Raw genomic sequence first — 143,705 nt, forward strand, 5'->3', positions numbered from 1 at the left:
AGTAGCTGGGACCACAGGCATGTGTCACCATGCCTGGTTAATTTTTGTATTTTTTTGTAGAGATGGGTTTTGGCCATGTTGCCCAGGCTGGTCTTGAACTCCTGGGCTCAAGCAATTGGCCTGCCTCAGCCTCCCAAAGCGCTGGGATTACAGGCATGAGTCATCACACCCAGCCTTTTTTTTTTTTTTTTTGAAACGGAGTTTCACTCTTGTTGCCCAGGCTAGAGTGCAATGGCACAATCTCAGCTCACTGCAAACTCTGCCTCCCTGGTTCAAGCAATTCTCCTGCCTCAGCCTCCTGAGTAGCTGGGATTACAGGCATGCGCCACCACGCCCAGCTAATTTTGTATTTTTAGTAGAGACGGGGTTTCTCCATGTTGGTCAGGCTGGTCTCGAACTTCCGACCTCAGGTGATCCGCCTGCCTCGGCCTCCCAAAGTGCTGGGATTACAGGCATAAGCCACCGCACCTGGCCCCAGCCTTTTTTTTTAATTAAAAAATATGGTGGGAAAAAATAATAGCTTGTAATGTGGCAATCACTTATAATAGTTTGCAACGTGGACAATTTTTTTTTTTTTTAACCTCTTCCTTCTAGCACTTTCTAGGGCCCTGGTAAGTCTTCATTTGTAGGGAGACCTCCAGTCCTTAGAACCTGAATTCTCATTCTGGTTTCACAAAAGAACGAACTATTCATGTGTGCAAACTAGGATTGCGAGTTTCTCAGAGCCAGGTAAGGTATTGTCAGGTCCACTGGCCCCAGCCCTGCACACACCCTGAAAAGGTTTGAGCGTCCAGAGGCAGAACCGTGCACCAAGAGAAGCCCACGGAGAGAGCTGCATCCCCCAGGCTCCCGAGCCCGAGCCAGTGCCCTTTCTCTAAGTGCACCGCCTGGAAGCAGGTGCACTCGTGATCTGCACTCTCCTTAGAGCAAGCTCAGGGTGGAAAGCATGTGAGTGGACCAAGTCCTAACCTTGGCGGCGGCCTCGGCAGAAGCAGCAGTGAATGGTCATCAAGGCACAGACACTGACGGACATTTAATTTTTTTTTTAACTGAGGCATCATGGCAGTTTAATAGTGAGGTATTTAATTGCATTTTTATAAAAAACATTCCAAAACAAAGTGACAATAGGGACCTAAATTCCTTAGACTTATGGTAGAGATGCTTGAGGATCCTCATATTCTACATCTGCTAACACGTCAGGTAGGACGATCACAATGTTCCCCATAAGCCGTTAAAAAAACTGGCTAAGGAAAATCAGTCATGACTAAGTCCTTGTCTGCATCATGCTCCTGCCCCTCCACACACTGTCTGAGCGCGCACTTTTCTTTTGAAGGCTAATTTACGAGGCATTCTGCCTGAGTCAGGGCTATTGCTAAGTGGAAGGTTTGATGAACCTCCTAGTAGAAAATGCAGGGCCTGCAAAAACGCGAACAGCTAGATTTACTATGGCTTATAATCAAGGCAAACTATACAATAAGAGGTTGTATTTTCATCAGATCTGCAAAAGGTCAAAGCTTACGGCAAAAGACAAAAGGAAGAGGTATGTATCTTAGAGACAAGCTCACAGCACCTTTAAGTGGGGAGTTCTCGTGGCCAACCGGTGACTCACTGTGTATTGTTTTCCAGACGTGGGCAGATGGCAGCTCTGCTGACCCCACAACCCCCCTACATGATCTTCAGCGTTTCAGGATCACTGGAGCTTGTTTAAAGTGAGTCTACACTGCCGAATTTCCCATCACCCCCTTGGGAGCAGCCCTGAGCAAATAGCTGTACTGACATCCGTGACTCAGGCACTGGTTCCCGGAGATCTAGAACCCAGGCCAGCACCGAGGCCTAGACAGCTGTGACTCAGGTGCTGGTTCCCAGAGGTCTAGAACCCAGGCCAGTCACTCACCACTGATTTATGGAAGGGACCATATACGTATTTATCAACCAAGTTCCCAAACTTAGTGTGCCCGGTGTCCCTCACCCTGAAGTTAGCAAGAGAACCACAACTTTGCTTCTCTGTAGACAGATCTCCCAACTTTCCCATCTGTTCATCACACACATTCATTTAAAAACAGCTGAGAGAGCTGGGTGTGGAACCTTAATTACAAACACCTTCTGAGGACTCATGCCACCACGAAACCATGTTACCTCAAAGTCTCCTGCCTCCATTTCCCCATTTTATACACAGTTCATGCTTTTAAATACAGAACTACCATGCCACTGGAAGCTGTTCCCAGAAAGTGTCGAGATTTTCATCCAGACGCCTCTGTCCCTCACCCGTCAGAACAGACCATCAGGTACCAGCTTCTAACAGGGATGGCCTGAGTGAGGCCATGTGAAACCCAGCAGGAGGAACCCACTCCTCAATAGAGAAGTTGCGCTCCCAGCAACGCTAATGCCAGCAGAATTCTCTAATGCCAGCGGAATTCCCTAATGCCAGCGGGGGTCTGAAAGGTCTCAGCTGCTTAGGATTTCATTGGTAAAAAAGAACAAAGTATAAGACTGAGTTACTAATTTGACACTTAAGATTTCTCGGAGAGATCCTGAGAGTGACCCTGTAGGGCAAAAAAGAAAATTTAAAAAACATCTATTTCTGGGAGATCCACCCATCAGTCAGGACATGGCTTCAGAGGGCGTCCTCTTGGCACATCTGGGACTACGTGGCTGTGACCTGTGCAGCACGCTATTACAGTTAGACCACTCGGGAGGGAAGAGGGGCTGCAGGTGGTGCCCTCTACCCAGAGGAATCCAGGTCCTGGCTCCAGGAAGGCTCAGGCGGCTCCTCATTCATCGTCCGGGACTTCCCGGAGCCCTTCACTGTGGCGCGACCGCCCACTGATCTCCAGCAGGGCCTGGGCCTCAGGGTCTGTATCCAGGATGCTCTTGTTGCCCTTGGCCTTGAGAAGAGAAGAAAGGGTGGGTGTGTTCCATGATGGCCCAACAACAGGCGGCAGCTTCCTGCTAGTTGTCCAGCCTCCTTGGGTGGAATCGGGCTCCGGTTCCCCCTAAGGGCCCTCCCACTCTGGGATTCAATGGCTGGGTGGGTAGGAGGTATTACAAGAGGTTCAGGGGCCAACAGCAACTCAGGCGCAGAACCAGGGAAGGACAAGGAACCCCAGACATTCCTCCTCTTGCAGGTGGGCAGAGAGAATGAGGGGCCACCTGGGCTCGCACTTGGGGACTCCCCCTTCCCAGGGCTGCTCTACTAAGCCACCCACAAATCCCAGACAAGACTTCCAGCCATGTATCTCCTGGCATCCAAGCCAGCATCGGCTGCCAGGATCAAATCTGGGATAAACTATCTACAGACAGAAGAGTAAAGGGGTAATGGTAAGAAAATGCAGAAAGGCGCCCAGGCTCAAGGGTCCATCCTGGGATGCAGAGGACGGCTCCACTCACCAACTGCTCCTCTGAGGGGTCTCCAACCGCCCACACCTCCATCTTATCAAACTGGAAGTTCTCCTGAGCCGACAGCTGCGGGCTGTTGTACGTGGTGCACGTGGGCTTGGCTCTGCTGTGTCCTTTCCCGAAATCAATATCCACCCAAAGCCCAAAGTAATTGTGCTGACCCCCCATACCCTGCAAAGGAAGCCAGGACAGAGAACAGCATCAGCGACTCCTCAGGGTCTGCGGACATCAAATACCACAAGCCAGCCTCTCGCCTTAAGTACCAGCCTGAGACAGGGCGGGTGAGTGGTGAAAGCCATCATCTTGTTTTCCTTAACTGTGAAATATATCAATTACTGCCATTTAAGCATCCCATGCCAAGTTACTAGAACAGTCATCTATGTCTCCAGACACCCACCCCATGGCTCTTTCTCAAGAGGATTTGCTGGCTGAAAGCACAAGTGACGTCAGAGAATTAAAAATGTTAAATATATATACAGAAAGAGACCTCTAGGGCCCAGGGCTCCGCCCAGTTAAGATAAGGGGAGAGGTGAAGACAGAAGCTGATACTGCAAACCCCCCATGTCGGGGCCCCAGTGCCTCCGCTTCCGGGCAGCCATCCTCACCCTGAGACAGGCTGGGAAACTCAGCTCTGAGTGTGTGGCTTACAGGATGCGGAGGCAGACCCGGAGGCGGAAGCAAATCCCTGTGCCTTCCATCCCCAGTCACACTGGGCTCTGAGCTGTTCAACCTTGCCCTGCCGAGAACCTCCTCTGGTCCCTGGTAGGACTGGAACACCTGGCACGCCCTAGTTCTGACCTTGGGCAACCAGAGACCCGAGCACACTGTCCAGAGTTGACACTCGGAGCCGCTCTGTCCCTCAGGGCCAATGACGAGCGATGACGGGGCCTGCCGGGTGCTGCCTGTGAGGGGCACCCTCGCTCCTGCCGCCACCAGACCGCCCTTTCCAGAAGGTGCCAGGTGTTCTAGGTGACCCGGCCACGCCCCTCCCTCTCTCCAGGGCAGCAGTGTGGTGAGCCTGGGAAGGACACTGGCCCCTCTAGCAGACCAGCCTTCCCTGCCCTCAGCTCTGCAGACACAGGGCTGGATTTTCCCAACAAGAGCTTTCTGTCAGCCGGGCGCGGTGGCTCACGCCTGTAATCCCAGCACTTTGGGAGGCCGAGACGGGCGGATCACGAGGTCAGGAGATTGAGACCATCCTGGCTAACATGGTGAAACCCCGTCTCTACTAAAAATACAAAAAAATTGGCCAGGCATGGTAGCGAGTGCCTGTGGTCTCAGCTACTCGGGAGGCTGAGGCAGGAGAATGGCGTGAACCTGGGAGGCGGAGCTTGCAGTGAGCCGAGATCGCGCCACTGCACTCCAGCCTGGGCAAGAGTGAGACTCCATCTCAAAAAGAAAAAAAAAGAGCTTTCTGTCAAGCAACAGAGGAAAGAAATCAGCAGGGGAGCTGGCAGGAGCAAGCTGAGCTTCGGCGTGGATGCTGCCCCAGCTCCTGCCCTCAGGCCTGCCTGGACCTGTGCCCATCTGCTCCCTGCGCGCCCCCCCCCTCCTCCCGGCCTAGGCCTCCCCCACTTCCCCCTGCTTCCTGTGCCACGTCACCAAGCTGAAGCGAGGGCTGGACAGGAGCCACAGTCACTCCAACTGGGGCCCCACATGCTGTCCCATGAGCTGCCAGCCGTCCATTCCCCTTGGTCCAGCACTCCCAGGTATGAGGCAGGCCAGTGACGCGCAGGGAAGGGTCTGGTGCTGACACCATGCCTAGCCACAAAGGCTACAAACCAATCATCTGAGGGCCAGAAAAATGGGCCAAGTGTGCCATCTGCACACAAACCACTGAGAAGCCCCAGCAGAGGCCACATCCTTCCCTAAGGGAAATCCTGGCCCAGCTGTCACTGCCCCCAGCACCGGCCCTGGAAGCAGAAGGAACTGGACACGGCGTGCGTGAGGAGCTGAATGCCACGCGCCCTGCCCTGATCTGTGGAATTGAGCCTCGGGGTCGACACCTTCGCTGGGGGACATCACCAAGGCAAGACCACCATGCTCTGCCCGGGCTCACCAGTCCATTCGGGATCGTCTGCTGTCCATGGTTCAAGTACATGTAGTGGTCGTTGTAGCCCGTGTGTGTGTACACAGCCATGCTGGGGCAGATGGAGAACAGGAAGCATCTGTTGTCCCCTGAAAGTAGCCAGAGAACAAAACAAACAGGGTCGGTGTCTGAGCTGGTCCCACAGGGCTGGAAATGCCAGTAAGCTGCAGCTCAGGAAGCAACATGGCCAAGACCCTTCTCACCCATGTCCAGGTGTCAGCAGATCAGGGTTTGGGACAAGCTGCTAGGGACCCAGGTGGATGAGCTGGGGATGCAGGGATTAGAGGGACAGCTAATAAGGAATGGGACATCTTTTAGCTCTGGCCAGGGGAGCAGAGATCAGAACTCTGCCCACTGTCTGCTGGAATCAGTTCAGGCTGGCCAAGCACATCCGAGCCAGAAAAGAGCAGGCTTCCTTTAGCTTATGAGCACCGGGCAGGCGGTCACTCTGTAGAGACTGAGGCCTCCAGCACAGCCTACCTGAGCAGGCAAGTGACGCTGCATAGTGCTGACCCCGGCCTGAAAGAACGTACCATGCAGAGAGAGAAAACCTGCAGATGCAGAGCTGTCCCCAGGGGCACGGCCTAGGAAAGGTAGTAGTTTACCCTCGCCCAAAGGCATGGGGTGGGCACACAGGCCATTAAAAGAAAGGTACCAGTCAAAACTCTGGAAACTACAGGTCCCCAGTCTCAGAGACTCCTTCACTCCATAAGCACCTCAGCACTGGGGAGAGGGCCGTAGGCCAGGCCTCGTCCTCGGAGCTCCCAGCGAGGGGCACTTCCCACCATGTTCTGAGGACTTAGCTGGAAGGGCTGCCCGCCTCGACACCAGCATACACAACTGTCACAACAAGCCTGAAGGCTGCAGAGAAACAAGCTCATGGGAATTTGGGGTTGGGCTATTCATCAGGTGGGAAAGAAGTCAAAGGAAGCAAATTGGAGGCACCATGACGGAACACAGATAAGAAGGGGGCACCAAGACCAGGAGGCTGGAAGAGGATGATGGCCCCGAGCAAGCCAACAGGGCTCGGTCTGTAGAGTGTGGGCTGACACTGCCCAAGGCCTCCCATCTAGAAAGATCCCCGGGGGGCCTCTGCCATCAGGCTCTGGGAGGCAGCTTCCGAGGTCAAGAGGCAGGCCCTGAAACAGAGCTGGTTGGGGCAAGAGCCCCCATGGAGAAGGGATCCCATGAGGACAAGGTGTGGGACAGGTAGGGAACAGTGGGGCTTGAGAGCGTCGGATGGAGGAAGGAGGATAGTTAGGCTAGAAAGTTCCACTGGAACCAGCTAAGAGAAGGGCTTTACTCTGGACTACAGACTCAGGCTTGCTTCACTGGGTTTCCACAGCCCCAGAGGCTTGAGGGCAGGTTTAGACACCGCCATGAACAGCTCGGTCACGCCTGTCGGCATTGCCCCCGCCCCACCCTCCCGCAGTGGACTTCAGGTAAGCGGCCCTTTGCTTTGCAATCCTGAGCCTGTCTTGCTGCGGAGCAAGATCGCAGGGCCACAGAGCTCAGGCCTCAGCTGCGATGGGCCCAGATCCTAGTCCACCCACAAGGGCTGTTCTCCATGGGGAAGGCCAGGAGGGGGAAGCATCATTCCCCAGGATACAGGGCAAGGACCTGATGAGTTATGATTATCTGCAAAAAAAAGTCACGCCAACAGCAAGGACTCCTCATCTCATTCCCATAAAACAACACTCAAGCATGCGGCCACCACCACCTGATGCTCGGCCGCTGAGGAGCTGCCTGCCCACACAGCATGGTTTCGTGTAATTCTGAGGAACTGAGGCCCAGAAAATTAATCAATCACCTTGCCCAGGGCCAGAGCTGGGACTCAAAATCCTGTGTTCAACCCAAAGCCTTAGGCCTTTTCAACTATTGCACAGAAAACACAAGCAAAAAGGCTCTAAGTATAATCAATTCTTCTTTCCTCAAATAAAAATACTCTGATGAAAACAGTCCTTTAAAAATGCTTAGGAAGCCGCATCGCCCCGCAGTGAAAGATTCTCCGTACTCAAGGAGGGGGCCACCCTCCCCAGCATCTGCCTTCATTGTTTGCCCCACAGCTATTAAATCACTTAAAGGCTCAGATATTAGAGGTCATTATTTCCAGGACAAGTGGACAGCACGCTCTCTGAACTTGACCCACGGTCCATGGATTTGTACCATGCGTGGTGTGAGGCTGCCCTCTGCTGTTATTTTGTGAGTACGGACGCTTACTGCAATAGAATAAACTCGGTTGAAAACACGGCCACTGCATTTTTCCCATATGCTTCAGCAAAATTAAGTCTGCTTGTTAATAAAACATAAAGATCCAGCAGAGTCCATCTGAAATTAACATTAAAGGCGCTGGAGGGAGCAGCAGCTTTACCCTGATCATGATGCTCAGGGTCTTTTCATATCCTAAAGCCGAGCCTTCAGCTGTGCAGTGAGGCAGAGCAATGTGTAATTTCCCCGGAGCCCGAGGCTGGGCTAGTGGGCACATGCCCTATGCCTGTGGCACAGAGGCAGGGAAAGGTGGGTGTGCAGAAAAGACTAGCCGTGGCAAGGCTGAGGCTGCCGTCTCTAGAAAGGCCCACCTGCAGGGCCGGCCCTGGGCTGGCACCTGGAAACTTTGATTTGGGGAGAATTCCCACCATTCCCAGACTAAGATAAAGATCTAGAACATCCTGAAACCTAGATATAAATCAAACCCTAGAAATAATGCGATCTAGGAGATAGAGGTGCCCAACCCTCAACCTGATGACCCCTGCTACCTGTCCCAGCCAGATGCCACCTAGCCTCTGCTGAAAGCTCTCCCACAAGGGCAACTCCCCCTGGACACAGTTCCCGGCCTTCAGAACCTCTGCCTGGTGGAGAGATGACGATTCCAGAGGTGCGGGGTAAGATACAGGATGTACGGGGGAATGACGAAGGCAAATCCTGGGGATGGTGGCCCACTCTCAAGTACAGAGGACAGCCCACTGATGGGCGACACATCTGTAAACATTTCAAAATCAATCAATCTATCTATCTATCTATTTATTTATTTAGAGATGGAGTCTCGCTCTGTTGCTCAGGCTGGAGTGCAGTGGTATGATCTCGACTCACTGCAACTCCGCCTCCCAGGTTCAAGCAATTCTCATGCCTCAGCCTCCCACATAGCTGGGATTACAGGCGTGCACCACCATGCCCATCTAATTTTTGTACTTTCAGTAGAGACGTGGTTTCACCACGTTCACCAGGCTGGTCTCAAATGCCTGACCTCAAGTGATCCACCTGCCTCAGACTCCCAAAGTGCTGGGATTACAGGCTTGGGCCACCACACCCAGCCTTATTTTATTTTATTTTATTTTTTTAAGATAGAGAAAAGGTCTCACTATGTTTCCCATGCTGGTCTCAAACTCCTGGGCTCAAGCGATCCTCTCGCCTCAGCCTCCCAAAATGCTGGGATTCCAGGTGTGAGCCACTGCACCTGGCCTGTGTTTTCAATATTTTTAAAGGACCGTTTTCATCAGAGTATTCTTCCTTGAGGGAAGGAGAAGAATTTACTTAGAGCTTTTCATCCAGTGCATTCAACATCATGCACAAAGCTTCCAAATTCCAACAAGCAAACGCATGGCAGTGGGGGCAGGGGCAGGAAGGCCCAGGGAAGGAAAATGTCTGATCTGAACCAATCAGCATCTCCTGGTCCCCTCCGAGGCATCTGTGGCTTGACTTCTCCCACGCCCCATAGATCCGGCACCGTGTAATAACTGGGCCCGTGTCCTCACCTGAAAACTGGGGGTCACACGGCCTATCCTGAAGAAATGTGATGTGATAAACACCACAGAGCAGCATAATTTTCCTATCGCCCCGACTGCGTCTAGAGAAACACTTGGAGAAGATGGGAGAGCCCTATTTAGCACCCTCGCCCTCTCCCTTTCTCCAGAGCTCTTTGTCCGTGCTGTGCCACTCGTCAAGGTTCAGGTCACCAAGTCTTACCTTGAAACTGAGGCTTCACCTCCCAGGAGCAGGAGGCAAACCCACCGAACACATGCTTGTCATGGTCCTCGAGGACAGCCACACAGGGCCCCCGGTGAGTGATGTGGCCACAGAGCTGGGAGAAGCTGTGTCCGTGGAGCTCAGATGAAAAGAGCAGGCGCCAGCGGTGCCGCTGCTCCCGAGGCAGCTGGGCGTTGATGTACATGACAGAGAGGACATCCAGGATGCTCTCAAAACCCCTGCCCTGGTCCACTTGACGCTCGGGGACCAGGGTAGTCAGATCAAGGGACGGGCACAGGACGAGAAAGCCCTTGCAAATGACCACACTCAGGAATATGGCCACATGGGGGACCGTGAACACCCAGTCCTCGATCACGGCTCGGTCACAATCACAGTCCAGCCACTGGGGCCCCAGAAGCCTCTTGCCATCTAGGGGAAGGGGATGGTCAGCATTAGCGGGGCTGTTATGTCACTGTTTAGCTACTATCTAAACCCACACTGACCAGTGTGGGAGCCACGAGTCACATGCAATTACTGAGCACACAAAACAGGGCTCGTGTGAATTGAGAGGTGCCGTCAGTGTGAAAGGCACACCTGATTTCAAAGATTCAGTATGAAAAAAGAATGTAAAATATCTCAATTTTTAAATATTCATTACATTTCGAAATTGTATTTAGGACATAGTATTAGAATCAGTTTTCCCGTTTCTCCTTACTCTTTTAACATGGTCCCTAGAAAAGTGAAAATTTCACATGGGGCTTGCTTTGTCTATTGGCCAGCACTGATCTAAACAATCGACTTCAACACTTTTCTCTCCTCTCCAAGCAGCATTTCAGAGCCCCTCGAGATGGCAGTGCCCTGGCAATGGGGCTGGAATAAATGCCTGAGCTACACCTGGAGCCGCTCATCTGACGGCGTCGGTCCTGCCAAGGTCACTGGAAGGGGACTGTTCCCAGCCAGTCAAGGGGCTGGTAGGGCACTTCCTCGGACTCCTGCAGTTTATCTGGGAAGAACGGGTTTCATTCGCCACTAATCAGGCTTAATCATACAGCACTTGGAGTCCTATTTTTCCATCCCTCACCCACTAGGAGTGGAGGTGACAGTAAGAGCATGGGAGCACACACCTGGGACTCCAACAGCTGGCTTCAAACCCGAGCTCAGGAACAGCATGACCTTGCCAAGGTCTGCACCTCTGTGCCTCAGTTTCCTCAGGTGTAAAATGGAGGTAAGGCCAGAACCTGCCCCGCTCAGTTACTACAAGGACCAGAGGAGCTTTTATGTCTTAAGCTCTTGCTGACACAAAGGCCCCATTTACAGAGATTATAATTCCCAACCTAGCGAAAATTTGACTAAGCTGAAATAACATTTTGTCTAACTCAGGCCCATTTTATTAAGCAGGAAATGTAAGAGTACTCTCAATTTCTGATAATTCGAAATTCCTATCATTTCTATTTATTTTTCAAACAGTTTCATTTCTCATTACCTATATATTACTTGAAATGTTAAGGATAATTTTAATCATCTGAATTAACTTTCTCTACTTCAATGACAACTTTAATTTTTATTTTCATGATTCTTCTTTTAAAACATACTAATTCTAGATGGATGAACAGTTTACCCATAAGATGAATTACTGATACTTACTTTTAAAATTCTTTCCAAGTTCCAAATACCTCATCTAAACTAACTGCTGAAATATAACCTATTTTCAAGCTGTACTTTAAAATCTGGCTTTAAAACAAAAGGGCAACATATTTATAAAGTAAGTCTGCTTTGCAAAGTGATTTGCCACAAGGTGTTTTTTTAATCCCAATTAAATTTAAATATATACTGCTTCTCACCCAACAACAGAATACACATTCTTCTCAAATGTGCTTTAAACATTATCCAGAAGTGACCATATTATAAGCCATAAATGATGCATCAACAAATTTTAAAGGATTGAAATAATACAAAGTATGTTCTCTACACATAATGAAATATAATTAAAAATCAATACTAGAAGGCAATTTGAGGAATTCACAGGCATGGAGAAATTAAATAACACACTGTTACATAGCCAATAGGCCAAATGAAAAAATCCTAAGGGACATTAGAAAATATTGAGATCAATGAAAATAAAAACATAACCTATCAAAACTTATGGCATGCAGCTAAGGCAGTGCTGAAAGGGAAATCTGCAACTGTAAATGCTTATTTGAAAAAGAAGATCTCGAATCAATAACCTAATATTCTATCTTAAGAAACTAGGAAAAGAAGACCAAACAAATTTAAAGCAAACAGAAGGAAGAAAATAAAAGCTAGGGGAAAATAAAGTAGAAACCAGAAAGACAACAGAAAATTAATGAAACTAAAAGCTGGTTCTTCAAGAAGAACCGACAAAAATGTGAAAAACCTTTAGCTAGACTGACTAAGAGGAAAAAGGGACAAGACACAAATTATTTAAATCAGTAATGGAAGTGGGGACATCCCTATTGCTTTTGGGAAAATAAGAAGGATTATTTAAAAATATGCCAACAAACTAGAAAACCTAGAAGAAGGTTCGAGGGCTCACGCTTTCTGGTTTCAAAGCTTTACTACACAGCTACAGTAATGGAAACAGTAGGTACTGCTCTACAGCAAAAGACCTAAATCACCGAGTCCACGCACACTTGCCTTGCAGCTTCATCTCAGAGAGCAGCTGAGCAGCCAGCACCTGCACCCGGGGGGTGGGCCCTGGGGCTTCCTTCCCAGTCCAGCCTCTCAGCTCCTGTCTGTGGCTTAGCACGTGCACCACAGAGCCAACCAGATCCTCTGTAAACTTTAAGATCACAATTTTACCATTAAAAACAGTTCCACCGTATCCTAAGTCCTATGTCATGTCCACATGGAGAAGGGCAATTTTCTTTAACGCCAACTATGATGGGCCACAATGTGGGGAAACGGCATGCAATGTATGTAGTTACTCATTTTTCTAATGATGCACTTTGCTGGCCTAGAAGTTTTCCCAAAGCCTTTGTCCAGGAGTTCTGACCTCATCCCAACAGTATTGGGGTTTAGGACTCCCCAAGGATGGACAGCTCCACAATGCCTGCTGTCTTCATTGCTCAAACCAACAGGATGATTTGCTGAGGCCCAGGGCTACCCCCTCCAGAAAATCCCTGATCTCCCCAAGTTTGGTTGAGATCTAAGGTTTATTTTGCTGAGTTTTACTTGCTTCCAAAAAGGAAGGCAAGTCTTCCTGTTTCCGTAATGATAGAGGGCAGGCAACGGCTTTCTGGAGTTGCGACTCACTTCCAACAGGGAAGGGGAGTTGGAGGTTTTCCTGCTTCTAAGATGGCAGAGGGAGGTCTGCAGCCTGGGCCCCATTCCTAGGAAAGTAGCTGAATTGGGGTTTTGTCTTAAAAATTCTCCTGATGACTAAAACTTAAGATTAACAACCAACTGGTCTTCATTTCTGCTTACCATTAGAGCACTCAGTAATTGTACAAATTGTGTGAGCACGTGTTTGTTTTGCTGAACTGTTTTTATTTGTGGTTTCTGTTTTTGTTGTTTCAGTCTTTTTCCCATTTGGATTGATCAGCTCTACCTGACTTGGTCAAATCTGCGGGAACGTTCCAAATTATGGGGGAAACAAGGCCTCTGAATTGGCTAAATTCCCACAGCTGGGAAAAAAAGAAGGAAAGAACAAGACCAGCAAAAGGAAAAAAAGATTTTCACTGCCTGAGGGGCTTTATTTACATAACCTTTGCTAGCCAGGCCCAAACTGATGGTAGGAAGAGATTTAAAATGATTTTTTTAAAGAGCTCAATGGTTAAAGTCAGCTTAATTGAAAGCTAATATCCAAGATATGTGTGTGCATGTGTGTGTGTATTTATATTTAAAGGGACATAATGCTTTTTTGTCTCTCCTAGGGTGTTTTTTGAGAAAAAAAAAAAAAGATTTATTTCCCTCTCAGTTGACTGAATTGTCTTCCCTATTTGCTTCTGCGCGTCTCTCCTTCCTCTTGCACCCTCCGCTGTAGGAAGGACCTAAAATAATGTCTAACAGTCTGGGATTCCTTAAAGAAAACAGAGAAGGTGCCACACTCATTTCTGAGGGAAATTTGTGTTTCTTTATGGAACCCCAAAGGTATAAACAGACTAGTTCCTCTCAGCTCTTAAGCTGCTTGCTTTTCTACTGTGTTATCTGATTTTTTTTTTTTTTTTTTTTTGTCTAAAAAAGTTATTACTACATGGCTACTCTTTAATGAAACCAAAAGTTGGCTCATTGAAAAGATCAACAAAAATTTGAAGAACCTTTAGCTAGACTAACAGAAAAAAGGGAGACAACTCAAATTATTCAAATCAGAAATTGAAGTGGGGGGCCAGGCACAGTGGCTCACGCCTGTAATCCCTCCACTTTGGGAGGCCGAGGCGGGTGGATCACTTGAGGTCAGGAGTTCAAGACCAGCCTGGCCAAGGTGGTGAAACCTAGCTCTCTACTAAAAATACAAAAATTAACTTTGGGAGGCCAAGGCGGGCGGATCACTTGAGGTCAGGAGGTCGTGACCAGCCTGGCCAACATGATGAGACCCCGTCTCTACTAAAAACACAAAAATTAGCCAGGCATGGTGGCACACACCTGTAATCCCACCTACTTGGGATGCTGAGGCAGGAGAATCACTTGAGCCTGGGAGGCGGAGGTTGCAGTGAGCCAAGATCGTGCCACTGCACTCCAGCCTGGGCAACAGAGCGAGACCCTGTCTTAAAAAAAATAAAATAGGGCCGGGTGCGGTGGCTCATGCCTGTAATCCCAGCACTTTGGGAGGCCAAGGAGGGCGGATCACCTGAGGTTGGGAGTTCAAGACCAGCCTGACCAACATGCACAAACCCCGTTTCTACTAAAAACACAAAATTAGCTGAGTGTGGTGGCACATGCCTGTGATCCCAGCTATTCGGGTGGCAGAGACAGAAGAATCGCTTGAACCCAGAAGGCGGAGGTTGCAGTGAGCTGAGATCGCGCCACTGCACTCCAGCCTGGGCAACAAGAGTGAAACTCCATCTCAAAATAAATAAAATAAAATAAAAATAAATAACTAAATAAAATATATACAAAAATTAGCCAGGTGTGGTGGTGGGAGCCTGTAATCCCAGCTACACAGGAGGCTGAGGCATGAGGATCACTTGAACCCAGGAGGCAGAGGTTGCAGTGAGCCAAGACTGTGCCACTACACTCCAGTCTGGGTGACAGAGCGAAACTGTGTCTCAAAAAAAAAACAAAAACAAAAAAAACACACACACACACAAAGAAAAAAAGAAAAAGAAAAGAAATAAAAGTGGGGGCCAGGCGCAGTGGCTCACACCAGCAATCCTAGCACTTTGGGAGACCAAGGTAGGTGAACTGCCTGAGCTCAGGAGTTCGAGACCAGCCTGGCCAACATGGTGAAACCCTGTCTCTACTAAAGATACAAAAAATTAGCCAGGCATGGAGGGACACGCCTGTAGTTCCAGCTACTCAGGAGACTGAGGCAGGAGAATTGCTTGAACCAAGGAGGTGGAGGTTATAGATCACGCCACTGCACTCCACCCTGGGCGACAGAGCAAGCCTCTGTCTCCAAAAAAAACAAACAGAAAAGAAAAGAAAATGAAGTGGGGACATCATTACTGCTTTTGGGAAAATAAGGATTATTTTTAAATATACCAACAAACTACATAATAGAAGGTTCGTGAGCTCACACTTTCTGGTTTCAAAGCTTAACTATACAGCTACAGTAATGGAGACAGCAGGTACCACTCTACGGCACAAAGTCTAAATCACCGAGTATACGCACACTTGCCTTGCAGCTTCATCTCAGAGAGCAGCTGGGCAACCGGCACCTTGCATGTTTAAGATAAGGGCGCAGCTTAAACACGTACAGAAATGTCTTCATTACAAAATGCACCGTAAATGCATTACGTGGCCTAGCCCATGATCTTTTTCTGGAGACCCAGATTTCAATGTGGGCTCCTCCCAGAGTTCCAAGGTCCAGTTAAAAGATAGAGACTAGGCTGGGCATGGAGGCTCACGCCTGTAATCCTAGCACTTTGGGAGGCCAAGGCGGGTGGATGATCTGAGGTCATGAGTTCAAGACCAGCCTGCCCAACATGATGAAACCCTGTCTCTACTAAAAATACAAAAAAATTGGCCGGGCGTGGTGATGGGTGCCTGTAATCCCAGCCACTCAGGAGGCTGAGGCAGGAGAATCGCTTGAACCCAGGAGGCGGAGGTTGCAGTCAGCCAAGATCACGCCACTGTACTCCAGCCTGGGTGACAAGAACAAAACTCTACCTCAAAAAAAAAAAAAAAGAAAGAAAGAAAGAAAGAAAAAGAAAGAGACTAAATTGAAAACTACCTATCTAAATAAAATTGGTCTTCTTATAAAATCCTATGGTAGATTTCTATAATTTGATGTTTGGCTCGGCAACCATTTTAAATCTCCTTCTAACACACCCACAAACGCTATCGCTCTCTCTTTACTTTGAGATATAAATTTCACTATCTTTCACCTGAGTTGTTCCTTTAATGTGCAAATTTAGGGCTATCTAGCTGACAATTGCCTGGAGTCATGAAACAGGTTATCAAGACATTGGAAGTCTCAAATAGAATAAAATAAAAGGAGTTCTTATGAATCTATAAGATCTACGTCTATCTGTGTATCTAATCAATTATGTGTTGTGTATACAATGTTCCACTACCAAAAATATGAGCTCTAATTAATTGACTTAAAGAAAAAAGCAAAAGTGCTTAAATCAAATACTTTATCAGAAAAATGGAAACTTTAAGCCCAAATGCCTTTTCAAGTTCATGACTTGAGTGGATTTTTTCTTTTTTTTTTTTTTTTGAGACCAAGTCTCACTCTTGTTGCCCAGGCTGGAGTTGAGTGCAATGGTGCAATCTCAGCTCACTGCAACCGCTGCCTCCCGGATTCAAGCAATTCTCCTGCCTCAGCCTCCTGAGTAACTGGGATTAAAAACACATGCCACCATATCCAGGTAATTTTTGTATTTTTAGTAGACATGTTATAATGTCTAGCAGAGATAAGTATAAAACTGCTTGACCAATAAATGTAAACAATAATGTATGCTGACAATTCTAAAGACATTTCTAATTTTATTTTACAAATAATTTTAAAACCATCTTTTTTATTAAGATTCACTGAAATCATGGCCGGGCGTGGTGGCTCACGCCTGTAATCCCAATGCTTTGGGAGGGTGAGGTGGGCAGATCACCTGAGGTCAGGAGTTCAAGGCTAGCCTGGCCAACATGGTGAAACCCTGTCTCTCCTAAAAATACAAAAATAAGCTGGGCATGGTGGCACACGCCTGTGGTCCCAGCTACTTGGGAGGCTGAGGCAGGAGAATCTCTTGAACCCGGTAGGCGGCAGCTGTATTAAGTTCAGATCACACCACTGCACTCCAGCCTGGGCAACAGAGTAAGACTCCATCACCCAAACAACAACAAAAAAAGATGATTTATGGGAAAAAAATTTTTGTAATCAAGTTGGCTGTAATTAAAAGGAAATTATAAGTCTTTCTAGAAATTAGGCTTAGATATTAAAAATACACTAACACACTAAAGAATTCGTTAAAACAAGATTCTTTTAAGATACTGATTAATAAAATCACAAGAGGTTTTAATTTTTTTAACCCAAAAGTTCAATTTTTACTGCATCTCGCTGTTTTCTCTTTGAGAAGACCTGAGATAATAACTCCCTCCTTCAACTTTTTCTGTCAGCTCTTGAACTTTTTTCCCCTCAAGTTCTAACTGCTATTGTGGCCTGATGCCAAAAATGTTTTCCTTTTAAAAATCCAAAAGAAATGTTTTCTTCTAATGTAACATTTTGTGCTCTTGCCTTTTTAAAATATGTCTAAATTGTTCTATGAAACTGAAAACCTTTATTTATGACCCAGAACACACTCTTCCTATGTCTGATTAATTCAAGTACCATTTTCATTAGTTTTGCAGGTTACCTAAATAGACTCCCTCCCCATAAGGCAAAGCAATTACACCAAGGAAGTTTTTTGTTTTTGTTTTTGTTCTGTGCCTTTAGGTAACTCGCCTAACAAACAGATTTTTTCGTTTGTTTTTGTTTTTTCTGTTTTTGTTTTTGTTTTGAGAAGGAGTCTCACTCTGTCACCCAGGCTGGAGTACAGTGGTGCGATCTCGGCTCACTGCAACCTCTACCTTCCAGGTTCAAACAATTCTCCTACCTCAGCCTCCTGAGTAGCTGGGACTACAGACGTGTGCTACCATGCCTGGCTAATTTTTGTAATTTTTTGTAGAGACGGGGTTTCACCATATTGGCCAGGCTGGTCTCGAATTCCTGACCTTGTGATCCGCCCACCTCGGCCTCCCAAAGTGCTGGGATTATAGGCGTGAGCCACCGCCTCTGGCCAGATTTTATGTTTTACTGAAATACTTCCCATCCCATTATTAAGTTATTTGCTTAGAAAACAGATTTAAATGGCCGGGCGCAGTGGCTCATGCCTGTAATCCCAGCACCTTGGGAGGCCGAGGTGGGTGGATCACGAGGTCAGGAGATCAAGGCCATCCTGGCCAACATGGTGAAACCCCATCTCTACTAAAAGTACAAAAAATTAGCCCGGCGTGGTGGTGGGTGCCTGTAGTCCCAGCCACTTGGGAGGCTGAGGCAGGAAAATGGCGTGAACCCGGGAGGCGGAGCTTGCAGTGAGATGAGATCGCGCCACTGCACTCCAGCCTGGGCGAAGGCTCAAGACTCTGTCTCAAAAAAAAAGAAAAAAGAAAACAGATTTAAATTTTTTTAAATTAAGGTTATCATATCCATGTAACATTTTGTATTGCTTTTAAAGTCCTTCTGCTGTTAAGTTACAGGGCTGTGATTCCTAGGGCTAAAAGAGACTTGAATCCTGCTAAATCTTCAACACTGAAAACAATTAAAGCCTCATCTTGAGACCCAGGAAAAGATGACAATCAAACTGTGTTCACGAGACACAGGCCCTGAAATTTAAAATATTTAACCCCTCTAGGCCCAGGGACTATTGTGGAAGAGGTGGATGTATGAGATTGTAAGGGCCGATTTTGAGAGAGAAAATTAGTTCACAGGTTCTCTGTAAATTAAATATTAATATCAAACATACCTGATCAACACCAGCATCTGGGTCCTTGTGTCAGATTAACAAGGTTTTCTTGGAGCATAACCCACTTTTTAATTTAAAGAATTATAAAAGGTTATAAAAAGGTTTATACAAATTATATCGTACGGTCAAGATGATTAAAATTTAATAGATTTGTTTATAAGACTTGACAGAGATTTAAGTGGCCTCATACTGTCTTTATTAGGGCTTATTGTTTGGGAAATTAAGTCTCCTCTCTCAAAAAAAATAAAGGTTTTTAGCCTTTTTTTCAAAACCTTTGAGTTAGCGCTTTGGCTAAATGACTTATTTTACAATGACCTGTGATCTTATTTTGTGATATCAAGTGTTTTACTTAATTTAATTAATTAATTTATTTATTTTGGTGATGGAGTCTCACTCTGTCACCCAGACTAGAGTGCAGTGGCACAATCTTGGCTCACTGCAACCTCCACCTCTTGAGTTCAAGCGATTCTCCTGCCTTGGCCTCCCAAATAGCTGGGACTACAGGTGCGTGCTACCACGCCTGGCTAATTTTTATATTTTTGGTAGAGACAGGGTTTCACCATGTTAGCCTGGCTGGTCTTGAACTCTTGACCTCAGATAATCCACCTGCCTCGGCCTCCCAAAGTGCTGGGATTACAGGTGTGAGCCACTGTGCCTGGCCTATACCAAGTGTTTTAAACTTCTGATATTTTACAAACTTTCCAGAATCAAATTCAAAATTCAGTCCTTTTGACCTCAATTATTGTTTTGATATTAGGTCCCTTGAGCTCCAAGGGAGACATATTGGGCTTACTTGGTATAATACAATCATACAGGAAGCACTGTCAAATATGAAATGGTGTTTAACCATCTTTGGACCACATTTTTGTAAGTGTGTTATTAGTACGTGTTCCAAAATTGTATGAGATTCCTGTGATTCTGATGTGTCTTAGTATATGTTATCAGTAGTAATTACTATTATGTAAAGTTGCTGTATGCCAGAGAAGTACCCAAATTTCCTTGTCAATTGTGTCTTTAACCGTGGCTGTTCTAAGACTTTTGACATCCACAATTGTTTTACTTTGATCCTTTCATAGGGAAGTTTATAATCAGCTATAGAACTCTGAGTACTCCTCTTAAATATCAGTTCTGATAACTTTAGAGATTGTGCTGTTGGAATAGAAAGGAAAACTTCCAGGACTCATAGGGGGCTGATGTATTCATAAGGATTGCTGATCCAGTATCAAGCAAGCAAGAAGTTAATTGCGTGGACCGAACTAATAGACGACCGAAATAATCTTTTATGACATTTTGTTTACAACATTAGCTGTTTTTTTTTCCAAGAGTCAAGAAAGCTTTCTCTTTTAAGCTATTTACAGCTTTTAACAATTAAAATATACTCTAGTGAGCAAAATTCAAAACATAATCCCTTTCTCTCTACCTAATTTCTCCACAATTTGGAAACTATTTGTGAGTATTCTTAATTTATGGCAATATAATTATTTGCATACATTCAATAAAAATCTATTTTCTTTTATAACAGGACATAATTGGAAACACTGGTTATTTCATGAAGGCTTTGACTGGAATAGCATTTTCAGATTACCTTGAGAAAATAAAGCTGACCGATAAGAGCTGATAAAAGCCACTGGACAAACTGGCCTCACACTGTCCTTTACAGGGTCCTGACCTGTAAGTAAAGGATGTCACTTTCTGACAGGCCCAAATACTCCAAGTTTTCTTGAGACCTCAAAAAGAGAGGAATTCACCCAAGTCACATGGGTGACTTATTTTCCAAATAAGTTGGTCCTACTATGATTTTGTCTTTAATAAAAGTGGGGAATTGAAGAGAGAAAAATGTTTCAAAATAAACCATAGTACACCTGTTATTAGATTCTAGCCTTGACCAGTGTTTTTCAATTTTTATTATTTTCTACAATTTGGACTGAATCCTAAAATTTTTTCCTGGCTACAAGTTTTAAAATAACATTCCAATTTTTTTCCTTCCTTCTATTCCTTTTTTTTCCCCCATTTTTCTGATTTGAAATCATTAAAAAATAAGCTGTGCTCTTCTTAAAGCTCTGAGAACTAAAGCTAGACAACTTAAACTCTGGAGTAACTGCAACCTATTTATATACAGAACCATTTTCATACCTGCCTGCTGATATATGGACTTCAGAATAATATGGCCTGTATCAGTTTTCCAGTGTTGTCTTCCCTTTTTTGTTTGTTGTTTTTCTCTCTTCCTTCCCCACTATTTTTTCTTCATGGGACATGAGACTTCACAACCTGCTAAAAATGAGCTTACCTAAAAACATGGGACTATATGACTAGGAATAAACCATTCTGGACATGACAGATCAGACAAAACCCAAGCCCTGAGACTCATTTTCCTCTAAAATCCTTTCTCCAAAAGATTTTTGAAAGACAAAGGAGGAAAAAATAAAAACTCAGGACTCCAATTCACTCTGCCAAAAGAAAAAATTAAGCTAAAAGCTGAGTCTTGCAAGAAACTGCCTTTCCTTTTGTTTCTAAGCAGAGAGCTACAGATAAAAGGTTTAAAATCTCCACAGGTGGCCAGCATGGTGGCTCATGCCTGTAATCCCAGCACTTTGGGAGGCCGAGGCAGGTGGACCACCTGAGCTCAGGAGTTTCAGACCAGCCTGGCGAACATGATGAAACCCCGTTTCTACTAAAAATACAAAAATCAGCTGGGCATGGTGGTGCGTGCCTGTAGTCCCAGCTACTCAGGAGGCTGAGGCAGGAGAATCACTCGAACCTGAGAGGCGGAGGTTGCAGTGAGCCGAGATCGCACCACTCAACTCCGGCCTGGGTGACAGATCAAGACTCCATTTCAAAAAATAAATAAATAAAATAAAATCTCCACAGGTAGTGACTATGCTCACCTGATCATATGTAAAGTGCTGATTTACTCAGTGCAAGACAAACACACATTGACTATTTCCCTACCTGCTCCCTTCCTCTTACAAAATGTGGATTCAGTAATGGGACCAGACCCTCCCTCTTTCCCCTGCAGTCTGCTTTTCCCCTTTAAGTCCTGAAGCCCTCAAAATCTTTGGAGAAAGGCACAGGCCTCTCTCCCAGACATGCCCTTAACCTTGGCAAAATAAACTTCAATTAATTGAAACCCATCTCAAATACTTTTTGGTTTACACCTCCGTCTGCCGTGTAACTGGCCTCCATCCCCCCACTGATGGTCACCAAGACTGCTGAGGAGGCTGCAAAGAGCCTCGCGGCCTCACTACCTTTTGGACTTCTCTGGCCTTCACGGGACCTTCTGTGGCAGAAATCATTTTCATAATCATGAGACTCTTCTCCTCGGAGTTTCCTTTCAACAGGTGGGACATGGATGCTGTGAACTGCTCCTGGGACACGTTCTCACTGGGTCCCTTCGCCTTCCCTGTCAGGTTGACCCTCCGCATGCCATCGTACAGCCTGGTGACCATCTCTGGGGGAAGAGCTTCCCCGACGTGGTTCTGCCGGGGAAAAGCAGAAAAAAATGGTTAGACAGTGCATGAGTTGAACTTGGTTACTAGGAGTTATTAAATTATTTTAGACAGATAGGAAAACGGGTCCTTGGGAAGTTTTCATTTTTTAAAGCATCTCTGAACAAGTTTCTTGTAAAGCCCTGTCTCTTAGAGCCAGGCCGGCAACCTTTGATATGCAAATGCGGGCCATTAGAAACTGGGTCCACCCAACCCCGTGGTTCCCACAGCTTTCTTGCCCTTTCCCCACATGTTCCTGGCAACATGGCTGCCTCCACATATCCCCATGTGTGTAGAACATCCATGGTGCCCTGCATTTACATATTAAAAGGCTAGGGTGGGAGGGCCAGCTTTTTCATGGGCTACATGAATGACATACCTGGTCAAACCAATCCTGAGCCCTATGCAAATCAGACATCGCCTCCTCCAGCCTCTGCACATATACCTGGCTGGTGTCCACCGCACTTGAGGACCTCTTCTTTTGGCTTTGGAGCTACCCCTCCCTCTGTCTCTGTACAGGGGAGCCTCTTCCTTCTGCCTTCTCCTTCCTTCTTGCCTATTAAACTCTCCGCTCCCTAAAGCCACTCCACGTGTGTCCATGTCATTTTATCTAAACTGGCATGAGGACCAAGAACGCTGGTGTTCTTCCACTCATCGTGAGCCGTATCAGTAGTATCACAAGAAAATAAGTAGGGGGCCCAGACCAACCTCGGCCACTTCACAATGCTGCTGTCAGCTCCCAAATGCTCCTGCATCACCAGGATGCAGGACGTTCTCTCACCTAAGGGCCTCACACCACCTAAGCATCCTGGGTGTAGCTCACTTTGGCCATCAGACTCTCCCACAATCTGCTCCCATCCTGCTTCCAAACTCTCCTGTCTCATCATTCCTGCCTCTGGTCACCATCTGAGCTTCACTCTACTTTGAACATCATCTTCATTCTAGATTCTAGCAGCTGCCATTTGCATGTCAGAATTTATTAACACATGTAACATATGTCTGTGTACAGCTAATTTGGTCTCTGTATTAGGGGTTTCCAAATATACCAGCTTTTACTTCCTGTCCATGTTCCTTGGGCTCAACATGCATTTTTCATTCATTTTTTATTTTAAATTTAGGGTTTTTTTGAGGCTCAACTGATCTGCCTACCTCAGCCTCCTGAGTGGCCGAGACTACAGGCACATGCCACCACACTAATTTTTGTATTTGTTGTAGAAATGGGGTCTTGCTGTATTGTCCAGGCTGGTCCCAAACTCCTGGGCTCAAGTGATACTCCTGCCTTGGCCTCCCAAAGTGCTGAGATTTCAGGCGTGAGCCACCGTACCCAGCAAATTTAATTCTTAATGCCTGGACGATAACATTCTAATGAAATATTGTTTTCCTTTTTGGTTCCAGCATCAAATCTGCTTTGCTCCTGGATTTACAACTAAATGGAGAGAGCGAGCAAATCACAAGCCAATCACATCCTGCACAGCAGGGTCTGCGAGCTGGGCTCTCCTGTAACAACCAGCTGGGCAGACACTGCTTGTTCCAGGATCAATATTCTGCAGCTCTTGTAAGGCAGGCCTCTGCCCTCGCCGCTCAAAAAGAGCACTCCTATTTCAGTCAGTGTCTGCAAAGTTCTACTGGAAAAGCAACCTTTCATCCTTTCCACAAGGAAACTTAATTCCATCACCAAGGTCTTCTGGTCAACTCTTAACTGTATTTATCTGAACATCACCACCTACTCTACAGTCAAGTCTGAAATGGGCCTGGCTGATTCTGCTTGTTCCCACAGGCCTCCCGGGGTGCTTCTCATCTAGTGGCGCTGCACACACGCATGCACACATGTGCACAACACATGCACACACAACCACACGCCTGTGTGTCTCTATATTAGGGGTTTCCAAATATACTAGCTTTTACTTCCTGTCCATGTTCCTTGGGCTCAATATGCATTTTTCATTCATTTTTATTTAAATTTTAAATTTAGGTTTTTTTTGTTTGTTTGTTTGTTTGTTTGTTTGAGACAGGGTCTCCCTCTGTCACCCAGGATGGAGTGTGGTGGCTCAATCACAGCTCACTGGATGTAACTCCCTGGCCAGTTTCCTCATCTGCTCCCACGCTGCACATTCTAGAAGAGGAAGGAGGCTGCTAGGATGGCTGCCTGGAGTCCCAGGAAGATAAGCTGACGGCATCTCCTTGTCAGTGTCTTGCCTCAGTCTGAGCACTCAAACCTGCAGCTGAGAGCCCCATGGAACGGGGAAAAACATGGGCAAATGGGCAATTTTAACTCCCTGCAAGATGAACCTTGAATCCAAAATGTAATTATTTTGTTAGGAATATCATGAAATTCCTAGCCATCAAACACGTACACATTCTAGAGGCAAAGGTGCACCTGACACGTCATGGTTCCTGGACCGACGAGTCCAGGAGGGCAGACCCGTCACCCAGTCTGTCTCCCCATCTCTGGGAGGACAGTCAGGAGGGACGTGGTTCAAGAGACACAGGAGGCAGGCTATCTCCTCTGATGTTCATCTCAAGTTAGAAATGTCCCCAAAACGTCGTGTGAATCATTCATTATCTACTCCAGGTTCCTTTCTTTAGTACAGATAAGAGACTATTGATTTCAAAAAGGGGGAGGGATGTGTTTAGACACTGTCTATGGCTATTTTCACACAGTAACGGCAGAGCAGAGGAGCTGCAACAGAGACCACATAGCTCACAAAGCCAAAACTAGGTCATATCTGGCCCTTTACAGAAAACCAACTTTTTAGTGTTGCCATCCATTGCATTACAAAAACACGAAAGCAGATTCTGGCCCGAGGGCCACAGTTTGCAGACCCCTGTTCCCAACTAAACATGAACCACGGGTTGTTACTCTTGCCTGCAGTGCCTTCAGAGAGAAGGATTTGGACGAGACATTCGGGCTGTTTTTATCCGATGACAGAGCATCAAACAATCGATCAATCTCTGCCTGTTCCTCAGGAAGAAACTGTGAACAAAAGCTCTGCCCCACACGGCTTCTGCTGTTCCCCATCTGTCCTGATATCTGGCAGAATTCTCTGCAGAAGGAAAAGACACAACGTTAGAAAAATCAAAATTTAATAATCACAGAAAATAAATGTTGATAATTATATGGTCAAGTTAATATACATTGATTTAGCCACAAATTGTATCTAAAACACATCAGAGCTACATGATACTGGGTTTTGGGTTTTGTTTTTGTTTTGTGTTGCTGAGGCGGGATCTCACTCTGCTGACCAGGCTGGAGTGCAGTGGCGCCATCACAGCTCCCTACAGCCTCAACCTCCTGGGCTCGGGCAATCCTCCCCACTCAGCCTCCTGAGTAGCTGGGACTACAGGACCACACCAGGATGCCTGGCTAATTTTTTTTTTTTTTGTCTTCTGTAGAGATGGGGTCTTGCTGTGTTGCCCAGGCTGGTCTCCAGCTTCTGGTCTTAAGTGATTCTCCTGCCTCAGCCTCCCAAAGTGTTAGGATTAGAGATGTGAACCCCCGTGACTAGCTAATATTGTTTCGATGTGACAGAAATTAATAGCTGATACAAATAAAGCTGGAAAAGCCCATCCTGACGCCCATGACCTACTGAAACACACCCATAATTGTCAAAAAGTCTGGGTTTGAGAACATAGTGCCCAAGCTAATATAATCAAAGGCAGGACAAAATGTCTGTATTTTAATCAATCTAAATATTCATTCTTTAAAACCAGAGTTAGAAAATATATATCAAAGGCTGAACAATCACATGTATTTGAATAAACTCACCTTGAGAATACTGCTACACACTAGTTGGGAAGTTTTTCCTTTGTGATCCTGGCTCTGCCTCCTCCTAGCTGTGTAGTCTTGGGCAAGCTACTAAAACGCTCTCTGCCTCAATTTCCCCATTTGTAAAGCAGGAGGAGTCACAGCCCAGCCTCAGAAGATTGCCGTGATTATCAACCAAGTCAACAAAGCAAAGGCCCGAGACCTGCCTGGCACTGACAGTGCCTGTATGATCCCGGCCCACGAGCCTCATCTGTTTGAGGCGCTGGAGGAGCATTAACAGAGACTGGCACCAACAGCAGGTGACCTGGGACCTTGTTCACTGTCACAAACCTCATTATAGGAAAAGGCAAGCGCCAAGAAATCAGGGGATTCAAACAAAAAAGCATGGTTGGAAATGAAAACAAAAAAAAAATCTCTCAAGAGGTAAGGTGCTGTGACTGTTAATGCCTGGCCCTGGACTTTTTCCAGAAACCCAGTGTCAATGAGACTGCTGGAGAGAAAACGACCTTCCCCGCAGAGGCACCTGGATAAACAAAGTCACTGCAGCAGTAAATTATCCCCTAAGGTATTTAGCCAAGGGGGAAAGGCCATGCTACTAGGGTGGAGCATGAGTCATGGTCTGCACCAAGCCCTGACAATTCAAACCCTCAAGAGATAACAGGGTAGTCAGCATCTTTCTTTTCATTGAGATGAGATTCACATAAAATTAACCATTTTAAAGTGTACAGTGGCATTTAGTACATTCACAATATGGTGCAACCCTCACAGTTCCAAAACATGTTCATCACCCTCAGAGAAAACTCTGTACATGAGCAATCTCCTCTCATTCCTCCGTCCCACATGCCCTGGCCATCACCCGTCTACTTTCTGTCCTGACGCATTTCTGTATTCTGAGTGTTTCATATAAATGCAATTATATGACCAGGCGCGGTGGCTCACACCTATAATCTGAGCACTTTGGGAGGCCAAGGCAGGAGAATCACTGGAGCCCAGAAGTTTGAGACCAGCCTGAGCAACATAGCAAGACCTCATCTCTACTAAAAATTTAAAAATTAGCCAGGCACGGTGGCATGAGCTTACAGTTCTAGCTGCTCCAAAGGCTGAGGTGGGAGGATCGCGTGAGCACAGGAGGTCAAGGCTGCAGTGAGCTACGATCGTGCCACTACACTCCAGCCTGGGTAAAAGGGCAAGACCCCGTCTCTAAAAAAATAATAAATGGAATGATATGATGTGTGGCCTTTTGTGATTGTCTCTTTTCATTCAGCATCGTGTTTTTGAGGCCCACCTATGTTGTAGCATGGGTTAGCATTCCACTCCTTGTTATGGCTGATTAGTATTTCGTTGCATGGATGGACCACATTTTGCTTATCCATCAGTAGCTTACAGACACCAGAGCTGTTTCCACCTTCCGGCTATCATGAATAGTGCTGCAATGAACATCTGAGTACCTGAGTCCCCCTGTTCCAATTTCCAGTGTCGACAGCTAGGAGTGGATTTGCTGGGTCACATGGTAATTCTGTTTAACCTTCTGAGGGGCCACCAGAGTGCTCTCCACTTTATATTCTCATCAGTAAAGCATGAGCTTCCACCTCTCCACACCCCCACTAAAGCGAGTTATTTCTCCACCTTTTATATGACAGCCATCCTCGCAGCGGATGGGCCTTTGACAGGCCTCACTGCTAATGTGCCCTCTGTGCAGGAAGTCTCCAGTGGGGGGCTCCTTGGAAGGGGACAGGGGTGCACTTCACAGAGACAGGCTGGAAATGAGGGCTTACCCGACCCCGTTTGGGTTCTCACCCACGCCCCACCTGATCTCACCGCTTCCACTCCTCAAGTTTCGCAGCAGCAGAAGAGCCCAGAAGGAAAACCTCCAGCCTGGACTCAACGTCCAGCGGCAGGGGGCTGTCCCCAGCTCTGAAACAGAGGGGCTGCGCCGGCTGAGTCTGGGCACTGCAGGGACACAGCCCAAGCAGCCAAAACAAAGCAGACCCACCCTCTGCATCAACTCGAAGAGCCTGCAAGGTGGGCCACACCATCTCCTGAGGTCAGGAGTTCGAAACTAGGTTGGCCAACGACGTGAAACCCCATCTCTACTAAAAACACAAAAAAATTAGCCAGACATGGTACTGTGCACCTGTAATCCCAGCTACTTGGGAGGCCGAGGCAGGAGAATTGGTTGAACCCGGGTGGCGGAAGTTGCAGTGAGCCGAGACCACACCACTGCACTCCAGCCTGGGCGACAAAGACTCCTCTCAAAAAAGAAAAGAAAAAAAAAAAAAGAGGGGAAACAGAGACAAGGGCATGGGGATGGGTGTGGCCTGGGGGTGTAACAAGAAGAGTCAAGAGTGGAAAAGGTCCCAAAGGTCACATTCCAGCCGAGTCTTCAGAGACTCACAGGTGGTTCACCAAGAAGTGGGAACAGCATGCACGGGGCATAGGCAAGAGTGTCGGGATCGCAAGGCAAGGGTGGAACTCGGGGCACATGGGGGAGGTCAGCAGAGGGCTGCAGCAGAAGGGGGCCCTGGCCTGACTCCACCCAGCCCCTCACTTCCACCCCACCCCAACTCCAGCTTTCTGCCAGAAACAGACTCCCCCACTGTGGTCAAAGAACAGCAGCAGGGTGCAGCCTGGCCAGCCCTCACCATCCGCAGACGGCCGGGAGAAAGGTGCAGGGCTGGGCAAGTGCCAACAGGCAGGACAGGAGCCCAGAAACGCACAGAAGCGGCGCAGACCAGCGCAGGCCCAGGAGATGACAGGAAAGGCTTGGACGCAGAGCCAGGCTGGCAACGCCACTTTTTCAAGCAGGAGAGAGGAGGGTGCGTGGGAGCCCCCAGTAGGAACCCCAGGGCTGGTGCCAGTGAGGTGGGAAGGTGGGCAGCCCCTAAGAACACAGCGCTGTTCCCGGTACTGCCATTCTTAGTGCCTGCAGAGTGCTGGTGAAGGGACACGTCTCAGAACGGCTCAAGGACAGCCCATCTACTTTGAGAGCCCCGTGCCAGGCAAGATAAAGAAATGGCAATGGTATGGTGGCTCACGCCTGTAATCCCAGCACTTCGGGAGGCCGAGGCGGGCGGATCACCTAAGGTCGGGAATTCGAGACCAGCCTGACCAACATGGAGAAACCCCATCTGTACTAAAAATACAAAATTAGCTGGGCGTGGTGGTGCATGCCTGTAATTCCAGCTACTCGGAAGGCTGAGGCAGGAGAATTGCTTGAACCCGGGAAGCAGAGGTTGCAGTGAGCCGAGAGTGCCATTGCACTCCAGCCTGGGCAACTGCATCTCAAAAAAAAAAAAAAGAAAAAGAAAAAAAGAAATGGCAATAATACAAAGTGTTCCACAGTTCATCTATCCTCACCTCAATCTCTTTCACCAGGCCAGACATCTAATTAACTTGGAGGAAGGCATGAAGGCCTTTAATGCATTCTTATCTCTCTCTAAATCCAAGTTCCTGAGCTTTCAGTCCCTGGCAAGTTTTCTCAGTGTCATGGGACTTCCAGAGTACACCTTGGTACATGGGGTGGCCTCTTCCCTGCAAGGTTGTGCATAACACAACCCTACATTGGCCTCCAGACTTCTGTGAGTTCCCTTGTATCAAGTTCTCCTAAAGGACAATGCATGCCGGGCACGGTGGCTCACGCCTGTAATCCCAGCACTTTGGGAGGCCAAGGCAGGTGGATCACCTGAGGTTGGGAGTTCGAGACTAGCCGGACCAACATGGAGAAACCCCCTCTCTACTAAAAATACAAAATTAACCGGGCGTGGTGGTGCACACCTGTAATCCCAGCTACTTGAGAGGCTGAGGCAGGAGAATCGCTTGAACCCAGGGGGCGGAGGTTGCAATGAGCCAAGATCGTGCCATTGCACTCCAGCCTGGGCAACAAGAGTGAAACTCCGTCTCAAAAAAAAAAAAAAAAAAAAAGACAATGCACGCTGGTGCTGGTGCTGAGAGGCTGAGAACACACGTCAAGGTTGCTTGTACTAGTGGAGCTCGACTGGAGCACTTTCGTCTCCCAGGGGGCATTTGGCAATGACTGGAAAAGTGTGTGGTTGTCACAACTCGGGGAGGGGAGTGCCGCTGGCATCTAGCAGGCAGAGGCCAGGGATGCTGCTAAAAATCTTACAGTGCACAGGATGGTCTCACGACAAGGAAGTGTCCACCCCACACTTCGGTAGGGCTGAAGGTGAGAAAACCTGGCTTCTGAGGATGTGGGGCAGTGGAACAAAATGGAAGTGAACTTGATACAAGGGAACCCAGAGAAGTCTCGAGGCCAATGTAGGGTTGTGTTATGCACAACTTTGCAGGGAAGAGGCCACCCCATGTACCCAGGTGTACTCTGAAAGTCCCAAGACACTGAGAAAACTTGCCAGGGACTGAAAGCTTTCCATCATCAAGCCTATAATCCCAGAACTTTGGGAGGATCATTTGAGGCCAGGAGTTTGAGACTAGCCTGGGCAACATAGTGAGAGTTCGTCTCTGCCAAAAATACAAACCTTAGCCAGGTGTGGCGGCGAGTGTCTATAGTCCCAGCTATTCAGGAGGCTGAGGTGGGAAGATCGCTTGAACCCGGAGGCAGAGGTCGCAGTGAGCCAAGATCACAACACTGCACTCCAGCCTGGGTGACAGAGCGAGACCCTGTCTCATAAAAACAAAAACAAAAGTCCCAGCAGCCCATAATAAGTGACCAAGATTTTTTGTTTGACCAGACTTTAGTCAGGCTCCTGGGCCCATCTGTGTACTTCTTTGTAAAATCTGGTTTTAGCAAAAACAAAACAAAAACCACCAAACCACCCATCCTTGCTATCTGATCACCATTATCTGTTCACTCGCTATCTAACCAGGTTTAACGCTTAGGTCAGGGATATCCAATCTTTCGGCTTCCCTGGGCCACACTGGAAGAACTGCCTTGGGCCACACATAAAACCCACTAACAATAACTGATAAGCACATATATCTACATATATGGCAAAAAAAAAAAAAATCTCATGTTTTAAGAAAGCTTATGAATTTGTGTTGGATGTCATTCAAAGCCGTCTTGGGCCACATACGGCCCACGGGTTGGACGAGCTTGCCCTAGGTGACGTCTGATCACCCTGGCCTGCCTTCAGTAAGAATCTGCTAGGTCAGCTTACCCAGAATCCACCTCAGCACCCTGATGTCTCCTCGGTCATTTTCCATCCACTGATCCCCCACCCTGCTCCCTGGCTTCCCACTTACCAATGCTATAATCAGAGTTGAGCCCAATCTCTCTCCTTTACTACAAAATCCCATTGCTGTGGTCCCTATACCCATTGCAATGGTCTTGAATAATTAATGTGCTTTTAATAAGCATCATTAAGTAATTTCTTTAACATAAGGTTGAGAAGATTACATAAGGTAACCCAGAGCATTTGATCTGCTTACTGGAGGTCAGAGACAGAATAATGGGCCCAAGACAACAGAGAATGGCTAGAATGGCTCCTTGAGTTCTCGTCTTAGAACAAGAGAAACTGTCCTGCTTGGAAGAAACGGAAGGTTGCTCTGCCTCCGTGATGGAGGGGTGGACACAGACCGATTGTCTGCAGGATGGCCCCCAAGGTTCCCACTAGTATCCTAGGAATGGCTCAGTCACCTCCTGCTCAGAGCTTCTCCAACAGGCTGTTACATGGCTGCTTCCCACCCTGCCTGCCAAGCCCCAACTCTCTACTGCAAGGGCCCCGCATCCCTAGAGCCACACAAGGGGCCCTCTGTACCCCCACAAGCTGGGGAGATTCCAACTGCCTCATCTGGACAGGCTTCAAAGTCCTGTCTGTGTCTCAGAGCCCAGAGGCCCTTGTGCGAAGGGGCAGCTTGAGCCTGGGCAAGAAGTTCCCACGGGCCAGAAGGTGACCTGTCCTGAGCTGGCCACCTACATGGCCTGGGAACAGTTATCAGCTCACTGTCCTGGAAAAGCCCAGATGCGTGTGGTCAGAATACAAGAAGGAAGACCCCCTCCACACACACTTCAGTGTCTACCCTAGACTCGCCTCCTCCGCGGAGGCACCGCTCCCTTTCCGCATCTACACAGGCTCTGAATCCCCCCTCAACACGGCTGGCCTTGGCCCTGGGGAAGGCACCTCCCCACCCTCTTACCTTGACCACATGAATAGCGGGAGGTACAGGATGATTCTGATCCCCCCAGGAGACCCTCCCTCCATCCCTCCCAGCTGTCCCCACCCCTCACCTCCCTGCAGCCTTCACCTCTCCCTCCCCAGACCCAAGGGCCTGGAGAGGCGTGGGAGGCCAGGGAGGGGCAGGGCCCAGGCCTACTCTGGACCCGGCTGCTCCAGTCCCCACCTCAGCTGGGCCTGCGCCTCCGGGTCAGCTCACTGCGGCCCCCAGCCCAGGTACCTACCCAGCCGGGCTTCCTGGTGCTGTCTGGTCCGGTCCAGCAGCCCACGGGTTCCTCTCGGGAGCCGCCCCTTCCCCGTTGCCAGGCAACACTGCTGAGGGGCAGTCATTTGGCCCAATCGTGGTAGCGGAGGTGTGGGGCGGAACCCAAGAGAGGAGTCAGCCAATGGTGACGCACCTCACAGGGGGTGGGCGAACCTGGAGGGTGAAGCTGGAGGCGGGGCCGCGGTCTGCGGGAGGAGCGGCTGCAGGCCCGGGAAGCCGGCCCCGCCGCGTGCTTACTGAGGAGGCGCCTGGAGAAGGCGGCCAATGACTCAGGCCAGGCAGCACCTAGGGCCAGCAGTGGTACCTGGGGAGAAGGGGTGTCTGGACTGGGCGCTGGAGCGGAGTAGCCAGGGTGTGGGAGATCCTGGGGGAGAGGCTGAGCTTGGGGGTGAAGACAGCCGGGGGAGGAGAGTGGCCCATGTGGAGACAGCCGAGAGGAGGCGGGACCCTCCCCTGCAGAGGCCTCCGCAGTGCAGCCTCCTGGGCCCCAGGCAACTCTCCCCTGACTCCCCGGCCTGCTGGTCCTGGCCTAGAGCCTCGGGTCCGCCTCCCCTCGGGCCTCCCTCTGCCAGCCGCCCCTGCCTGGCTCTTCCCTGGCACCAGGTCCTTCCCGGCAGCCATGAGGCGCCAGCTCCACAGCCTGGCTACACAGACTCCCTCCACCCCACGTGCGCCTCTTCAGCCGGTCCCCCTTCACTCCAAGACGTCTGAACCTGTCACCCCACTTCTTCAGCGCGTTCCTTCTCAAACCCACCGAAACCTGGTCCGGGGGGCCTGGTCACTACATCCAAGGGGCGCTTTGGGTCCTCGCAGACAGCGTTTGGCGCTTGGTGATCATGCTCTCATCAGACCTCTGTCTTGGACACCCCGGCGCCCATTCCTGGCCCTGGCTCGCTCGCTGTCCCTGGTGGTCTTCCCTGGGCCCTTCTGGCTTCTGCCCTGGAGTTTCTCGGCTTCTCCCTACTCTCTCCACCCCACGCATCCTCCCTGGGGTCTACCTTCCTGCAGATTCAGCTCCCGCATGTACGCGGTACCGGTTCCCTCCCCTACACGACCTGCTGGTTTTCCAGCCTGGAAAACCGTGACTTCGCCCGCCAACGTCCACTCACTTATCAGGTATCTGCACGAGGCTGTTTCACCAGTGCCTCAAACTCAGCCTCTTTCCTCCAGAACGGAGTTTACCTCCTACCTCTGTGCATCATCTCCCCTTCCACAGCCTGAGTCAGAGACCCGGAGTCACTGTGCACACAGCCTCCCTACTCTCTCCCCATGTTTGAGTGCTCACATCTGACCTCCAGGACGCACCCTCCATCTGCCCACTCTCCTTCATGTCCCCAGGGCCCGTGGTCCAGGCTGGAAGGCAGTAATGGCCTCCTTCCTTCCTGCAGCTCATCCCCCACAGTGGGACTATAACAATCCACCTGGTGAGGCAGGCGGACTGCTTGAGCTCAGGAGTTGGAGACCAGCCTGGGTAACATGACAAAACCCCATCCATACAAAAAAACTAGCTGGGTGGGGTGGTGCACACCTGTAGTCCCAGCTACTCAAGAGACTGAGGAAGGAGGATCACGTGACCCCGGAAGGTTGGGGCTGCAGTGAGCTGTGACTGTGCCACTGCATTCCAGACTGGGTGACACAGTGAGACCCTTTCTCAAAACAACAACAACAAAAGTCCACCTGACCACTCATCAAGCTGGAATAACAGGCTCAGATAAAACCAGTGGCAAAGTTAACAAGGAACCCTGTTTTTCAAGGACATACTGCAGCAGTTAGCACATGTCACAATGGCCCCGCCCCGTCTTTGAGGGACAACAGCTTTCCTACTCACCTAGAACTTTGCTCTCTCAAATCACTGATTTGCAAGAACTTTGCTATCTGAAATCCAATCAGTAAGAAGGAAACAGCCTGCTCGTCCCTGGAGGGTGTAAGTCACTTTGATACTCAAGCAGCTTGGGTTTCCAACCTGGAGGAAGAGTCCCACACAGTCCACTTCCAGGTGCAGTATTCCGTAACTATCATGACCTGGGGGCTCCCAAAAAAACCGGAGCCTCTTTGCCGACCAGGCCTGATGCTGCCCGCCTCGCACTTAGCCTTGTTCTGAGCCTGTCAGAAGCCTGCCTCATCTACGCCTGTAATCCCAGCACTTTGGGAGGCAAAGGCAGGTGGATCACCTGAGGTCAGGAGTTCAAGACCAGCCTGGCCAACATGGTGAAACCCTGTCTCTACTAAAAATACAAAAATTAGCCGGGCATGGCGACAGGCACCTGTAATCCCAGCACTTTGGGAGGCTGAGGCGGGTGGATTACCTGTGGTCTGGAGTTCCAGACCAGCCTGGTAAAACTAGGTGAAACCCAGTCTCTACTTAAAATACAAAATTAGCTGGGCATGGAGGTGGGTGCCTGTAATCCCAGCTACTTGGGAGGCTGAGGCAGGAGAATCACTCGAACCTGGAGGTGGAGGTTGCAATGAGCTAAGATTGTGCCATTGCATTCCAGCCTGGGCAACAGAACAAGACTCTGTCTCAAAAAAAAAAAAAAAAAAAAAAAAAATGCTGCCTCATCTAAACCTCACCTGAGCTCCAACCTTCCACAAGATCCTAGGAACACTCTCTTTACCTGTATCCCATAAGCTGCCCAGGGTTCCCTGGGGCCACAGATGAACAGGTCTGACTCTCAGACTACAGGCTCCATCCTGGTGGTGTCAGGCTAGTTGGGCTGGCACAACTGTAAGACCACCGGGCAGCATTTGTCTCTACGGCTTGCAAATACCTACTGCACACCTACTACGTGCCAGGTGCTATGCCAGGCAGCGGTGACCCAGCAGTGAGCAAGAACCTCTGACTTTCGCATGCTCCACCTCTAGCACTCAGTCTCCGCTTGCCAAAGAAGTGGGGCATGACGGGTACATTGAGGGGAGAGGGATGGTTAGGGAGGGGATGGCTGTGGATTAGATAACGAAAAAAACAAGGACACGGAAAGGTTGAGGGTGAGGCTACCAGCAAAGCGAGAGGTGGGATTTAAAGATACAAACAGGAACCTCCAGGCTTGAAAATAACTCAGGGGCCATCTGAACATTTTCCTTTCTTGCGTCAAGGGTCTGCTGCCTTTCCAAGCCTTTTCATCATCAGAATCCTGCACCACCTTCCCAACACCCCTGGAAGGGAGGCATTGTTCCCATCATGAAAACAGTGGGGTTCAGAGAAGTTAAGTGACTTATCCAGGAACACACAGCTAGAGTGCGGGGACTCTGGGCCCCAAGTCTGAGTCTGGGGCTCTTCCCGGTGTGGCACACTCGCTTTTGTGGAAGTAACCTGGTTTGATCATTCCGCAGCCATTTCTGTGCAATGGGAGAATGGAGCCTCTGGGTTTCAAAGACCCCACGGGGTCAGCCCACAGTGGGCAATGTACTTGCAGGGGGAACCCAAGAGGCCCCAGGGAAGAATTCATTTCAGAGCAAGTCTTGGGTGATCAGAGTAGGTACGGGCTATCCTCCAGCCCACAGGTGCCGGTTGACAGGGACTCCATGAAGCCACCACGCTGTAAGGTGATGGTGGCACAGGGCTTCATAGCTGGTGTGAGGAAGTGGTGGGGAAGAGTCTTTACCCTCTGCCTCCTCCCTCTCCCGCCAACAGGTGGCCTGCCTGGACCACCCCTGGCCTCCGACTTCCACGGCTGCCTCACTCGCTGCCTGCTTCTCTCCAACTCGGTCACTAGAGTAACAGAAAATCACATTACCCCACTTCTGAAAGCCCTTCAAAGCCTTCTTGCCATGGTTCACAAGGCCTTGCCTAATTTCTAATCTCACCTGCCGCCCGATTTCTAATCTCACCGGGAGGTGCTCTCCTCTGGGAAGCCTTTTCTTGCTCACTCCTCCCTGGGCGGGGCACCGCTAGGTTGTGGCCTGGCCCCACCCTTCTCAGCTTCCAGATTTGGGCTCACCACGTGCTCTCCCGCAGGCCTGTCTCCACCACCCTCAGGCCGCCCTGCCCGCCTGCTTCCTGCTCACGTCTCCCTGATCGGCTTTCGTGGCCCTCCCTGCTCTCCGCCATTGTTTTATTTTGCTGTGTTTGTTTCCTCCTCTCCCCACCACACTCCCAGAATGCAGGCTCCTAATAAACACACCCACCAGGTCTATCTTAACAGAGTCAAGTGCCTGGCACCTGGTGGGTGCCAATAAATATCCGTTGCAAGAAGGAAAGGATAGGGTGGCCACTCGCAGTGACGTCATTTCGACTCCAGCCTGATTATGCAACAGCAGCATCGGCACCTGCCAAGAAGAGCTCCACAGTGAGTGTGGCCATGCTCAACCGGTGAATTCCAGCCAATGACGGGAAGGCTGGCGTCTCAGCCTGCCACCCCGATTCGGGGACACAGGATGACAGCACCTGTCATGTGCCCACCCAGCTGTGCCAGCCTTTGGGGAGCTCCCTGGTTCCAACACCGGCTGATCAGGACTGGATGTACTGCCCATCTAGGTGTCCTCACCTCCTGCCAACTAGGCATCTTTTTTTTTTTGAGACAATCTCACTCTGTTGCTCAGGCTGGAATATAGTGGCGCGATCTTGGCTCACTGCAACCTCTGCCTCCCGGGCTCAAGTGATTCTTCTGCCTCAGCCTCCCAATTAGCTGGGATTACAGGTACCCGCCACCACACCCAGCTAATTTTTATATTTTTAGTAGAGATGGGGTTTCACCATATTGGCCAGGCTGTTCTCGAACTCCTGACCTCAGGTGATCTGCCTGCCTCGGCCTCCCACAGTGCTGGAATTATAGGGGGTAGCCACCGCACCCGGCTGGTCACCTCTTATTTTTTAAGCTGGAACAAAAATAGAAGGCTTTCTGCCTGAGGGCAGCAGGCCTGGCTGGTGACAGTGCACAAAGTAGGGCCCCCCACCAAGAAATTGTTCTGAGATCCGAGGCCGATGTCCTAGGAGAAGCAGCTCCACAGACTAACGCATCTACAGCCAGGGTACCCCCAGCCCTGGACGCCAGTGATACAAGTGAGTAGCCCCAGCTCTTCACCTCGGCTTCTTAGAGTAGGTGCCTGTCACTGCAGCCAAGACTCCTGATGCCCAAGACACATGGGCCTTTAGACATGAAGGACTGGACCCTGTTTCCATCCTTCACACCCCTGTACTTCCTGCACACATCAACTAGGTGTGTCTTTTTCAGTGCCATCCGAGGTAGTGGCATTTTTGACAGAGCAACCGTTTTTTGTAGGCTGAGGCACACCAGGGGTGGACAGCAATGGTGGCCTCTCAGGTGCAGGAAATGGGGGTCCGCAGGAGCGAACAGGAGCCGATGTGCCAGGCTGGGCAACATAGTGAGACCTCATCTCTAAAAAAAAAAAAAAAATCAAAAACTTGGCCGGGTGTGGTATGGCACACCCGAAGTCCCAGCTACTCAGGGAACTAAGGCAGGAGGATCGCTTGAGCCTGGGAGGGTGAGGCTGCAGTGAGCCGTGATTGCACCACTGCACTCCAGCCTGGGCAGGAGAGTGAGATCTTATTATTAAAACGGTGAAACAAAATCCCCCAGAAAACCACAGGAGCAAATGCGGAGCGGAGCTGTTTGAGAGCGACCGAAGTGGCGCCACCTCGTGGCCATACCCTCCAGAAACAGCCTACACTCCAATCTGCCCACCTGCCTGGTTGGAAAGTTTCTGTTTTTGATGGAGTTTCACTCTTGTTGCCCAGGCTGGAGTGCAATGGCGCAATCTCGGCTGACTGCAACCTCCACCTCCCAGGTTCAAGCGATTCTCCTGCCTCAGCCTCCCGAGTAGCTGGGATTACAAGCATGGGCCACCACACTCAGTTAATTTTTATATTTTTAGTAGAGACGGGGTTTCACCACATTGGCCAGGCTGGTCTCGAACTCCTGACCTTAGGTAATCCACCTGCCTCAGCCTCCCAAAATGCTGGGATTACAGTAATGAGCCACCGCCCGTGGCTATTCTCAATTTTTTTAAATAAGAGATTTATATTACTTGACATTTTGCATATAAAGTGAGACTGTCTCTTTTAAAAATATACATCATGCTATTTCAACCAGCTGCTGCTCCCTGGAATGTCCATGGGCTGTCCAGCTATCCCCTGGGCACCAGCTTCTGTTTTTTATGCTGACTTTGGGCACTGAACCCTCCTTGGCTCCCAGGGGTCCTGACCAGGCTGGTCCTGCCATCCACAGCGGTGCCTCTGCTAGCGACATCCCTGCCCAATTTTCCACGTCCAGCTTTGACACCTCCATAGAAAGGCTGAGCCACCACCGGGCCCCCATTGTGGCTGAGCATCCACTCTCTCTTCCCCATGTGCTTCTTGCCCCCGACTCCCCATCTCTGGAACCCAAGTTTGGGCTGCATGGACCACCTTCTGGGCCAGGCTGTTAGGAGGCCACCACCAAGCAGCAAACACAGGAGCAGCTGTGTCCCAAGGAGGCGCCACCAGCAGCCTCCAGCAGCACTCGGTGAGGCAGGCAACGATCCATCTGTGCCGTGAGCATGGAGCCAGAAGCCACGGCTGACTTGTGCAGCAGAGGAAGTCAAGTTCATTTTATTGAACTTATTCTCATTTTCAGTTTGAATGGCCACGTGTGGCAGGCAGTTATTGTATTGTGCAGTGCTTGCTGGACCACATGCAACATTTCAAAATCGAAAATCAAAAACAAATGTATGGCTCACCCACTAGGATAGCTAACGTTTTTGTTGTTTTTGAGACAGAGTCTTGCTCTGTCACCCAGTCTGGAGTGCAGTGGTGCAATCACAGCTCAGCTCACTGCAGCCTCAACCTCCCAGGCTCAAGCCATCCTCCCACCTCAGCCTCCTAAGTAGCTGGGACCACCGGCGTACCCCACCACACCAGGCTATTTGTATTTTTTGTAGAGATGGGGCCTCACGATGTTGCCCAGGCTGGTCTCAAACTCCTGGGCTGAAGCGATCCTCCCACTTTGACCTCCCAAGGTGCTGGGATTACAGACATGAGCCACCATGCCCGGCCTAAGAGGGCTAAAGTTTTTTAAACAACAAGTGTTGGAGAGGAGGTAGTTCTCTCCTCCTGCACTGCTGGTGAAATGGTTCAGCCATGGGGGAAATCAGTCCTCAAAAAGTTAAACAGAGTTAGCATAGGACCAGCAGTCCCACACCTAGATACACACACCACAAAGCTGAAAACCTGTATTCAAACACACGCTGGTACTGGATGTTCAAGCAGCACTGTTCACAATAGCCTAAAGTGGAAAAAAGATAAAAGCCCATCTGAAGAATGGATAAACAAGATATGGTATATCCACACAATGGAATAATATTTGGCAATCAAAAAAAAAAAAAAAACGAATGAACCACTGACACGTTACAACGTGGATAATCCTTGAAAATCTGATGTTACAGCCGGGCGCAGCGGCTCACGCCTGTAATCCCAGCACTTTAGGAGGTCAAAGGTCAAAGTAGGTGGATCACCTGAGGTCAGGAGTTTCAGACCAGCCTGGCCAACATGGTGAAACCCTGTCTCTACTAAAAATACAAAAATTAGCCGGGCGTGGTGGCGGGCGCCTGTAATTTTAGCTACTCAAGAGGCTGAGACATGAGAATTTCTTGAACCCAGGAGGCAGAGGTTGCAGTGAGCCAAGATCGCGCACTGCACTCCAGCCTGGGTGACAGAGTGAGACTTTGTCTCAAAAAAAAAAAAAAAAAATCTGTGGTTACGTGAAAGCAGCCAAACACAAAGGACCACGTATTGTAGCTTTGATGTAAAATGTTCCGAAAAGACAAATTTGGAGACAGAAAGTAGATTGCGGTTGCCAGGGCTGGAGTGCGAGGAACGAGGAGTGACTGCTAATAATGGCTCTGGGGTCTCCTTCAGGGGTAATAAAAATATTTTGGAACTAAACAGAGGCAATAGTACAGCAATTGTGAATGTATTATCCTCAATGTCATGGAATTATATACTTCAATATGCTTAATTTTATGCAATGGGAATCATACTAAGACTTTTTTTTTCAAGGAAAGTGCACAATCTTTTGAGGCCTCACACAGATGGTGGTGTGAAAGGGTCAAGGCTGTGGAGACCTGCTAGAGGACCGAGTTCCATTTCCCCTTAGAGTGAGTGAAGGGTCAGCCTCTCAGGGCTCGGGGGCTTCAGTGGCCCCGCCTCAGAGAGCTCCAGCCAATGGCCATGTCACACATGAGGCAGCTGAGGGGCCAGGGCAGCAGAGCAAGGTCTGTTCCCAGGAACTGACTGCCCTGCCTCCCAGCAGCAGGTCAGAGGTGGGGCATCTGGGACAGGTGGCCACAGCAGCCTGGAGACATCACAGGAGACCTTCCGCAGAGCACCAGGAGCCCAGCGGTGAGGGGCTGCGGGGTTAGGACCCAGGGTGAACCAGGAGGGTGAAAGGCCAGGCACTGCCCAGCTAAGGGCTACAGCAGGCACAGCCTGCTAGCAGAGTCTCAAAGGACATCCACACAAGTGACCACAAGCTCAAAGTCAACTTGAAACATGGGCCACAGATCACCTGAAGCCAGCTTACCCCCGTGGGACACAGAACAGCCCCCAAAGACGTCCACGCCCTAATCCCCAGAAGCTGCGCATATGTTACCTGACACGGCAAGAGGGACTTCGCAGATGTGACTGAGTTAAGGACTTTGAAATGAGGTGATTATCCTGGATTACCCAGGTGGGCCCCAGGCAACCACAGCAATCCTAATGGGGGAAGACAGGAGGCTCAGGGTTGGGAGGAGACAGTGATGGAAGTAGGGAAGCAGGTGGGGGCGGGAGGCACTGGACAGTGCCACGATACCACCCTGAAGATGGAAGAGGGGAGGGAATCTCCTCTAGAGCCTCCAGAGAGGACACCATGCTGCTGACCCCTTGATTTTAGGCTTCTGACTGCGGGACTGTAAGAGCCCATTAATGTGTCTTCAGCCAGAGTTTTTGGGTAATTTGTTACAGCACCAATGGGAAGCCAACATCTCACCCCACCAGGCAAGTGAAAACTTTCCCTGCCCTATCCCTCCTACCAAGCCAGAAGGGGGTCACAAATCAGGCAGTCAGACACCAAAAATAAAAATGTAGGTGGCCAGGTACAGTGGCTCACGCCTGTAATCCCAGCACTTTGGGAGGCCGAGGCGAGCAGATCAGAATGTCAGGAGTTCGAAACCAGCCTGGCCAACATGGTGAAACCTCTTCTCTACTAAAAAACAAAAATTAGCCAGGCGTGGTGACACACTCCTGTAATCCCAGCTACTCAGGAGGCTGAAGAAGGAGAATTGCTTGAACCCAGGAGGCAGTTTGCAGTGAGCCAAAATCACGCCACTGCACTGCAGCCTGAGTGACAGAGCCAGACTCCGTCTCAAAAAAAAAAAAAAAAGAGGATAGTGACCAGGTGCAGTGGCTCACACCTACAATCCCAACGCTTTGGGAGGCCAAGGCAGGAGGATTGCTTTAGTCCAGAAGTTCAAGACCAGTCTGGAAAACATATTGAGACCTTGTATCTTAGACAAAAATTACCCTGGCATGGTGGTGCATGAATTTTAAATTCATGAATAGCCTGTGGCCCCAGCTACTTGGGAGGCTAAGATAGGAGGATCACTTGAGCCTAGGAGGTCAAGGCTGCAGTGAGCTATGATTGTACCACTGCACTCCAGCCTGGGCAACAGAGTGAGATCCTGTCAAAAAAAAAAAAAAAAAAAGCCCAGCAAAGTTTGAGTTTCAAATACTTTTTTTTTTAGTAGAAAAAGACCCCAATATTGCATGAGACATAATTATACTAAAAAAGTGCTCACTGTTTATCTGAAATGCAAATTTAGCTTGGCATCCTGTTATCTGGCAATCCTCATCAAAAACAGCAGCTACATGGAAGGAGGGTAGCAGGGAAGAGAAAAACCACAGTCCCTGCTGCCCCAGTAGGCTCTTGAGGGCATGGGGGAAAACTAATGGTAAGTCAACGTCCACATTTTACTACCTGGGACCGAACATTTTAAATTCATGAATAGAGACTGCTTTTGATCTAAAGTGATACCAGGAACTAATTCCCTAGGAATAGACAGAAAAAAATCACGGGAAAGGTCTAGGCTTTTCATAGCGGGGAAAGAAGGGACAAGAGGGCGGCCCTCTTCCCCCATTCCCACTGAGCAGGTTTGAGGGGCAGCAGGAAACAAGGCTGACAGCATTGTGGCACCCCTCCAGGCTGCCTTGGACGAGTTAAGATGGGATCCGTCAGCTTGGTCCCTAACCCCAGGTAAAGATGGAACAGATGCTGGCTGTGTGACCAGGAGTCCTGAATTTGCCTTGCACCATTTCCCTCCACCGGACTGGGAGCCACCGCAGGGCAGGAAGCGGCCTTTTCTATTTCCCAAGACCGGAATCAATCACAGCGGCTCATCCCTTCATCCACCCTCTGCAATTGTTCCTTCCTTTCCAGGGAGGTTGGTCACGGCCAATGCTGTCCTGTGTCCACGAGGGGGCGTTCGCGATCACTGCAAAACACATTGCTACGGTGGTGGTTTTTAAATAAGAAATCTTAGAATGGTTTTAGACATAAAGGACTGTTGAGAATATGATACAGAGTTCCTGTGTAACCCGCACCCTGTTCCACTGCGCCTTAACATCTGACATGACTCTGGTCCATCTGTCACCATGAAGGAGCCAATTCATATATTAGTAAGTCGTGCATTTTATTCACTCTTCCTTCGTGTTTGCCTAATGTCCTTTCCTAACCCAGGTCCCACGAGACATTTAGCCATCAGGTGTCCCTGGGCTGCTCCTGCCTCTCACAGTTTCTCACACTCTTTGTTTCTGATGCTCTTGACAATTTGAGGAGTCCTGGTCAGGGATTCAGTCAAGTGTCCCCCACTATTGTGATTTGGCTGATGGTCTCCTCGTGATCGGACGGGGGTTATGGGTCTGGGAGACAGACCCCAGAGGTGAAGTGGCCCTTCTCGTCACATCTTGTCAAGGGCCAGAACTATCAGTGTGGTCAAGGCCGTCGATGTCGCCCTTGAGCACCTGGCTGAGGTGGCGCCTGTCCGCCTCTCCTGCTATGAGGCTGCCCTTCCACTCCGCTTCTATTCTGTACTCTTGGATCGTTTTTTTGCTTTTGGGAACCATTTCCTGACCGCTTGGCTACTGGAGCACTGAATTCAGTTAGGACAGTGCAGGTAGGGTTGAGAATTGGGGGACAGGGTGCTGGTCACATGGTGTGAGAACAAAGTAGAAACTTATAACCGGGGGGAAGGGCCCAGCGGTTTTCAAAGTTAGGGCACAAAATAGTAACTTAGGGTTCTTGCCTCTTCCCACCTCTGAATTACCTAGGTAAAACTTAAGTCAGGATCGTTTCAGAGGTGATAGGAAGTATGACCTGAGAGACCAAAATAGATGCCTCTCTATCAGCTAAGATAGACCATAAGGTTAAGGAAACAAAGTTACCCGTAGTTCCAGGGTTCAAGGTTCAGGGCCCAGCTGGCATGGGAAATTAATTTTTTTTCTTTTTTGAGACGGAGTCTGTCACCCAGGCTGTAGTACAATGGCGTGCTCTCAGCTCACTGCAACCTCCACCTCCCAGGTTCAAGAGATTCTCCCACCTCCAACTCCTGAGTAGCTGGGATTACAGGCATGCACCACCATACCCGGCTAATTTTTGTATTTGTAATAGAGACGGGGTTTCACAACGTTGGCCAGGCTGGTCTCAAACTCCTGACCTCGTGATCAGCCCGCCTCAGCCTCCCAAAGTGCTGGGTTTACAGGCGTGAGCCACCGCGCCTGGCCAAATTTATTTATTTGACACCCAGGCTGGAGTGCAGTGGCACGATCTTGGCTCAGTGCAACCTCTGCCTCCTGGGCTGAAGTGATTCTCCCACCTCAGCCTCCCAAGAATCTGGGATTACAGGCATGTGCCACCGTACCTGGCTAATTTTTATATTTTTTTGTACAGACAGGGTTTCATCACATTGCCCAGGCTAGTCTCGAACTCCTGACCTCAAGTGATCCGCCCGCCTCAGCTTCCCAAAGTGCTGGTATTACAGGCATGAGCCACTGCACCTGGCCTGGCATGGCAAATTTTAAAATCCGTATGGCTGCAAGAAAAAAAAAAAAACCACATTTGCAAAACACCCTAATAATTGGAGCTATCAGGCAAATTATCCTAACTCTGATTTACAATCCCAACCGCTACAACTCTGACCAGATGAAGGAATGGACTTACATTCTTTTCCGATAAGTAATTACAGACCTTAAGCCTGTTTCGGCGGCTTACAGAAGCTACCCACAGACTGTGTGCCCTACAGTTCACCTTTTCACGCAAAGAGCCAGTTCCATCTCACTTTAATGCTAACCTCACTCCAACGTGAATATGTGATGTATGTTATATGTATGTTACATGTGTTTACCCACTGCCCATGCATTCAGCTCCCTTCATAAATATATATCACTTCCCCCCGAACCTGCTGAATATGTATAACTATTGTGGGCTGCAGGCCCTGTGAGGCATAAAACCCAGCCTGTTCCTCCCCTCTTTGAAGAGAGGGTATCTTTGGCACACATTGGAGACCGTCTCTTCCGGTTTGCAAACTATTACCCCCGCCAAGCTTTCCTTTCTACCATTTAGCTACCCCGGTGGTCTTTCGGATAACAAGAAAAATCCAGGAAAAGGCAGCCAAGGAAAAGCAGCTTCCAAAAGGCTGAGGGAGACTGTCACCCTGTCCTTTAAGTGCCACCGAGACACAGAGCCTGAGTGCAGGGACGTCATATCTATGTCCCCTGCACCTGGGCCTGGTCTGGCCCACAGCGGGGGCTCAAGAAACAGCTGCTCAGCCGAGAGTGGTGGCTCACACCTGGAATCCCAGCACTTTGGGAGGCCAAGATGGGAGGATCACTTGAGCCCAGGATTTCAAGACCAGCCTGGGCAACACAGGGAGGTCCCTCATCTCTACAAAAAGTCAAAAATTACCTGGGCGTGGTGGCCCACATCTCTAGTCCCAGCTACTTGGGAGGCTGGGGTGGGAAGATTGCTTGAGCCTAGGACATAAAGGCTAAAGCGAGTTGTGATTCTGTCACCACACTTCAGCCTGGGTGACAGAGCCAGTCAAAAAAAAAAAAAAGAAAGAAAGAAAAAGAAATGGCTACCGAATGAACAAATGATCGGTTGGTTGCTCCTGCCCCCCTCAATTTCCCCAGGTAAAAGGGATCCTGCCTCTCACCTACTTTAAAACCCTTCCTCGACTGCCCACTGCCCTAGGCTGACCTCTCACTCAGCCCCCACCATCTGGACCTGGTGTCTGCCCACGCGCATGGCCCAGCTCGACTCCTTCACCCCGGCCTTTCCATTTTGCCTGGAACACATGTCCCCATGTTCTTCCCTCCCTCACCCTTCAGGTGTCCCCAAGATCATCCCACCCACTCTCTACCCCACCTTGGCTTACATGACCCCAGCCCAGAACTGGGATGAAAATAATGGGGGTGGAGGGAGGTGATATTCTTTGACAATAGTACAGGCTTCAAGGTCAGTGGGGAAGCCTGATCTGGGGGAGGTCGGTGTGGGCGAAGACCCCGTGGGTGAGCCGCAAGGCTAAGGAGGGGTCGTGGGGGAGGGTTATGCCCCATCCTAAAGCCCCACCAACTTAAATTCTGCAGCTGATTCCTGCAGCTGCTGTCTTGCCACTGCACAGGAACCCCAGGCTCACAGCTCGAGTCACTTTATCTTGGGCACCAGGCACCCTGCAGAGTTAGCTACATCCTGGGCCTCTCACAAAACGTTGCTTTTGCAGTAAGAGTCGCTGTGAGTTCAACCCACAGTTCTCACTGCGCTAAGGCTGTGTTTCTGCTTTTGTGGTACACAGGTCTTTTGCTTCTTCTAACACCATAAAAGGTGACAAAATCTCCTAGTTGCTGAAGTCCTCTGTGCACACACTCAGCTGCGGAGCCTTTGTGGCTTAGTGGAGCGAGGCTTGTGGGGCCGCCTGCTTACCTGGGTCCCTGCCTCTGCAGGGATTGCCTTATATGGTGAACAGGCCCAGTGACAACGTGCAGCCAGGGCTGGTGACAGAAGTCCTCAGTTTCGAAAGAGGCTTTGCACGGATCTTTACAGAAGGTCTGGCCTCCAAGCAGGCAGGCAGGCAGCAAGCCACCTTTCCAGAAGTCACCAGGCATCGAGGGCAACCAGGGACTCGGTGCCCAGGCTAAATGCAGAGAGGTCATTCTGCTTCCTGCCCAGCAGTTCAAAGGAGAAGAAGAGATGGCCAGGAATGGACTGTCTCAGGGAGATTAACAGAGGGAGGCTGCAGGGCTTTCTAACGCTAGGCACAACCAGATGAAGCTGCCGTTTGGGATTGTAAATATGATTACAATCCCAAATTGTAGGCTCACACTCGCCCACCCATGGGCCAGGCCCATGCTCAGTGCTGAACACGCAGCATCCCACCTAACCCTGGCAGCCAGCACTCTGGGATAGGCACTGTCATCCTTCCCACTTAACAGATACACAAACTGAGGCTCTGAGCAGGACAGTAGCTTATCTACCAGGCAACCAGTCCATGGCAGAGACAGTGCAGGCCTCCTGCAATCCCAGCTCAAGAACGCTGTGCTGGGGCAGGGAGCAAGGGACATGGCTGTCTGACACTGTGGCCTCGGGCCACACCCGCTGCTTGAATGTCTCGGGTCCAAACCTAGATGTGCTAAAAGAGTGAAAGACATAGCAGTGTTCAAAGACTTGGTTGATTTTTTTTAAATTTTAAAAGCTCAAATATTAAGCTACTATTTTATGGCCAGGAGCAGTGGCTCAAGCTTATAATCCCAGCACTTTGGGAGGCTGATGCAGGCCGATCACCCAAGGTCAGGAGTTCGAGACCAGCCTGGCCAACATGGCGAAATCTTGTCTCTACTGAAAACACAAAAATTAGCCAAGCGTGGTTGTGGGCACCTGTGGTCCCAGCTACTCCGGAGGCTGAGGCAGGGCGAATCACTTGAGCCCAAGAGGTTGAGGTTGCAGTGAGCCGAGATCGCACCACTGCACTCTAGCCTGGGCAACAGAGTGAGATTCCATCTCAAAAGAATAAACTACTACTTAGAAATAATTATAGGTTCAACAGAAAGTTGCAAAGACAGTGCACAGAGGTCCAATATACCCTTCACCAAGTTTCCCTGTGGTTCTGTCTCACCTAATCCAAACTGGGAAATAGACATTGGTACAATGTGTGTGTCCAATTCTGTCATTTCCCCACGAGGGTAGTAGACTCGTGTGACCATCACTACAAAACACAACTATTCCATCTATACTGAAGATACAGAAGTATTCCATCACCACGATGATCTCTTCCATGTTGCCCCAAAATAATTGTGAAATTGAAATTCCATGTAGAAATAGTATTTTGGCTATATTAGGTTCAAAGCGTATTAATGTTACCATTTCTCTTTTTAAAACATGAACACTGAAAAACTTAGGATCGCACACAGGGCTTGTGTTCTACCTCCATTGTCTGTATTTGGATGTTGGACAGCACTGGCTCTGAAGTTCAGACCGCAGCTCGGCTGTTTGGATGGGTTAATTAACCTCCCCAAGCTAGGCTCCGTGGGAGTAGACCAGACCTGTAAGAGTCACTGTTTGGCACACTTGAGTGCCTGTAATGTGCTGGGCATCACGTAAGGGCAGGGGACACAGGAGGCAGCGAGAGAGACCGTGTCCTCCAGAGGGAGAGGAGATGCCCCATAAAGGCTCACACATGGGCTGGCAGTGAGAAGCGTCAGTCCACCAGCACCACCAGGCAGGGTGGGGACCCAGAAGGGGTTAAATAAAAACAGCAAGAGAGAGGACTTAAGAACATGGCACAGACTTGCCCACGCACGGTAAGGAAAAGAAACGCATGCACTGTCAGCAAATAAACAGCAGAAACAAAGAATTTTTTTTTTTTTTTTTTTTTTGAGATGGAGTCTCACTCTGTCGCCCAGGCTGGAGTGCAGTGGCATGATCTCGGCTCACTGCAACCTCCGCCTCCCAGGTTCAAGCGATTCTCCTGCCTCAGCCTCCCAAGTAGCTGGGATGACCAGCGTCCACCACCACACCCAGCTAATTTTTGTATTTTTAGTAGAGATGGGGTTTCATCATGTTGGCCAGGCTGGTCTCGAACTCCTGACCTCACATGATCTGCCCACCTTGGCCTCCGAAAGTGCTGGGATTACAGGCATGAGCCACGGCACCCGGCCAGAATGTTGCTTAGAAACCTAAATTGTCCCTGTTGCCCCAGAGCAGGTAAACCATACTGGGGGATCCCAGAATCCCAGCCCTTCCCCAGTGCCTCCCAGTACCCAGAGGGCAACAGGAAGAAGCGACTGCGGTTGAAAAATAATAAAAATACTGCTACACCCAGCCCCTGTTCCCATAGAGAACTCGACCGCCAGCTGGGAACTGATACCAAGCCCCACGCGACCCATCCCCCAGGGCCCATCCCAGAGGTACTCAGCCCCAGGTGCTGGAGAGCTTTTCCAAAGAGATTATGAAAAACGTCTAATATGCGGAAAACCAGACTAAAAAAACAAGCCCTCTTATACCCACCACCCAGATTCAGCCATTGTTAACATTTTGCCTTTTCCTACTGTTCATTGGAATGTTCAAAGTGACTCAATTCTGACATTTGAGCTTTCAACATATTTGACGCATTTTTTAAAAAATGATACCTTTGTACTAACCACAGAACTGTCATTGCATCTAACAACATTAACAATCATTTCATCATAGAACCTGAGAGTCAATTGCTGGACTCTGGTTGGTAATGCAGAGTCTCCGGCTTTACCCCAGACCTCCTGAATCAGAATCGCACCTTCACAAGGTCCGAGTCCTTCACGTACTCATGATGGTTGGAGGAGCAAACTACTTTTTTGGAGACAGGGTCTCACTGTCACTGAGGCTGGAGTGCAGTGGTGCAATCATAGCTCACTGCAGCCTCCACTTCCTGGGCTCAAGTGATCCTCCCACCTCAGCCTCTGGAGTAGCTGGGACTACAGGCATGTGCCACTACACCTGGCTGATTTTTTTTTATTTTATTTTACAGGGTCTTGCCAAGTTGCCCAGGCTGGTCTCGAACTCCTGGACTCAAGTGATCCACCCACCTCAGCCTCCCAAAGTGCTGGGATTATAGGTGTGAGCTGCTCCGCCCAGCCCAGAAGCAAACCGTATATTCAGTCTCATTGGATTAAATTCTGTCCCTCCACAAAATTTATGTGTTAAAGTCTTTCTCCCAGTGCCCCAGGATGTGACTATGTGACTTATTTGAAAATAGAGTCATTGCAGATGGAATTAGTTAAGATGAGGTCACACCAGGTTACTGGGCCTATGATCTAGTATGACTGGTATTTTTTTTTTTTTTTTTGAGATGGAGTCTCACTCTGTTGCCCAGGCTGGAGTGCAGTGGTGAGATCTCGGCTCACTGCCGCCTCTGCCTCCCAGGTTCAAGTGATTCTCCTGCCTTAGCCTCCTGAGTAGCTGGGATTACAGGCATGTACCACCACACACGGCTAATTTTTTTTTTTTTTTTTTTTTGTATTTTTTTTTAGTAGAGATGGGGTTTCACCATGTTGGCCAGGCTGGTCTTGAACTCCTGACCTCAGGTGATCCACCCGCCTCGGCCTCCTAAAGTGCTAGGATTACAGGCATGAGCCACCATGCGTGGCCTTTTTTTTTTAATTGGACAGAGACAGACATGCACAGAGGGAAGGTGTTGTCAAGAGTCGCACAGGAAGACAGCATCCACAGGCCTCAAGATGCACCAGCCCTGCTGACACCTTGACTTTGGGCTTGTGGCATCCAGAGCTGTGAGGAAGTCGATTTCTGGTGATTTTAACCCCCCTGCCCGCAGTGTGTGGTACAGCTGACCTAGGAAATGAATCCACAGTCCCTATCCAAAGTTCACCTGTGGTTTTCTTAAAAATACCCATGGCCGAGCCCACACTAACGATTCCGATGTCCCAGGTCTGGGCGGGGCTCAGACGTGGGTGTTTTTAAAACTGGGACTACACTGCAGGCAAGGCCAGCCTGGAGTCACGGAGCTGCTCTCCTGGTTAACCACGAAACAGCAGCCGGATGGTGTAGGGCGCCTGAGGGCAGTCACTGAAGCGTACCTGAGAAGGTGGGGATGACCCTGGATGGCAGATGCACCTGGATGCATGTTCCAAGCTAGAGAATAGATCCGTTCCTTGTCTATGAGACACATCTGAGCCTCAGTCCCCTCCCCTCTACCCCCACCCCAGCCTGGCCCGTGGAGAAGAAGTGCAGGCCCCATGCCGCATGCACTCAGCCAGCCCCCAGACCAGCCCACAGGGATTTCAGTGTGATCAGCTCTGTCTACGACAAGGTGTAAAGAAACAAAATCCCACAACCACAGCCCCTGACCTGGGAGTTTCCTTCATCATCCGCGAACACAGCAACATTTTCAAAAAGTCCTAAAGACTTAAGAAAAAGGAAACTTCCTCTCCACCTCCTCCAGACCTGCTCCCTGGAGGCAACCACCACAAGAAGCTTCCCGTGGATTTTCCCAAAGTTCTAGAGGTGCACATTCACGTCCACCTACAGCCTTTAAACATGGACACACTGGAAGCAGATGACTGTCTTATACCTTGACTTTTTTCTCGTTTAACAATATATCAGGAGCTCACACCAATCTACGTTTTCCTAACCTGCCACTGTCTAAGTCGATAATAATTTATCGAGCCAATTCCCTTTGAGGGGCTGCTCCGTCTTTTGCTTTTATGTACAACACTTGTTTAACATCCTAGTAAGCACATCTTCCTACATACAGATGGCTAAATATTGTTTCCAGACTGTGGGTTTCATAGGCAAGTTAAAACATCAAGAGACTAATCCAAAGCTGTCTCTTATTTCATCCACTGAGGACATTTAAAAGAAAAAAAAAAAGTAATACCCTTTATCATTGCCTGTTTCACAAAATAAAGTCATTTTAACCTAAACCTTGGAAAAGACAGATTCAAAAAACCAAAGTGAACACATCGCTTTCTCACGTGACCAGGGATCTGCAGCTCTCCAACACGGTTCTTCAAAGGAAAAGGGGAGATGAGATTAGTAGCGCGCCCGAGCCCCCACCGGCTGCAGCTTCTCCCTCTCCCGCCTCCCAAGGGCACCATTCTGTAAGAGGAACTCCTCCCGCCTCCCTCCATCCTGTCTGCAATTATACCGCCCTGATTTCCCAGGCTTTTCTAATTTAGAGTGAGCGTGTCCATTCTCATTGAGTGCTTGGAGAAGGTAATTCCATCCAGGTGCCTAATGAGACCATCAGGCCACTGGACAGCTGTTGGGTTTTCAAAGAAATCTGTTAGCAGGTGCTCATCAAGCAAATAAACTTCTTGGCTCTATGAAATGCCAATTGCTCTGCAATTCCAAGGCAAAGTGGTTCCTATTACCCAGGTGTTACCATGGCTGGAAAACAGGATGGAGCTGCCCAGGTCAGGACTTGCCCCCACTCCATCATAGGTGCCTCTTGAGGGTTTGTGGAGAGGTACGCTTGCTCACAACCCCCTACCAACCAACGCCTGGTCCCAAGCCAACAGGGCTGGCATCACCTGGAGCCAGAATCTGCATTTTAACCAGGTGACTCACGTCCACATTGAAGTTTGAGAAGCACCAGCTTAAACAGAGCTATACCAAGCAAGGGGGCAGGGGTCACACTGTGAAGCTGGCAGTGGTGCCTCGTCAGGCAGCTGACTGGAAGGCTGACTCTGCCACCTCTGTTTGTGCAACATTGAGTAGACATTTTGTCTCTCTGGGCTTCAGCTTCCTCATTTGTAAAATGGGAGTAAGGATAGGACCTGCCTCACGGGATGCTCTGAGGATGAAATACGCTAATGAATGTAAGGCACAGGGCTTGGCACAGCACAGGAGCTCTAAACACGTGGGTGGTTCCTTCCCCTGCCCCTTCCAGTAGAAAGGCTCAGGTTCCTCCAAAGGCCACTGTCTCAGCCTTGATCATCCTAGAAACCCACAAAGATGTGGCATGTCTATTTTATGTTCTCAAGACCCTGAGTGCTTTTTTTAAAAATTGAGGCAGGGTCTTGCTCTGTTGCCCAGGCTGGACCGCAGTGGTGTGATCATGGCTCACTGTAGCCTCGACCTCCTGGGCTCAAGAGATCCTCCTGCCTCAGCCTCCCAAATAGCTGAGACTACAGGCATGCACCACCACGCCCAGCTAATTGTTTTGATTTTGTGTGTGTGTGGACATGAGGGTCTCACTATGTTGTCCAGGCTGGCCTCAAACTCCTGGCCTCAAGCAGTCCTCCTGACTTGGCCTCCCAAAGCACTGGGATTACAAGTATGAGCCCCTGCACCCAGCCCAACCCTGAATACTTTAAACCTCAGTAGTTATGTGACTGTCCTGGGAGGTGGTTAAACACACAAATGTCCGGGGCTCAGTCCCAAGCAGCCCGATTTTGTAGGTCAGGAATGATGCTCTGGATTTTCCTTTTTTTTTTTTTTTTTTTTTTTTGATACAGAGTCTCACTCTGTTGCCAGGCTGGAGTGCAGTGGCACAGTCTCGGCTCACTGCAACCTCCGCCTCCTGGGTTCAAGTGATTCTCCTGCCTCAGCCTCCCGAGTAGCTGGGACGACAGGAGTGTGCCAGCACATCCAGCTAATTTTTGTATTTTTAGTAGAGACAGGGTTTCACCATGTTGGCCAGGATGGTCTCGATCTCTTGGCCTCGTGATCCGCCCGCCGTGGCCTCCCAAAGTGCTGGATTACAGGCATGAGCAACCACGTCCAGCGGATTTTCCAATTTTTAACCAGCATCTGGGTGACACTGATACATGTGGACCAGGGAACACCCAGGAAGAAGCACCAATCTAAGACCTCACTGCTCAGAGGGCGATCCGGGACCAGCAGTGCTGACGTCGCTAGACATCCTGTTAAGAAGGCAGCCTCTGGCTACCAGGACCTACTGGATGGGAATCTGCATTTTAACAAGATCCTGGGAGACTCATGAGCACCTTAAAGCTGACTAGGCGCTGCCCAGGGATGTCCCTGACACAGGCTTGGAGGTGATGAGGGGACCCTTGGTGCTCTCGGGTGTGGGCACTCCCAGCCATCCATCTGCCCAGCCCCTTCTTCAGGGACCAGTATCAGAGCTCAAGCTCCGGGGCTAGAGCTTGATTTCTTCTGGAATGGATCTTGTATTTGTTTCCTGTAGCTGCTGTGACAAAGTATCACCAACTGGGTGCCTGAAAGCAACAAAAAGTCTTTTGTCTCACAGTTTAGGAGGCCAGAAGTCCAAACGAGGCGTCCACAGAGCTGGTTCCTTCTGTGCACTGTGAGGAAGAATCTGCCCAGCCTTTCCGCTACTTCACTTCAGGGGGTTGCCTGCAGTCCCTGGCTTGTGGCCACATTGCTCCAATCGCTGCCTCCAGCTTCACGTGGCCTTTGCTTTGTCCATCTCTTCTTCTCTTCTGCTTCTTCTGTTTTGGCTGGGTTTTTTGGGTTTTTTTGAGACAGGATCTCACTCTGTCACCCAGGCTAGAATGCAGTGGTATGATCACAGCTCACTGAAGCCTCAACCTCCTGGGCTCAGGTGATTCTCCCACCTCAGCCTCCTGAGTAGCTGGGACCACAGGTGCCCCACCACACCTGGCTAATTTTTTTTTTTTTTTTTTTTTTTTTCACTTTTAGTAGAGACAAGGTCTCACTTTGTTGCCCAGGCTGGTCTCAAACTCCTGGGCTCAAGTGTTCCTCCTGCCTCTGCCTCCCAAAGTGCTGGGATTATAGGCGTGAGACACTGCACCCGGCCCTCTTCTGCCTCTTAGAAGGACACTAGTCGTTGGATTTAGGACCCACCCCTAATCTAGGATGATCTCATCTGCAAAGACCCTCTGTCTAAATAACGCCACAGGTGCAGGGCTTAGGACTGGACATGTCCGCCATTCAATTCATGACAGGCCTGCTCTGCGGCTCACACCTGTGAGTATTTAAGTCACTGTTCTCCAGGCAGTTTTACATCTGTTTGGTCTCTTCTCTCCTCCGGGAAGAAGAAAGGTTGTGTCCTCCTTTAAAGAGATTTCAGCCCTCTGCGAGCTGGCAGGGGAGGCTGCGTGCATTCCCATGACCGGCTGACAACCTCAGTGACAGCTTTTTACACTCACCAGGAAACAGAAGGCAGAGAGGGGCAGCCAGGGGGCTGGGGCTCAGCAGCTCCCCCGGCGAAAGGACACCATGTGGGCACCACAGCCAGATGGCCCACGGAATTGGGGGGACATCCTTTGGCCTTCAGACACAGCCCTACCCGCGGTCCTGCAGATTTCACGGACTAATCTGGGGCACCAACACCCAGGAGAGGCCACCAGGAAATGACCTGGCCCCGAATAAAAGAACATTTGGCTGGGCGCGGTGGCTCACGCCTGTAATCCCAGCACTTTGGGAGGCCAAGGTGGGCGGATCACAAAGTCAGGAGATCGAGACCATCCTGGCTAATACGGTGAAACTCTGTCTCTACTAAAAATACAAAAAAATTAGCCAGGCGTGGTGGCGGCCGCCTGTAGTCCCAGCTACTCGGGAGGCTGAGACAAGAGAATGGCGTGAAGCCGGGAGGCGGAGCTTGCAGTGAGCTGAGTTTGCGCCACGGCACTCCAGCCTGGGTGACAGAGCAAGACTCCGTCTCAAAAAAAAAAGAAAAAAAAAGAATGTTCATCTGGCTGTGCTTTTTGAAACCTCTAACACCCGACGCTAAGGGACCTGGGGGTTGGGTTGATAAGACCCATAGGATGGGAGGGTCCATGGCCCTGGTGAGCAGACTTCAGGCAGCCTCGGAGCTCGCCTGAGCTGAGACACACGCATGGATGCACACACTTTGATAGCACACGCTGTCTACTGCAGCCAACAGCTAGTTGAGTCAAAAGATCAGACCGCCTGTTGCTCTTGTTGCGGCCAGCAGCCCTGAGCCCCGCTGCCCTGCTGCCAGGATCTTGTGGGATGCTTAGACAAGCCTGGCTGCCAGGGCTGCTTCCAGACCGGCTGAGTGGCAAGCTCTGGGAGATGGGGTGCAGGCACCTGGGGTTCCTATGCTCAGTGGCACCAAGAACCACTGGTGTGTAACTATAAGCTGTCATATAAGCTTATAACTATAAGCTTATAACTATAAGCTGGGAGCATATAACTATACGCTCCCAGCGGGAGCTTTGGGAAGAAGACATGGGGCCTTGTGGCACCAAAGGGCAGCTTTAGGAACCTGCAGGTCCAGGTGGTTGCCACACGGCAGAGCCTGTTTGAAAGTGTTGAAACTGCTTCCATCCTATGGGGCCCCCTGCAGCCCTCAGCCTGAGACCCCTCCTCTCCTTACCCCAGCTCCAATAACAGAATCCATCCCTCTTTTTGGGCTACTGTGTCTGTGTTCTTGGGTTTGTGGTGGCCACGGCGGTGCACGGCTCAGATCTCCCTGCAAGACTGAATCTGGCGGTGTCCCTGCTCCCAGCCAATGTGAGAGCAGGGCATGGCTCCTAGAGCCCGGCCACTCCGCCCCCTCCGCTCAGTCCTCTCCTAGAGCCCGGCTACTCCGCCCCCTCCACTCAGTCCTCTTTGTTCTGGGCTCCCCGACTTTCTCACTGCCGCTCTGCAGGCTGAGGCTCTTCCCTGCTCCCAAACTGCCATCCTCCCTCCCCCTCCGCTCTGTCAGTGTCAGACCCGTCCCACGGCTGAAGCCCTTCAGCACCCACTCCTCTCCCCAGCCCCTCGACCCGCACGGGCATTACATTCAGTACATTGCTGGCACATCTAACTCCCACTCGGGATTCGAATCTGCTTCCCATGAGACTGGAACTGGCATAGAGTTCAACGTGGTTTCTAGCTCAGAACTCATAATGTGTGCTTGCCCCCAAATCTAGGAATGGGATTCCAGAGACATGTGACAAGTGTCCTCCGTGCTCACACATGGCCCCAGAGGCCCACGCCAAGCAGCAACCCGCCCAGTGTGGACCTCCAACACCTCTTCCTCACGCGTGCATGACCTCCTCTTCCGTGAATCTTTCCGCGGCACTCTCCCCGATGTCAACATAACCCATTACCTGATCAGAGCCACCAGGATCCCAGACCTGCCAAACCGTTCATCCATTCATCAGCCCTACTTGGAAGCTCAGAGAAGGACATGGAAGACATGTTAATTTTCAATTTTTTAATTTTTTAATTTTTTAATTTTTTAATTTTTCATTTTTTTTCAGAGACAGGGTCTTGGTCTGTTACCCAGGCTGGGGTGCAGTGGCACCATCACAACTCACTGCGGCCTCAATCTCCCAGGTTCAAGCGATCCTCCTGCCTCAGCCTCCTGGGTAGTTGGTTCTACAGGTGCATGCCACCACACAGCTAATGTTGTTGTTGTTGTTGTTTTGGTTTGGTTTTTTAGAAACAGGGTTATGGCCAGGTGTGATAGCTCAGGCCTGTAATCCCAGAACTTTGGGAGGCCAAGGTGGTGGATCCCCTGAGGTCAGGAGTTCAAGACCAGCCTGACCAACATGGTGAAACTCTGTCTTTACTAAAAAATACAAAAAATTAGCCAGGTGTGGTGGCGGGCACCTATAATCCCAGCTACTCGGGAGGCTATAATCCCAGCTACTCGGGAGGCTGAAGCAGGAGAATTGCTTGAACCCGGGAGGCAGAGGTTGCAGTCAGCCAAGATTGCACCACTACACTCCAGCCTGGGCAACAGAGCGAGACTCCAAGTCAAAAAAAAAAAAAAAAAGAAAAAGAAAGAAAGAAACAGGGTCCCACTTTGTCACCCAGGCTGGTCTTGAACTGGGCTCAAGTGATCCTCCCACATCTACCTCCCAAAGTGTTGGGATTACAGGTGTGCGCCACCATGCTGGCCTGTTTGTTAATATTTTTGTCCCTGACCAAGGACACCAGCGTAATGATTAAGATACCTTTACCCTCACAACTCACTTTCTGCATTAGTACTAAGCATCCCTTGGTTGTTGTGGAAATGAAGGTCCAGGGAACGGGTGGCCATTTGCTCAGAAGAACCTAAGGGGGGAACTTCCAGAGCCCCTGCCTCCAGAGACTGCCTCGAAGGCTCTCTGACCCCATCTCCCTTCCCTGAGCCTATCCTTGAAAATCACGACAGCCGCAAGCGATCAGGCCTCCCACCACAGCCCTGTGTGCAGAGCAGTGTCTCCGCTCCAGACTGGAGGAGGGGTGTTTCCTTCTGCTCTTCCACCTCCTTCCCAGCCTCCCTGCAGCCACGTGGACCCAGCCTCTGCTGCTGCCTTTTGTCTGGCGGCACCAGCCGGGCTAAGGGTCTAAGCAGATTTCGTGCAAATCCCCGTCAGAAAGCACAAATCCACCCGGTCAGCACAACCAGGCAAGGGCTCCCCCTGCACACACGACAAGGAAGGGGGACCTTTCTCCCGCTCAGGAGACTCATGTGATGCCTCGGGAAGGGGCAAACAGGTCCAAGCCTCAGCACACACCCACAGTGGAGGCCACAGCCTCGGAGAGCCCCGGGCGGACTGTTTTCTTTGTTAGGACTTAGAGTTCCCAAAGTCCTTCCAGTCCCCCTGCCAATCCCACTGTGGAGATGACAATTCCAGCCCCTCGTCAGCCCACAAGCTGGAAAACAGGAAAAGACAGTGGCTATTATTTTTGAGACTATGTTATTAATGACTCCGAGGGCTTTCCAATGGTGGCAGGAGGCCAAGCTCACAGAAGCAGGGTGAGGCCTGGGATGTTTGATGTGCCTGTGTGAATCTTGGATGACGTGCTTAGAAGGAAGAGAAAAGACTCTCAGATTCACCTACTTGCTGCTGTTGAGTCAGTATTTCTTTGAATGCTCAGAGGCCTCTTGCGGAGAATGACGCCTGATTTCACAGGTGTGAAAATGGACGCTCAGGAAGAAGCAGCAACTTGCCCAAGGGCACACAGCGAGGGGGGGCCGGGCCGGGCAGGGCGGGCAGGGACTCCAGCTGAGCCTCCTGGCTCTAAGCAGAGCAGACTGCTTGGCAGGGCACCCAGGAACAGATTAAGAGAATTTTCCAACAAAGTTCCGTTCTTTGAGCAAATGTGGATTTGTTATCTTAAAATATGTTAATAGCAGGCATGCTCACTGCTGTATGTGCCAAGCACTATTCTAGGGCCTTTACCAGCAGTGACTCATGTCATCATCTCCACAATTCGATGAAGCAAGCACAGGTATTATGCAAATATTACATACAAGGAAATCAAGGTACAGAAAGGTGGACTGACTTGCTCGAAATCACACAGGAGGGGAGGAGCTGGGGGCTCACACCTCGGATCTAACTCCAGAATTGATGTCCTCAGCCACTGCCCTAGATCACAGAGAACAGAAAGGAGACACAAAGAAAAGAGAAGTGGGTTGGGCTGATGCCCAAGGTCAAACTCACTGAATCACATGACAGAGCAAAAATCCTGAAGGCCTGTGCGTGGGGCAGCTTGTTGTAAAGTGCTCCCCATCAGCCAGAGGCAGCAGAGCATGGGGACAAAGAGCTGGGGCCAAGGAGCCACGCTCTGCACACCCACTGGCTGTGTGACCTGGGCCAGCTATCTAACTAGCCTCACTCTCCCCATCTGTAAGACGTGGGTGGCGACACCTGCTTCAGACTTTGGGCACCTAACGAACAAGTGCTCCCAGAACAGTGCCCGCTCTTCCTAAGGGCGCAACAGAACATCTCTCATAGGCCTGTCTTTCTGCCCTTTCCATACACCTGCCAGACCACCCCCACCTGACCCCTCCTTGCAAGCTGGAGTGAATTTGCAGGGATGCTGCACCGCCTGCAGAAGCTGTCAAGCTCACTTAGCACCATCCATATATGGGCCACAGGGGGCTTGTGATTTCTGCCTATGGCTTTTGTAAAGGTCATAAAGGGGTCATGACTGTTTCTGCGGGTTACGTCGCTCACTTGGACACCCAAACCCTCGATGTTCATGCCTTCAAAGAGGGAACTAGTGTTTCGGCTCCTCCCGTGCTGAAACCATGAGTGTGAAGATTTAGGAGCTAGAGACAGAAGGTGCCTATGGAGAGCATGTCTCATTTCTTCATTTTCTTTCTTTTCTTTCTTTTTTTTCTTCCTTGAGACAGAGTCTCACTCTGTCACCCAGGCTAGAGTGCAGTGGCCCGATCTCAGCTCACTGCAACCTCCACCTCCCGGGTTCAAGCGATTCTCCTGCCTCAGCCTCCCGAGTAGCTGAGATTACAGGCATGCGCCACCGCACCTGGCTAATTTTTGTAGTTTTAGTAGAGATGGGGTTTTGCCATGTTGGCTACTCGTAGGCTCAAGTGATTCCCGCGCCTTGGCCTCCGAAAGTGCTGGGATTACAGGCATGACAGCCACCGCACCTGGCTGTCATTTCTTTATTTTCTCATTCACTCATTCAACAAATGTTTCTGGAGCACCTACTCCTTGCTGGGCACTAGGCTAAGCACTGCCAAACTGTGGTGATGGACACGGTTTCTGCCACTCTAAAGGGAAGATATCATCAAACCCCATATTATGCACATAATCCCTTAGTCACAAGTGCTGAGGAGAAAAACTCCACAGGGCCCACAGGGTATATAACAGCTGGATGGCAACCACTCAGGGAGAAGAGGGGCTTCCTGAGGAGGCGAAAGACCAGCTGAGCCCTGGGAGATGGAGAGGAGAAGATGGATGAGGGGATAGAATGGACATCAGTCCAGGCTATAGGGAGGCCTGGGGAAGGAGAAAGAGCCATGTTGAGAGTCTAAAGGAAGCAGGTGTTCGTTGGAGAAGAGCAAGCCAGGACAGATGTGGGCAAGACCAGCTCAGGAGGAGCCTGTAGGACCGTGTTCTCAGAGCAATGGGAGGTGCTCACAAGTTTCAGCAGTAAGTGTCATGCTGAGATATGCATTGTAGGAAGACCACTTTGGCTGCTGTATGGGAATAGATGGAAAGAGCGGAACCCAGTGAGGAGGTGTAGGATGGCAGGGGCTTTGACTAGAGGGCTGGAAGTGGAAAGGAGCTAGACTCGGCGCCATCAAGATGCCTCCTGGGTTTCTGGAATGTGCACCTGGGAATGTAGCAGAGTCCTTCATTGAGACAGTGACAGGAACGGGTTGTTGTTTTGCAGCTCCCTGTCCACTCAGTTGTTTCTCCACCAGAGTCATCAGATGCAGCCAAAGCTGCATCAAGTAGCATCTTCAAAGCCTCTGCACTGTGTGTAAACCAACAAAATTCGGAGACAGTTGCTATGCTTGAGCAGAGTGCTGGTGATTCGGGACTGATCCACCGCTACATTACAGAGGGCCTGGAGGTCTTGCTATTTGGAAAGCAGAACTCCAGCTTGAACTCTTGACACTTTTAACAGAACCACTGTGTCTTTAGCTCTTGGCATCTGAGTTTCTTTTCCCAAAACTTCTTTCCCGATCAGCAGGGTTATTACAAATAGCGGTGACGTGTACTACCTTGATGATGTTTGCCATAAGCCTGTGGGAAAGGTGCTATTATTTGCTCTACTTTGCAATGACAGAAACCAAGGCTCAGAGATGATAATGTCTGGCCCAAGACCACGTGTCTAGTAAGTAGCAGATCTGGGATTCCAGGACATGCCAACTACTTCCTGTGTGCCCTTCCCCACCCATTCTCGATCTTTCTCTTCTCTGCTCTCCAGCCCAGAAAGCTGATCTCTAGGATCTCGTCCCCTGGGCTCCCTTGGATTTGGCCAGTGGGAGGCACTAGCAGGAGCTCAGAGGCTGGCAGGAGACAGAGGCCAGGGCACCTGTCACCCTCCCCTCAGCGCCACTCACACTGGGTTTGCTTTCGGCAGTGGCTCCATTCTTCTGCTATGGTCTTGGCTCCTGTCCGTAAACCTCGTTCCATGCTGCGTCACTGGCTCGCAAACTCCAGAGACGTCATTCTCTCCTCTCACCCCTGCTGCAGCTTGCTGGGTGCTCTGGCATCCTGTTTTGGTCCCTCTGATCTGCCCATCCTCTCTGAAGAGACTCTTCATTCCTCTGGGTGTGTCACCCTTCCCTGATGGCTATGCCCATCGGACAGTCATCAGCCACTGAGAAACCTTGAGTCACACAAGAGAAAGAGTATGGGCTTTGGAGCCAGACAGTCCTGGGTTTCCTCATTGAGCCTCGGTTTCCTCATCTATGCAATGGGCACAGTAAGTGTTGCCTACCTTCTTGTCTTTCAAAGTGTGGTCACAGACCAGGAGCATTAGCATCACCCTCCAGCTTGACAGAAATGCAGGCGGGGCTGAGTGGCATGGCTCACACTTGTAGTCCCAGCACTTAGGGAGGCTGAGGCAGGACAACTGCTTGAGTCCAGGAGTTTGAGACCAGCCTGGGCAACATAATGAGACCCTGTCTCTATAAAACATTTAAAAATCAGCCAGGCAGGGAGGAAAAAAAAAAGGAAATCCAGACTGTCAGCCCCCAACCTGGGACCTGCTAAATCAGAGTCTACATTTTAATGAAATCTCTAAGGAATTCACGTGTACATTAATTTTTGAAAAGGCCAACCCCACCTGAAAAGAGTTCCTGTTTGGATTGAATAAAATTTAAAGTTCTGGTACATTTTGATTTCAATAATGGTTAATTTTCTTTCCCCACCCTTCCTTTCTGACCCCACCATAATGTAGAAACTATTTTTTTTTTTTTTTTTTTTTTTGAGATAAGGTCTTACTCTGTCACCCAGGCTGGAGTACAGTGGCACGATCATAGGTCACCACAGCCTCAACCTCCTGGGCTCAAGCAATCCTCCCACCTCAGCCTCCTGAGTAGCTGGGACCACAGGCGCGTGCCACCACACCCAGCTAATTTTCCTATTTTCTGTAGAGACAGGATCTCACTATGTTGCCCAGGCTGGACTTTAACTCCTGGTCTCAAGCGATCCTCCCACTTCAGCCTCCCAAAGTGCTGGGATTACAGGTGTGAGCCACACCCAGCTGGAAGGTAGAAACTTTACCCTCCTCCTGATGCGCCCTCGTGATAAACCCTGAGGAGCTGGTAGTTGCCCGAGTGCCCGCACTTGACATGCATGATTGCATTTCATCTCACAGTGCCCCTCAAAGTAGAGATGATGGGCACCATGTGACAGATGAGCAAACAGATGCTCAGAGATCTTGCCCAAGATCTCTGTGGCCAATACACAAGTCAGATGCATGGATTGTCCAAGTTCAGTGTGGTGGAGGCAGGTCTGGAAACCAAGTCCATCTGACGGCACAGCCCTTGTTCTCACCAGTACGTTCTGCTCCCTTTGTCATGAAGCCTGCTGCAGTTTGGGATCGGAGTTGGTTCACTGCGTTTCTAAGCATCATGCCTGCTCATGCGCTCATTCATTTGCTCATCCATTCACTCCTTTCCAAAGGCTGGGAGATGCAGCATCCTTCCTAGGTGAACAAGTCCCCCGTGCCACCCCCACCCCCACCCCCAGGTCAGTCTTGACACTCCAGACAAACGCACCCTCCAAGCGGACAAGCCAGAACCTGAACAAAGGAACCCAAAAATGTTACCAACTTCCAAACTGATTGCAACTTGAAAACGTATTGCAGCTTGACATTTATTGAAAATGACTGCAATCTTGGCTGCTGGGTTTGCATTTTTGGCAAAATGTCCCTTTAGTCCCCTCTGCTTGCTGAAATCACTCCATTCTGATTCTCTCATTCACAAGCTTAGCCAGGGCACTCACTGGGAGGGTGAATGTTAACACGAGCAGTGACCTTTCCAGAAAAGAATGACCATTCGCCTCCGCATTCCCGAGGAATTCCCCAGGAGCAGCTGAGGAACTTGGTACCATTTCTAAAAGCACATTCTTGGCTGCTTAACATCTCATGTCCATATTTGGTAGTTCTTGTGTCTTGTTGCATTCATATGCGGTTCTCTTTCAGGGTGAGGCCTCGGCTCCTGGCTATCTGGGTCGTTTCCTGCCTGCAGTCCAGTAGGAAGAGAGTTAGTGGTGGCTTCTGACAATCTCCATAGGAGGGATGTTAGAGCCAAGGCCAGGGCGGGAAGGAAGCTGCCAGCTAAGCAGCTACTGGAAACTCCCGCTGAGGATGCGGCACCAGGAACACAACCTTATGACTGTCAGAACATCATAGCTGCACATTCATTTGGCAAAATTTAGAAGCCTGTTTATTTTTTTCCTTATGAAAGTAACATAACCACCTTCCAGAAAAGAGAAGCAAGAAACCTCACACAGATTATGCTGGGAGTCCCGAAGACCACTATGCTGGGAGTCCCGAAGACCACCCTCACATTCATAGATTTGCTAAAAGAATTCATATGGGCTTCAGCATATTCAGGTAGCTGTATTTGTGGCTAAGATTTATTTACAACAGTGCAGTAAGGATACACAATCAGCTCAAAAGGTGAAACCATAGAGGTGGAGTCTGCAGGCGTCCATATGAAGCTCTCTCATGCCCTCCCCTCCCCGGGAAGGGTTGCACAGAGCACATTCCATCCCCATCAACAAAAATGCAGCTGTGTGTCTGCAAGGCTTCTGTCCAAGGAAGCCCATCAGAGACTCAGCACCCCAGAGTTTTTCTAAGGGCTGGTCACTTGGCACCTTCTCCTTAGCAGGTACCAAATTCCAGACTCGCAGAAGGGAAGCACGTGTTTAGCATGAACTACATTGTTTGTGGTCTAGGCACAGTGAACCACTTTTATCATTTAGGAAACAGCTCAAGTGCCAAGTTCCCAGACAGCAGCCAAGAGTCAACCTAGCAAGCAGGTCTTCCAAAAGATAGCAGTCTCAAGCCTGCTATACTAACTTCTGTCTGCACAACCACATATATGCAGCTGGAATACGGCCACCCCTAGCAGTTCTGTGAATTGCCCTCCTTTCTTTCCTTTTTTTAACCTGTGACTATTTATACATCTTAATTATAATCTTGTCATATGAAGTGAAGCAACACAGAATTATACAATTTTATATTCTTTTTTTCACTTGATATCATAATTTTTTTTTTTTTTTTTTGAGACAGAGTCTCACTCTGTTGCCCAGGCTGTAGTGCAGTGGTGTAATCTTGGCTGACTGCAACCTCTGCCTCCCAGGTTCAAGTGATCCTCCTGCCCCCACCTCCCAAGTAGCTGGGACTACAGGTGCGTGCCACCACGACTGGCTAATTTTTTTTATTTTTAGTAGAGACATGGTTTTGCCATGTTGGCCAGGCTGGTCTCCAACTGACCTCAAGTGAACTGCCCACCTCAGCCTCCCAAAGTGCTGGGATTACAGATGTGAGCCACTGCACCCAGCCTCATAACATAACTTTTAATGGTTGAAATCATGCACGCATCCCACCAGTATTTACTAAATGGTGAGGTTCCCTTCGGTAGATGTTCTGTGATTTATTACAGTGCGTGATTGTCTCTTTGATGTTCACTCTTTATGCACCTACTGTGCAAGCCTGAAAAACTAGGTGAGCTCTGGTCACTAAAGAGCCGGGGGAAACAGCATTATTTCAGGTGTGATTAACAAACAAGCCTGATGTGAGCCCCAGCCAGGACTCTAGAATGGATTATTAAATGGAGGACCTGGAAAGCGGGAAACACTTGGAAAAGAAATCATTCATGTTCATGACGAACTCACATGAATTAATAATAATATTAGTAATTTGCATCACTGCATGCCAGGCAACTTTATCGAATGATTTCCATTCATTAAAGATCCAATTATCTCCGTATGCCTCATAGCCATCTTGGGGGATAAAGAAATATTATTATTCTCATTTTCCAGCTGAGGAAAAGGGAGGCTCAGACAGGTTAAGGACTTTCCCAAGGCTACAGAGCCCGTAAGTGGAGATGCTGTGATTCAGATCTAGACCCGTTCACAACCTAAGCCTGATCTCCATGACACTAAGAGCACCGTACCAACCTATTTCCAACAGGCTACAAAAGGCTGTCAACCAGGAAAAGGCAACAGACACAGTGAACCTGGATGTCAGAGATGGCTGGCAAGGTCTCTCATTATTTCCTTGACATTTAATCCAGTTAGGTGGGTTCCAAATTGTTGCAAGATGGCCCTGAATGGGAACCTACTGGTTCATGGGCAGGACTGATGGCCACCCAAGGGGGTGACATGTCACAGGGCTGTGGGCTCAGCATGTCCTGGCCAACAGTCTAATGAGCGATCTGGAAAGAGGCAGAGAGGCAGGCTATTTCTGACACCCCCATGCCCCATCAGCCCTCAGCATGGTGCCTAGATGCAATGTGCTCCTGACTTGGGCAGACACAGCCAGCTAAGACAGCCCCCTGTATGGTCACCGCTGACTGATCCCCTTCCACTCAGAGCCCCAGCAACTCGGCTGCCGCACACAGATGGGTTTTATCCAATCCAAAATCATCATCTTCTTTCTCCTTCTCCCCCTCCTCCCCCCTCCCCACTCCTCCTTTTCCCCCCATTCCTCCTCCTCCTCTCCCCATTCCTCTTCCTTCTCCCACTCCTCCCCTCCCCCTCCTATTCCTTCTCCCCCTACTCCTCTTCCTTCTCCCACTCCTCCTCCCTCCCCTTCTTCCTCCTTCTCCCCCAACTCCTCCTCCTTCTCCCACTCCTCCCCCATCCCCCTCCCCCTCCTCCTACCTCCTCCTCCTTCTCCCACTCCTCCCCCTCCCCCTTTCTCCTCCTCTTCCTCCTTCTCCTTCTTCTTTTCTTCTTCTTCCTTTTAACCTAAGAGTTTATAAAGAATTGGAGGGCGGTATTTGAAGCCACCATGGAGAATGAGTACAGTATTCAGTTAATTCCAGTTAATTAAACATAATATAGCCAAAGCTGCAAGTGTTTGGATACATTACCAAGAAATGCCAGGGTCCTGCCTGGCCCCTCTCACTGCATTGCTGATGCATTTGGTGAAGAGAAAGGTCTCTGTCTCTTTGTCCTGATCTGATCTGGACTCCTCCTCATCATCCTGCCTGTGTTAGTGCCTTTTGGATTCTTGGACTGTACCATCGGCCCTACGAACAGCCCTCCCTGGGCCTCGGGCCCTGTCTGCTCTTGGGCCAGCAGCATGGAGTTTAAAGGCATTTGCTCCCATCCCCCCAAAGGCTCTCTGTTGACCACCCGCCCCAGGAATGCCTTTTCTTTCATATTGTTTAGTCATCCCGAACTTTCTCTGTCCTCTGAAGTTTTACTGCCTATAGCTGCCCCTTTGATGTAATTCTAGGCAAGATTTCTAAATGCTGATATAGGAGTTAAGAAGAAATCAGGCAGATAGTAACGGTATGGGAGTCCGCAGTAAGGCTTTTCTTTTAAACGAAAAGCAGCCCCAAATTATTTTCTTTTCTAACAAACAGCAGCCTGTAAAATCGAGCTACAGACATAGATACTGGCAGTTGTGCCAATCATATTAAAGATGGAGGCTCCATCTTCCTTTGTCTTTGTCAGCCACCTGTGCAAAGGATCAGGCAAGATGGCACAATCAACTGGGAAGTCCATTTGCATAATAAGATTAGGGTGGGGCAACCAGCCTTCCCTGTACACTACGTAAACGTCATACATGATCGAACCAATCTGTAAGCCCTATGTAAATCAGACACCCCCTTCTCCAGCCTGCCTATAAAATCTGATGCGGTCCGCCATCTCCCCTTTTTTTTCGGACTTTCTCTCTCTCAAGGAGCTGCTCTCCTCTCTCCTTTCTTCTGTTAAACTTTCCACTCCTTAACTCACCCACATATGTCAGTGTCCTGAATTCTTTCTCCGCAGGAGACAAAGAACCCCGGGGTATATACCCCAGACAACGTAGCCATTTCAATGCCTTTCCTTCACATGGGAAGGCCACCTTTCCAAACAGGTCAGTCTTGCTCAAGGTTCTTTTGGTTGCAGGCAACATAAACCCACGGCGGCCTCCATGGGCATGCAAGCTACCGGCCGCACAGGCTCGCACTCAGAATGGCTTCATGCTTTGTTTCGGGTTCTGCTGCTGCCATATTGAAATTCCTAACACATTTTGAACAAAAGGCCCCACCATTTCCTTTTGCATTAAGCCTCTAAGTTCTGTAGTTGGCCCGGCATGAAGCCATTCTGGTAACTTGGATTACCAAGGGGAGATTTAGGAGAAGGACAAGGGGTGTCTCTGAGAACCCAAGGGCGAGAGCTGGAAGCAGGGCCTGGAAAACCAGAGTCCAGGAGGCCGGCACTCGCTCACTCTCTCTCTCTCCCTCTGTCTCTACTTGTGCTTAATTTTTGTCTTATTCTGGTTTTTTTTTTTTTTTTTTTTTTTTTTAGATGATGTCTTGCTCTGTCACCCAGGCTGGAATGCAGTGGCGTGATCTCAGCTCACTGCAACCTCCACCTCCCAGGTTCAAGCGATTCTCCTGCCTCAGCCTCCCGAGTAACTGGGATTACAGGCTCACGCCACCACCCTCGATTAATTTTTGTATTTTTAGTAGAGATAGGGTTTCACCATGTTGGCCAGGCTGATCTCGAACTCCTGACCTGAGGTGATCCGCCCACCTCGGCCTCCCAAAGTGCTGGGATTACAGGTGTGAGCCACTGTGCCTGGCCCATTTCTGTCTTATTCTCTCTCTGAGAGAGACAACATGGCTGCTGGCCCCACCCAAGACTCCATCTCCTTTGTCCCAGATATCAGACCCAATGGCAATTTCATGAGACAGAGACTCTGATTAGCCCAGCTTGGGTCAGGTGTCCAGCCCTGGTCCAATCAGCTCCACCCCGCGGGGCAGGGTCCCATAGTGCCAACCTGGCGCCCATATGGAATCAGGAAACAGCAGTTTGCAAAAAACAGATTCGCCTTGAAGTTTCCAGGAAACACATTCAGCCACGCCCCACCCCACCCGCTGCAGTAGCCCTGAACTCACTGCCCAGCCATCTCATGCTGACTATCCTATGGGCGCCCCTTCTAGAAATGCCCTCAAAATGTATTTGGTGATTGATTAATTGACCACTGGCCTCAAGCCCATTTCTAGCTGAGCTATTGACTTTTGTGCTGGGGGTTTAGAGAAAATCCTATCCTCTATTGTCATTTTCTTTCTCCTGTTTAAAAACAAAGCAAAGCAAACAAAACTCCTTCACAAGGAGGCTGGGAGGGCGAACAATATAGACAGCTGTGAAAAAGGCTGGTGTGGGGAGAAGCTTCTCTCTCTCTCTCCATGCACACAATGTATATTATCTAAGGCTCTGTCAGCAAGCTATATATCTTTGACCCTTCAAAGTCTGGCTCTTTGTAACTCATTGCAAAGAATTCTCTTGGGGGCACTCAGTTCTGTGAGGGACAGATAGCCACCTCTCCCAAGGAAGCGGATTCGACTCTGGGAGATAAATCTTCTTCGCTTCCTTCCTCTCTGAGACGATTATGAAGAAAGTGCTCCCATAGTCCCGGCAGGAACAAAGGCCCTGTGTCCAGAGAGGCTCCCCCACCCGACCTCTCATGCATTATGAATTGGGCCTCAAGATCATTTCACAAGCTTTTGACGCTCCGAAATGGCCACTCCCTAGCCTTAGGCTGCCCAGCTGCCGGAGACCCCTTGGCCCCTTCAGGGCTGTGTCCCCCATGGCTCTTTCATGCCAGCCCCAGGGGACTGACAACCTCTCAGCCATAAGTGTCAGCGAGGCCTTCTGCCGATGCCACCGGGGGATGCGGAGGGTAATCGGGACATGCTCTGTTGTCCCATCAGTAAAATTATTAGGAATTTCAAAGAATTAAATCCCAAGCACAGGCCCTTCTGAGTCCAGGGCCCTTGGCTTCTGCCCTGGGAGATAATTACCCATGAGGCTAGGCCCGACTGTAGCTGTAATTGCAACTTATCCATCACCCTGATTCTTTGACTCAGGAAAGTTATTCATTAAATAAACATTTTTCTAAGAATCTCAGAGCATCCACTAAAGCAGACCATAGATCTGCACCATAACCCAGCATTTTCACTGTGTATACACCCAACAAGGGGATGTGTGTGGATAAGGACTTGAACTAGAATGTTCTTTGCAACACTGTTCACAATAGCCCCACATTGGAAACCACCCAAATGCCGATCAATAGTAGAATGGCTAAATAAATGTTGTCTGTCCAAGTGATGGAAAACCACAGAGAAAGGAGAATGGCTCCAAACCCCACACAATATGGCCGACTCTCACAAACAATACGGAATGAAAGAAGCCAGACACAACAGCGTACACGGCATATGGTTCTGAGCTGTTGGAAGTTAGAGTCACGCTTACTGTTGAGGGTGACTCAATAGGGGGCATGAAGTGGGGCTTGGGAGCTGACACTAGTGTGTTCTTGATCTGAATGCCATTGCATGGTTGTGCTCAGCGTGTGAGTGTTCTTGGAGCTGTACACTTCAGACGTGTGCACTTCTCTGTATATACTATATCTCAATAAAAAGTAACAGTTGCTTCTCAGAATGGGGGCTTACAAAATAAAAATAAGGCCAGGCGTGGTGGCTCATGTCTGTAATCCCAGCACTTTGGGAGGCCAAGGCAGGCGGATCACCTGAGGTTAGGAGTTCAAGACCAGCATATCTAGCATGATGAAACCCCGTCTCTATTAAAAATACAAAAATTAGCCGGGTGTGGTGGCACACGCCTGTAATCCCAGCTACTCGAGAGGCTGAGGCAGGAAAATCACTTGAACCAAGGAGGTGGAGATTGCAGTGAGCCGAGATCACGCCACTGCACTCCAACCTAGGCAACAAAGCTAGACTCCATCTCAAAAAAATAAATAAATAATAAACAAATAAATAATACAAATCGAAAAGTAAAAGCAAAAAAAATTAAACCTTTCTAGAGGGCTCACTGTGAGAAGCCTTAGGGAGGTTAAGGAGCTGACTCTGCCCCTCCTCAATGCAACTCTCCCTCCGAGTCCTCAGTTTCCTTTGACTGCAGCTCCCTGATAGTAGATGTGATTTTGCGACACTCAGAATACCTCCTGGAGTACAGAGGTACGAGAGTGAACCAGCAGGCTCGATGCCGTGACGTGAGGTGCCTGGATGTCCTCTTGAATCTATTGATGGTTTCTGTTTAGGTTCTGTTAACATTGGATGAGCACCCAATGTACCAGGTCCTGGGGACACAAAGATGAGGAAGTCCCTGCCCTCAAAGAGCTCGGGATCTGGAGAGAAAGGAACCCTCAATTAGAGTCCAGTGTGTTAAATCCCCCCCAGGGAGACTCGGGAGGATGAGGGAGGCTGGGAAGGTTCTACAGGCCCAGGGAGAGAGGCCGGTGGAGAATGAGGGGTGAGGGGAACTCCCAGTGGCTCAGGACCCACTAGGCCTCAATGTGTGATGGGCATCAGGAGGCTGAACTTGCTGGCATCAGGGGTCCTGCCAACACTCCTCAGAATCTCTGATTTACAGTATCGCAGTAGTCACATGAGAACAAAGCTCAGCTGCAAGTGCACACTTCAGCACTGTTTAAAACAGTGACAAAATGGAAAGCAAGCTACGTCTCCAAAGATGGAAGATTAACCTATAGAGTGATAGAGGGGCCAAATGAGGGGACTCTGGTAGAACCTGGAAGTGATGCTGGGGAAGACTGTTTCATGATTCTCAAGGCCCATGGATGAGCTGGGATTTGACCCTCTGTGCAAGCCCCCAGGTGAGCCTGCTGCAGTGCCATGGCTGCTGGCAGAAGACACAAGCCTCCTGGGTCAGAGACAAGTGACTTTATTACTCGCAACACAGCAAGTAGCATGAGCTTTATGTTTGCATCAGTTTCCCTTGTCCTCAAGTCCCACAGGGGCCATGCAAAGGGGCCCAGAGGGGGTGGGTGTTGTGCACACAGCGCATTTCTCACAGCTGAGGAGCCCTGAGCTCAGGGAGCCCAAATTTCTTATAAGAGATCCTGATTCTTGCCATGGGGGCAAACATCTATCTATATTGGACAGAAAACAAATTTGCCCTTTGATCTGAGGAGACACACTATCTCTATCTAACAAAGTTGTTTGCTATATAAACATCCTTGTAAAGATATTTTCAGTTCTTCTACTTGCAAGACATGTAGAAACCTGAGAGACCCATGGAGAACTATCTCCCGACAATGACATAGAAAGAAAATTTAGGCCGGGCATGGTGGCTCACGCCCTTAATCCTAGCACTTTGGGAGGCTGAGGCGGCTAGATCACCCGAGGTCAGGAGTTCGAGACTAGCTTGGCCAACAAGGCGAAACCCCGTCTCTACTAAAAATACAAATTAGCCAGACATCATGGCGTGCACCTGTAGTCCCAGCTACTTGGGAGGCTGAGGCAGGAGAATCACTTGAACCCAGGAGCCAGAGGTTGCAGTGAGCTGAAATTGCACTGCTGCACACCAGCCTGGGTGACACAGCAAGACTCCATCTCAAAAAAAAAAGAAAAAATTTAGAGTCACCAAGAAACCGGCAACAAAACAGTATACGTGTGTGAATTTGCACATTTGGTGTCTGCATGTGCATATTACATAGGCACTAATACAAGCCCAGCAGAATATTCCCACAAATGTTCACAGGGGTTCTTGCTGGGTTTTCGTTCTATGATGAACAAAATAGTGACCATTGTACCTAGGAATCAATAGCCAGCCCTTGCTATATGTTTGTAACATTCCAACCCCCGTTCTGAGCACATTACAGGTATCACCTCATTTAATCCTCATGACAACCTGTGAGTCAGGAGCTGTTTATCATCTCCATTTTCAAGATGAAGCAAACCGAGGCCTGGAGTGGTCACTCAGTGGGGAGTGAGTAGAGTTGGGATTCTGAATCCAAGTAGTGTGGCTGCAGGCTCCATCCTTTTTTTTTTTTTTTTTTTTTTTTTTTGAGACAGGGTCTCACTGTTGCCCAGGCTGGAGTGCAGTGGCATGATCTCAGTTCACTGTAATCTCCGCCTCCTGCGCTCAAGCAATTCTCCCACCTCAGCCTCCTGAGTAGCTGGGACCACAGGCGCACACCAGCACACCCGGCTAATTTTTGTATTTTTTGTAGAGACCGGGTTTTGCTATGTTGGCCAGGCTGGTCTTGAACTCCTGACCTCAAGTGATCTGCCTGCCTCGGCCTCCCAAAGTGCTGGGATTACAGGCATGAGCCACTGTGTCCAGCTTCATCCTCTTAAAACCACATTCCTTATGCCTTGAATAAAGCCTTATTATTATAGCAGAAAACACCCTCTTTCCAGCAGCCTTTTATTTATAGATTTAATAAGTCTAAAATAGAAAGACAGGAATTGTTTTCTCTACTCAGAAAATTAAGTGAATCAAAAACCGACCGTAGTGGAATATGACGACTGTGTAATAACATGCAAATGCAAAAATGACCACATTAAATGGCAGTTTATATAATTTATATGAAGCAATATTGCAAATTTATTTTAAAATACGTATGCACAGGAAAAAAGCACTAGAACAAGACATACAAAGCTATGACTGTGTTTGCTTTAGGGGGCTGAACTCTTGGTGAATTTATTTTCTTTACTCCATTTTCTGAATTTTTCATAATGCTGTTATAGTTCTTTTATAATGAAAACAGTTATAAAAATGTAAAAAGCAAAATGAAACAATGAAACAGATCTTGGGCTAGTAGAGAAAGCGAAGTCTAATCTAGACTAAAGGCTGTAAATTGGCCACTAGCAGGTCCGACTTGCCTGAAGAATGTTTTGCTTGGCTGAGTCTTTGTTGTTTAAAAAAATATATGCATTAGCCTCTGTCACTGTAAAGTCGGGAGATTTCAGATAAAACTCCATCTTTCCCTGGACGCTTGTATTACCATGACCCAGCAAGTCCACTCCTAGGATATACGCCATAGAAATGTACACACCAAAGGCCTAGAATGTCCTAGAATGTTCATAGCAGCTCTCTTCATAATAGCTCCAAACAAGAAACCACCCCAATACTCATCATAGTGGAATGGGTGAATAAATTGGGGTGTAAATTTGTGAAAATCATGTATTGATTGATGTCTTCTGTCTCCCCAAAACGTATACAACCAACCATGAAAAAACTGTACAAAAGTTGAGAAAGAATGATTTACAACTAAACCCAAAACCTGCGTGGAGTTCAGACATGATGGGGAGGGAAAGCAGCCACACACAAAGTCCACCCTGTGTGGAAAACGTTAAAACAAACCAGCAAAGCCAAGCTCAGGTGTTAGGTCCAGGCAGCAGTCAGCTCGGGATGAGGGTGGGGGCTGCAGCCTCAACTTCCCAGGCTCAAGCCATCCCCCCACCTCAGCCTCCTGAGTAGCTGGGACTCCAGGCCTGCACCACTACGCCCAGTTAATTTTTAATTTTTTTTTTTTTTTGAGACAGAGTTTTGCTTTTGTTGCCCAGGCTGGAGTGCAATGGCGCAATCTTGGCTCACTGCAACCTCCTCCTCCTGGGTTCAGGTGATTCTCCTGCCTCAGCTTCCCGAGTAGCTAGGACTACAGGCATGCACCACCATGCCCAGCTAATTTTGTATTTTTAGTAGAGACGGGGTTTTGCCATGTTGGCCAGGCTGGTCTGGAACTTCTGCTCCTGACCTCAGGTGATCTGCCCGCCTTGGCCTCCCAAAGTGCTGGGATTACAGGTGTGAGCCACTACGCCCAGCCTTTAAATTTTTTTTTATAGTGATAGGGGTCTCATTATGTTGCCCAGGCTTGTCTCAAACTCCTGGGCTCAAGTGATCCTCTTGTCTCAGCCTCCAAAAGTGCAGGGATTGCAGGCGTGAGCCACTGCACCCAGCCCATATTTTTTTAAATCAACCTACTGTGGGACTTTTTGTTCTGCCTTTCTCAGCATAACTCTAAGCAATAATGTCCACGATGTCAGGGTTTCAGTGAGCTATAGAGTTCAGCAGTTAACAACACAGACAGTGGATCCAGAATGTTTAGGTTTAAAGCCTGCGTCCTCTACAGTTGTGTGACTTTGGGCAAGTTACTTAAACTTCTTGGTCCTCGGTTTTCCCATCTGTAGAATGGGAATAATAATAATACCACATATCACAGGGTGGCCGAAAGGATTAAATGAGTGAATTACGTAGAGTTCTTAGAACAGCTCTGGGCGTGCAGTGGTGTGCTGGTAACTGTTTAACAATGGCTTGCAGGGAAGGCCTTTACTGATTTCCAATTTCCCTGGTGTAAACACTTCCATTGTGGCTGGTTTCAGGCTACCAATGAGAGGTCACTAAAGGTGGTGTTGGTAAAGGGGCCACTAGGTCATCCCAGGGTTGAAATCGGCAACTCTGTGACCACAGCCTAGATGTGCGTTTTGGAACAAAACCTAAGGAACCGTGGAAAAGCCTTCTGACGTTAACTCTCTGGTTTTTTTTACGAGTCAGGGTCTCGCTCTGTCACCCAGGCTGGAGTGCAGTGGCACCATCATAGTTCACTGCAGCCTCGAACCCCTGAGCCCAGGTGATCCTCCTACCTCAGCCTCCTGAGTAGCTGGGACTACATGCATCCCGCCACGCCTAGCTAATTAAAAATTTTTTTCATAGAGACGGGGTTTCGCCATGTTTTCCAGGCTGATATCAAACTTCTGGGCTCAAGTGATCCTCCCGCTCCAGCCTCCCAGAGTAGGATTACAAGCGTGAGCCACTGCGCCTGGCCTAGCCTCTGACATTAACTCTTATAAAAACACTGGAAAAAAAATGTGACTCATGGGAAATTAAATAGCCGTCTTGTCCTTATGATGGATTCCTAGGGGTTCCCAGAGCACTCTGGGATGTGTGCACAGGGTCCTCCCTGCCAGGTGTCCCCAAGGGGAACATTCATTACAAACAGCGTTCACACCGCCTTCCTGTTCACCTGGTATCCTGGCCTCAGCCGTCCCCTACCTTCCCTTTCTGGATTTATTAAAGATTCTTGTTACTTCTGTACACGTAACTTGCGGAGGTGCCAGTTTGACCTTTGAAGAAATCTGTGTACAGCTCATCTCAGCTTTCCCCGTTTTTATGTCATGAAGCCTGATCTACACACAGTTCGGAATTGCCCCCACACTCCCTCGCAGTCATTGTCACACTGCCAATATTTTACAACGGGAACGGAACATCTGTTTGCTGAGCGCCCACGAGGGCCCAGGCATCCTCTTAGGTCTGGAACAGAGAAGGAAGGAAGCCAACGAAGCCGCCCCCGAGCACCAGCATCTGACAGAGGAGGCAGGCGGCGCCGGAGAACCAGGAGCAAATCATGTCATTGCAGCCCGAGACTCCTATAAAGAAAATAAAGCAGACGAAGGGGCCTGGAGGCCTGGAACCTGGGCCGGGGGCATCAGGGGCTGCACACACCCTCATTTCACACCATCTGGGCATTTCCTCTGTGCCCCAGAGTCCCCAGGATCATTTTGTTTAAATGTGCAAAAATGAAATTCAATTTCTAACTGCACTCCATGTGCTTATGAAATAGTAGAAAACTCTGAATGGTGGCACTTTAGGATAATTGACCTTGTTCAGGCTCAAAAGCCCCTTTGGCCAGTTCCTGGGTACATTCAGGATTTGCATTCCATCGGGACTATTCTCGGGTGTCCTCTCCTCCTGGCTGACCCCTGAGCCTGAATCCTGGGATTATTTTTAAAGCCTGGTTATCACGCTGCTTCATGGTGCCGTGCAAAGCACTTGGTGTTTCCATTACAGGGGGGACACCTGGCTGCTTCCAATTTTCGGCACTATAGATGATGCACGCTGCTGTCTCTGGAGGAATGTCACAGGATAATAGCTCATGTTCGAGGACTGCTTAGCAGGCCTGAAAGTTTTTGCAAGTATTAACTTACGTAATCCTCCCAACTCTCCTTGAGCAGAGGTTGCTATTGTTAGCTCCATTTTACAGATGGAGAAACTAAGGCACGGAGAGGTGAGGTGATGATAAGTGGCAGAACTGGGATCTGGAGTGTCACAGAGGAGGGTGGGGAGGAGCTGGCACAGACAGAAACAGCAAAAGTGGATTGCCTTTGCTCCATGCTCAGGACAAGTCTCCCTCTGATTAAGTGTGCTGTGTTGAGAGGCCCCTGGGGAAGGTCTCAAAGCCATCACCCACAGAGCAGATGGTGGAAGCTGGCACCCCTGCCATGCTGTGCTGGAAGTGTGCTTTGGTTACAGCCTGTGTGAAAGGCGACTTGACAGAGGCTCTCTGCATGTCAAAGGTGCATGTCCTGGCCAGGGGCGGTGGCTCACGCCTGGAATCCCAGAACTTTGGGAGGCCGAGGTGGGTGAATCTCCTGAGGTCAGGAGTTTGCCAGCCTGGCCAACATGGTGAAACCTCGTGTCTACTAAAAATACAAAAATTAGCCAGGCGTGGTGGCAGGCACCTGTAATCCCAGCTATTCTAGAAGCTGAGACAGGAGAATCACTTGAACCCAGAAGGCGGAGGTTACAGTGAGCGGAGATCACGCCACTGCACTCCAGCCTGGGACAGAGAGAGACTCCATCTCAAAAAAAATAAAAAATAAAAAATGGTGTACATCCTCTTTTGACCCTCTGTCCTCGGGAAATACCTGCCCATGTGCATGAAGAGGCATGGATGCTTATGCAGGGATGTTCCATGCAGCATTGTTTGCAACAGTAAAGGATTGGAAATATCCTAAAACGCTCATCAGTAAGTGAGTGGTTAGATGATGGTACACTTACACTACAGAATCTGTTACCATAAGAAAGAACGCTATGTCTATATCCGGGTTTCTCAACATGGGTACAATTGACATTTGGGCTGGATCATTGTTTGTGGTGGGGGGAGTGTCCTGTGCATTGCAGGAGGTTTAGCGGCATCCCTGGCTCTACCCACTAGATGCCAGTGGCACCAGCCTCCTTGGAGTGACACCCAGAAATACATCCAGACATTGCCAAGTGTTCCCTGGGGGCAAAACTGCCAGTGGTTGAGAACAGCCAGTCTATATGCAGTGAAGTAGAAAGATCTCCAAAACAGACTAATACACGAAAAAAAAGTTACAGAACTGTATGCATTAAAAAAATACAATGCTGGTCAGGTGTGGTGGTTCTAATCTGTAATCCCAGCACTTTGGGAGGCCAAGGAGGGAGGATCGCTTGAGCCCAGGCGTTTGAGACCAACCTGGGCAACAGAGGGAGACCCCCTCCTTACAAAAAATAGAAAAACTTAACTGGGCATGGTGGTGCACAACTGTAGTCCCAGCTATTCAGGAGGCTGAGGTAGGAGGATTGCTTGAACCCGGGAGGCAGAGGTTGCAGTGAGCCGTGACTGCACCACTGCACTCCAGCCTGGGCGGCAGAGCAAAATCATGTCTCAATAAATAAATAAATAAATAAATAAATAAATAAAGCTAAGCTATTTATCTATATAGACATAGATACAGATACAGAGTCACGCATTCAATGAGTTTTATTGAGCACCTGCCCCATGCCTGGAACTGTTCTTGGTGCTGAGCAAGTAACGATGATCAAAATGAAGTCCCTGCTCTACTGGAGATTACACTCTGGCTTCTGGCGGGGAAAGACAGCAATGAACAAGCGAATAGACACATGGTGTCAGGTGGTGATAAGTGCTGCAAAGAAAGATAAGTGGGGCTCGGGAAAAGACACAGGTGCTGTTTTAGAATGGGGTCAGGGCAAGCCTCTCCACTAAGGTGACATTGAGCAGGGAGCTGCATGAATGAGGGACTAGCATGGGAACTTAGAGGTCAGTGGGCTCTAGGCAGAGCAGGAGTCCCCGTGAGGCAGGATGGTGCTGTGTGAGCAGGAGGCCCAGCGAGGAGACCTGAGGGCCTGCAACAGAACAAATGAGGACCGTGGTGTGGGAGACATCGGGGTCACAACCACAGCTGGCCTTGTTGCGTAGCGTTGACTTTGTGTTTTGCCTCCAGAACTGGAAAGATCAGGAGACTATCCAGCTTGGAATGTAAAGAGGCCACGGTGGATGGTTCTGGGAGTAATGGAAGAGAAAAGAGGGAGGGAGAGAGGGAGAGAGAAAAGGAAGAAAGGGAGGAAAGCAAGGAGGGAGGAGGGGAAACACCAGATTGTCTAGCTCACTGACGAGTTCAAATCCCAGCTCCTCCACCTCCTCAGGCAACCAGCTTCGCCTCTCTGAGCCTCAGTCTCCTGTTGTGTAAAATGGTTTAACCATGCTGCCTCTCTCATAGGAGAATGATGTCACCAAAGTTCCCATTACGGCGCTTTTTCCGTAGGTCCCCAGTGAAAATGAAAGCTTCCCCCTGTCCTGCCCCGTCCCCCAGAAGACCCAGCCAACTCCTCTGCAGCAGTGCTGTGGCCCAGGGGCCCCTGTTTAGGCTGTAGGCTCCATGGAGGCCCAGTGGGAATGCCTTTCCACATGTCAAAGAAACCTGAGACCCTAAGTTCATATCAACTGCAGACCTTTGGGCCTAATGGTTATTGCCAAGAAGAGCCTTTTAGAAAAACATCCCAGCAGGGGCCGGGTTTGAAGGCCCCCAGGGGCTTGTGGGAGGCAACATTTTCTTCTGTCTGACAGCCCCCTCCAACTCCCCCAGCCCAGGATCCCTCCCTGACAGCTGGTGGGCTGAGCCTGCTTCCAGAGGCTGGGCTTTGGGGTTGGGGTCTCTCTCTCAGCCCAGGAATAACCCAGCACCACCCCCACTCACACACATACACACACAGTTCACCCTGCAGGAGAGGTCAGGCCCTCCCACAGCATCTGCCCAAGATGCTCGTAAATCCATGGGGACAATCCCAGGCCTGGGGCATCTCCATGTCACATAGGTGGGGAGGGGGGGTGCTCAGCCAAAAAGGGGGCCTCGAGAGGCTCTAAAGACAGCAGCACACGGCTGGGCGCGGTGGCTCACACCTGTAATCCCAGCACTTTGGCAGGCCGAGGCAGGCGGATCACCTGAGGTCAGGAGTTTGAGACCAGCCTGACCAACATGGAGAAACCCTGTCTTTACTAAAAACACAAAATTAGCTGGGCATGGTGGGGAATGCCTGTAATCCCAGCTACTCAGGAGGCTGAGGCAGGAGAAACACTTGAACCCGGGAGGCGGAGGTTGCGGTGAGCCGAGATGGTGCCATTGCACTCCAGCCTGGGCAACAAGAGTGAAACTCGATCTCAAAAAAAACAAAAAAAAAGCAGCACATGGCTCACTTTTCCCTCAGACCCTGCAGGGCCATGGAAACAGCCACAGGGGCTCAGACAGCTGAAGAGAATGTTCTAGAATCCACAAAGAGTCTGGCAGGAGCCAGGGGACCTGGAGATGCAGCTGGGTGCGTCTATTCAGGCTTTCAAGCCTCCAGCAACCTGGAGACCTGCTGTCTCCGCGCCTCTCACACGGAGCCAGCCTGTGGGGCGAGTAGCTCCCTGTTTCCACCGCCCCGACTCCTCCCTGTTGGTTGGCCAGGGTAATGAGAATGTGCTTGTTTTGATGAAATGTCAATCACTTTTATATAAATATCTATATTTAGGACTCCTTTAGAAAATAAGAAGATCTGGGAGCACACAGTCACCATGCAGCTGCCCTCTTTAGAAAGACACGTGCCCTCCCCTGGCCACAGTCCCCACCTCTCCCTGTTCTCTCGTTGGTGCCCAGCCTCCAGCCCTCCTCCCCTTACTTGCCAGGCCCTGGAGGACTTGGATCCCCAGTCCCCTGCCCAGAGATGCCCCGGGGCAGCCAACCCCATGCCAGACGAGAGTCTCAACCGAGCAGGGAGGCAGGCTGAGATGCAGGAGGCCTTGCCCACTTAGAATCAGCCACCGGGGATACAGAGGGTGGAGGAGGAGAGGGAGGAGGTTGGAGGAAGGACATGCCAAGGTCTCAAGCTGGAGAACACGGGGCTGATGGGGAGGTGGCAGAGACAGGGCCTGCTGGGAGAAGCAGGAAAGGAAGAGAATGTGTCCATGCGTCCGGAGCCCTGACCTGCGGTGGGGCCGTTCTGTCGGCAACTGGGACACGCGCTTGTCTGAGCTCCAGGAAGAGAGAGCTGTGTGCACATCCTGTCATCAGAGCAGCTTGAAATAAATGCCCCTATTTGTGTATCCGATTGGCAACAAGTAAAAGATTAATGATAGGAGACAGAAAGCAGATGAGTGGCTGCGGGGGGCCAGGGAGGGGGTGGGGAGCGACTGCCTAATGGATACGAGGTTTCCTTTTGGGGTGACAGGAAAGTTCCGGGACTAGAGCAGCGGGGGTGGCACAATATTGTGAGTGTGCTGAATGCAACGGACTGGATCACTTTAAAATAGTTAAAACGGTAAGTCCTATGTCGCGTGTATTTTACCACAGTTAGAAAAAAAGATGACTCATATCCATTGTCGGTGAAGGCAAGGGAAACAGGGCAGAATGTCAATCAACACGTGGCTTCAGGAGGACAATTTGGTAATTCACATCCATAATTTCCTTTTTCATGTTTTAATTTTTATTTTTTATTTTTTGTAGAGACGGGGATCTCATTTTGTTGCCCCAGCTGGTCTCAAACTCCTGGCCTCAAGTGATCCTCCCAATTCGGCCTCTCGAAGTGCTGGGATTACAGGAATGAGCCACTGCTCATGCAGCACACATCGATAATTTAAATGGTTAGCCCAAAAATCTTTTAGAAATCCATCCCACAGAAATTCTGAAATAAAGATGTATGTGAAAGGAGGTTCAAGACAGAAGTGCTCCTTAAAAGCACAATTGCTGGAAACCATAGGAATGCCTTACCAGTTTTCTTTTGTTGTATAACAAAGTACAACAAACTTGATGACTTCGAACAACACTCTTCCCTCCCCATAAAAACACCCAAGTCACTGGTGATGTCACAGTTCTGCAGTTGAGAAGTCTGGACAAGCACGGTTGGATTCTCTGCTCAGGGCATCCTAAGGCCAAAATCAAGGTGCCAGCTCACTGCATTCTCACCTGGAGCCCAAGGGCCTCTTCTGAGATCACTTGGTGGCTGTAAGACAGAGGTTCCCATATTTCCCGACTGTGAGAGCCATGAGTCATCCTTATCTCCTGGAGGCCCTTCTGACCCACCCCCGCAACAATGGAGAATTTCCCTCAAGTCAAATCCCTCTCCTACTTACAATCTCCCTGTCAGAAAGAATCCCAGCCCTTTTAAGGGCTCGACTGATTGGGTCAGGCCCACTGAGGGTCATCTCCCATTCTCAAAGTCAACAACGTCATAAAACACACTCTAATCTAATCACAGAGTGATACCCCCATCATATTTGTAGGATCCTCTATGGGTTATAGACGTCAGCCTGCAACAGTGTCTGTCAATAGGGGACTAGTTCATCTCCATAATCTCAAATACTGGAGAGTTTTTCAATAAATGAGATATCTCTATATGAACATTTTCCTTGAGGCGTTGTTAATGACATGCAAATAACTGATGCAATTTCATTAGTTTCCTTGATGTAATTGCAAAACTACACATATACATATTATATATATATAATATCATGTATAATTGTATATGTACAATTTCACTTACATTTATAAAATTTCATTTTGTAAAAAAAAAAAAAAAAATCTATGCATGATCCGGGTACGGTGGCTCACACCTGTAATCCTAGCACTTTGGGAGGCCGAGGCAAGCAGATTGCCAGAGCTCAGGAGTTCAAGACCACCCTGGGCAACATGGTGAAATCCCATCTCTACTAAAATACAAAAAATTAGCTGGGCATGGTGGTGGGTGCCTATAGTCCCAGCTACTCAGGAGGCTGAGGCACAAGGATCACTTGAGCCCAGGAGGCAGAGGTTGCAGTGAGTCTAGATCATGCCACTGCACTCCAGCCTGGGCGACAGAGTGAGACTCTGTCTCAAAAAAAAAAAACCTATGCATACTTGTACAAGTGTGTGTGTGTGTACATGCACAAAGAAAAGTCTGGAAGAATATAGACCAAACTATAAATAGCAAGTACCTCAAAGAAGGGAGGTTGTATGAAGCAGAATTTTCACTTTTTATTTTATATACTCTGTATTATTAAAATTAGTTACATTGAATATGTATTACTTTCACAGTTAAAAAGATTAAGGGCCAGGCACAGTGGTTCACGCCTGTAATCCCAGCACTTTGGGAGGCTGAGGCAGGTGGATCACCTGAGGTCAGGAGTTCGAGACCAGCCTGGCCAACACGGTGAAACCCTGTCTCTACTAAAAATACAAAAATTACCCAGGCATGGTGGCACACACCTGTCATCCCACCTACTCGGGAGGCTGAGGCAGGAGAATCACTTGAACCCAGGAGGCGGAGGTTGCAGTGAGCTCACACCAGTGCACGCCAGCCTGGGCAACAAAAGCAAAACTCTGTCTCAAAAAAAAAAAAAGATTAAAACATTAAATTTAAAAAAAGCTCACAATGTAATCACTAAATTTTTAAGGTTCATGAAGAAAAGCTGGTCCCCCCTCACTGGCCTCCCCCTCACTGGGAGAAATTCTCAAGCCAGGCTGGTCTTTTGTTTTGTTTTTGTCTGTCTGTTTGTTTTGAGACAGGGTCTCACTCTGTCACCCAGACTGGAGTGCAATGGCACCATCATAGCTCATTGCAGCCTCAATCTCATGGACTCAGGTGATCCTCCAGCCTCAGCCTCCCAAGTAGCTGAGATTACAGGTGCGTACCATCACATCTGGCTAATCTTTTATTTTTCTGTAGACATGGGGAATCTCATTATGTTTCCCAGCTGGTATCAAACTCCTGGGCTCAAGTGATCCTCCCTCTGCAGCTTCTCAAAGTGCTGGGATTGCAGGCGTGAGCCACTGTGTCCAGCCCAGACTTGCTATTTTTCAGTTTTGAACTATTTCTTAGTGACTCTTGAACTTCCTCACTGTTAAGTGAGAGGTCTAGAAATCAGAGTGTGGTGAGGACCCGGAACCACACCCGGTGCTCTGTTCTCTCAGAGGGGCCCAAATACCTCTGTGCGGGCAGCTGCAGGGCAAAGGGACTGTCCACACTGGAGGTCAGCAGCACCCCTGAGACCGGAATCAGGCTGAGGGTCAAGAGCTGGAGAGGATGGAGCGGGTGGGCTCACACACCAGGCAGCAGGGATGGGTTTCCAGCAGGGTGGTATAAGTCAGGCTTGGTGCCAAAAGTAGGAATGATTCTATTCTGCCAAAGGGTCACAGACTAGGCTGCCCCAAAATATGCCATTCTGGCATCAGGATTATTTTGAGCTGAAGACAGTTGAGAAGAAGCAGATGAAGGAAAAGCTCTGCCCTCCCCTATTTAAGCAGGACATAGATTTCTTTTTTTCTTTCTTTTTTTTGGAGACAGAGTGTCACTCAGTAGCCCAGGCTGTAGTGCAGTGGCGCGATCTCAGCTCAATGCAACCTCCACCTCCCAGGCTCAAGTGATTCTCCTGCCTCAGCTTCTCGAGTAGCTGGGACTACAAGTGCATACCCCTATGCCCAGCTTTTTTTTTTTTTTTTTTTTTTTTTGAGATGGAGTTTCACTCTTGTTGCCCCGGCTGAAGTGCAATGGCACGATCTCAGCTCACTGCAGCCTCCAGCTGCTGGGTTCAAGCTGATTCTCTTGCCTCAGACTTCTGAGTACCTGGGACTACAGGCACCTGCCACCATGCCCAGCTAATGTTTTGTATTTTTAGTAGAGATGGGGTTTCACCATGTTGGCCAGCCTGGTCTTGAACTCCTGACCTCAAGTGATCCACCCGCCTCGGCCTCCCAAAGTGCTGGGATGACAGGCATGAGCCACCGTGCCTGGCCCTAAAAGCAGGACATAGATTTCTAACAGTGCCTACTGGCCATCTTTCTACCAGGAAGGGCAGAAATTCATCACCAGACACAGCCCTAGACCCTTACTGCCCAGATGGCACCACAGGAATCTACGTAACAAATGTTGCTAACTGGCCCTTATCTTCTATCGGTTTCCCCATCTTTGCCTTCCCCCAATCTTCTGTTGCCCCAGAAACTCCCAAGACCTTCTTTTTTTTTCTGTTGGTCTTGTCCCTTCTGTACAGATGTGTTGCTTTTTTGGTTGAGGTGGAATGCAAGTTCAAGTTCTCTCTACCCCTGGAGTTACTCGTCAGTGGGTGATCCTGGGTGTATTTGTGATACACATGTTAATAAACTTCTGTTGGTTTTTCTCTTGTTAATGTGTCTTGAGACAGGCTCTCACTCTCACCCAGGCTGGAGTGCAGTGGCACCGTCACAGCTCATTGCAGCCTCAATCTTTTGTCATTTCACAGGGCCTCAGCCAAGGAACCTAAGGTGGGTAGAGGAAAATGAACAATTTCCTCCCCTACAGAAGTATTTCAGGCAGAAGACAACTGAGCACAAGCTGTTTGATGCTGACAAAACTGATGGGTTGGATGGAGGGCTGTAAGGACCCCCCAGATGCTGCAGAACCAAGTCACCAGCAAGGCTGCCATGATCAGGAATATGGAGAATCAGAAACCTGCCCGAGGGACTGTCAAGCCAAGCACACCCTCAGAGCTGCAGCCCAGGGATCGGAGCCCCACAGCTGCCTCCGTACCTGCCTCTGCACACCCTCAGAGCTGCAACCCAGGGATCGGAGCCCCACAGCTGCCTCCGCACCTGCCTCTGCACCTGCCTCCAGGCACCCATGAAGCTGGAGACTGGACACTCATATCCGCACAACCTTGCCTGCCAAGAGAAAACGGGCCACTGAGAGATGCTTCTGCCTCCCTCCTGTCTTCCAAATCTCATGTGAACGTGCTTAACTGTCACAACCAAATGTGCCCCCAAAACCCCGGATGTCAGAGAGTCTAGGCAATTCATTTTAAGGTTGCAGTGTTGAAAGCCCTGGAAGGAAGTGGGAACGGATGCTGAGTACCAAGAGTCACTACCCAGGATGGGGACTACACCACGGGAGGCCAAGAACTCAGACTGGGGCCCAGGAGGCAGGAGAGAATCCAGTTACAAGGTCCAACGCCATGTTCACTGTCTGAGCTGGGCCACGCTTGCACTGCTCTACAGAAACACCTGAGACTGGATACTTTTGTTGTTGTTGTTGTTGTTGTTGTTGAGACGGAGTCTCTCTGTTGCCCAGGCTGGAATGCAGTGGCGCGATCTCGGCTCACTGCAAGCTCCACCTCCCAGGTTCACACCATTGTCTTGCCTCAGCCTCCCGAGTAGCTGGGACTACGGGCGCCTGCCACCACGCCCGGCTAATTTTGTATTTTTAGTAGAGACGGGGTTTCACCGTGTTAGCCAGGGTGGTCTCGATCTCCTGACCTCACGATCTGCCTGCCTCGGCCTCCCAAACTGCTGGGATTACAGGCGTGAGCCACTGCGCCCGGCAACTGGATACTTTATAAGAAAAAGAGATTTAATTGGCTCATGGTTCTGCAGGCTGTCCAGAAAGCATAGCACTGGCATCTGCTTCTGGGGAGGCGCCAGGAAGCTCCCAATCATGGCAGAAGGCAAAGAGGGAGCTCACATGGCGTGAGCAGAAGCAAGAAAAAGAGGGGGCGAGGAGGTGCCACACACTTAAACAACGAGATCTCATAAGAATTTACTCACTATCACAACGACAGCACCAAGGGCATGAGCTAAACCATCCATGAGAAATCCACCCCGCCCAGGAGGCGGAGGCTGCAGTGAGCTGAGATGGCGCCACTGCACTCCAGCCTGGGTGACAAAGTGGGACCTTGTCTCAAAAAAAAAAAAAAAAAAAATAGAAATCCAGTACCATGATCCAGTCATCTCCCACCAGGCCCCACCTCCAACACTGGGGACTACAATTCAACATGAGATTTGAGCAGGGCCAAGCATACAAACTTTCTCACCACTCCAGCTGCAGCGAAAGCCTTGACACCTTGACCTGGTCCCCGGTCTACGTTTCCTGGGTGACCTCGTGGTCTTTAAACATAGTATTGGGGTCAAGTTTCTCTGCTTTAACCTCAGTGTGGCTGAGCAGATTCACTCCTGCGAAGCTCGCACTCTGATAATTATTGATCATCACAATCTTAGTGGCTGTTCTGCCTTGAGTGGCTGTTGCTTGCCAAGCACTGCGCTGAGAGCATCGTGCATTACTGTGCATCGGGTATTTTGCAGCAACCGTACATGATTAGGACTGTTGTTACTATTATCGTTTAGAAGGTGATGAAACTGAGGCTCAGAGAGGTTTGATAACTTGCCCAAGGTCACACAGCAAGTAAATGACAGAGCCGGGATTACAATCTATTTGCTGAACCGCATGATGACATTGGCTGCCCCACTATTCATTTTGATTTTATTTTTAAATAAGAAAACAAATCTGTGCTTCCTAAATCAAGTTTGTTTGGAAGACAATTGTCCCAAAATATAAAATGCATGGGGAGGTGAATAGTAAAAGGAATGCTTTGTAGGGAAGGAACCGGAGCCTGTGGTACTCAGTGATCCCTGTGCCATTTCAGAGCCAACATTCTGTTCTACAAGCATGCCTCTTTATTCCCCGTTCAATAGCAACTGGGACTGCATCCATGCTGGAAGTTACTACCCGTGGATCCAGGGTGGGAGGCGGGCTCGGGGGAGGAGGGCCTGCTTCTTGGAGGATGCTCTGTGATCCTCCCTGAAGCAATCTACAATATGGTCCCAGAGTTGCCATAGCAACTCCCCATCTGGGCTATTTAAATGAAATAAAGGAAGCAACTTCTCTCTGCAGACTATTGTGACTTTGAAGAATGATTCCTTCAGCAGACATTTAACAGTGTCACCCATGGGTAGCAAACACAAATGCTCACAGGAAGCGAACAGACAACGTAAAGGAGCTAAGGAAAGGACGGCAGGGAGGTTCAGTGAGTAGTTGGGGGCTGGAGGGCCCTGGATAGTGCACTTCCCCCTGCCCCCATCCACGCAGGCAGCCGCAGCTCACTCATAGCCCCTTGTTACTCTGCAGGAATGTAAACCCAAGGTTACTGGATCTTCAGGTTTGTCAAGAAAAGCTGAAAGCTAGATTTTTAGGTGAAACCTTTGCATCTTTAAATGTGAGCACCCAATCCAAACTTCGGACTGGGGCTTCCAGGCGCTGTTGTGCAAGTCATGCGCTGCACAACTCCGACGACGTCAGTTTCATGTTTGTTCAAGTGTGGAGTGCTCCCTGCAGTAAACTGCACACTGCGCAGCCAGATGTGTGTAGTCCTGTAATGTCAGGGGGCCGAATTTGGCTTGTCACCAGTGTGCCAATTTCAATTCTAAGTATCCAGCCGTAGAGGTCTGGCTAGAGAAATTATTGTTCCACTAACCAATATAAGCCACCAAAAATAGTGAATAGCGTTCATAGATGTGAAAAGGTGTTCACCATATATTGACATGTGAAAAAAGCACATTACAAGAATATAAACAGAGCATAATCTTAATTTTTGAAAATAAAGATGTACACGTTGCATTAAAAAGTCTGCAAAGAGAGAGGAGGGAGGGCATTAGGAAAAAGAGCTAATGCATGCTGGGCTTAGTACCTAGGTGATGGGGTTGATAGGTGCAGCAAACTACCTTGGCACACGTTTACCTATATAACAAACCTGCACATCCTGTACACGTACCCCAGAACTTAAAATTTTTCAAAATAGCCTGCAAGGCTGTACCCCCAAATGTGACAACAGTGACCTCAGAGAGGTATAAAGTCATTTTATTTTCATCTTCTTTATCTCTGTGTTTTCTCAATATTTTTTGATGGCATGTAAATACTTATAAAATTAAAAAATGTAAGTTCATTCCAAAAATTCTTCTAATGGCTGGACACAGTGTCTCACACCTGTAACCCCAGCACTCTGGGATGCCAAGATGGGCAGGTCGCTTGAGCCCAGGAGTTGGAGACCAGCCTGAACAACATGGCAAAACCCCGTCTCTACAAATTAAAAAAAAAAAAAAATGCTGGGCGTGGTGGCCTGCGCCTGTAGTCCCAGCTACTTGGGAGGCTGAAGTGGGAGGATCACTTGAGTCTGGGCAGTCGAGGCTGCAGTGAGCCGTGATTGAGCCACTGCACTCTAGTCTGGGCAACAGAGTGAGACCCTGTCTCAAAAAATAATAACAATAATTCCTCTAAAATCAAATCAAAGTTTGTTTTCTAGCAAAAAGGAAGAGAGTAGGACTGTGGCCAAAAGCAATGGTTTTCAAACTCCAACGTATTTCAGCATGGCCCTGGACAGTTAGCTCAAACACAGATTACTACCTGCCCTGGCTGTGCCTGGGATAGGTCTTGTGGAATGTGCTGTTTAAGCAAGTATCCAGGTGACGCTAGTGCTTCGGTCCCCAGACCATGCATTCCAAACACTGGAACAAAAGCCTTATTAGGCTCTATCCTCTGTAAAGATATTCTCATAAGAATATCTAAGATTCATCTGGTAAACTCGTTTAAAATGTAGTTCTGGGACCATCCCCAAAGACTGAAATTCACTGGGTCTGGAGTGGGGCCCAGGAACCTGCATTTTCATAAATATACAGGGTGGTTTTGCTGTAGGTGGTTTCTGGGGACAGCCTTTGAGAAGCACTGCTCTAAAAGCCAACCTGGAGATGGGATCGAGGGATTGCTGGTCTCTTTGTGGTATGAGCTCATTTAGGTGGCATCCATACATTAAGTGAGCAGCTACTGGGCTCCCACTGTTTGCCAGGCACTGGGCCAGGAGCTGGAGGAGCTGGACAGATGTATAAGACATGCGCCTGCTGCAGCCCTGGGCTCTACTAGGGACGATGGGGACTGCGGGGAGCCAGACGCAGCCAGCCCCCAGGTGGAAGGCATCTGAGGAGGCTGGGGGATGGGGACAGGGGTACAGGAAATGAGGGCCTGGGCAGTGAGTGCTCCCGGGCTGAGGGAGGCAGTCTACAGGAGGGCACTGGGAGCTTTGGGGGCCATTCAATCTCTTGACCTTTCGGACAAAGAATTTGGTTCTCAGCAGCAACCAGCTGCACTGTGGTAGCGTTTGAATCTTCATACTCAGAACTCGTGCACTGAGCAGCAATCTGTCCTCTCTGTTCTTAATTGACCCGTTGTAAGAACCCTCATTACTTTCTTCTTAGCTTCCTGCCAACTCTTCCAACAGGTGTACTTTAAACCAAATCACCTGTTCCAGGTGAGCAGTTTGACATTCCTCCCTCTGATTGACATGTACTACATGAATTCCCTTCTTTGTTTAAAAAACGTTTCTTAACTTTAGTACTCCAAACAGACAGAAAAATTGGGAAAATTATCTAATTTCCACCTACCCATTACACAGATGCTAACATCTTACTATATGCATCTGTAAGGTGTGTTACCCAGATGCTAACATCTTACTTATTTCCTTCAGCTTTTTAAAAAATACATGAGCCCAGAAAGACACAGCAAAGCCCCACTCCAGCACTGTCTTTCCCCTCTTCCCTCCCTCCTCCCGGGGCTCACCTCTCGTTTTCATTGTGCCCGATGCATCTCTGCTCAGGTGAACCTACTCAAAACCAAGGTCTTAGGATTTTGTTTGGAAATTTAGCACAAGTGTTATCACTGCACCCCTATCACTTTGTAAGCTGCCTTTTATACCTGCCTTTATGTTCTGGGGTTTATCAGCGTAATCACAGCTTGTCTTGTCTGTGCATTCGTGCAGTGGTGTGGCCTGTCCTCAGCAGTGACACTAGACGTGGGAACTGCTGGGGATGAACCAAGGAGCAAAGAATTCAGTGCCTGCTCTCTCATTCTCTCAGGTTTACCAGAAATAACCCATGGACTGTAGCCTTCAGTTCAAAGAGGCTTTTTCTTTTTCTTTTTTTTTTTTGAGACAGGGTCTTGCGCTGTTGCTTACACTGGGATGCAGTGGCGCGATCATGATTCACTGCAAACTTGACCCCCTGGACTCAAGCAATCCTCCCACCTCAGCCTCCTGACTGGCTGGGACCACAGACACATGCCACCATGCCCAGCTAATTTTATTTTTATGTTTCGTAGAGATGGGGTCTCCGGCCGGGCACAGTGGCTCAACGCCTATAATCCCACCGCTTTGGGAGGGTGAAGCTGGAAGATCAATTGAGCCCAGGAGTTTGAGATCAGCCTGGGCAACATAGCAAGATCCCATCTCTATTGTTTTTCCCCCTGAGATAAAGTCTCACATTGTTCCCTAGGCTGGTCTCGAACTCCAGGGCTCAAGCGATCCTTCTGCCTCAGCCTCCCAGAATGCTGGGATGGCAGGGGTGAGCCACCGCCCCTTTACTCGCTTATCCCCCAGTTGCAGTGGCAGCTCCCTCAACACGTTCCCAGCACAGGCAGATAGAACAGCCCCTGCCCCAGACTCCCTGGTGTGCCTTTAGCCTTAGGGCAACACCTGCCTCTCCTGCCCCACCCAGAGGGAGCCAAATTCCCACACCCGGCACCTGGGGAGCACTTGGCAGAACCTGAAGCCTGGAGCACACGGCAGCCTCCACAGCCCCCTCCTGGTAGGGTATCTTAAGACTCCCTCAGAGACGATTAAAAGGGAGGAGGACTCAGGGTAACGGGGTCAAGCCGCTGGGTTGGAGGAGCCAGACATGTGGACAGGCGCACAGGACAGCTGTCCTCCAGGGCCAACCCTGGGGCAGAACCAGAGGCAGGAGCCAGCACCCAGGCAGAGAAAGCCAGAAGGGCCTCTGGTCTCATTGCCTAGTTCAGCACAGACTAGGTCCAAGCCCCATCTGAGCAGGTATGGATTCTGGGTGTGGCTCTAAGAGCTGGGCAGGGCCCCACCTCCTCCCCTTTCAGACTGGGGAACTCCACTGAAGCTGACTCACTGACCACTTAGTGAGCACCTACTGTGTGCAAGGCCTCACGCCAGGCACTTGGATGGGGCACCTGCCCCAGAGAGGCGCACAGTTGGTGGGGGAGGGGAGAAGCAACTGGAGGAGGGAGGGAAGAGGGCGGACTCATTCCCCATGGCTGCCACAGCCAATCATCACACCGGGGGCTTAACACAACACAAAGATATTCTCTCACGATTCTGAAGCTCAGAAGTCAAAAATCAAAGTGTGGGCAGGGCCATGCTCCCTCTGGAAACTCCAGGGGAAGCTTCCTGCCTCTTCTAGCTCCTGGTGGCTCCAAGCTTGCAGAGGCCTCACTCCAATCCCTGCTTCTGCCTTCACGTGGCCGTCCCTCTTGTCTCTCATGTCTCTTGTCTCTCATCTCTCATCTCTCTTGTCTCTTGTCTCTGTCTCAAATCTCCCTGTGATGGCTGTTATGGGATTTAGGGGCTGCCCTAAATCCAGGATGATCTTTAATTATATCTATAAAGACCCTTTTTCTACATAAGATCACATTTACAGGTTCTGGGGCACAGACAAATCTTTTGGGAGCCATCATTCAGCCCACTTCACAGGGCACAGGGAACCTTCTAGAAGAGGCAGACCAGCAGAGACCAGTCTCTCTCTAGAGGGAAAGAGAGGAGCCTTCAGAAAAGTAGAGGAAGGATGTCAGGGCCCGGATGCGGGCACGCGAGGAGGAAGGTGGACGAGGTCCTGGCTAGAGGGACACGCAGAGCCCCTCCAGTGCTTCCGGAAGTTTGCCATTGACCACGGGATGCTGAGTGGGTGAGGGGTAGCAAAAAGCTAACATGGAGCTGCTGTTGGAAAAAGGTGAAATTCTCTTCTCAATTTAGGATGAACTGTTCTGATGGGCAAGGAAAGGCTCAAAATTAAGGCATAATCCTGAAGAAAAAAAAGCTCTACAAAATATTTTTCCCTTAGTTTCATGACTTAAGAATTTATTCAACCAGGTGTGGTGGCTCACGCCTATAATCCCAGCACTTTGAGAGGCCGAGGTGGGCAGATCACCCGAGGTCAGGAGTTTGAGACCTACTTGGCCAGCATGGTGAAACCCCAGCTACCAAAAACACAAAAATTAGCCAGGCGTGGTGGCACACACCTGTAATCCCAGCTACTCAGGAGGCTGAGGCAGGAGAATTGCTTGAACCCGGGAGGCGGAGGTTGCAGTGAGGCGATCACGCCACTGCACTCCAGCCTGGGTGACAGAGTGAGACTCCATTTCAAAAAACAAAACAAAACACACACACACACACACACATACACACACAATTAGCTGGGCATGGTGGTGGGTGCTTATAATCCCAGCTACCTGGGAGGCTGAGGCAGGAGATTCCCTTGAACCTGGGAGGCAGAGATCGTGCCACTGCATTCCTGCCTGGGCGACAGAGGGAGACTCTGCTTCGAAAAGAAAAAAAGACAAAGAAAAGAAAAGAAAAAAAAAGGAATTTATTTACATTCAAACAAAAATGGAATGTTGCAGGTGCCTCATCTGTCAGGCTGGGAGGAATCTCGGAGCTGAAAGCAACCCCCGGGCAAGGCCAAGCTTCTCTCGCTCCCAGAAAGTCTCACTGTATTGATGCCACCTGGTCAGCACAGTGCACCACAGACCAGAACTCCTGGGCCTCCCAAGCACCTAGGACTACAGGTGTGCGCACTGCGCCTGGCTAGCTTTTGTTTTTATGCTGTTGGGACACCATGGCCATGGTGAAGTTTGACCGCCTGGTCCTTCCTCCTCTTTGGATAGCAACCTGGATTACTGAAATTCCTGCTCCATCCTTCCTCCAGCCTGCAGGGAGCACCTGCCGACGGAGTGCTGGAGAGTGCTGTTGTCCTGATCCGTGAGGCAGCTGAGGACCCCGGCAGACTAACCAGTCTCTTTCCATTGCACAGAATGTTAGGGCTCACTCATTCATTCACTTCTGTGAGATCCTACAGCATGACCTCATGAAAAGATGCTTGAATCCGGCACTGCCTGGGTTCAAATCCTGGCTCAGCTGTTTCCTAGGAGTGTGTGGTAGGCTGTATTTCTCTTCACAAACACTTGGTGACCTCCCTTGCAAGAGACTGGTGCATCCCTGCCCGGCTGAACCTCGTGTAGCTGTGTGACTTACCTTGGGAACTCCTCAGAGGGGACAAGCATCTGCCTAAGGTCACACGGTCTGTAGGCGGGGAGCTCGGGTTCCAACCGTTCCCCTCACTGTGCTGGCTCCCAGTCCCAGCCCCATCTTCCCAACAGGGATTGAACAGCCATGTCTTTTGCTCCCTCCCAAGCCCTGCCCAGGTGGAGACATTTGTGTACTCAAAGTGATGCCAGCCAAGCCCTAGATTCGTAACAGCAGCCCACGGGCGGCGACATTGACAAGCAGGGGCAGAAGGATCAGACGGCTCCATCACTGCCTCGGGGTTAGACCTGAGCTGTTCATGGCCACAGCCCTTGCTCCAAACGAGGATGGTCCCCCAGGACTGTGCAGAGTCCCCATCGGAATCTAACAGATCACATCACGCTAAGCACCTGGCAAGGCTCAGCTCACTTAGTCCTTATAATAAATGCATGAGGGAAGTGCTGTGATCTTTAGAGGGGGAAACTGAGGCTCAGAGAGGTGACACTACTGGCCAAGGTCATCTGGCGGGTGAGCCACGGACCTCGGACTCAAATCTGAGCCCAAGGCTGAGCTCTGAACCACGGCTGTACTGCCCACTGTCTCTTACTGAGTCATCTGGTGGCCGTGGCCATTTCTGGTTCTTTCAAAAAATTCTTTCTACATCGCTTGGACTGTGCACATTTTCTGCTTCTTGTTTCTCTCTTTTATGGTTCACTAAGAAATGGGGAACAGAAAGATTTCAATGAGGGCAGCCCATCCTCAGGGCAGGAGCTGCAGGGGTACTTTCCCCCAGCCAGGGCAGCACCCTGGGCCTGGACCCCCTCACCAGCCGCAGATAACCTCTGGGGTATAAACACCTGGCACAGCTGAGAAATAGGGCCGAGTGTGGTGGCTCACGCCTGTAATCCCAGCACTTTGGGAGGCCGAGGTGGGTGGATCACAAGGTCAGGAGTTCGAGACCAGCCTGGCCAACATGGTGAAACCTTGTCTCTACTAAAAACACAAAAATTAGCTGGGCGTGGTGGCTGGCACCTGTAATCCCAGCTACTGGGGAGGCTGAGGCAGGAGAATCACTGGAACCCAGGAGGCGGAGGTTACACTGGGCCAACATAGCACCATTGCACTCCAGCCTGGGTGACAGAGCAAGACTCTGTCTCAGAAGAAAAAAAAAAAGGCAAGGTTTCTCTGCCTTCAGTGGTCTCATGAGCCCTTGGGATCCCCAGCAAAGGCCCAAGCTGCAGTTTTTGAGTTAAAGCCAAGCTCCTTGACACACAAGCAAGCTGCTTCAGACCCTGGCTCACCCGTGGGCAAACATTCCATGGAGCTTATGTCCATGCTTTCCTGTTCCTCCCCTCCTTTCCCTGCGTTCTGAGCTCAGGTACCACCTCCTTAGGGAAGCCCTCCCGCATACCCCAGACAGATCCAGGGCCCTCGTGAGCTCTCATGGAACCTGGACTTTTTTCTCTGAAGGAGACTTATCCTCATCTGGAAACACACACCCTCTGGTGGGACAAGCTGATTAATATCCACCATCCCTGCTAGACTCAGCCTCCTTGAGGGTGGGGGCTGTCTGAGTTTGTTCATCATCAAATCCCATACCTAGGCCAGTGCCTGGCACATAGTAGGTGCTCAATAAACCTGTCTGCACTTGCCCTTCAAGATTCCAGTCATGGCTGGGTGCAGTGGCTCACGCCTGTAAGCCCTGCACTCTGAGAGGCTGAGGTGGGAGGATCGCTCGAGTCTAGGAGTTTGAGACCAGCCTGGGCAGCATAGGGAGACCTCTTATCTACAAAAAATACAAAACTTAGCTGGGCATGGTGGTGCACACCTGTAGTCCCAGCTACTCAGGAGGCTGAGAAAGAAGGATTGATTGAGCCCAGGAGATGGAGACTGCAGTGAGCTGTGATTGTGCCACTGCACTCCAGCCTGGGTGGCAGAGTGAGACCCTGTCTCAAAACTAACAAAATAAAAACAAGCAAGATTCCACTCACGAGAGGAACCCATGGAGGGAGAGGCAGGCCTCCCTTCCGGCCCCTCCTGCCCGGGATCGGGGCCACTTCTGCAGCTGTCTGGAAAGGAAAAGCTGGCGTTCGTTGAGTCTGGCACTCCGATTTCACTAGTCTGGAATAGAAGCCTCATCTGTATTTTCAAAGCTCCCAGTGATCCTAATTCACAGCCAGGGATGAGACCACAGGCCTAGGGGCAGATTTGAGAGCTGCTCATTCTTTCTAGTCTGCTTTGGGGCAGGGAGTGGGGTGGGCAGTGAGCCTGGAGGAGGGCTTGGCCGACCAGGAGATTCCAGGAGAGGATGGAAGACTTGCGGGACGGAGTGCATGAGTGACATGAAGTCATGCACCTACTGAGCCCATGTTCTGAATGGAGCTAAAACCCGTGCACTGGGAACGGACCTAGTTTAGCTTCCTCAGCTCTAGGTATAGGAAAAGACGGAAGCCCACAGAGCTAACAAGACCAGTGGCAGGCGCGAGATAAGAACACTGCGCCCTGACAGGCACCCTTTGCCTGCACAATCCTCGCTGCTCCTTAAGCCTTTCTGCACATAGGCAATGTTGTCTATTTTGCAGATGAGGAAGCCGAGGCTGAGAGGTTAACTAAATTGCCTAAAGCCACACAGCTGTGAACAGATGAGCAGAAATTAGAACCCAGACGTGGCTGGGGCGGGCTGGGGCTGGGGGGTGGTGGTGACCTATGGCCCCCTGCCACCCTGCGCAGCATGATCAGGGCCTTGCCCATACCTTGTAGGCTTCCTTCCTGCCCTGATTTCGGCTTCTGCCCTCTCTCCACACCCTCCCTGCCTCACACTCAGCTCCTCCAAGCCCCGCTGTCTGTGTCTGAAACTCCTCTGCCCTGATTCTGGGCTCCCATAGGGTCTGGTGTGCTGGAAGTCCAGTTTCTCAGCTGTAGGATAACCTCGGAAAGGATGTCACGGCCAACGAGGAAGATGCTTTCTCTTGGCTTTTCCTAAAAAGGCAGACGGGAGTTCTGGCCACTCAAAAAGAATCACTACCTGTGGTCCCATTGCTATCCCAAATGTGTGGCCTCCCCCTCCCGGCTCCCCTCACAAGCCACAGCACCAGGGACTTCGAGAGATCTCAGTTCAAATCCCAGCTTTGGCCGGGTGTGGTGGCTCACGCCTGTAATCCCAACACTTTGGGAGGCCAAGACGGGCAGATCACCTGAGGTCAGGAGTTTGAGACCAGCCTGGCCAACATGGCGAAACTCCATCTCTACTAAAAATACAATAATTAGCCAGGCATGGTGATGGGTACCTGTAATCCCAGCTACTATGGAGGCTGAAGCAGGAGAATCTCTTGAACCTGGGAGACGGAGGTTGCAGTGAGCTGAGATCTCCCCACTGCACTCCAGCCCGGGCCACAGAGTGAGACTCTGTCACCAAAAAAAAAAAAAAAAAAATCCCAGCTCTGCCACTTTCTATCTGGGTGACCTCGGGTGAATGAGTCCCTCTGAGCCTCAGTTTTCAGGAAATGGGGACAAAAGCAGCACCTGTTTCTTATGGTTGCTAAGAATTAAATAAGCTATTGAACGTGAATGTGCCCGGCCCCAGCAGCTCCGCAAACACCTATTAAATCTGAAGGTGATGATGCCTGCCTTTGTTTTTACAGCAACAAAAAGAACTTTGTAGGACAAATCAGAAACCAAACTGTTTTCTGAAAAACAAAAAAAAACATTTATTTCTGTAAACTGTCTGAGTGCAGAGATGTTCTTTACAATCCCAATACAGTACAGATTTCTTCCCCAAAACGAAATGAGCAAGGAAAAAAAGAAAAAGAGCTATATCAAATGTGCTCATGAAGAACCAAGCCAATCTCACCTTTCTTTAAAAACAAAACAAAACGATCCTTTTGAATGTGTGGTGCAGGCGTAGGATTGAAGCCGCAGGCTTTTCGGGTGCTGTGAGCCCAGGGCTTTGCTCAGCTCACAGCTAGCGCGGCGGGCGGAGCAACCCTTCGGCCCGAGCCATCCTCGTAGCTTGCACAGAAGCTTCCTGAACCTAAGGGATCCGTTCCCAGCTCTCCTTACATTCTCAGTCCCCACACTGGGCCTCTCTCCCTAACGATCTCGTCGCTTTGGGAGCCCCTGAAGTGAACCCTAAAATACTCCCTCTGTCAACTCTGGGCTCAGACCTTTGCCCTTCTCTGTGTCACAAGGAAATTTCGGTCAAGAGGGCGGGAACAGGTGGTTTCAGACCGTGCAGCAAAGCCACTGCCAGGCAAGTTTTAAGGCAAATTTTATCTCTTCTTATTCAGTCTGAGCCAGACCTAACCTTCTCACCACCGAGCAATCCTGCCTCTGCTGGACATGCATCTTAGGCAACTCTGGATGGAGGTGGGATGAGGGAGCCCGGGGCAGATACCAGGAGGTCTGGGCCTGAGCAGGGAATGGACGTGTGTGCTTATGAAGGCTGCAGGCACCGGGCGCAGCTCTTGGCCCAGCTGCCCCTCAGTGGTACACAGGAAGCAGGGCCCAAGAAAACTGAGATGGCAAAACAGGCCCGGGCTCTGGAAAGCAACGTGAGGTCATGCAGATCTCACTAGGCAGACCTCGTCGCGTGGAAGAGAAATGCCAGGAAAAGGGGTCACTGCAGGAGGCACCTCGGATCTGATGGCAGGCAGGACCTTGCATCAAAATGGTTTTTCTTTAGAACAAAAAAGACGGGGAGAAAAGAAAAAGAAGATCAAAGAAAGAGGTTCCATGAGCGTCATGAGATAGGACACAGCAGGGTTCTAAGGGAAGCAGGAAGGCGGGGGCTGCGGACACAGGGTGGCGGGCGCTGCCTCTCATGGCTTCTTTTCTCCCTGGTGGGCTGGTGGGCTAGTAGCTGAGGCCGGCGGTCCTCTCCCCCGGGGAGCAGGCAGATGACTTTGGCAAGGGGCGGTGTGGGGGGGGCTGGGGTTACTCCGTCTGGGCGTCGTAATTGGCTCCCCCCGCCTTCTTCAGCTCGCTCTTGATGAAATCTTCCTCCAGCTCCTTCCGATCACTGATCACAAACTCCTTAGCGAAATTCTGCAAGAACAAAGGAAAACACAGCGTTCCTATTAAGAAGGAAGGCACAGGACGTGAGGGTGGCTCAGGCAACACACTGGGAAGCAAAGCACTGAAAACCCTGACGAGGGATGGAAATGGAAATTCAGCAGCAGAGTCAATGGAAATTCAGCAGCAGAGTCATCTGGCAGAAAAAACCTGACTGGGGAGGAGGGAGTGGGGCAGATCTGATGCTGCGTCTTCCCATGTCCGTGGGGATGGCCCGAGGAAGCTGGGGCTTGAATTTTGGCTGTGTTACCTTGGCCAAATCCCTTCAATTCTCTGTGCTTCAACTTCCTTATCTGTAAAAAAACTATCTTGTCAGGAGAATAATAGGTTACGAGGTTGGAAAGGCACACAGGTGTGCTGGTAAATGTTTAACACCAGGCACTCCAAAAAAAGAAAAGGACAAAAGCTCAGATTGGTGTCTTTTGCTCATTTCCATGATGTAAATAGTCCCACAGTGGCTGATGTCAAGCTATCAAAGTGATGTCACCATATGTGGAGGTGGAAGGAGACAGGCGTAACTGACTCTCGCCAGCTGGGACAAGCAAGCTTCAGCCATCAATGTTCCTAATGATGCAGGAGCCTCCAGTCCTGGGTCTGCCATGGGCTCTCCACCCGCACTGAGTTACACGAGGGTAGAGGCTCTGCCTTCATTCAACAAATACCATGCCAGGCTGTGGGGCTACAGGGCTCAGCAAAATGGATGCAGTCACTCTTTCCTCTTGGAGTACACAGGTTTCACCCATAGAACCGGCAGGCACCCATGGTGCACTCAGTAAACGCCTGTGGCATGAATGAGGGAACCAGGTGACCTGGCTTATCAGACAGCCCTAAGCCATGATGATACATAGTTACTGCCATATGTGGATCATAAGACTTTAACAAACAAAATTTCAGGATGATGATGGACAACTTGACAAAAAAAAGCTATCAAAACCACAAATAACAAGTCTAAAGGTAAGAAAATCATCCACATTTAAAAAAAAAGCCCATAAGGAAATAACATAAACAATGACCACCATTTTTTTTTCTTCTTGAGAGAAAAGCCTGTTGCCCAGGCTGGAGTGCAGTGGCGCAATCTCGGCTCACTGCAACGTCTGCCCCTAGGGTTCAAGCCATTCTCATGTCTCAGCCTCCCAAGTAGCGGGAACTACAGGCGCTCACCACCACACCCGGCTAATTTTTGTATTTTTAGTAGAAGCAGGGTTTCGCCATGTTGGCCAGGCTGGTCTCAAACTCCTGGCCTTAAGTGATCCGCTGCCCAGCTTGGCCTCCCAAGGTGTTGGCATTACAGGCGTGAGCCACCACGCCCGGCCAACCACAATTATTAAGCACTTATGTGTATCGGCACAGTGCCGCGGTACTAAGAATGACACACAGTAGTAAATATGAATCATGGAAGGTGGAAGCAACCCCTATGTCCATCAACAGGGGAGTGGATTATCAAAACACGGTCCGTCCACACAATGGAATATTCCTCAGCCACAGAGAGGAATGAAGCGCTGCTACACGCAACTATGTGGATGAACCTGGAAAACAGGATGCTGAGTGAAAGAAGCCAGGCATGAAGACCATGTATTGTCAGCTGCCATTGGTATAAATGTCTAAAAAAGGCAAAGCCATACAGACAGAAAGCAGACTCGTGGTTACACAGAGCTGGAGATGGGAACAGGAAATGATAGAGATGTTCTAAAATTGGGATTATGGTGATGGGTGCACAATTCCGCAAATTCACGAAAAAGTACTGAAAAAGTACACTTAGGATGACTCGATTTTGTAGTATATACATTATACCTCAATCGAGTTCTTTTTAAAAAGGCCCGTAAGGTGATCAACATTATTTCCATTTTAAAGGTGAGAAAACAAAGGCTGGAGATTACAATGCTTGTCCGAAGTCAGACAACCAGAAGGTCCAGTTGACGCCAAAGCTGGCATCTTGAAAGAGCCACCATCTCCTTTTGGGGTGATGAAAAAGTTTTGGAAATAGACAGAGGTAGGGCTGTATGTATGGAAACATACAACACTGTGAATGTTCTGCAAGTCACTGAATTGTACACTTTAAAATGGTTCGGGCCGGGTGCGGTGGCTCACGCCTGGCATCCCAGCACTTTGGAGGCCGAGGCAGGCAGATCACCTGAGGTCAGGAGTTCGAGACCAGCCTGGCCAACATGGCGAAACCCCATCTCTACTAAAAATACAAAAATTAGCTGGGCACAATGGCAGGCGCCTGTAATCCCAGCTACTCAGGAGGCTGAGGCAGAAGAATCACTTGAGCCCAGGAGGCAGAGCTTGCAGTGAGCCAAGATCACACCACTGCACTCCAGCCTGGGTGACAGGGTGAGATCTGCCTCAAAATAAATACATAAACATAAAAATAAAAAGGTTCATTTTGTGTTAAATGAATTCCACCACAATTAAAAAATAAAAAACAAAAAAGTCGCCATATCGCCAAGAATGATGAGCCCAGGGGCATCCTCAAGGTCAAGCTTTACAATAAAAAGACAATGCATTTGGCATGCAAAGCCACTGAGAACACTAACAAAGTGGAGAACGGGAGGTTAATTTTTATCAAGCAGCTGATGTGTGCCAGGAACAGCCTCACTCATGTTCTCGTTCAGCCCTCAGTATATTAGCTTTATTTTATTTTACTTTTTGAAGATAAGGCTCATGGGCTGGGCTTGGAGAGATTTGCCCAGAATGACAAAACACCCTTTAGATCCTTTCTGTTCCCACGCCACTATAGTGTGTTACTAAGTGTATGTGATCAGTGCAATGAAAGAACACAAGTTGGATGTAAGAGCCAGAAAGGAGAATTGAGAATTAATGTATTTCTCAACCCTGAGCCCCACGGCATGAGGGAGGGGCAGAGAGCTTTCAGAAGGAGGAAGCCAAGAGCTTAAGATGCTTATAGAAGAAAGTCCAAAGTTCCTCTGCTTTGTGATAGCTATATATGGCAACCTACAGAAATAAGAACACTTGAAGTTCGAGTCGGTTAGCTATTAGAAGATTTAGATTAAGAAAAATAAGTTTGAGAGCCATGGATGGTGGCTCACGCCTGTAATCCCAGCACTTTGGGAGGCTGAGGTGAGCAGATCATGAGGTCAGGAGATCGAGACCAGCCTGGCCAACATGGTGAAACCCCGTCTCTACTAAAAATACAAAAATTAGCTGGGTGTAGTGGCACGCACCTGTAATCCCAGCTACTCAGGAGGCTGAGGCAGGAGAATGGCTTGAACCTGGGAGGCAGAGATGGCAGTGAGCCAAGATGGCACCACTGCACTCCAGCCTGGAAACAGAGCGAGACTCCGTCTCAAAAAAAGAAAAATAAGTTTGATAAGGTCTAAGAAATCTCAAATGAAAGATACATGGAGCTAGGCACAGGCCAACCTAAAACCACAAGTACTTAGGAAATCAAATTATAATGAAACAAAAAGAAGCAAAACAGACAGCAGATCTAGTAAAACATAACAATAAATGTAAATGAACAAAATTACCTTTAAAAATGCTATGTTTCAAACTACAAAAAAAAAAAATCCCTCAAGCCTTGTACTACATACCAGAGACATATTTAAAATCAAAAGATTAGCTGAAAAATGATTCCAAGTTATACAAACAAAAGTATATACAAAAGCAACCATATGATCTCTGAAAACGTTTAAAGCAAACTGAATCTCACAAGATAAACAGGGTCATCCTGCAACTTGATAACCCTCCTGGCTCAGCTGATGTTCTTTCCTTTCTGCTCAGTAGAAAATAGAATGGAAGGTTATTTTCCCTGTTGAAGGGCTGTTTTTATTATCAGTACTTAGAGAGGTCTTAAAAGACAAGTCGTCCAGCAATCCGATTACTGCCAAAAAGCAAAGGGTTAGAAAGCAAGCGTCTTAACACATTGAACTGGCTCACACCTAAAAGTCCTGTATTCATATTTCATTTCCAATTTATCCTCAGGGGAACACAGACAGAATGTGCAAAATTGAGTCTTCCCTCATTCCTTACTGCTTTATTTTTTTTTTCCTTTTTTGCCTCTTCCAATGACCAAGAAAGACAAAACTTTAAACATTTCTGAAGCTACAGTGACCGTGGCCATGCTCTAGGCCCCTTTAGAACAGACCCCAGATTCTCTGTTCGGAAGAATCCTGACATACTGCCTCCAGGGGTGGGCTGAAGACCTTGTATTCAGACATGAGCCTGTTGGCTCCCTTCGCCTTCAGTCTGGCTGACAGCTGGTGCATTTGGCTCTGCTCCCCTCCTCACACAAGAGTTCCTGCCACGTGACTGCCAAGGTGTACAGCCTGGGACTCGATGCAGCCCACACCGGTGCAAAGCCGAGCAGAAAGAAGGGATGGACGGAGGACACTGGAGGTCCGGGCTCCCTCTGGGCCTTAGTATCACCATGGACTCATAGACAGCAGGGCTGGTGGTCCTTAGAGGTCATCTTTTGCCCCTCAATTCAGAAGGGGAAACTGAGACTTGGCGAGTGACACCATGAGGCTGGTTAAGCGGCAGTCATCTCCCAGCCCACTGCTCTCCACCCTTGCACCTGGGTCCACTCATCTCTCCCCCATGCCCATCAGCTTCCCTCTCCTCTTTGTGTCTCCTCCTCGTGCTGCTCCTGTGTCTTGTCCACCCCTTCGCTGTTCTTTGAGCCTGGCAGTGACTCCTAGCACCTTCCAAATAAAGTGTCTGCATCTCAATCCAATCATCCCCCTGGGACCGGCTCCCCACTGTCACCTCACTGGCAGACTGGTCATGCACGGGCCCATTGCCTGGACGTCACGTGGACACATGGGTGAGACGGGCCTGTGACCAACAGTGGTCAGTTACCTTGGAGCAAGAGCTGCACCCCAGCCTGCTCCTGAGTGGACACCAAGCTGCTCCCACCTTCTATAGGGCCAGCAGCAACTCTGCAGGGGCCCAGGTGGTCAGGCCGCATGGAGGGGGTACTGCAGGCCTCCATCCTACACGGGGTGCTCTCAAGCCCCCAGAGGCTTACAAAGGTGAGCCAGCACCTTCCATTCAGGGCGTGGACTCCACAGAATGTCCCCAAAATGTCTGACCTGAGCCTCAGCCTAAAAACCAACTGAAAACAACCTCCACACCTCTCCACCTCCATGCCTTCCAGCGGCTCCCGTGAGATAAGGGAGTTGCAAGCACCACTGGGGAGTGGGCTTCATTGCATGTCTTCAAAATGAGGCAGAAGCCGGGCAAAAACGGCTCTGGGCAGACGGACTCTGACTTGGGAGCAATGCCTGAGACTGGAGGGAGCCTGCGTGGAGCAGCTGAAGTCTGCCTTGCACCTGAGGCTGGAAACCACAGGGAACATATGTATGCAAAGCGTGGCCACCCCTACACCACACATACCTCTTCAAAACACAGCACTTGCCAGCACCCACATGCCACCAACACCCACGGGGGCAGGGGCAGGTGGCAAGACTCAGGAGGCAAGTCCTTCATCAGAAGGAGACTTCCAGGGCCTAGAGCAATGCGGACATATACAGAATTTTAAATTTTCTTTTTTTGAAACACAGTCTCACTCAGTCACCCAAGCTGGTGTGCAGTGGTGCAATCTCGGCTCACTGCTGGCTCAACCTCCTAGGTTCAAGCGATCCTCCCGCCTCTGCCTTCCTAGTAGCTAGAACTACAGGCACAAGCCACCACGTCCAGCTGATTTTTGTATTTTTCTGTAGAGACGTGGTTTCGTCATGTTGCCCAGGCTGGTCTCCAACTCCTGGGCTCAAGCGATCCACCCGTCTTGGCCTCCCAAAGGCCAGAATTTTGAACTTTCTTTCTTTCTTTCTTTTTTTTTTTTTTTTTTAGACAGGTCTCACTCTGTCACCCATGCTGCCAGGCTGGAGTGCATTAGTGCAATCTCAGCTCACTGCAACCTCCACCTCCGGTGCTGAAGCAGTCCTACCACCTCAGCCCCCGAAGTAACTGGGACTACAGGTACACACCACCACGCCCGACTAATTTTTCTTTTTTTTTGGTAGATAATGGGGTTTTACCATGTTGCCCAGGCTGGTCTCAAACTCCTGAGCTGAAGTGATCCACTGACCTCGGCCTCTCAAAGTGCTAGAATTACAGGCGTGAGCCACTGTGCCTGGCCGGGAATTTTCAATTTGCTACTAGCCACATTGAAAAATGTAAAAAAGAAACCAGTGCCATTAATTTTAATAGTATTTTAACTAATCCAATATATGCAAAATATTGTCAGTTCCACAATATAATCAATGCTAAAAGTTACTGACGAGGTCCTTTACATTCATTTCTTTTGAACCCAGCCTTAGAAACGCTGTGTGCCCTCCAGGTATACGGCACACAGTGATATGGCTGGGTGCGCTTTCAGGCGCTCAGTGGCCACATGTGGCCGGCAACAGCACAGGTCTAGACAGAACATGAAAGAGTCTGAAAGAATAATGTGATCAGGCAAAGAGAATCATGAATTGCAGAGCATTAGAGCCCATCTGAGGGGGGTGGACATCTGCGCCACATCCAGATCTGGGTGGTGGCTTCAAAGGTATGCAACATGAACATTCAAAATACACAAAACTTGGGCCAGATGCAGTGGCTCGTGCCCAGCACTTTGGGAGGCCGAGGTGAGTGGATCACCTGAGGTCAGCAGTTCAAGACCAGCCTGGCCAACATGGTGAAACCCCATCTCTACTAAAAATACAAAGAATTAGCTGGGTGTGAGAGGTGGCAGAATCGCTTGAACCGGGGAGGCGGAAGTTGCAGTGAGCTGAGATCGCACCATTGCACTCCAGCCTGTGCGACAAGAGCGAAACTCTGTCTCAAAAAAAAATATATATATATACGTATATACACACGCACGCACACACACACACACACACACAAACTCATCGAGTAGTATTCCTAAGATCTGTGCGTTTTACTTTATGTAAACTGTGTTTCAGTTAAAATAGTGAAGGGAGGTGGGGTGCGGTGGCTCATGCCGGTAATCCCAAGCACTTTGGGAAGGCGAGGAGGGAGGATCGCTTGAGCCCCGGAGTTCAAGACCAGCCTGGGGAACATAGTGGGACCCTGTCTCTACAAATAATAATAATAATAATAATAATAGTAATAAATAGCCAACAGTGGTGGTGTGCGCCTATTCTCCCAGCTACTTGGGAGGCTGAGGCAGGAAGATCACTTGAGCCTGGGAGGTCGAGGCTGCTGTGAGCCATGATCGCACCACTGCACTCCACCCTTGAGACCTGCCATTCACCTCTTCATTACATAGAGGACCAGCAGCAACTCAGAGAGGGGACACAATTCATCCCAGGGGACACAGCAACTTCCCGGCAGGGCCCTGGGGATGCGTTCCTGGTGCCAGCCCCACTTTCTCCCCACATCCCACCTCCAGGGGCTGCTCTAGACTGCCAAGCCCTCAAGGAAGCTGCCAACCTGCCAGAGACTGCACAGCAACATGTGTCAGTCTGGGGGCACTGTCACCTGTGGCTGAAGAAAGCTCTTTGTTTTGTCTAGGAACTCGGTGTCGCTCTCTCATAGCTGCCAGACGGGGGACTTCTCTTTTCTTGCCAAAGCAGGATTTTTTTCCAAGGGCCTCATCCAACTAAGTCTCACTCCAAGCAGCTGGAGCTGCTTGAATGGTTTGGAATTATGCAACCAGCAAGTGGAAGACAAGTTTTTTTGTTTTTGTTTTTTTTGAGATGGACTCTCACTCTGTTGCCCAGGCTGGAGTGCAATGGTGCGATCGGCTCACTGCAACCTCTGCCTCCCGGGTTCAAGTGATTCTCCTGCCTCTACCTCCTGAGTAGCTGGGATTACAGGCAACCACCACCACGCCTGGCTAATTTTTGTATTTTTAGTAGAGACGGGGTTTCACCATGTTGGCCAGGCTGGTCATAAATGAAGACAAGTTTTGTCCCTGTGACCTTTCTCAAGTGCTTACGGATTCATGCCTCAAAGATGCAAAACAAACATCCAACGAAACTTGTCTCCACCTTTCTGAGGAGGGTAACATAGCAGAGGGTACGGGTTAGGTACAGGGACTCTGTAAGAGTCTAGCCGTCTATTTGCAAGGCTGGATTTTAAAGTGCATGTTCTCCTATCTTCGTTTTAAATCATCCTTTTCTCATTTATTTATTTATTTATCTTTTGAGATGAAGTTTTTGTTCTTGTCACCTAGGCTAGAGTGCAGTGGCGCAATCTCAGCTCACTGCAACCTCCACCTCCCAGATTCAAGTGATTCTCCTGCCTCAGCCTCTCGAGTAGCTGGAATCACAGGTGCCCACCACCACGCCTGGCTAATTTTTGTATTTTTAGTAGAGACGGGGTTTCACCATGTTGGCCAGGCTGGTCTTGAACTCCTGACCTCAGGTGATCCACTCACCTCAGCCTCCCAAATTGCTGGGATTACAGGCATGAGCCACCATGCCCAGCCCACCCTTATTTTTTTTAAATTTATTTTCATTTTTTGAGATGGAGTCTCGCTCTGTCGCCCAGACTGGAGTGCAGTGGGGCGATCTCAGCTCACCACAACCTCCACTTCCAGGTTCAAGCAATTCTCCTGCCTCAGCTTCTGAAGTAGCTGGGATTACAGGCACGTACCACCACGGCTGGCTCATTTTTATATTTTTATTAGAGACAGGGTTTCATCATGTTGGCCAGACTGGTCTCGAACTCCTGGCCTCAAGTGATCTCCCCGCCTCGGCCTCCCAAAGTGCTGGGATCACAGGCATGAGCCACCACACCTGACCCCTTTTCATTTTTTAATGGCTCCCAACTGCCCGGGTTTAAACCCCAGCATGCTGGGAGTAGGTCCGGGCCAAATACAAACAGGCACCATTGTCCACAGGCATCTCCAGTGGCCTGAGCCTCCCTGGGGACTCAACCTCCCTGAGCCTGAGACTCCTCATCTGCAAATGGGGACAACAGCAGTTGCACATCCTAGGGCTGTTGTGAGGGTTGTATGAGCATAAAAGGGGCTTGCACACTTGATGAGAATGCCTGGTACAAAGCGGAGTGCTCAACAGTCAGAGAGAATGTTCTACAGGACTGTGGGTTCACCTTCATTCTCAGGATCGTTAGGGGAATTTGAGATTTAATGAAGTTCCCTCAGCCACTCAGAATGAAGACACAGGCAGTAGCTAGTTCCTCTTCTCATTCCTAACGTTTATTTTTTAACAAAGGGAAGTCCCAGGAATTCCTTGGAATAACCAAGTCAGTGAAACTGGCAGAGAGAAGATGACAAATCCGGCTGCAAACCCCAAAGCCAGGCCCAGGGTTAGCTTCAGGGAACAAGGAGGCCTGTTGGGGTACAAGTGTAGGGTCTGCTACTCAGGAGTGTTTGGCCTATGAGGATATTCCTAACCAATGCAGAGAATGTGGGTGCAGGGGAAGCTCCGGGGAGAAAACATGAGTGGGGATTCTTGGGCAGTTCCATTTGTGAAGTCAGGAATGCATATTTCTATGAAGTGGGGCCCAGGAGAGGAACTGATCTTCATTGTATTGAAAGACAATGAAAGCGACACAATTTGTTCTTCCCAAGAACACACGTTAGTAAACACCTGTCATATGCCATACACTCTCCTAGGCTCTGGGAAGTCAAAATTCTGGTACTTACTGGTCTCTCTGACAGACTGAGAATAGAAAAATAGAAGCAGCAGGCTCTGAAATGCCCGGAAGGCAGTATTTAATGGCTCTGGGCCCTGGTTTCCACCTCTGTGAAAGAGGAAGGCTGGACAACAGGGTTCCCCAGCCTTTCCCCACCAGTCATCCAGGGATCCTACACCAAAGCCTCCACAGCGCATAGACACGGAACGAAGTTCCACCAGGGACACGAGATCCTAGGGCAATGGGGAAACCTGGCACGGAAAAGTCAGCTTTGGGATCAGAGCATGGCTCTCCCAATGAAGGCTGCATGCTGGCTTCAGGTCCGTCCCAAACCCTCGCAACGAGGTGTGGGGACTAGAATCTCCCCTCCCACAGGCATAAGATGGGGCCGGGGATAGACAAGACATGTGCTGGACACATGAATGTGTCTTTTCCACAAGTGGGTGACGATGACTAATAAACCAAAGACCGTGAACTGCTGAAGAAACACAGCCACAGTCCCCAGCACCCTGCATCTTGCTAGGAGACAAGGCACTCTCCAAGGAACAGGAGCCAAATGAAAACGCACAGCTATGAAACCCACTGGGCACCCGCTGCCAACCCCACCGAGGCCCCTACATCTCCCTCCCACAACTATTCAAAGTGCTTGAAAGACCGAGGTTTTAAAAATTCTACCAGCAAGGTATAATTTACTCAAAAGGAATGGGTTCTTTTTTGTTTGTATGTTTTGTTTTGGTTTTGGTTTCTTGAGACAGAGTCTTGCTCCGTTGCCCAGTCTGGAGTACAGTGGTACCATCTTGGCTCACTGCAACCTCTGCCTCCTAGGTTCAAGCAATTGTCCTGCCACAGTCTCCCAAGTAGCTGGGACTACAGACATGCGCCACCACACCCAGCTAATTTTTGTATTTTTAGCAGAGACAGGGTTTCACCATGTTGGCCAGGCTGGTCTTGAACTCCTGACCTCAGGTGATCCGCCTGCCTCAGTCTCCCAAAGTGCTGGGATTACAAGCATCAGCCACCATGCCTGGCTGGAACAGGTTCTTATAATAGGCATGAGTCATTATAGATAAAGGGAAAAACTAACAGATCAAAATGGCACGGGCTAGGGTTTGACAGATTCAGGAACAAAGACACCCGTGTCAAACCCTCGTAGCTCAGGAGTGACGCAACCCTGCCGTAGTTGGGGAACAAAAGCCAAGACAGAGGCACACGGCTGTATTTCCGGTGGACACAGGGTAACCATCTAATGAAGATGGAAGGCATGGCATCCTAGAAGCACACTGTGACGTCCTAGAAGCACGCTGTGAGTGTTCTGGCCAAAACCAAATAAGGGTGGCTGTTCCTATGCCTGGATCTGTGACCCCAACAGGGCCCCCGACCTCTTCAGCATTTGGGCAACTGCCTGGAGTCTAAAGCTCGGCTTTCCTGACCACAGAGATTTACAGAAGCCCCAAACGCACCTTGCCTAATTTCTAACTACGGCTTCATCTAGACCAGGCATGGAAAGCATGTGGGAAACACACTCTCCTCTCTCCAGTGTCCACAGCAGACATCACAAATTAATCATGGCACTTTCCCCACCGAGTCCAGGCTTAACCTCAGAATCCCCCTTAACCCGGAGCTCCAAATAGCCCAGGCTTATTGATCAGTTGACAAGCTACAGATTAAATCCAGGTTCAGATCTTCAACTTCTGCCCCACCAAAACTGTGCCCAGCATTTCTTGTTCCTCAGCCACATCCATGTTTGGGGATTTTTCCCAAAGAAATAACAGAATTTTTTAAAAATAACAACATACATACTCAAAGATGTTCATTGCCAGTAAATACCAGGCTGTTTCCATTTTTCAGCAAAAGTTGGATAAATAAGTAAATACTATCTACGTAACACTTCATATACGCCAGGCACTTATTATACATGGTATCTTATTGAATTTTCACAATTCCACGAGTGAGATATTATCATACACATTTTTCAGATGAGAAAATTGAGGACAAGGGAAGTGAAGTAGCCAGCAGATCACAGGATTCACTCCACGCCAGGGAACCCACCAGGTGGAGGAACAGACACACACAGGCATGCACACACACAAACAGATATGCACACAGCAACACACACACACGCAAGCATACACACACACAGAGGCATGCACCTACACAAGTGCACACACACACAGGCATGCACCCACACAAGTGCACACACACACAGGCATGCACCTACACAAGTGCACACACACACAGGAATGTACCCACACAGGTGCACACACACACAGGCATGCACACACCCTCTCACACACATACATGCACATGCACATACAGGCATGCGCAGACATACACACACAGACACACAGGGATGTGTCCACACAAACATATACACACACAGGTGCATAGAAACACAGGTATGCACACACACATGCACATGCAGGCATGCATACACAGACACATGCATGCATACACACAGACACATGCATGCACACACAGGTGCACACACACAGACACATGCATGCACGCACAGGTGCACACGCACAGACACATGCATGCACGCACAGGTGCACACGCACAGACACATGCATGCCCGCACAGGTGCACACGCACAGACACATGCATGCCCGCACAGGTGCACACGCACAGATACATGCATGCACGCACAGGTGCACACAGACACATGCATGCATACACAGGTGCACACAGGTATGCACACACATGCACATCCAAGCATGCATACATACATATACACATGCATCCACACACATCCACACTCATACACAGGAGTGCACACACATACACATATATACACACAGGCACACACACATCCACTCCCACACACAGGCATGCACACACACCACCATACAGAGGTGTGCACACACACAAAATGGGTATCACAGACTTACATATGTTGTACTACATCCACTTACAAAATAATATTTGGCCATTACAATAATAAAAACAGGCTGGGCACAGTGGATCATGCCTGTAATCCCAGCACTTTGGGAGGCCCAGGCAGGCGGATCACCCAAGGTCAGGAATTCGCGACCAGTCTGGCCAACATGGCATCTCTATTAAAAATACCAAATTAGCTGGATGTGTTGCCATACACCTGTAGTCCCAGCTACTTGAGAGGCTGAGGCAGGAGAATCACTTGAACCAGGAGGCAGAGGTAGCCATGAGCCGAGATCGTGCCACTGCACTCCAGCCTGGGTGACAAGAACAAAATGCCATCTCAAAAAAAAAATTATAAAAACAAAAATCACTTATGAAATGTCAAGAGAAAGGACACAGGCTGTATCTCTGCTCTGCTAAAGGCTGTGGCAAGGGCTCCACGGGAAGGGGCAGACCCCTCTGTGTGAGGTGGGGGGTAGTGGCTGATCACTTAGCTCCTGCATTTTGTCAGAACCCTTTCGGCAAACCACAGCGACTTAGAATAAAACCACCACGGGGCAAAGACTAAGCGTGTGTGCTTGTTTCATAAGGGAATCTCACGAGGCAAGATGTCTGGGAACAAAGAATAACAAGAGGTGGACAAAAGCGTGCAGGGGTCCAGGGAAGGGTAAGAGAAGATGGGGAGGAAAGACACTTGTACACAGGGTAAGATTTAGAGTGCGGTGAGCCTTCGGCCTTTCTTGAAGGCTGGGAAACATGCACTTCACACACAAAGAGCTCTCCAGATTCATTTCTTCAGGTTAAGACCTGTACACGTTCGAATGCTGCATCCTCATGGCACAGCGACTGTATACCGTGCTAGCGACTGTGTCGGGAATCACTACACCAGAGCGTCCGGAGGCCAGCAGGTGCCTGGGGCAGGTATCAGGCTAGGGCAGGCTGGCAAAGGGCTGGCACTGGTCTGGAGTTTGGTGGAGGGCAGCCAGGTCACAGCCCACTGGGCAGAATTCTTTGCTTATTAAGGTGGCTTCATTTACATGCCAGGCCAAACCTAGGGTGCAGGGATCTCCTTCTTTCTCCTAGGAGACTGTTTTTTCCTCTAAGACTTTTTTTTTTGAGACAAAGTCTTGCTCTGTCGCCCACGCTGGAGTGCCACTGCATCCTCACAGTGGTGTGATCATAGCTCACTGCATCCTTGACCTCCTGGGCTCAGCCTCCCGAGTAGCTTGGACTATAGGTACATACCAACATGCTCGGCTAATTTTTTAATATTTTTTTGAAGAGGCAGGGTCTCACTATATTGCCCAGGCTGGTGTGGAACTCCTGGGCTCAAGCAATCCTCCCACTTCAGCTCCCCTAAGGGCTTTTAACCTCTTTAGTAAAAGATCCACAAAGCAGACACATCGCTCTTGAGTTTCAGATCTTCCCAGGGCTCCTCACTGCCCTCCCATTATAAAAGCCCTACATTTAAAGTGGCCTCCAGTCCCCCACCATCTGGCTTCCGCCTGAACACTCATCTTGGCTCAAGAACTAGTCCTCTTTAAGCCTCAGTTTCCTTATCTGTATATTGGGGTCAGTATAGCCCCTGGCTCATGGATGAGTAAGCCTGGCCCTCCGTATACGATACCTGATCCCACCATTCACAGGCTGCATGGGAGCTTTTCATTTTTCAATTGTGCAATTTGTGTTTTAAAAATATATGACATGAGGCTGGGCGCAGTGGCTCACGCCTGTAATGCCAGCACTTTGGGAGGCTGAGGCGGGCAGATCACCTGAGGTCAGTTTGAGACCAGACTGGCCAACATGGTGAAACCCCATCTCTACTAAAAATACAAAAATTAGGCTGGGCGTGGTGGCAGGCACCTGTGGTCCCAGCTACTTGAGAGGCTGAGGCAGGAGAACTGCTTGAACCCAGGAGGCGGAGGCTGCAGTGAGCCAAGATGTCGCCACTGCACTCCAGCCTCGCAACAGAGTGAGATTCCATCTAAAAACAAACAAACAAACAAATATATGTATGTATGTATGTATGTATGTATGTATGTATGTATGACATGAGCAACAAGAAGTGCCCCCGGCCTGAGCCCAGGCCCAGGTGAAATGCATCAAGCCAAAAAGGCCCTTCTGGTTATGCAAATACAGTCCTTCCATGAACCACTGGCTTAAGGAAGCGTAAACACTCCACATAGAAATAAACAGCTGAAACCCTTTGAAGGCAGCGAACAGTCTATGGATGGTCCACAGAGTGCTAAGTGGTAACTCATTCTTTGCAAGGGGGAGCAGCAGCCTTGTAAATCTCATCCCATGGAGGGTTGTAGCTTCTCCCGGCTGCCCCAGTCAGCTCTCACTCCTGCTTTCTCTAATTTTTTGTTGTCGATGGTGAGATGGAGTATCACTCTGTCGCCCAGGCTGCAGTGCAGGTGGCACAATCTTGGCTCACTCCAACCTCTTCCTCCTGGGTTCAAGCGATTCTCCTGCCTCAGCCTCCTGAGTAGCTGGGATTACAGGTGTGTGCCACTATGCCCAGCCTAATTTTTGTATTTTTAGTAGAGATGAGGTTTCCCCTTGTTGGCCTGGCTGGTCTCGAACTCCTGACCTCAGGCGATCTACCCGCCTTGGCCACCCAAAGGGCTGGGATTACAGGCATGAGCCACCGCACTCAGCCTCCTGCTTTCTATTGAAACAGAAGCAGAGATTTGGAAATTTCAACCTAGCCCCAAGTCCCCTGAGTGTAATTAGCTTCCACAATTTAATTTAATGCAGAGAACAGTTACTGAGCATTTATAAGCTTCTGTCCTGGTAATACACAAAGAGCCTACATGAGCAGATTCCTTTCTTCTTCTTTTTTTTTTTTTTTTTTTTTTGAGACGGAGTCTTGCTCTGTTTGCCCAGGCTGGAGTACAATGGTGCAATCTTGGCTCACTGCAACCTCTGCCTCCTGGGTTCAAGGGATTCTCGTGCCTCAGCCTCCCAAGTAGCTGGTAGCTGGGATTACAGGCACATGCCACCATATCCAGCTAATTTTTGTATTTTTAGTAGAGACGGGGTTTTACTATGTTAGCCAGGTTGGTCGCGAACCCCTGACCTCAAGTGATCCACCCACCTCAGCCTCCCAAAGTACTGGGATTACAGGCATGAGCCACTGCGCCCAGCCCATTTCTTAATTTTTAAAAATTATTTTAAAATAGAGATGCAGTCTCACTATGTTGCCCAGGCTGGTTTCAAGCTCCTGAGCTCAAGCAATCCACCTGCTCCAGCCTCAAAAAGTGCTAGGATTACAGGCATGAGCCACGGTGCCTGGCCTCATTTCTTCATTTCTTAGCCCTTGTTATGTACTAGCACACAGTAATCTTCCAGCACTAGGAGTACGATCACAAAGCAGCCATGGCTTCTGCCTTTTAGGAGATTATGTCCTTGTTAGTTACTTAATTATAATTCCTTAATTATAATGCTATCTAGACCATAGTAGATACAGATACAGGCACAATTAATTCTGATTGAGGCTGGTAGGAGAATGGGGTAAGAAATCAGGGTTTTGAAGGATGAATAGTTCACCAGGCATCAAAATGGAGAAGCCCTTTTCACACCCACTGCTTTTCTTTAATCATTCCAACCACTCTGTGAAATTTTACATTCTCTTTTTCCTAAGCGAAAACACAGAAATTCTAGTGATAAATACCTGCCCAAAGTCCTACACCTGTGAGCTGATGGAGCCAGAATATCAACTTGAGTCTCACTCCCCTACATGCCATAACTTTCTCCATTTCACACAGCAGCATTTTTTTAAAGTAAGCACAGAGCAACAAAGTTCACGTTCCAGTTTAAAGTTTCCACCATCAAGGAAGATTGAGAATCAGGAAATTTAAAAACTAATTTCATGTGCAACACGAGTCTACAAAAGGAGTGTCCAGCCCTGCTTGCGGCCTTCGAACCTCTTCCCTGGTGCCAGAAGGCTTGGGAAATGTGCGGTGTGGTGAAGTGGCCGTGTCGGGGCTCTGAGCCCACAGCCTGGATTCCAGGCATAGCTTTGCCATGTCCAAGCACCCGGACCTTGAGCAAGATACTCAGCTTCCTCGGATCCCAAGCTCCTCATCTATAAAACATGGCAAGTGGCAGACCTGGCCTCGTGAAGGACAAATGATTTAATATACGGAAAGTCCTTCAGAGAGCGTCAGACACATAGTAGGGCCACAATAAAACTATTGTTATTCATATTATTGCCACATTGGTAACCAAGAGAGGCCCTCAGAGGGGAGGGGTGGGTAAATCTGGTCCCAGAAATTAAGCCGATCCTGCCCCTGGGGTTTATTTTTATTTATTTATTTACTTATTTTTGAGAAAGGGTTTTCCTCTGTCACCCAGGCTGGAATGCAATGACACCAGCACAGCTCACTGCAGCCTCCAACTCCTGGGCTCAAGCGATCCTCCCACCTCAGACTCCTGAGTAGCTGGGACTACAGGCATAGGACACCATGCCTCAGCTAATTTTTTTTTGTTTTTAGTAGAGACGAGGTCCCACTATGTTGACCAGGCTGGTCTCCAACTCCTGGGCTCAAGCAATCCTCCTGCCTTGGTCTCCCAAAGTGTTGGGATTATAGCCACTAAGCCTGGTTACTCCCAGGGCTCAGAAGCCATCAGAATAGACTCCAGTTGGCTAGTTCACACCATCCCTGGCACGTCCATCCTTCCCACCTCCACTTCTCCTTGGAGGCAGCAACCTCTGTTGTCCTCTGTTCCTGAAAGCTGAGCTGCACGCCCTCTGGATTCCTGGCTCCGTGAAAGTTCATATTACATTAAAGAATAAATAAAAGGATCAAGTGAATGAACCCATCCTGCAAGACAAGCATGATGCAGCATTGACCAAGCATGGCTCTAAATCAAGAGAGCCTGGCCCTGGTACATCGCAGGTCACTACCAGTGGTCACTGCATTGTCCCCACAATCCTGCAGAGACACGAGAACAATAGGACCGAGGTTCTGTCCTGGGCACCAGCCGGGTACTTCTGTGTGGCAGACAACAGCTGTGGCCAGCCAGCCGTGTGTGCTGTGCGTTCAGCGCATTCCCCGGACTCTCAATCGCCCCACCCGGCTAGCCTGGCAGCCCCTGCTGCCCCGTGGCCTTGCTGGCATTTGTCTTGTTTTGTCTTGTTTTCCCCCAGCCACAGACGCCTCTCAGTTTCTCAGGCTCTGAATACAGACTAAAGAGGATCAGAGTCGAACTTCACTCTTAATTCTTCCAGGCTCTAGCCCCAGCTCTGTCACTCGTTAACTGTGAGTTTAGGGCAGGTCCTAGCACCCTCAGTTTCCCCATATGCTGATGCACCTGTGTGCCGGCCACAGGTGAAGTATGAACTTTTTGAGGTCAGCGCTGGCAAGTGTGGGTGAGGCCAAACCGTTCCTGTATGGCTGATGGCTGGCAATATCGGTGAACAACAAGATTCATGCCCTGTGTCCTGGAGCTCAGCATCTGTATCCAGCATCTCCTAAGGAAATAATCTACAGTGTAGAAACATTTCTTGCCTGAACTGTGCATCACGGGGTTGTCTAAACAGAAAACTGGAAATAACAGCTACTACTTCCAGGTCCCAGAAATTAAGACATTGTTCTAAGCACTTTCCCTGTATTTGCTCATTTAATCCCCACCACAACCCTACATGGCAGGCACTATATTACCCTTATTTTATACATCAGGTGACTGAGCCCAGAGAGGGTAAGCCATGTGTCCAAGGCCACACAGTGAGTGATGGAGCTGAAATTTGAACCCACGTCGTGTGGCTCCAAAGTCCACTGTACTACACCATCCCCCTTGGCAAAGTAAAAGAAGGTTCATTTAAAGGTAAAATGCCTTCATAAACCAATTACTCCATTAAAACAAAAGAAAAGAAAAATTTCCAGAATACGCCAAAATAGAATATGACACAGCAAGTCAACTCATCCAATTTTTCATTTTACAAATGAGGACACTGAGGCCCAGGGAGGGAGAGACTTGCCCACGGTCAGGCAGGTGGTTAGTGACATACAGATCCCTCCACTAAATTAGCTGGGTGTGGTGACACACACCTGTAATCCCCAGCTTCTGGAGAGGCTGAAGCACCAGAATTGCTTAAGCATGGGAGGCAGAGGCTGCAGTGAGCTGAGATTGTGCCACTGTACTCCAGACTGGGTGACAGAGTGAGATTGTCTCAAAAAAAAAAAAAAAAAAATCGCCCCCCTGGATTCAAGTTCCTCCACGTCAATGACCGTGCAATTAATTTACACCCTCCGCGTTTCACACAAAGCACAAGAACACATGTGCATTACTTTATTACAATCAAAGTCAAGGGTTTATTAATAGAGTAATCTTAAACTAAAAGCCAATCTACTTCTTCTTCACGTGGAAATGATGGCAAAAAGGCAGCCAGGGAAGTGACCTGGTCCCCAAGACATGGCACCCAGAATGGGCCCATCTGGAAGGTCCCTTAGAGAACATCTGCTCTGAATCCCCGTGAAGCAGAGGGGAAGCTGATAGGCATGCCAGTCTCTGCATGGTTTTAGCGGCTGTGGAAAGATAGCATTATACCAGCAGAATGGACCCTTTGTAACCTAAATGGCTATATTTGCAACTGCAGCATAAATGTAAGGTCTCGTAGCAGCTTCAGATAATTAACATTTTTAAGTGGAGAGGTGGAAAATGCAAATGATAATGGTCAAAATATGAGCCTACATCTGTAGTTCAGGACAGTATTCCAGCTCCCCCACTGCAGTGCACATCTGCGCTTCTTCATTCACCAGCATCCCTTTCTTTAACAACTGGGATCACGCTGGAGCTGCCAATCATGAAACCCCGCCTCCCTGCCCAACGGGGTGTGCATGTGACCCAAGCTGGGCCAATCACGGTCCTCTTAAGAGATTGACGGACACTGAGGAAAGAGGCCTCTCTTCTGCGATCCTGACCCAGAGGGACCACCATAGCATGGACCGTTTCTTTGGCTGTGCGGAGGCTGCCTGCTGCCAACCCCAGAGAAAAACAGAACTGAGAGATGAGATGAAAATACTGCGTGAGCCCTCGATCTAGCCACACCTAAAGCCGAAACCCCTGTACTTCCCACTACCAAGAGCCAAGCAATTCCTCTATGTGCTTCAACTTCCTTGAGCTTGCAAACATATGAATTATCACCACGACTCCCACCTAAAGGTTCCCAGCAGGGAATTAATTTCCTCCAATCCCCCTCAATCACCGGCGCACCTACCCAAACTGAAAAGAGTTCTAGAGAGGAAAGAAACTCTGCAGACTGCCTTAGTGGGTATGAGGCTTCCTTTGGGGGTGATGAGAAAGTTCTGGAACTAGACTGCGGTGACGGCTACACAACATTGTTACTCTGTTTAATGTAGCTGAACTGTACTTTCAAATGGCTACAATGGTAAACTTTATGTTATTGTATTTTACAATTTTGTATTATTTATTTATTTAATTTATTTTAGACAGAGTCTTGCTGTGATCTCGGCTCAATCTCCTGACGTGATCTCCTGGGTTCAAGCAATTCTCCTGCCTCAGCCTCCCGAGTAGCTGGGACTACAGGCCACGCGCCACCACGCCTGGCTACTTTTTTGGTATTTTTAGTAGAGATGGGGTTTCATCGTGTTGGCATGTTGGCCAGGCTGGTCTCGAACTCCTGACCTCAGGTGATCCGGCTGCCTTGGTCTCCCAAGGTGCTGGGATTACAGGCATGAGCCACCACACCTGGCCTGTATTTTACCACAAAAGGGAATCACAAGATCTGCAATGTGGTGCCCCGTGTACACATCCTGGCGAGCGCCCCCTCCCTCTGCTCCCTTTCCTCCCGGCGACGTCCAGGAGTGGGCCAAGCACGGCGGACGGAATTCAGCAGGAGACCTTTGGCCACAGAACAAGACTTCTTTTTCATTTTCCATCCTGCTGCCACTCGGAAGACCCCTGGAAGCTAGTTAACCATTAAAACCCAACTGGCCTGGAGAAAAATAGCCTGTAGGGTTGAATAAGTGGTTTTCCGAAACAAGGCCCTGTCTCCTGGGCCAGACAGGGTGCAGACAGCAGTGTCAACTAGGAACGCTGACTACATGTGAAACAAATGGCCTTTGTCAGCATTTCCTCGGTCCCAGGCACAGTGCTAGCACTGCTCAAAGCCAATCTGACGCCCATACCTTTTAAAAATGATTATCTCGCCTCTTAACTCCGGAACCCCACCTCTCGAGATTGTTTTCTAAAGAATAACTCAACAGAAGAGAGAAAGGAGCTGCATGTATTAAAATGTTGGTTGGAACATTCTTTATAAAAATAAAAATTGGAAGCAACTTAAGAGGCCAAGAACAGGGGAACATTTAGTACATGACAGTACACTTGTGAACCAGAACACTCTGCTACCAGAAAACCATGAATTACAAAGGTGGTGCAGCCGTATCACTTATGAAATTACATTAACCTTAAAAAAAGCAGCTGCAGATGAGAGTGTGACCTATAGGCTGGGACCACAGCAAAGCCGAAAGGCAGGAGGCGAGCCTGTCCAGAGAGTGGCCAGGAGGGACGTCCGAAAGCGGGAACTGACAGGGGGACCACAGGACTCTACTATGTCCTACCATTATTTTTTATTTTTATTTATTTATTTTTTGGAGACTCGCTCTGTCCCCCAGGCTGGAGTGCAGTGGCTAGATCTCGGCTCACTGCAACTTCCGCCTCCTGGTTTCAAGAGTTTCTCCTGCCTCATCCTCCTGAGTAGGTGGGATTACAGGTGCCCACCGCCACACCCGGCTAATTTCTATATTTTTAGTACAGACAGAGTTTTGCCATGTTGGCCAGCTGGTCTCAAACTGCCGACCTTACGTGATCCGCCTGCCTTGGCCTCCCAAAGTGCTGGGATTACAGGCATGAGCTCTGACACCTGGCCATATTGTTATTTTTTAAATAAAAGTTTTATTTTGGGCTGGGCGTGGTGGCCTCTAATCCAAGCACTTTCGGAGGCCGAGGTGTAGGAACACTTGAGCCCAGGAGTTTGAGGCTAGCCCGGGCAATATAGTGAGGCCCTGTCTCTCTTAAAAATAAAAATAATAATAATAATAATAATTTATTTTAGAAGAGCTTTGGAGTTACAGAAAAGTTGCAAGAGGTAGTACCGAGTTTCCATATTACCTTCCTCTTAACACACACACATACATATTTCACCACTGTTAACATGTTACATTACTGTGGTACATTTGTCACAATGAAAAAGTCAACACTGGTACATTACAATTAATTAAACTCCCAGCTTTATTTATATTTCAACAGCTTTTCTGTTCTAAGGTCCAATTCAACATAGTACATTGCAGATAGCCTATTTTTTTGTTTGTTTTTCTTTCTGCAACAGGGTCTCACTCAGTCTCACTACACTCACTCAGGCTGAGTGCAGTGGCGAGATCTTGGCTCCCCGCAGCCCCGACCTCCTGGGCTCAAGTGATCCTCCCACCTCACCTCCCACATAGCTGGGACTACCGGTATGCACCACCACACGTGGCTAATTTTTTATTCTTTTGTAGAGATGGAGTATTATGAATACTATGTTGCCCAGGCTGGTCTTGAACTCTTGGACGCAAGCAATCCTCCCACCTTAGCCTCCCAAAGTGCTGAGATGATAGGTGTGAGTCACTGTGCCCAGGCTGTTTTTGTTTTTGACAATTCGGTGATTTTTGGTATATTCACAGATATGTGCAACCACCATGATAGTCAATTTTAGAGCATTTTCATCACCTCAAAAAGAAACCCTGTGTCTTTAGCTATCACCCACTTCCATCATTAGACTATTATTTTTATTTGTATTTATTTATTTTGAGACAGGATCTCGCTCTGTTGCCCAGGCTAGAGTGCAGTGGTATGATCGTAGCTCACTGCAGCCTTGACCTCCTGGGTTCCAGCGAACCTCCCACCTCAGCCTCCCAAGTAGCTGGGACTATAGCCATGTGCTACCATGCCTGGCTCATTTTATTTTGTTACGTTTTGTAGAGATGGGGTCTCACTATATTGCCCAGGTTGGTCTCAGACTCCTTAGCCAAGCAATCCTCCCACCTCAGCCTTCCAAAGTGCTGTGATTTACAGGCGTGAGCCACCGCACCCAGCCGAGTCCATTGTTTTTAAACGTTTGTTTTATCATGGACCAATTACACTGCTTTGAATCTTTAAAACAATGTGCATGGTGGAGGACAGGCAGTGGTACCACCCCTGCCCTCTGTAACAGACAAGCTGCTGAAGGGACGTGTAACACACTATTTCTGGTCACCTGAACAACAGTTTAAAGGTGCGGTAAGAGGGAGAGATTCCCTACTTCATGGGTTGTGAGAAATCCTTTTGCAAAATGGAGATCCCTTTAGTAGGGAAAGACCTCTCTCCCTCATCTACCCTACCCCAGGATTACCTTTTTGGAGTTCAGATTTTCTTTTCTCAACATGATCCTGTTACTTGTACCCCAAGTGAACAACCTTGGAAGTTTCTGACATTGAAAATGTCCATTTTCTTTAATGGCCAGAATGGAAAAGACTTAAAGTAGGCACTGTTCAGAGAGGGCACAAATGAATTCTCCCATGGGATCCATGCGACCACCGCCGACAGTCAGTCAGGACACCACTGGGTAGTGGCTGCTATTCTGGTCCCCCCACCAGTCCCCGTCTCTAGAAGCAAGCAACTTGCCCCACCCACGGAGGCAGGTGCCCAGCTGCCATGCTTCTGTTATGGGATAGGTGGGATCACAAACACAGTTACCTCCTCCTAGCCAGCATCCTGAAACAATTCTGTTGACATTTTACCAATGGCTTTACTGGTGCAGAGACACAGCATGGCTTGTCCCAAGTCACAGCTAAGCTACAGACCCAGGAGTCCAACCCAGCCCTCTCCCTCCTTGCAGGATGGTGACCCTTGGTGAGCTGTGACCTCCAGACTCTGGAGGAACTCAGTACCTGTACGACCTCCTTCACCAGGGTCTTGTCCGTCCCAGTTTTGGCGCGCTGCAGCCCGCTGACGTTCTCACCGATCCACGTGATGAGGGCAAACTTGGACCTCTTGCTCATGGCATCCCCGGTGGTGAAGCGCACGAAGGCAAACAACCGGACGTCATCTGTGGCCAAGAGCGAAAAGAGAACATGGTGCTCTGTTAAAACACCCCAACATCATGTCCCTGAGGAGAGGCTGTGAGCCTGGAGCAGCACGGCAGGAGCCCGGTGCAGTTCCCTGGGGGCGCCATGTGCAGAGGGCAGGAGGGAAGCACTCATCCGCTGCCCTTGTCACTGTCTCTTGAATCCTGGCAACAATGCTGCAGGCTTCATGCCCATTTCACAGATGGGAAATGGAGGTTCAGAGAAGTCACATGGCACTTTCAAGGTTGTGAGGGAATTCAAGGTCATGCTGGGATTTAAACCCAGGACTTTCTGGCTGCAACGCCTACAGCCTTCCTACAATCAAGGCTCAAATTCTGGGTGGGCCCATTGCACAGATGTGGGCGCCACCAACAGTGCCAGGGCCCAGCCAAAAAAATTTAAAAATAAAAATTTAAAAAGGCTCAAATTATGGATCTTATTTAGGGACCAGAAATTCATCCTCTTTGTAGACCAGAAATTCATCAACTCTTTTTGCCTCAATCTTTGCGGTCCTACTTGGAATAAGACTCTACACTGTAGAGAGACAGGAAACACCCTGGGGCAAGAGGGGGTGGCGGTGGGTATGAAGAGGAAACAAAGAAAGTGGCTCTTAATTTGGCCTGGGATATGGCTCCGAGGATATTTCACTTATGACTAGGCAATTAGGTCAACAATGAATTCTGAACACGTTTCCATTGGCTGTGTTATGCTTGTTCTATCTTATACAGTCATTTTTATTAAAATGGCTTTGAGGGCTATTTTGTTCCATTGATCCACATTAAGTTTTATTTCAATGCCACACTGTTTTTATTATCATGACTTTAAAATCTGTTTCACAATCCACTATGCTAAGTTCCCCCATCCTCCACTGCTCTGTATTATCAAAATATCATTTGATATTCTTGAATTTTTTTTTTTTTTTTTTGAGACAGAGTCTCGCTCTGTCGCCCAGGCTGGAGTGCAGTGGCGCGATCTCGGCTCACTGCAAGCTCCACCTCTGGGGTTCACACCATTCTCCTGCCTCAGCCTCCCGAGTAGCTGGGACTACAGGCGCCCACCACCACGCCCGGCTAATTTTTTGTATTTTTAGTAGAGACGGGGTTTCACCGTGTTAGCCAGGATGATCTCAATCTCCCGACCTCGTGATCCGCCCACCTCAGCCTCCCAAAGTGCTGGGATTACAGGCGTAAGCCACCGTGCCCAGCCTGATATCTTTGAATTTTTAAAGTGATGTGTGTATTGGCCGGGTATGGTAGCTCACCCCGGTAACCCCAGCACTTTGGGAGGCAAAGGTGGGAGGATTACTTCAGCCCAAGAGCTTGAGACCAACCTGGGCAACATGGAGAAACCACCTCTCTAACAACAACAACAAAAAATTAGCTGGGCATGGTGGCGGGCACCTGTAGTCCCAGCTACCACGGAGGGTAAGGTGGGAGGATCACTTGAGCCCAGGAGGTTGAGACTGCAGTTGAGTAGAGATCACGCCACTGTACTCCAGCCTGGGTGGCCAACGGAGACCCTGTCTCAAATAAAATAAAATAAAATAAAATAAAATAAAATAAAATAATATGTGCGTGCATGTGTGTGTGTGCATTGCATGTGTGTGCGTGTGCATGCGGGTGCGTGTGTACCCCACTAGGATAAACCAAAATTATTCAACATCAGCTCAACTGGCATCTGGGGCCAGATCATTCTCTCTGGTAGGAACCGTCCTGTAAATTGCAGGGTGCTGAGCAGCACCCCTCACCTGGCCCCACCAGTTATGACAAACAAAAATGCCTCCATACATTGCAGATGTCCCCCAAAGGGGGCAGAACACCCCCAGTTGAGAACCTCTGCTGTAAACTGTTGGTGTCCCCATTTAATTGGGACCCCTTTTGTGTTTTCCAACAAAGTTCTGTGCCTCTTGAGGGGATCACATATCCTTATTCAGCTTACTTCACAAATAGTTCATATTTTAATTGCCATTATCACCAAGATCTCATTACAATTCCTAACTGGTGGTTGCTGGCACATAGGGATGCCACTGGTTTGGAGTCATTCACCTTGTATTAGCCACTTGCATAAACTGATGCTCTCTCAGGGCGTTTAGTTGCTGGTGTGAGGGTTTCTCAGGCACTCAATGATACCGTAGAGCGATATGTTTGCTTCTCAAACATTGCGTGGATTTGAATCACTGGGGAAATCTTCCTAAATGCAGCTTCTGATTAAACAGGTCTGGGGTCTACGCTTCTAAGAAGCTCCCCAGTGATGCTGATGCTACTGGTCAAAGGATCACACTTTGAGTTTAAAAAAAAAAAATCAATCTGCATTTCTTCATAGAATCTAAGTACGTCCCTGCAGAGTCCCACACAAAGCATGTAAGTTAGCACCAAGACCCAAGGACACAAACCACCTGTCTAAAGGAGACACAGGCCTGGAGCTGACAAGTTCACTTCCTGGTGATTATCCCAAAACCGGAGGGGTAACCAGCAAGTTCGCCTTCAACAAGAGGCCAGGTGGTCTAATGGGTCATCCATTTGTCCCCGGGAGCTAAGGAACACGCAGCTCTCAGCAGACCATGAATGCGAGATCCTAACTGCCGTCCAGGGTCAGCGACTCCACAACACTTACTTCTTAAAGGAAACCGATCATCATCACCACTCACATTGGCACAGCACTTTTCAGTTTACAAAACATGCTTCTATTTCATCTCATTTGGTCTTTGTAACAATGCTGGGAGGCAGATGAGGTAGAAACGTCATGGCCACTTTCATCATCAACATCCAAATCACCTTCATTGATAAGGGCTGGAGGCTCAGAGGCCACGTGATGTGGCCAGAGTCACAACACAGTGAGGCCAGAGCCAAGGGCCTGGACACCTTGGGTGTGTGTGCTCAGCCCCCTTTCTCCAGGGAACTGCCCCATCAGGCCATGGCCATCTAGGGGTCAGTAGGTAACAAGGCAGCAGGGATAGAAGGAAGGATGGTCTCAGGGACACTGCGCAGGTGAATCCACAGGGCCTGGTGACCAACTGGATGTGAGAAGTGAGGACAGAGGAGTCGAGAGCACAGGAGACCACGAGGGGTGAGAGCCCCACCTCCCATGCCCTGGGGACTGTGCCTGAATTCCCAAACATCAGCCGGGGCTGCCTCACCTGTAAAACACATTGTTTTCTTTATTGAGATAAAAGTCACGTAACATAAAATTCACTATTTTAACCACTTTAAAGCATACAATTCAGTGGCTTTAAGGACCCTCACAATGTTGTGCCATCATCGCTACTATCTAATTTCATCACTCCAACGAGAACTCCTGTCCTCAAGAACAGTCACTCCCCATTTTCCACCCCACTCCCCCAGGCCCTGGCAACCACTCTTCCACTTTCTGTCTGTATGGATTGGCCTGTGCTGGACATTTCATTGAAATGGACTCATACGCTATGTGGCCTCTGGGGTCTGACTTCTTTCACTCAGTGTCACGTCTCCAAGGTTCATCCCTGCTGTCGCGTGTGCGGGTCACCACTTCATTCCTCCTATGGCTGAACAGCACTCCATTGCGTGGAGAGAGCACATTTTGCTTATCAGTGCATCAGTTGATAGACATTTGGGATCCTTCCAAAATGGGGTGATTTCACGCCTCCCTTATCAGCTGACCATGATGATTGAAAGTGAAAGCTACAAAACCCACCTAGCCCGTCAGGGTGGAACCTTCAACCTAAAGCTCCTGACACAGGGCGGGGCTGCCAGGTGGCCACCGCGCACAGGAAACGAGACTGGTGCAAGAGACGGCAGTTCCTCACTTGTAAGGTGCAAAGTGCACAGCCACAGGCGGCTGGTGCAGACTTGGAGTGTGGGGGAGCAGCCTTTAGCTCAAGAGCATTTCTCAGCAGTCCCCGCGGTATCTGGGAAGCCAGGGCTCTGTTGTGAGGAGTGTTGTCGGAGCATCAACACCAAAGTGCTTAATTAAATGGCAGCCTTGACCTGAGGGGGAGGAGGGGCTGAACATCCGCCTCCAACTGCATTTCACAAGCAAAAGAACACAGTGAGTCTGTTTCCATGGTAACCGCTCTTGGGTTCCCATTTCCACATTGGTCAGCCCGGACTTGGATCCAAACTGCCCATCCCTGGCCCAAGCCTCCATGGAGGAAAGTTACCAGCCCTGCTTTGGGCCAACGCAGTTTTTGGGGACCCCGACCATGTGTTCAGCCCAGTGCCGAGCCTTCGGGCTGAGCCAGCTCTCCCAGCCTCTCTCTTCTCAGTGTCGCCCCCTCCCACAGCTCTCGCCGGCTCCTCTGCGGAGCTCCATGGCTTTTCCAGTGTCTGCCCTCTCTGCTGGCTGCCAAGTGCCTCCACACGCCGGCCATGCTCTGCGCACCTCCAACCCTCCACATCCACCCTCCCCTCTTTCAGACCTCCCCAGGTCTACCTTGGGCAACACCCTTTGCCCCTGGAGGGTCACAGGTTCTTGTTGAAGAACCACAAGCATTGTCCCTGTGTCCCAAGGACCAGCCCAGGGCCTGGCACAAGATAGATGTACAATAAGTAAGTCACACCCCCAACCCCAAGGACACTGGGAACCTTCCAGAACCACAGCCTGATGTCATTTAAATGATTGTGGGGGAGTGGGGTAAAGAGTGACATGGTTTGCTAGGTGACTGCTGGGTGCTTATCTGACAATGGTTTGGTCAACAAGATTGCTGACAGGCCTGTTTTTGAAAATCCAAGTCACGTTATGCTTACAAATGTTTGCTGCTAGAGATCTGGCACGACAGTGATGGGTCAGCTGAGTCGGAGACGGAAAACCTGTTGGTCTGCGTACCGTTTTTGCAGCTGCCCAGCAGACTGGAGGCCTCTCCCCAACCCCGCTCACCCTGAAGGAGGTTCTCAGCCCCTTTTGACCTCACACTGGGCAGTGGAAGGGGAAGCTCTAGTTCTTCATCCCTGGTTCAGCTACTTTCCCTCTTCTGAACAAATCGGGCCCACAAACCCCAGTGGCAGTCACAGCCCCACATCAGCAGTGGGGAGCCCTAGGCTCCCTCGTCTACCTCGGGCTATTGTCACTCCTGTACACAGGAACACTGGCATATCTACTAAAGGGCACAGAGAAACGCCATCATGTATATATTAGTGTGATGAGTGTGTGTATATTTGTGTATGTGTATATATACATATATTTATGTGTATAATATGTGTATATATGTGTATAGGTGTGTTTGTATATGTGTGTATATATATATATTTGTGAGTACAGGTGTATATATATGTGTGTATATATATTCATGTGTTTGTGTATGTGTATGTGTGTTTTATCTGTGTGTGTGTGTGTGTGTGTGTATGTGTGTATGTGTATGCACTAGGATGGCAAAACAGCCCAGAAGAAGGTTGGTACCTGGGCTTTCCATCACCCTCACTGTGCCACTTGGTCCCTAACAGGGCCAGTGGTCCATCTTTTCAGACTGAGGTTGAGAGTCCAGGTCTAGGCAGAGGAGACAGGGAGACTGGGCAACCCCAGTGGGGGACGGGGGACCCAGGACTTCACCCAAACACAGGTACCAGAGACAGATGCCATGAGCTCCTTCTGCTGGAGCCCTCAGCACAGTGGAGCGGTCTATACCCTTAACCTTCTCTGCAACGTCCAGGGTGCAAGTTCAAATTCCAGAATCCTTTAGAAACTTACCCCCACATGTACTAGCCTTGTGACCCAGACCAGAGTCCTGAATGTCTCTAAGCCTCAGTTTCGTCATCCACAAAATGGGTCAAATACTTACCTCATAAAGTGGTTGGGAGGATTACATGAAAAAGAAATGAGATCTGAAGGGCTTGGCTGATGGGAATCATTGCTGTTTTTTGACCCCCAACACCTCTACAGTGAAACTGCCCTCAGGGGTCCACAGGGGCCTCCTAATTGCCAAAGCCAACAGCACCTTCTCCATGCCCACTGGTGGCGTTTCACACCATCGTCAGTTCTGCTCTCCTTGAACCTCTCCCTTCCCATGGCACCCAGGGCACGGTGCCATCTTGGTTCTCAGAGCGCTGATCCCGACCTCTACTTTCTCCCTGGCTCTTCCACCCGCTCTGTCTCCACACACCCTCCCCAGCGTTCCACCTCGTCCTCTCCTTTCCCCTGACACTCGCTCCCTGGGAGATCCCAGCTACCAGCACAGAACACTGGCGCACCAGCCCCTGCACTCACAACTCTCCACTGCTCTGTCCTTAACAAGGTGGGCAGAGTCTGCCCTCCGTTTCTCACCATCTCCTGGCACCTCGCACCCCTTACACACAACTGTTTGCTAAGGCAACCTGGCGCACTGAGAAGAGCACAAACTCCAGAGATCAGCCAGCCAGGGCTGCACCCCAGCTGGGGCCACATCCCAGGCGGGGCCGCATCCCAGGCGGGGCCGCATCCCAGCCGGGGCCGCTTCCCAGCCGGGGCCGCATCCCAGCCGGGGCCACATCATCCGAGCAGGGGCCGCATCCCAGCAGCAGCGGCATCCCAGCTGGCTTCCTTCCAGCTATGGAACATCAGATGAGGGTGCTTCATGCTCTGAGCCTCAGCTGTTCCAGCTGTAGAATGGGGACAACTTTCTGCATCCAGCTCTGGCTTTCAGAGTGAGGCACTCCGAGGCACACAGTCACGGAGTCACTCCTTCTGTGAGTCTTTCTTGAGGAGAAATGGAAGACAGTGAAGGTCTGGGAGGTAACTGAGCCCCAAGTCTACTAAGCACTTATGAGGGACCGGGCCCCACTCTAAGAATCTGCACACTGCAGATTCTTCTCCTTTGTGAGGGCAGCACAGATCGCAGTTCCATTTCACAGGTGAAGAAACCGAGGCTTGGAGAGGTGAAGTGAGAATGAGCCACACAACCCTCCCTGCCCGCTGCAGAGCTGCTGAAGTCTAGAGCAGCAGTTCTCAAAGCGTGGTCTTTGGACAAGCAGCACCACAGCACCCAGGAACTTATTAGAAATGTGGGTACTCAGGCTCCACTCAGCCCTACTGATCCAGACACTGGGAGTGGAGCTCTGAAACTGTGCTCGAATGAGCCCCAGGGTGATTCTGAGGCTGCCAGACCTTGAGACCCACTGACTTAGAGGAAGACGTGGAGAAGAGGAAATGGTGAGAACTCACTGTTGGGACAGGGGACGAGACAAAGGTCTCAAGGGCAGAAAAGCTGAAGTGCTCAGAGTTCAGTCCCCACGCCCTCCTTGCTGCCTGTCTGCCTTTTATTTTAAGCAAGTGACTGCATGAAGCTGCTTCCTGCAGAGTCCGTGGTTCCTGAACACGCCCATCAAAGACCACCAGGACAGTCCCTCCAGTGCTCCCTCCCCAAAATCCCACACCCCAAGAGAGGGAACAGCCATCATTAGCAAGAGAGCTACTGAGCATCAGCCCTGGGTACCAGGAGGCCTTTCTGCCTGTGCTGCCTCTAGCTCCTCTGCTTGCCCATAAGCCACGAGGATTCAGATGCGCATCATAGCATCACACTGAGCCCCATCTCAGGGCCACCGTCACTGAGGACACAGCAAGGTCAGAAGCCCCATCCTGAAGACCGTGGTTTCCTTCTGGTCGGTGTCATGCATTCAGAGCCCAGGCCAATTGTATGCTGGATGTTCCCGATTTGGAGACGATGGATGCCCTCCCCTTCCCACCCAGAGAGAGCCTTGACACAGCTGTCATGTTCAACGTTAACAAAACTCCACTCTCAAAAGAGCCTGACCCTTCCTTCCACTGGTCTACGAAGCCTCATCAGAGGCCAACGATGGAGCTTTGGCTCCTGGAAAGGACCCCTGGGGACCCAGAAGCCCCAGGTAGGGCCCTACAGGTAGGTAAAGGGAGCCTCAGTCCAATGCCCAGGTCATCTCTTCAAGGTTCTCTGCCTTCATTTACTAAGTAAGTTCATCTGTGTCAACAAATCAGCATCCTAACGTTCTCAGGACACCGCCTGGCGCAGAGCTGTGAGCTCAGCAGCTGGCCCTGGTGGCCGTTACATGCTCTTCTCTCCAGCCTTTCCCTCTCCTGGCTCTCCTCTGACCTTTCCCCTGGGCCCTGGAGGTGCCTTTACGCCTCTCCCACCTCCTCCCCATCTGTGCCTCCTCCCCTTTTCCTCCCCGCCGCCCCACCCCCCCCACCCCCCCCCACCCCCGCCAACCCCGACCTCTCTGGAAGAGAGAGGGATGGGGTAGGGAAAGGCCCAGAGGGGGTAAAGGAGAGACAGTGGGGGTGGGAGGGACCACACAGGAAGACCAAGCAGGGGACCAAGCGGGAGAACCAAGTGGGGGCGGCGGGGACCAAGTTGCGGGGGGTGGGGGGGAGCAAGCAGGAGGGGTCCAAGCGGGGTTGGGTCGGGGGGACGACCAAGCTGGAGCTGCTGAGCAGTCAAAGGGATGGGGATGTGGGAAAAAACCCAGTGACAACAGAAACAGAGGATGACCACAAAGGGGCTAGGAAGGGGGGTAAAGGCAAGAATTCTCTATAATCACCAAAGCCACCAGGATGAGCCGCTCTAATAATTCCCCAAAAGTTACAAACGGCATATGGTCCCCACTAAGCTCTGAAGGCCTGTCCCTCCCCCCCCTTCCTTCTCCCCCCTTCCCCCTCCCACCCAAACTTGAAATCTCAGGCTCAGGTCAGCACTGAGGAAGAGATTTTGACCAGGCCCACTCAGTGTTCTCACCAGGGCGGCCCCGACACAGGATCCACATTGACTGGGGGCTCTGCCTTCTCCCCAAAGAGATTCTAGTCTCCTCTGCGTATCGCCAAAGCCAGTCGTGGCTGGAGGACCAAACCCCCGAGGAAGGAGGATCTGCTATGGGCCGAGCACTGCGTAACTTTCTTAATACTTTTGCAAATGTTTTGAACAACCTTCTTTCGTTACAAAAACACATACTAGGTGTAGAATAATGAGAAACACAAAAAAGCAAAATGAAGAAATTAAGGATCCCCCACCACCCCAGAAACCTTTTAGCGTTAAGTCCTTCTGATCTTTTCAGCTACTTTCACATCTGTCTGGGTCTTGTTATGGCCCCAGCACTGATCACCATGCCAGGCATGTCATAGGCACCTTACACGTTATCTGTGGGCCAATGGAAAGAAACAAGAGAGAATCATTTCAGAATTTCCACCTAACACTGAACTTTAGAGCAAGGCCAAAGAAAGGGGGAAGGGGAGGACAGGAGGAAGTTGCCCCAGAGAGCAGCAAGATTGCAGCTCACTCTAAAGCTGCCCTAACTTTACAGAGACTCCGGAGAGGTTATGCAAACACGGCTCAGGAAGGGAAAAAACAACCCACACACCAAAAAGCTGAGCTGTCAGCTTCCACCGAGGGAGCTCCCTGGAGCGAGGATGAAAGGAAATGGGAAAGAATTCTTACATCCTGCTGCCCAGAGCAAGGGGACAGCTGGGCAGTCGCCATGGCAGCGGCTGGCTTCTAGCAGGCTGCTAAGGGGAGAGAGGGTAAGGCTGCGGAAGGAGAAATGTCTTCACGCCACCAAAGAGGAAGGAGGGCTCAGCGGGCACCCACGTCTGTAAGAGGGAGGGGGCCTGAGGCTGGGGCTGGAAGGGGCCAGGTTCGTTGCTGAAGCTGAAGGGAGAGCTCTCCTTACTAAGAGGCCTCATTTCACTGTATCACTTGCTGTCTTTTTTCAGAGTGACTTTCATAACTCCCCCCAGTTGACAGAAACCAAACCAAACCAAAAACACCCTCCTGTCCTGCTCAAAAAACTTTGCAAAAATATTAAAAAGTGTAAAAACTGAAACCCATTACTCTAGAAATAAACTCCTTTTGGTTTATTCCTTAAACGGCATGAATAAAGGCTCTTTTTTTTTTTTTTTTTTTGAGACGAAATCTCGCTCTGTTGTCCAGCCTGCAGTGCCGTGGCACAATCTCAGCCTACTGCAACCTCCGCCTCCTGGGTTCAAGCGATTCTCCTGCCTCAGCCTCCCAAGTAGCAGGGATTACAGGCGCCTGCCACCATGCTCGGCTAAGTTTTGTAGTTTTTGTGAATTTTGTAGTACAGACGGGCTTTCACCATGTTGGCCAGGCTGATCTCAAACCCCTGACCTCAGGTGAACTGCCCGCCTCAGCCTCCCAAAGGGCTGGGATTACAGGCGTGAGCCACTGCGCTCGGCCAAGGCTCTGTTTCTTTATGTGATCCGCATTGTGTGGGTATCTGCATGTAGGCACATCGTTTCTGCACTGGAGCTCACACTGTAAATGCGGTTTGATATCCAACACAGGAGACTCCTCAAATGATCCCCGATTCATTGCATTTTCACTAGGTGTGAATGACCCAGCTTTCCTAGCTTGACAGAGAACATAAGAAAATGAAGTACAGGATGGCCAGAGGAAAAGAAAGATGATTACTTCAGCAGAACCTCCAGGGTATAAGCTGATCTGGATACCCAAATTAAACCAAGAGCTAAAGGTTTTCCCCCTATGACAAAGCACTAGCACTTTCTTTCATGATAATTCTCTACTTCCTTAAATGGGAGTTAGTGTGTTAGACCTGACTCCACCCTCTGACTTAGAGAAGAGTGGCTGTAAGCAGTCCCTGGAGGCTCTGAGGACCTTATTACAGTATCTACAGCAACTACAAGGAGACGCTGGGCCACTGAGGGGTTCAGTGTCTGGCTCCCAATCACTGAACAGCCCTGGCACACACTGCTTTATACTCTTGTGTCTGCTTTTCACTGTTGTGCTGCCTCTTCCATCGCTGTGGGTTGGTTATTTGACAAACACTTACTGGCAATCTGTGATATAGGGATTTTGCTGAAAAACATGGAATCCCTACCCTCAAAAAATATACAGTCTACCATGGCAAACAAAAATGTAGTGTGTGAATACCATGACATTACTGCTATGGCAAAGAGCTGTGACTGGCAGTTACAGGAGCATCAAGGAAAGAAGGAAATCCACTCTGCCTGGGCAGCTGTGACCAGGACAGGCTTTGCAGAGGAGGTGATGTTTGATTAGGGTCTTTTTCTTTTTTCCCCCTGAGACAGAGTCTTGCTCTGTCGCCCAGGCTGGAGTGCAGGGGCACAATCTCGGCTCACTGCAACCTCCGCCTCCCGGGTTCAAGCAGTTCTCCTGCCTCAGCTTCCCGGGTAGCTGGGATTACTGGCATGCTCCAGCACACCCAGCTAATTTTTATATTTTTAGTATAGACGGGGTTTCACCATGTTGGCCAGGCTGGTCTCGAACTCTTGACCTCGTGATCCCCCCATCCTGGCCTCCCAGAGTGCTGGGACTACAGGCATGAGCCACCGCACCCATCCTGATCAGGGTCTTGAAGGATGACTCAGAGTTCCTCCAGAGAACAGGGTAAGGACAAAGAGGGTTCCTGTTAACAATTTGAGAGAGAGATTGTGACAGAACTCCAGACAAAGCAACAGCCTCTGCTGGCAAGTTCAAAACCCCTTCCTCCACCAGCCCTTCTGTTTCTGACTCACCACAAGCCAGAAGGGCATATGATGCAGTTGATTATAACTGTGTGCAAAATAAGAGCTTAAAGGCTCAGAATGAGCTACAGGCCTCCTTCAGTTTGCTCAGCCCTACTCCAAGAGGGAAGGAATCTCGTTCCCTAGCACATCCAAAGCACCCAGACGATGCCCCACAGGTACTCAATAGATACTTCCTGAATAAATGAAGGGCATCTGCATGGCATCTTTGACTTCTCAGAGGCTTTCAGTTCCAAATTTGCAGCTGCGCTTCAGTTCAACGGGGGGGGGGGGGTGCCATTTTATAAGAGTAAAACCAAGCAGATGGGCACAGTGGCTCACACCTGTAATCCCAACACTTTGGGAGGCCGAGGCAGGAGGATCGCTTGAGCCCAGGAGGTTGAGGCTGCAGTGAGCTATGATCGCACCACTGCACTCCAGCCTGGGCCACAGTGAGACTCTGTCTCAAAAAACTTTTTTTCTTTTAATTAAAAAAAAAAAAGAATAAAACCAATTCCTTCTCAGGATTTTTAAAGTGTGACTTCCACCCCCAGAGAGCAGGAATGAATAGACAGGCAGGAATTAATGGATATGGACAGACATAACAAGTGATTTGTTTTGACAAATTTGTGGTTTAATAAAAGTGCATGTGGGCAGATGCGGTGGCTCACACCTGGAATCCCAGCACTTTGGGAGGCCAAGGAGAGCAGATCACTTGAGCTCAGGAGTTCGAGACCAGCCTGGCCAACCCGGCAAAACCCTGTCTCTACTAAAAATACAAAAATTAGCCACCCATGGTGGTGCACACCTAATCCCAGCTACTCGGGAGGCTAACGTAGGAGAATTGCTTGAGTCCAGGAGGCAGCGGTTGCAGTAAGCTGAGATCATGCCACTGCACTCCAGCCTGGGTGACAGGCTCCATCTCAAAAAAAAAAAGTGCATGGAAAGGGAAGGCCAAAAAGGCAGCATTGCTGGAGTCAGCGATGCCAGAGTCAGCGATGCCTGCGTAACGAGGAAGCTGCTTCTCCACTTTTCAAATGCACCAAGAACGGTAGCCCAGAGGGATGCAGCTGGCTTGAAACCTCAGCGGCACGAGAGCCTGGAGACCAGGATTCAGGTCCTGGCTCTGCCCCTTTCCTCCCATGTGACAATGGTCCAGCGACTTCCCCTCTCTGCCCCCCCGTTCCCCGGAGGCCTCTCCATCTCTGCCTGGGAGCCCCTGCTTGGCGGGGGCAGACTTGCAGCCGGTTTTCCTTCCCTGTGGGCTTTAACAACACTCCAGCCCGCAAGCCTGCGCACACCAGCCCCCACGGGGATGGCTGACTCACTTTACTCTTCTACAGATTCACTTATTCGTTACCCCATGCAACATCCGAGGCAGAACCTCCCCTCTTCCCAAAGGACTGAGGCAACAAAGAGTGACTCAGCCAGGGCTCTGCGCCAGGCTCTGAGTGAACACACTGGAAACCCAGCCGTGGGTACAACACAGCATCACAGCTCTGCCCTAAACACAGGGGGACCCACTGAGAGCCCAGGGGACCAGCAAGCCTCCCCCTGGAGGTCTCCTCATCGGTGACACAGCACGTTGATCCTCATCAGAGCCAGCTGAGGGGGTGATGCCCTGGGAATTGGGCCTGGCACACAGAAAGTGTTGAGAAGCGCTAAGTGAGGATGATAAGGACAAGGCGGCCTTGGGACAAACGGTGACAATGGCAACAGACTATAAGAGGCAAATGGAGGCAATGGGGGAGCCGGGAGTTCAGAGGGGAGAGGCAGGGCTGCGCTCAGGGAAAGGGGCCCCTCAGGGCCTGTGGGGTTGGCGCATCACGCCTGGGGACGCAGAATAAGTGGCAGAATAAGACTCTGCCCAGCTGGGAATGACTCACAGAAAGGGCCAAGGCAAAGTTCTAGGAGAACATGACACAAAAGTGATCAGAATAAAATGCGCGCTGCTCCAGGAAAATCCGGAGGCCTCACATGGTTCCCGGGGCCACTGCGCCCTGGGCCCTGCCAGCTACCCACCTCCCCCCGCTTTCTACCCCCCACTCCCCACCCACCTTCCTCCCCGATGGCCCCCACCCCATGCTCCCCGCTCCCTACTGCCCCTGCAACTCCCCTCTCCCTCCCGCTGCCCCACCATGGCCAACCGCCTTCCCACCCATGCTCCCCCCCTACTCCCCAACCCCTGCGCTCCCCATCCACACTCACTGGCCATAGCCCTCATCCCACGGCCCCCACCCCCTGCTCCCCACCCCACACTCACCCTCCACAGCCCTCACCCCCTGCTCTCCACCCTCACTCCCCAACCACGCTCCCCCCCCATGGCCCCCACACCATGGCCCCACTAGGTTCCTGCCGTCCTGCCCACCCAGGAGCCTCATCCTCCTTTTTTCTTTACGCTTTTTAAACCTAAGATATTATTTACGCAGCATGAACTGCACCCTGTTAAAGTGTACATTTCAGTGGTTTTCGGTCCATTCACAAGGTTGTGCCTGGTGATGCACCCCACTGAGCTCTCCCAGCACGAGTGCCCAGCAGACCGTGAGTGCTCAGTTTATATTTGTTGGGGGGATGAGTGATCAAAGTCATCCAGGAAGACAGTGTGGTGTTCCCAAGAATGGGCCACACAGCAGCCAGGTTTGGCCAAATCCAGAGAGCTTCAGGATGGACACAGCCCTCTCTCTGTCCCTCTGTTAGGCAGGGGCCCAGAGGGGGCTGTGGCTGCAGGGGTCACACAGGGGCCGCCAGGAGCCCGGCTCTTTGCATCTGAAGCCAGGTTCTTTTCACCCCTCCCCCAGCTCCAGCTGACCCCTGGCCCGCCTGAGGCGACAGCAGCTTTTATTTGCAAGCCATGAACAATACACTCCATTTTATAAGTAGGGTAGAATTCCAGCCAGAAACGGGGAGAAAAGTGCTTCCGGGTCAGATCAGACCTCCAAAGGCGAGCCCTTCCGGCAAAGTAGTAGGGAAATCGGGATTTCCTGGGAAAGTCTCTCCAGGGCAGGAGGGAACACTTGGGTTCAGGAATTAAGGAGCATTGCTCCCCAGACACACGCACAGGTTTTCCGTGTCAACAACAATGGCAGAAACGGCCTCTAAACAACAGTGGCCTCTAAACAGTCCCACAGCTCCCCCACGGCCTGGGCCTGGGCCTGGGCCTTAGATCTGCCCCTCGGTGTTCCACAAAAGAGCCTCCGGTGGTCTTCCCTTATTGTTTCACAAAGATTTTACATTGCAAGCTGGGGTGCAGAGGGTGTCAGGAGTGGGGGTGAGAAGCACACGCGCCAGGTAAGAATTGCAGCCCGGCCTGCGTACTGCCTCGGCTGTGAAATGGGATAAGAACAGGGCCCGCGATGCTGGGTCACTGCGCGTATTAAATGAAATCACAAGTGACTGTGGCAGGCAGAACAACGGCCCCTAAGACATCTATGTCCTAAACCCCAAAACTGTGAATATGTCCCTCACATGGCAAAAGGGCTTTGAGGGTGTGATTAAGGTAAGGATCCTGAGATGGGAGATTCTCCTGGGTTATCTGGGTGAGACCCATGTGATCACTGCAGTACTTAAATGGGGAAGGGTGGGGAGGAGGGCCAGAACCAGAGAGATGGCATCATGAGGACTCGACCTGCCACTACTGGCTTTGAAGACAGAGGAAGCGGCCACAAGACAAAGAATGCAGGCAGTCTCTGGAAGCACAAGAAGGCAAGAAAATGGATTCTCCCCTGGAGCCTCCAGGAGAAAGCACCCCTGTCCACACCTGGATTTTAGTCCTGTGAGGCTCATGTCAGACTTCTGACTTCCAGAACTATAAGATGATGCATTTATGTTGTTTTACTTCACCAAGTTTGTGGTCATTTGTTACAGCGGCCATAGGAAATTAACACAAGGACCTTGGCTAATGCCTGGCCTAATAAAGGTCCACTGTTAACCATTGCTGTTATCAACTTATTTATTTATTACTGACAAGGAAGCTTACCTAAGTACATAGAAGACAAAGTAAGAATAAGTGCATGAAGAAAAGCGTGATGACCATAAACTAAGTACAGAACTAAAAACAAGATCTATGGCAGGTTAATTTCAAAATGCACTCATGAAATAAAATATTAAATGCTGAGGTGCCATGCCTGCCTTCAAAAACCAGCCTCTGGGGACCTGCCACTGCTGAGGCCACTGAGCTGAATCAGAAAAGTCACAGGCACTTGTTTAAGTGGGAGAGGAAGGTGGCAATGCCTGGGCTCTGGAGTAAGAGGCCTGGGGCCAGAGCAGTCACATAGCCAGTGGTAGCAGCCGGGAGCCTTGTGGGCCACTGGGCTGTTACTTTGGAGGAGGGGACAGCGGGCCCTCCTGTGTGAGCTTAGCTCTCAGACATCTACATGGACTGTCACTCATCTGCCTACTCAACGACATCTGTGCGGGCTGCCAGGTACTGTTCCCAGCACTGCCAATACTGCAGAGAACAAAGCTGACCTGGTTGCCCCATGGGGCATGGATGCTCCCAGGAAAGTCACACGATAAACATGCTCCCAGGAAAGTCACATGATAGCACATATGGCTATGATCTTAGGCACTGCTAAATGCTGCAAGGAGATGCTTTTTGACTCCTTGTCACCTTCTCGAAGGCCGTGTCTGGTTTCAGTGGTTGTGAGCATAGCCACTTGGGTACACCATGACATCCTGCCATGTCTAGCTGCTCAGCCTCACAGAGGCACAGCCTGGAGTGCAGAAACCCTAAAGCCCCTAAAGGACCCCTCAACCAATGGGGGATAAGAGTCGGTGGCTATGTGCCCCTGCCTCCCAGGGCTGCACCCTCCATGTTCCTCTAAGGGTCTCTGTGGGATTCTGTCCCAGGTGCCCACAGCAGTAACTGTAGGATTCTGTCCCAGGCGCCTACAGCTCATAAGAAATAGAGCTGAAATTTGAACCCAGGCGTTATGGGTTCTCTTCTATAAGCAAGAGACAAAGGGGTGGACAGCCAGCACTTGCTGGGATAAGCCTATGACCCAGGATTCAGCCCATGACTTGGGCCTACTCAAGGGAGCAACACACCCATGGGGGGAAGAGATTTGCAGCCAGCTAACCATGAAGGATGGGGATTCCCCACCAAGGATACCGCCACCAAAGGGACAAAGTCCCTCTCTCCAGGAGGACTTCACCAAGGAGTTGAAGAAACAGACATGCAAACGACCACCACACGGGACACCAGCACCACGAAGACAAGGAGGGCATCTGAGCAGAGGGAACATTCACACCGGGCCTTGATGGGTGTGTAGGAGTCCTCCAGGAAGGCGAAACAGATGAAGACAGTGCAGGCAGAGGGAAGAGAGTCCACAGGCCTAGGGAAGCAGGAAGGCAGGGCAGCGCGGCACAGGGGAAGAGCTGGGAGCCTCGGACACAGATCTGGATTCAAAGTGCAGTTCTTCCCAACTGCAGCATCTCCAGCAAGCGACTCTGGATCTCCAAGGAAAATGTCAGGTTCCTCCTCAGTGAAGTGGGGATAATTTCTACTTGTGGGTGTCACTCTGCTCATTACTCCCTCAGAGAGAAGATAAATTAGATAAACTAACACACGCAAAGCCCCTACGTAGGGCCTGGGACTTGGGCATCCCTGAGGTCAGCATCGTGTGTGTTGGGGACACACACTGGAGGGGTTGGCTGGCCAGCACCTGTCATAAAGGGCACCCCATGTCATGTCTGAGCATTTGGACCTTATGGGGAAAAGGTGTTGGGAGTGGGAGACGGGGGAGCAACCTGAGCTGAAGGTTAGAAAGCCACCCCTGGCCTGGACTACAAGCTCACTGGGGTCAGGGAAAGGACTCAACTCAGTACTTGGCAAAGGGCTTGGCATATAGTAGTTGCTCAAGAAATGTCCTGGAGAAGACAAGGTCATGATCAAGGGTGGAGCCCTAAGAAATGCCTAGACTTATCGGGCAGGAAGCAGAAGCAGCAGCAGAAGGAAGTGAGAATGACAGGAGAGAGACATAAAAGGAGAACTAGGCAAGTCTAGCCATGCAGAAGCAGAAGCACAAGCGAGGGGGACTATCTTTTCAGGAGGTGCTGGCCACTGGCAAATGCTGGAGGGAGGTAAAGTGGATCAGAGACAAAGAAATGACCACTAAATCTGGCAACCGGAACATTACCAAAGACCTAGACATAGAGCTCCATGCTCTCGGTGTGGGTGGGCACCAGAATGAAATGGGGTAAAGAAAGGATGGGAGACAGGGAGGTATTTATAACACCTATCAAACCTGTAAGCGATGCTTTCAAAAAGTTTGCATTAATTTCTGAATATTTTCAAGGGGCAAAAACCCAATTCAACTAGTGTTTAGGGAATGCTTTTTTTGAACTTGAGACACTGTACTTACCAGGAAGATACACATCTATCATCCTTCATCATTTTCTGTTTGTGGTGACACGGCCACAAACAGAATAGAAAGCACAAACATCACCATGCAGTAGACTGAAAGAGCTACCACAAAGCCCACACCCCTGTGGATACACAAAAAAGCTACGCAGCGTGGCTCAGGGCCTCCCAGCAACAGATATGTGGGCAAAGAAGGCAATGGGAGACTGGATAGTGCAGGAAATTACAAAGGTAATGTTTTAGCAGCCCTTCAGGGTACCACTTAAAAACAAAAACCCAGCCAGGCGGGGTGGATCACGCCTGTAATTCCAACACTTTGAGAGGCCAAGGCAAGTGGATCGCTTGAGCCCAGGAGTTCGAGACCAGCCTGGACAACATAGTGAAACCCTATCTTTACAAAAGATACAAAAATGAGCCAGGCGTGGTAGCAGGTGCTTGTAGTCCCTGCTATTGGAGACGTTGAGGTAGGAGAATAGCCTGAGCTGGGAGGCGGAGGTTGCAGTGAGCCAAGATCTTGCCACTGCACTCCAGCCTGGGTGACAGGGCATGACCTTGTCTCAAAAATTAAATTAAAAACCCAACATTGTTTCTGGAGCAAAGTAGGAACTCAATAAAATGTCTGTCACATGCATAACGGACAGGCTGTTCAGCACTTTATAACTGCCCAAAGCCCTGTCAGAGATTTTGGAGCTTCTTTCTGATGTCACATTCCCTTAGACCTTAGGAAAGAAAGCAATTTCTCTCCTTCCCTTCTCGCCCAAATTTCTGAAACCCGTGTGTGTATGTGCAGCTAGGGAAAAATATTCAGGTGCAAAACAGCACGATAAATAGACTGCCAACTCTCTGCGAGTTGTATTGCCATATATGCAGGGGTCACAGACAGCAAGTGAATTTGACTCCTTAGCATTCCAGCTCCCTTCTTTTGGTAACTATACTCCAGTTTTCCGTAGGAACCACCTCTCTGCCACTCTCAGTCTCTGTCATCCAGATAGGGCTGATCCCACCTCTGAGAGGCATCCCCCAGGCCTGCACTAAGGCCAGTCAGTCTTCCTGGAGGCATAGCAGGCCAGAAAACAGGGCTGTGAGACAGGAGAGTGCAGAGGCAAGGAAGGCCTCCTTCAATCCTTTCTTCAACATCTATGCCAAGTGGTTAGTCGGACTCTCCTGACATACCTCCTATGATGGGGGCCTCACTTTCTCCTCTGGTAGCCCTTTCTACCTTAAGGGCCTCTTCCTCTCCAGGTCAACCCAAAATCTATCTGATATGGTTTGGCTCTGGGTCCCCACCCAAATCTCACCTTGAACTGTAATAAGTGTCAAGGGCAGGACGGGGTGGAGATAATTGACTCGGGGGGGCAGTTTCCCCCATACTGTTCTGGTGATAGTGAGTTCTCACAGAACTGATGGTTTTATAAGGGGCTTCTCCCTTCACTTGGATCTCAGTCTGTCTCCTGCTACCATGTAAAGAAGGATGTGTTTGCTTCCCCTTTAGCCCTGATTGTAAGTTTCCTGAAGCCTCCCCAGCCATGCAAAACTGTGAGTCAATTAAACCTCTTTTCTTTATAAATTACCCAGTCACGGGTATTTCTTCATAGCAGCGTGAGAACAGACTAACACACTATCCCTGAATTCCTACTGCCTGGTCCCATTTACCACATAGGGTTGGTGTGGGGGTAGGAACACAAGAAGTCCACACTTTCCACATGACAGCCCCTCAAACATCTGAAGAAAACACTCGTGTCTCCCAAGGATCTCTCCTCTTGATCTCACAAGGTTAAATATGCCCAATTTCCTCAGTCAGTTCTCACATGAGAGGCTTTAAATTCCTTGTCCAGCCTGGATTCTCCTCTCCTCTGAGACTGTGTCCAGCTGCCTAACCTGGAGACTATGGCCAGGACTCTTTTAGATGGAAACTAAATCCAGAACCCACTCACACTGGCCTAAGAAAAAATATTACTTGGCTCATGAAAGTGAACTGTCTAAAGAGAAAGCTTCAGGCATGGCTGGATCCCAGAGTTTTAAGGCACGTCACCTGTCTCCATCCCCACCACCAGGCTCTGTTCCTGAGTTCTCAGACAGGTACTCTCTATAAATGGTAGACACGCCCTGTGAGCTCCAAGCCCTCATTATTCTTATTTGTTTTAATCCCAGAGAAAGATAAAAAGACTCTTTACCAACAAATCTGTCCAAAGTCTCAGGGATGAATCTGATTGGCTAGATTTGAGTCACAAGGGCCCTTGAACCAATCAGTTAGCAGAAGAGTGGCTTGCTCTGATTGGACAGGTCTGGGTTATATGCACTCTCAGAGGAACTACATTGGCTGACCAGGATTATTATGAAATGGAAGGGAGAGGTTCCCCCAAAGGAGGGAATGCTGGACAGAAAAAAAAACATCAATCCCTACTTCTCTTTCTGTTACATTTTGGGTTAAACACTACTGGCTGACCAGAGCCTCATGGGAATATCAGCTCCACCCAGACCATCATCCAACAAATGTCACAGGGCACCTGCCTCCAACCAAGCTGATGCTGCCCTTCATGAAGAAACTTTTTCTGGTAACCACCCCACATCTCAAATTTATTTCAACCTATCCATTGATATGTAACATCTTCCGAAGGTGCTACTTTAACAATAACCACATTTATTAAGCATTTACTCTGTGTCAGGCAGTACTCTACAAGCTGTATATGGAACATGCCAGTTTATCCTTACAGCAACCTACATGCAATCATTATCCCCATCTTTACAGACGAGGAAACAGAGACTCTGGGAGATCTGCCCAAGGTCACACAGCACAGCAAGGCTGTTCAAAGCAAGACACCCCAGCCTCACCACTGATGTTCTTAACCAATCAGCTCTAAAATCTGCACCAACAGAAAACTGGACTCATTCCCAGATGCCTGGATTCCTTCTAAAATAAAACTGCTTGCAACACATAATTTGAGGTCCATGGATAGAGGATTGGTTTAACAATGTTACATTTGTATGAGAGAAACTACATGGTCATTTTTAAACTGGTATTGCAGAAGAAGAGGGGAAGACAGGGAGGAAACTTCGGAATTACAGTTGTTGGGGGAGGTGGCTCTAAAATATCTATGATCCCCTTTTGTAGTAGAATTACATACAGAAAAATATTTCAAGAATATAGATAAAAATGAGACCAGTGGTCTGTCCTGGGAGATGACAATGAAATGTCAGCTCCACGAGGACAGGGGCCTTTTCTGCTTCTATATTTATCCTCAGTGCCTACAATCCTGCCCCACAGAGTAGCAGTCCCATATGTTGAATGAATTAAATGAATAAACAGGAGAATGAAGGAATAAACGAATGAAGGAACAAGTTTCTGAGTGTTTGCAAAACTATATCTGAACTATATCTACTTGGTATTGTCTTCTTTTGGTTTAGTCTTGGTTTATGAGTATGCTACAAAGAATATATATTATTTGAATGGTGCAGAAACAAAATGTGATTTCACAGACAGCCCCAGCCACTGCCTTGCCACACATACATGAGCTGTAAGCCCTTTCTGCTGTGGTCAGGTGGATCATACGACCGGTGTGGTAAATGGCCCCTTTCCCTCCACCTCTGCCAGCTGAGCCCTGATTGCTCCAGGCTCCCCGTGGCTCTGTCAGGTGAACCTGTGACCCTCCAGCCCAGCTCAGCACCCATTTCCTTCCCATCATCTCTCCCCCTTCCATCTTCTTGGTGCTCTTGAACACTACTTCCACATCACTTAAATTCCACAAACAAAAATGGCAATCACAGTAATTGATATTTATAGAGCGCTCACTATGTCCCAAGCAGCATAAGGACTTGCTTCCTTAATCCTCCTAATGACCACCCTGTAGCAGGTTACCAGATGGGTAACTCACCTGCTCCAGAGCACATGAATGGCAGGTATTTGAACCCAGGCAATTGGACAAAACCCAAACCTTGAACCACTGAGCTAAGCACCTCTCACAATGCTCCTTCACGCGGACCCAGGCCAAGGGTCTGATGCGTGTCCACATGGGGCCAAATGCCTATTGCATACCAGCCTGGGCCAGGTGCCTACTTTGTGCTGAGCAGGGACGTGTACTGAAAGCTTCCGAATGGAAAGCATAATGCCTCCACGAGTGCTATCAGAGTAAAAATAATTATTTGAGGCCGGGCGCGGTGGCTCATGCCTGTAATCCCAGCATTTTGGGAGGCCGAGGCGGGTGGATCACTTGAGGTCAGGAGTTCGAGACCAGCCTGGCCAACATGGTGAAACCCCGTCTCTACTAAAAATACAAAAATTTGCCGGGTGTGGTGGCACATGCCTGTAGTCCCAGCTACTTGGGAGGCTGAGGCAGGAGAATCACTTGACCCCAGGAGGCAGAGGCTGCACTCCAGCCTGGGCGACAGAGAAAAACTTTGTCTCAAAAAAAAGAAAAGCAGTGGTAGGGATAGCCAACACACACCATGGCCTGTGCTCTCATTTTAGGTGCATTACTTCAGTGAACCCTCCCAGCCACCCTCAGAGGTAGGAAT

The 143,705-nt window shown here is 49.5% G+C and overlaps 2 protein-coding genes across 6 annotated transcripts in view; both read right to left on the bottom strand.

The window, feature by feature from the left end:
• Window positions 1-1,037: 1,037 nt before the first annotated feature.
• Window positions 1,038-66,143, bottom strand: MEAK7 (MTOR associated protein, eak-7 homolog). Of its 5 annotated transcripts, none has more exons than XM_063717385.1 (9): window positions 32,192-32,254; window positions 30,312-30,433; window positions 24,919-25,096; window positions 21,813-22,043; window positions 12,104-12,248; window positions 9,449-9,877; window positions 5,456-5,574; window positions 3,388-3,567; window positions 1,038-2,885 (listed from the first exon to the last, which is right to left on the bottom strand). In XM_063717385.1, the coding sequence occupies exons 3-9, from the start codon at window positions 25,069-25,071 to the stop codon at window positions 2,772-2,774; spliced, it is 1,371 nt and encodes a 456-aa protein (XP_063573455.1). In that variant the 5' UTR covers window positions 25,072-25,096; window positions 30,312-30,433; window positions 32,192-32,254; the 3' UTR covers window positions 1,038-2,771. The 5 variants fall into 5 exon arrangements, with proteins under 5 accessions (XP_063573455.1, XP_054390190.1, XP_054390191.1 ...); XM_054534215.2 differs by having other exon boundaries at window positions 30,312-30,453; window positions 32,134-32,209; XM_054534216.2 differs by lacking the exons at window positions 30,312-30,433; window positions 32,192-32,254 and adding an exon at window positions 65,956-66,143.
• A 30,325-nt stretch (window positions 66,144-96,468) lies between these two features.
• Window positions 96,469-143,705, bottom strand: part of COTL1 (coactosin like F-actin binding protein 1) — a 52,495-nt gene continuing 5,258 nt past the window's right edge. Inside the window, exons 3-4 of the mRNA XM_024233379.3 lie at window positions 121,241-121,398; window positions 96,469-97,829 (exon numbers count right to left, since the gene is read on the bottom strand). Of these exons, the coding sequence (XP_024089147.2) occupies window positions 97,719-97,829; window positions 121,241-121,398 (269 nt within the window). The 3' untranslated portion in view covers window positions 96,469-97,718. The remainder of the gene's footprint in view (window positions 97,830-121,240; window positions 121,399-143,705) is intronic.

This window comes from Pongo abelii, chromosome 18 (assembly GCF_028885655.2).
Source record: "Pongo abelii isolate AG06213 chromosome 18, NHGRI_mPonAbe1-v2.0_pri, whole genome shotgun sequence".
Lineage (NCBI taxonomy): Eukaryota > Metazoa > Chordata > Mammalia > Primates > Hominidae > Pongo > Pongo abelii.

Bases quoted from the DNA above. Each gene is read 5' to 3' on its own strand.
- MEAK7 (XM_054534216.2), bottom strand. From the start codon at position 25,071: ATGGGGAACAGCAGAAGCCGTGTGGGGCAGAGCTTTTGTTCACAGTTT. The intron at 22,044-24,918 runs GCAAGAGTAACA...TTTCCCCGGCAG, and splicing joins TCTCTCTGAAGGCACTGCAG to AACCACGTCGGGGAAGCTCT. The intron at 12,249-21,812 runs GTAGTGAGGCCG...GTGATCTTAAAG, and splicing joins AGGCCAGAGAAGTCCAAAAG to TTTACAGAGGATCTGGTTGG.